The 132,355-nt window shown below is 55.9% G+C and overlaps 11 protein-coding genes across 16 annotated transcripts in view; 10 read left to right on the top strand and 1 right to left on the bottom strand.

The window, feature by feature from the left end:
* Positions 1-5,012, top strand: part of Bcam (basal cell adhesion molecule (Lutheran blood group)) — an 11,879-nt gene extending 6,867 nt beyond the window's left edge. Inside the window, exons 9-15 of the mRNA XM_042700278.1 lie at positions 2,471-2,589; positions 2,691-2,832; positions 3,225-3,361; positions 3,503-3,644; positions 3,733-3,877; positions 4,614-4,731; positions 4,817-5,012. Of these exons, the coding sequence (XP_042556212.1) occupies positions 2,471-2,589; positions 2,691-2,832; positions 3,225-3,361; positions 3,503-3,644; positions 3,733-3,877; positions 4,614-4,731; positions 4,817-4,822 (809 nt within the window). The 3' untranslated portion in view covers positions 4,823-5,012. The remainder of the gene's footprint in view (positions 1-2,470; positions 2,590-2,690; positions 2,833-3,224; positions 3,362-3,502; positions 3,645-3,732; positions 3,878-4,613; positions 4,732-4,816) is intronic.
* Positions 5,013-11,912: 6,900 nt separating this feature from the next.
* On the top strand, positions 11,913-34,841 carry Nectin2 (nectin cell adhesion molecule 2). Of its 2 annotated transcripts, XM_042700413.1 has the most exons (9): positions 11,913-12,223; positions 21,910-22,272; positions 24,578-24,877; positions 25,610-25,727; positions 26,032-26,180; positions 31,554-31,707; positions 32,900-32,963; positions 33,165-33,251; positions 33,766-34,841. In XM_042700413.1, the coding sequence occupies exons 1-9, from the start codon at positions 12,133-12,135 to the stop codon at positions 34,036-34,038; spliced, it is 1,599 nt and encodes a 532-aa protein (XP_042556347.1). In that variant the 5' UTR covers positions 11,913-12,132; the 3' UTR covers positions 34,039-34,841. The 2 variants fall into 2 exon arrangements, with proteins under 2 accessions (XP_042556347.1, XP_042556348.1); XM_042700414.1 differs by lacking the exons at positions 31,554-31,707; positions 32,900-32,963; positions 33,165-33,251; positions 33,766-34,841 and adding an exon at positions 28,878-29,577.
* A 1,326-nt stretch (positions 34,842-36,167) lies between these two features.
* Positions 36,168-42,532, top strand: Tomm40 (translocase of outer mitochondrial membrane 40). Of its 2 annotated transcripts, none has more exons than XM_042700416.1 (10): positions 36,168-36,257; positions 36,392-36,671; positions 37,176-37,243; positions 37,797-37,889; positions 38,543-38,644; positions 38,728-38,833; positions 41,309-41,431; positions 41,528-41,604; positions 41,690-41,792; positions 42,029-42,532. In XM_042700416.1, exons 2-10 carry the CDS (start codon positions 36,398-36,400, stop codon positions 42,166-42,168), a joined length of 1,086 nt encoding a protein of 361 aa, XP_042556350.1. In that variant the 5' UTR covers positions 36,168-36,257; positions 36,392-36,397; the 3' UTR covers positions 42,169-42,532. The 2 variants fall into 2 exon arrangements, with proteins under 2 accessions (XP_042556350.1, XP_042556351.1); XM_042700417.1 differs by having other exon boundaries at positions 36,170-36,270.
* A 1,166-nt stretch (positions 42,533-43,698) lies between these two features.
* Apoe (apolipoprotein E) lies at positions 43,699-47,700 on the top strand. Its single transcript, XM_042700308.1, has 4 exons — positions 43,699-43,779; positions 44,553-44,621; positions 46,154-46,337; positions 46,829-47,700. Exons 2-4 carry the CDS (start codon positions 44,579-44,581, stop codon positions 47,523-47,525), a joined length of 924 nt encoding a protein of 307 aa, XP_042556242.1. The 5' UTR covers positions 43,699-43,779; positions 44,553-44,578; the 3' UTR covers positions 47,526-47,700.
* Positions 47,701-50,679: 2,979 nt separating this feature from the next.
* Positions 50,680-53,603, top strand: Apoc1 (apolipoprotein C1). Of its 2 annotated transcripts, XM_042700309.1 has the most exons (4): positions 50,680-50,773; positions 50,884-50,959; positions 52,593-52,728; positions 53,453-53,603. In XM_042700309.1, exons 2-4 carry the CDS (start codon positions 50,902-50,904, stop codon positions 53,511-53,513), a joined length of 255 nt encoding a protein of 84 aa, XP_042556243.1. In that variant the 5' UTR covers positions 50,680-50,773; positions 50,884-50,901; the 3' UTR covers positions 53,514-53,603. The 2 variants fall into 2 exon arrangements, with proteins under 2 accessions (XP_042556243.1, XP_042556244.1); XM_042700310.1 differs by lacking the exon at positions 50,680-50,773 and having other exon boundaries at positions 50,863-50,959.
* Positions 53,604-56,895: 3,292 nt separating this feature from the next.
* On the top strand, positions 56,896-60,217 carry Apoc4 (apolipoprotein C4). The gene is made up of 4 exons (XM_042700233.1): positions 56,896-56,986; positions 58,883-58,975; positions 59,190-59,322; positions 60,058-60,217. The coding sequence occupies exons 1-4, from the start codon at positions 56,896-56,898 to the stop codon at positions 60,215-60,217; spliced, it is 477 nt and encodes a 158-aa protein (XP_042556167.1).
* Positions 60,218-60,649: 432 nt separating this feature from the next.
* Apoc2 (apolipoprotein C2) lies at positions 60,650-62,118 on the top strand. Its single transcript, XM_042700556.1, has 4 exons — positions 60,650-60,754; positions 61,352-61,424; positions 61,720-61,879; positions 61,983-62,118. The coding sequence occupies exons 2-4, from the start codon at positions 61,370-61,372 to the stop codon at positions 62,068-62,070; spliced, it is 303 nt and encodes a 100-aa protein (XP_042556490.1). The 5' UTR covers positions 60,650-60,754; positions 61,352-61,369; the 3' UTR covers positions 62,071-62,118.
* A 6,280-nt stretch (positions 62,119-68,398) lies between these two features.
* On the top strand, positions 68,399-92,319 carry Clptm1 (CLPTM1 regulator of GABA type A receptor forward trafficking). Its single transcript, XM_042700412.1, has 14 exons — positions 68,399-68,492; positions 76,057-76,169; positions 78,988-79,111; positions 79,888-80,046; positions 81,149-81,266; positions 87,102-87,187; positions 87,707-87,827; positions 88,129-88,373; positions 88,585-88,678; positions 90,039-90,229; positions 90,501-90,596; positions 90,868-91,003; positions 91,358-91,525; positions 91,624-92,319. Exons 1-14 carry the CDS (start codon positions 68,418-68,420, stop codon positions 91,887-91,889), a joined length of 1,992 nt encoding a protein of 663 aa, XP_042556346.1. The 5' UTR covers positions 68,399-68,417; the 3' UTR covers positions 91,890-92,319.
* A 3,155-nt stretch (positions 92,320-95,474) lies between these two features.
* Relb (RELB proto-oncogene, NF-kB subunit) lies at positions 95,475-112,717 on the top strand. Of its 2 annotated transcripts, XM_042700575.1 has the most exons (13): positions 95,475-95,692; positions 96,386-96,436; positions 98,687-98,695; positions 99,896-100,209; positions 103,248-103,405; positions 105,224-105,315; positions 105,420-105,551; positions 106,485-106,589; positions 108,416-108,631; positions 109,888-109,956; positions 110,083-110,160; positions 111,983-112,412; positions 112,443-112,717. In XM_042700575.1, exons 1-12 carry the CDS (start codon positions 95,638-95,640, stop codon positions 112,363-112,365), a joined length of 1,662 nt encoding a protein of 553 aa, XP_042556509.1. In that variant the 5' UTR covers positions 95,475-95,637; the 3' UTR covers positions 112,366-112,412; positions 112,443-112,717. The 2 variants fall into 2 exon arrangements, with proteins under 2 accessions (XP_042556509.1, XP_042556508.1); XM_042700574.1 differs by having other exon boundaries at positions 111,983-112,717.
* A 315-nt stretch (positions 112,718-113,032) lies between these two features.
* On the top strand, positions 113,033-127,004 carry LOC122125864 (CLK4 associating serine/arginine rich protein). Of its 2 annotated transcripts, none has more exons than XM_042700522.1 (21): positions 113,033-113,094; positions 113,886-114,031; positions 118,052-118,149; positions 118,580-118,681; positions 118,796-118,875; positions 119,263-119,347; positions 120,171-120,319; positions 121,015-121,111; positions 121,565-121,643; positions 121,721-121,794; positions 122,444-122,485; positions 122,928-123,137; positions 123,257-123,541; positions 123,808-124,053; positions 124,243-124,282; positions 124,604-124,664; positions 124,796-124,854; positions 124,927-124,973; positions 125,592-125,698; positions 126,683-126,707; positions 126,892-127,004. In XM_042700522.1, the coding sequence occupies exons 2-21, from the start codon at positions 113,933-113,935 to the stop codon at positions 126,932-126,934; spliced, it is 2,028 nt and encodes a 675-aa protein (XP_042556456.1). In that variant the 5' UTR covers positions 113,033-113,094; positions 113,886-113,932; the 3' UTR covers positions 126,935-127,004. The 2 variants fall into 2 exon arrangements, with proteins under 2 accessions (XP_042556456.1, XP_042556457.1); XM_042700523.1 differs by having other exon boundaries at positions 113,046-113,295; positions 125,616-125,698.
* A 359-nt stretch (positions 127,005-127,363) lies between these two features.
* Znf296 (zinc finger protein 296) lies at positions 127,364-130,229 on the bottom strand. The gene is made up of 3 exons (XM_042700304.1): positions 129,768-130,229; positions 129,348-129,494; positions 127,364-128,366 (listed from the first exon to the last, which is right to left on the bottom strand). Exons 1-3 carry the CDS (start codon positions 130,066-130,068, stop codon positions 127,417-127,419), a joined length of 1,398 nt encoding a protein of 465 aa, XP_042556238.1. The 5' UTR covers positions 130,069-130,229; the 3' UTR covers positions 127,364-127,416.
* Between the last annotated feature and the right edge of the window lie 2,126 nt (positions 130,230-132,355).

Genomic DNA, 132,355 nt, shown 5'->3' with positions numbered 1-132,355 from the left:
AGCCAGGGCAAGAAAGTGTGAGACTCTTATCTCCAGATAACCACCAGAAAACTGGAAATGGTGCCATGGCTCAAGTGGTAGAGTGCTAGCCTTGAGCTTAAGATCAGGCCCAGAGTTCAATGACGGGGATTGGGGGAAGGGGGAACAAGCCAGCTTGGGCAGGAAAATCCTTAAGACTATTCTTTTTTTTTTGGTCGGTCATGGGGCTTGAACTCTGGGCCTGGGCGCTGTCCCTCAGCTCTTCAGCTCAAGGCTAGCACTCGACTGCTTGAGCCACAGTGCCACTTCCAGTTTTCTAGTGGTTTATTGGAGATAAGAGTCTCATGGACTTTCCTGCCCAGGTTGGCTTTGAACCGTAATCCTCAGATCTCAGCCTCCTGAGTACTAGGATGACAGGCGTGAGCCACCAGCACCCAGCATCCTTAAGATTCATATCTCCAATGAACCACTGGAGAACCTCAAGTAGCACTAGCCTTGAGTGAAAAAGCTCAGGAACAGCGCCTAGGTCCTGAATGCAGTCGACAAAAAAATTAGAAATGCAAAGAGCTAAAACACAGCAGCATAAGCAAAGCATGTTTGAAGGAGCTGAGGCAGGTCAGGACTTGGCACTGGAGAAATCTAAAACTAGCAAGAGATCCCCTCAGTGGAGCCACGTGGGAAAAGGAACAGAAGATGGTGATCAGAAGAGGCCAGCAGGGCGGGATCTTGTGGCCTGTGTCAGGGAATTTGACTATGGGATCCAGAGTTATCCAGAAGCCATTGCAAGAATTGCTTTGAGAAGATCCTTCTTCATTGGAAGATGGGGTGAGAAAGGGGAATCAAGGAGTAGGGATGGGGTGTGGCCTGTGATGGGCGTGGCTCTGGGTGGGTGTGGCCTGGTGGGTGTGGCCCAGCTGGCTTTGCAGATGCCCATCAAGCAAGAAGCCCCGAGGTTCATTCCTCAGGTGGGGAGCAGGGCCAGGAAGTGAGGAGGAGGCCAGATCAGAGATGGAGGGAAGGAAAGGAGGCTCCTTGTAGGTGGAGCAGGTGGCGATTTTGCTGGCACTTGTGGGGCTTGAATTCCAGCTTTGTGTTTGATCTGCAGGCTTTGGGCCTTGTGGAGTCATCCTTCCCACCCAGTTTGCTTCATTTCATTTTCAGATAGAGTCTCCAGCTTTTGCTCAGGGCTGGCCTCGGACTGTGATCCTCTTACTTCTACCTCTCACATAGCCAGGATTATAGGCATGCGCTACCAATGCCCACGGTCTGGGCTCAGCTTCATAAAGTTTTTGTTTTTTTATTTTTATTTTTTGCTGGTCCTGGGACTTGAACTCAGGGCCTAAATCCCTGAGCCTCTTTGTGCTTAAGCATAGCATTCTACCACTTGAGCCACAGCGCCACTTCTAGTTTTTTTCTGATAGTTTATTGGAGATAAGAGGCTCACAGACTTTCCTGCCCAGGCTGGCTTCATACTGCAATAGTCAAATCTCAGCTTCCTAAGTAGCTAGGATTATAGGCGCGAGACTACAGGCACCCAACTAGGTTTTTAGTTTCTTAAATTGTTATTTAAAATCAGGTAACGGACAATGTCACCCTCATAAAGTCTTTTTTTTGGGGGGGGGGGTTGGGGGTCAGTCTTGGGACTTGAATTCACCTGGGCACTGTCCCTGAACTCTTTTGCTCAAGGCTGACAACTCTACCACTTTGAGCCACAGCTCCACTTTAGGTTTTTGAATGGTTCATTAGAGATAAGAGTCTCCGGGCTGGGAAGGTGGCTCAGTGGTAGAGCGCTTGCCTTGCATGCATGAGGCTCTGGGTTCAATTCCCCAGCACCACTTAAGCAAAAAAATAGAAAAAAAGCCAGAAGTGGCGCTGTGGCTCAAGTGGTAGAGTGCCAGCCTTGAGCTGAAGAGCCGAGGGACAGCGCCCAGGCCCAGAGTTCAGGCCCCACGACCGGACCCAAAAAAAAACAAAAACAAAAAAAAGTCTCATGACTTTCCTACCCAGGCTGGCTTTGAACTGCGATCCTCAGATCTCAGCCTCCTGAGTAGCTAGGATGACAGGCGTGAGCCACCAGCCCCATGCCACAAAGTCTTAAACCACATACACATGATGAATGTGGATTCATGGGAAGGAGGCAAAAGCTAGAGCTTGAACAAGCATTTGGATGGAGGCTGGGGCGGGGCTGGGGGGGGGGGGGGTTGGGGCTTGGAAGCAGATCCCTTACTTTAGTCTCAGGGGGGCTCTGGGATCCATCGCCAGACAACACAACAAAGCTTGGGGCTCAGCCATCAGCCTGGGAGCAAAGTGGACCTGGGCTTTGATTCCTGGACTTGTAGATTTTGGCCTGAGGGCCTAGGTGAGAGATTGGAGGAGGAGATTGGGTGGTGTTCTTACCCCCAGACAGCCCTGCAGAGTCCCTGGTTGAGGTGGGGGCTTTCTGGGGTAGGTGACATGCTATCCCCCACCCCGTTCTGTCCCCCCCCCATAGACCTGGACCCCCTGGAGCTGAGCGTAGAGGAGCAGCTTCCCGTGTTTCTCAACAGCAGCCTCACGCCTGTCCATTGTTCTGCCCACGGCCTGCCCAAACCCACCCTCCACTGGACCAAGGTAAGGGGTGGGGGGAAACGGAGCCCCAAGTCTCCGACCCTCTGCTTGGCCCCCTTCACCTGCTCACAGCCCTACCTGGCCTTCTCCTGTCTCCTCCCCAGGATTCTGTCCCCCTGGAGGATGGCCCCACACTCTCCATTAGCAACATCACCTTTGATTCGGCGGGCACCTACCTGTGTGAGGCCTCCACGCCCACCGTCCCCCTCCTCAGCCGCACCCGGAGCTTCAGGCTGCTGGTTCAAGGTTCGAGACCAGGGACGGCTGGGATGGAGACAATGGCACTGTCTTCTCTCTTCTCTTTCTCTTTTGTGTGTGTGTGTGTGGGGGGGTTCCCTAGGACTTGAACTCAGGGCCTGGGCACGATCCTCGAGCTGTTTTTGCTCAGGGCTAGGTAGTAACTCTACCACTTGAGTCACAGCTCCACTTCCAGCTGGCTCATGGGAGATCACGGACTTTCCTGCCCAGGCTGGCTTTGAACTTCGACCCTCAGATCTCAGCCTCCTGAGTAGTTAGGATAACAGGCTTGAGCCACCAGAGCTCAAGGAACTCTTCTTCCCCTCCCCTTCCTCTCTTTTCCCCTTCCCAGGTCCTTGGGCCTTCCGCTCACTTTTTCTGGGATCCCCCATTTTGCACAGGGTCACCTGAGTTAAAACCCTTAGAGATGGAGCCCACGCCCAAAGATGGCTGGACGGAGGGGGACGAAGTGCGACTGGCCTGCTCCGCCCGCGGCTACCCAGAGCCCACGCTCACCTGGAGCCAGCGGGGTGGCACTGTAAGGGACAGCCCTGAGCACCCCCCCAACCCCTAGCCCATCCCAGTATTGTGTATTATCCCTGCACCTCTGGCCTGTCCCCTGTCCCCCTCGGCCCTCGCCCTGTAGCCCAAGGGCCGGGCCTCATCCAGGTCTCCGCAGCCCCCAGAGCCCAGCGGAGGCCCAGGCTGGGTGAGCAGCGTGCTGACCCTGAAGGTGAGCAGCGCCCTGGGCCGAGAGGGCGTCTCCTGCGAGGCCTCCAACGTCCATGGCAAAACCAGCCACGTCTTCCACTTCGGGACGGGTGAGTCACCCCTCTGGGGAGCCAGGGGTGGGGTGCTGGCAGGCCCTGCCTGGCAGGCTGAGCCCACCTCCCCACCCTGTCCCCACAGTGGCCCCCCAGATGGCCCAGGCCGGCGTGGCGGTGATGGCCGTGGCGGTCAGTGTGGGCCTCCTGCTCCTGGTCGTGGCTGCTTTCTACTGCATGAGACGCAAGGGACGTCCCGGCTGCTGCCGGCGGGCGGAAAAGGGGGCCCCGTGAGTCACCCCAACTTCCTCCTAGCTTCCCTCAGCCCCCCAGCCCGCCCATGTACCCCAACCCCTCTCCCCCACCTCTCCCCAAATACTCCCAGCCCCCTACCCCACCCTCCACTCCACCCCCCTCCAAATCTGTCCGCCTCGACTCTCCCCACCCTGCTCACCCCAAACCCTCAGATCTGCCTCCATCTCTCTCCGTTCCAGTCTTTTGTGTTTTGGGGGGAGCTGGGGTGGAACCCAGGGCCTTGTGCTGGCAAGGCAGTACTCTTCTACTTGAGCCTCACACCCCTAGTGCTTCTGTTTTGGCCCTAGCGGATTAGAATTCTCCTTGTATCACAGCTTCCGGAGTGGCTGGACTTACAGGCATGTACTACAGCCCCCCTGGCTTTGTTTCCACTGTTGTTGATCTTATCCGGTCCTCAATCAGTCCCCTAGTTCCTTCTCCTTTTAAGTCGGTCATGGGGCGCTGTCTGGGCGCTGTCCCTCAGCTTTTCAGCTCAAGATGAGCGCTCTACCACTTGAGCCACAGCACCACTTCCAGTCTTCTGGTGGTTATTTGGAGATAAGAGTCTCACAGACTTTCTTGCCCTGGCTGGCTTTGAACTGTGATCCTCAGATCTCAGCCTCCTGAGTAGCTAGGATTACAAGCATGAGCCACCAGCACCCAACCCTAATTCCTTCTTAGGGGTGACCCCCATCCCCAATTCCACCCCCCCCCCCCCCCCGCCTTCCCCAGGCCACCAGGGGAGCCAGAGCTGAGCCACTCCGCATCTGAGCGGCCGGAACACACAGGCCTCCTCATCGGAGGCGCCTCTGGGGGCGCAAGGAATGGCAGCGGGGGCTTCGGCGATGAGGTGAGCAGGGGCCTGGGATGGGGAGCAGACTGGGCCCTGGGCAGCCTAGTGGACATGGGCTGAGTTATCCTCTCTCTCTCCCCAGTGCTGAGTCCAGCCCCCCCCCTCCCCCCCCTCCCCCAGAAGCCATCACTGGACCTGACACCTTGGACATGCGGGACAAGGCCCGCAGGCCTCCGCCCCCTTCCTTCTGCTGCCTACCGGGCCCTCCCTTCCTTCCTCCACCGCCATGGCCTCGGCCTGGGGCGGGTGCAGTGAGGCTGGGAGGGGCGGGGGGGGGCTTCCTCCAGGGTGTGTGTGTGTGTGTGTGTGTGTGTGTGTGTGTGTGTGTGTGTGTGTGTGAGTCTCCCAGGCCCAGAATAGCTGCTGGACACCAGCCCAGCACCCGCCAGCGCCCGGCCAGCCCGAGGCCCCGAGGGTCGGGGCCTGCACGGCTATTTTTACCTCCGCCTCTCTCGCCGGTCCTCCCCCACCTGACTCCATCTCTGTCCTGCTGCGTAGTCTGACACTGGATCTCCCCCCCCCACCCCATTATATGTGAACACTGGAGACCCCAATAAATGCCACCTGTCACATGACCGGAGTCACACGGAGGAGGGTGCCCAGGTGATTCTCCTTCCCTGCAGCTGTTCCTGGAGAAGCATGATGTCATGGAGAAGAGAGAGAGAGAGAGACACCCCAGGGTGACTCAGCTAGCCAAGGCTGAAAGAGAAAGCTGCCAGGGATCTTCTGAAGCCTTGGGGACCAGTGGCCAGGGCCCACCTGGGAATGGGGTGGGGGCGATCCCTTTAAGGAGAAATGCCAGCAACTCTAGCTGGGTCCCCCCACACACCTAGGGAGCCAAGGTGGGGGGAGGCATTCATGGCTTCACTGAACATGGCGCCTTCAGCTCTGGGAGGCCAGGAGCCCCCACCCCGCCCTGGGGAAGTCAGGCCAGCTCAAGCAATGCTGCCAAAGCTTGGGGCCAAGCAAAGAGGCACATGGCTGGACTTCCTGAGGTCTAGGAAGAAGGATGTGGGAGAAGAATGGAGAGACACACGGTGGGGCTGGGAAGGTGGCTCAGTGGTAGAGCGCTTGCCTTGCATGCCTGAGGCCCTGGGTTCGATTCCTCAGCACCACATAAGCAAAAAGAAAAAAGCCAGAAGTGGCGCTGTGGCTCAAGTGGTAGAGCGCTAGCCTTGAGCTGAAGAGCTGAGGGACAGCGCCCAGGCCCAGAGTTCAGGCCCCACGACCGGACCCAAAAAAAAAAAAAAGACACACGGTGTCCATGAAGGAGAGGAGTAGAGATGGGGGAAGCTTGGAGAAAGACACAAAAAGTGGGCTGGGAATGTGGCTTAGTGATAGAGTACTTGCCTAGCATGCACAAAGTCCTGGGTTCAATTCCTCAGTACCACATACACAGAAAAAGCTGCAATTGCGCTGTGGCTCAAAGGGTAGAGCACTAGCCATGAGCAAAAAGAAGCGCAGGGAACTGAGGATCATGGTTCAAAGCCAGCCTGGACAGGAAAAGGCCATGAGACTCCTATCCCCAATAAACCACTCAGAAAATCAGAAGCTCAAGTGGTAGAGCACTCTCCTTGGGCTGAAGAGCTGAGAGACAGCATCCACGCCCAGAGTTCAAGCCCCATAACTGATCAAAAAAAAAAAAAAAGAAAGCTCAGGGACAGTGCACAGGCCCTGAGTTCAAGCCCCAGGACTGGCAAAAAAAAAAAAAAAATGTGGGGAGCTCAGTGCCCACGGCTCATGCCCACAAGCTTCTCAGGCTAAGGTCTGACAATCATGGTTATCTTATCTCCAGTTAACCACCAGAAAACCAGAAGTGGTGTTGTGGTTCCAAGTGGTAGAGCGATAACCTTGAGTAAACGCACTCAGGGACAATACCCAGGCCCTGAGTTCAAGTCCCATGACTGACTAAAAATAAAAAAGATAGGTGCTGGGAAGGTGGCTCAGTGGTAGAGCAATTGCCCTGCATGCCTGAGGCCCTGGGTTCCATTCCTCAGCACCACATAAGCAAAAAGAAAAAAAAAGCCGGAAGTGGCACTGTGGGCTCAAGTGGTAGAGCGCTAGCCTTGAGCTGAAGAGCTGAGGGACAGCGCCCAGGCCCAGAGTTCAGGCCCCACGACCGGACCCAAAAAAAAATAAAAAAGTAAAAAAGATATAAGGAAAATCTGGGAATGGAGGAATATGCCTGGAATCCCAGCTCCTTGGGAGACAGGCTGAGAGGATCAAACAAGTGAGGTCCTGTCCCAAAAGCAACACAAGGCTGGGTGCCTGGGGTTCACTCCTATAGTCCCAGCTACTCAGGAGGCCAAGATCTAGAGGATCAAAATTTGAAGCCAGCTCAGGCAGGAAAGTATGAGACTCCATCTCCAAAATAATCAGCAAAAGGGGCTGGGAAGGTGGCTCAGTGGTAGAGCGCTTGCCTTGCATGCCTGAGGCCCTGGGTTCGATTCCTCAGCACTACATAAGCAAAAAGAAAAAAGCCGGAAGTGGCGCTGTGGCTCAAGTGGTAGAGCGCTAGCCTTGAGCTGAAGAGCTGAGGGACAGCGCCCAGGCCCAGAGTTCAGGCCCCACGACCGGACCCCCCCCAAAAAAAATCAGCAAAAAAAACCCAAAAACCATGGCTTAAGTAGTAGAGTGCCAGCCAAGCAAGCCTGAGGACTTACGTTCAAACTCTGGTACCAGCCAAAAAACGTAAATAAATAAAAGCTGAGACTGATGGTGTATGTCTATAATCCCAGCTTCTCCAAAGACTAGGACAGAAGATTCAATTTAGGTAACTGAGGACATCTCAAACATACAATCCTAGGACTCTGGGGATGTGGTTCAGACAATGATGATGTGACCTCAGCCAGGAGACTTCACCTCTGCCTCAGCCTTGTCTCTTCATGCTCTGGCTTCTAGAAGCTTCTCCTGTGACCCGGAAGAGCCTTGGGGTAGGCAGCCCAGCAGGGCGCCCTCAGACCTCCCTGCCAAATTAAGAAACTCAATCTCCTGGTTTATTGATTCCATTGAAAACAAATGGGGAGCTGAGTGCTGGTGGCTCACACCTGTCATCCTAGCTACTCAGGAGGCTGAGATCTGAGGATCGTGGTTCAAAGCCAGCCCAGACAGGAAAATCTGTGAGGCTCTTATCTCCAATTAACTATCCCAAAACCAGAAGTGGAACTGTGGCTCCTGAGTGGCAGCCTTGAGCAAAAAGAGCTCCAGGACAACGTCTAGGCCCTGAGTTCAAGTCCCATAACTGACAAAAAAAAAAAGGAAGGGAAAATCAGGTTCAGTGGCATATGCCTGTAATCCAAGCCACTAAAGAGGCCAAGATCTGAACAGTTCCAGGCCAGCCCCAGCAGAAAAGACCTTAAGTTATTGAGACCCCATCCCCAAAGCAAGCCTAATCTGGGAACTGGTGTCTCACACCTATAATCCTAGCTATTCTGGAGGCTGAGCTTTGAGGAGCATGGTTTGAAGCTAGTCCATGAGATAGTTTTCTCCAATTAACTAGCAAAAACTCTGAAGTGAGCTGGGCAGTGGTGGCTCACACTTGTAATCCTAGCTATTCAAGAGGCTAAGATCTGAGGATCACAGTTTAAAGCCAGCCTGGGCAGGAAAGTCTGAGAGATTCTTATCTCCAATAAACCATGCAGAAAATTGGAAGTGGCGCTGTGGCTCGTTTGCCTTGAGCTGAAGAGCTGAGGGACAATGCCCAGGCCCTGAGTTCAAGCCCCATGACTGACAAAAAAAAACCTAAACCCTGAAGTGGAGCTATGGTTCAAGTGGTAGAGCACCAGCCTTGAGCAAAACAAGATCAAGGACAGTGCCTAGGCCCTGAATTCAAGCCCCAGGACTGGCACATAGGCACGCGCACACCCACACACGCAAACACACCCACACACACTAAATAACATTGATGTAAGTGAAAATTGAAAAATTATTCAATCCAAGAGCTGAGGACCTTCAGGTATAGCATGATCCTGGAGCTCAGATCCCTATCTCTGAACCAAAGCCAGTGGCTGGTGAGATCAAATGCTCTGATTGGCCAGGCCTGGGGAGGTGAGGGTGGGGCTGCTGCTGCTGCAGGTTGCTGGGCAGGTGAAATACTTAGGAGTGTGTCCACTCTGAGGGTCTCTCAGGAAACCTTTGATGGCTCTGCTCTTGAGTGAAGTGCCACCTCTGAGACTCCTTGAGGCAGGAAGTTGACTCTCTAGGCACAGGACCTACCCAGTCATTTGTCATCAAGTGGCAGTGCTCAGCCCTAAGTATCCCCCCAAGTGTGATGGGAGGGGGGAAGGGAAATCGATTTCCACACCTGGGCTTCCTTCCTGGTCTCAACCACTGTCCAGACCAGCCAGGAGGCAACAGGGCCCATTCAGTTGCTGGAGGAAGATAGGAGGCCTTTCTGGAAGAAGACTTCCAGGTTCTTTTTTTTCCCCTGAGACAGGGATTACAGGCATGCACCACCATACTTGACTGTTGGTTCTTTTACTCATGGGAGAAATCCAGGATGTAGGGTGCAGGGTTTTACCAAACAAGACTCATGAAAACCCAGACCTCCTACCCTGGCAGATAGACCTGAGACTTGCATAAGTTTCTTCATCTAGTCTGATGCCAGTGGCTGACACCTGTAACCCTAACTACTCAGGTGAGATCTGAGCATCTAGGTTCATAGTCCTACTGGGCAGGGAAATCTGTGTGAGTTTTTTTCTTTTTTTGTCAGTCGTGGGCTTGAACTCTGGGCCTGGGCGCTGTCCCTCAGCTCTTCAGCTCAAGGCGAGCGCTCTACCACTTGAGCTACAGCGCCACTTCCAGTTTTCTGGTGGTTTATTGGAGATAGGAGTCTCATGGTTTCTCCTGCCCGGGCTGGCTTTGAACCGCGATCCTCAGATCTCAGCCTCCTGAGTAGCTAGGATGACAGGCGTGAGCCACCAGCGTCCGGCTCTGTGTGACTCTTATCTCCAATTAATTAATGGGTTTCAGAGCACCAACCCTGAGCTAAAAACACTAAGGGGCAGCACCCAGGGCCTGGGTTCAAGTCCCAGTACTGGCATGCAAAATAAAAATTACCAATCTGCTTTTTGTACCTTCATTTTCTTTATCCTACAATGTCCTGGGGAAGTTAATTGTGATAATTGGACATAATAAGAAGTACTAGACACATTTTTAAAAACAGCATCATTATAGGTGACCTACAGTAGTGCGCACCTGCAGTTCCAGGCCTCCCAAGGCTGAAGCAGTATGATGGCAAACTAGAACCTGAGCTTCATAATGAGTCTCAGTCTCAAAAAAATAAATCAGGAAGCTGGGTGCTGTAATCCTAGCTACTCAGGAGGCTGAGATCTGAGGATCTCGGTTCAAAGCCAGCCTGGGCAGGAAAGATTGTGAGACTCCGATCTCCAATAAACCACTAGAAAACCAGAAGTAGCGCTGTAGCCCAAGTGGTAGAGCTCTCGCCTTGAGCTGAAGAGCTGAAGGACAGCGCTCAGGCCCAGATTCAAGCCCCAGGACTGGCCAAAAATAAATAAATAAATAAATAAATCATGTTGGGTGCCAGTGACTCACACCTCTAATTCTAGTTAGTCAGAGGCTGAGATCTGAGGATTATGGTTTGAAGCCAGCCAGTACAGAAAAGTCCCTGTAAGACTCTTATCTCCAATTAACTACTCAAAAACTGGAAGTGGTGCTGTGGTTCAAGTGGTAGAGCACTAGCCTTGAGTACAAAGAGGCTCAGGGACAGTGCCCAGGCCCTGAGTTCAATCCCCACAACGGACTAAATAAAAAGTAAAATAAAAAGGGGGAGGTGGGTGGGACCTGGAAGCATGACTCAGGGAGGAGGCACCTGCTTAGCAAGTTCAGGTCCCTGAGTTCGAATCCCAGCAACCCCCTAAAGATTTGAATGCGGGTCAGTTAGAGCCTTCAGTCCACGGGGAGGAAAACCTGGTGGATGGATGGTAGGTGGGGAGGGAGGGAGGGTCCTAGCCTGGGAGACCCTTCCCCCCCCAGTCTTCTGCATCTCGCCTCCCCTGTCCTCCTCTGTCCCAGCAGGCTGTGCGGCCTCCCCAGCTCTCCCAGCCCCAGGAATGTGAAGAGGTGGGTGGGGGTGGGGAGGAGGGAGGCGGCCGGGGAGACACAAAGGCCGGTGGAGGGGGCAGGGGAAGCAGGACAAGGACGCGGGGCGGGACCGGCCGTCTGGTGGGCGTGCCAGAATACTGGCCACACCCCCGATTCGTGGCCCCGCCCATCCCGGCCTGGGCGGTGCTTGGCGGCGCGCGGGCCGGTCTGTGCTGCCCCCTGGCGGCCCAGCGGGGTCCTCCTCCCTGAATGTGGGAGGTTGGGGGGGGGACCCGAGGAGGGGAGACACGAGGAACGAGGCAGGGGCAGAAACACGGTGTGCTGGCGGGGAGACAGACACCCAGAGAAACTGACTTACAGAGGACAGGATCAGAGACAGACAGCACAGCCCCAGGCAGGGTCGACATGCCGAGTCCCGGGGATGGAAGGAGACTCCGGGGACGCGCGACATGGAAACTCGGCGAGACAAAGAAAGATCAGGAACGCGGCGACACGGAGGCGTCAGTCCTGAAAGATCTCCCCATACCCCGAGACCAGGACCCGGAGACCGGAGTCAGAAAGGCCGAGATGCCCAGAGAGGCAAATCTAGAAAGGAACGATCGAGATCTTTCAGGCGACACGCGAATCCAGAGATCATTAGAGATTGGGATACCCCGAAAGCTGCCCCTGACACAAGCCGGGACCCGGGGGGCGGGAAACACCCGGGGGGGGCGCCCCGGAGAGGAGGAGGGCCCACGGGAGCCCACGTGACTCCCGCGGGTGTAATGGGCCCCAAATGAGGCTGAGGGTTCCCCGGGACCCAGGGGACAAGACACCCGGAGGGCAGGGGGCGTGGTGTGGGGGCGTGGTTTCAAGAGGGCGGTGACCGGAAGTTCCGATGGGGCGTGGTCAGAACCTGAGTGCCCGGGCCAATTGAGAGGGCAGAGAGGACTCAGAGCAGGGGGCGTGGCCATAACGCCCGTGGGCGGGGCTTAGCATCGAGTCGATTCCTGAATGGGCGGGGTGTGAAATTCCAAGGGGCGTGACCACACCATCAAAAAGGGGCGTGGCCGGAGCCCAGGATCGGCTCCGCGGGGAGAGTCACCGGGAGAGGGGGCGTGTCCTGTGACGTCAGCGAGTACGGATCGCCACAACTAACCCCGGGGCTGGGGGCGCGGATCCTGAGAGCCGGGCGCGCGAAGCTGGAGCCCGGAGAACCGAGCTGGGAGCGCCGTGCGGGGCGGGAACCGGGCTGGAGCCGGATTCTGCAGACACCTGCTGGCCCTCCCAGCCGATCGGTGCACGCATAGTGGCCCGCAGGCCCCCGCCCGGGCCCAGACCCCTCCCGGGCCCTCCATGGCCCGGGCCGCAGTCCTCCCGCCGTCCAGACTGTCGCCGCCGACGCTGCTGTTGAGGTCGTTACTGCTGCTGCTGCTCCGGGAAACAGGTGCGAGGCCGCGGATGCCCTTCCTTTCCCTTTTCCTTCCGAGGGGGCGGAAGCCTGGGCATCTTTTCCCCCATGCCCCTTGCGCCCACTTCCAGGCCAGCCCTACTCCTTTTCCATCCGAGCCCCCGACCCCCCCCTCCTAACCCCACCTGCCCATCCTACCCCGGCTTCCTCCGATCCCCGCGCCGAAGGGGTTAAATCCGAGGTCCGTCGGAGGCCGCGCACCCCCTCCCCACCCTGCGCCGACCGGGAAGCTGGGTTTCCGTCTCCGCCGCCCCCCCTCAGGAATGTGGGGAATGTGATCCCCCACCCCCCTTAATTTTTCCGTCTTGAAGGGCTTGGGACGTCTGAGGCCCCGGTAAGATTTGGGGGGGCCATTCACTGGGGTTCCCCTGGAGTAGGGGCGGGAAGCTCGGACTTTGGGGGCCCTGGGGGGTGGGGAAGAAGGGCCTGAGGCCAACTCCTACCCCAGCCTCTGGGGGTGGTCTGGGTAGAATTGGGGGGGTTCACATTTGTGGGGTGTCGGTTTAATTGTGAGCAGGGTGCCCTGTCTGATCCTGGGGTCCTAAAGGTGGAAACGGGGTCAGGAGGCTCCGATTGGACGGTGGGCCGTGAAGATCTGAGACTCAGATCCTCAGGTGGCCATGGCGACCCCGTCCTCCGGCCTACTGATGGAAGCCAGGACCGCCCCCCATACCCTAGCCCTCTGTCTGGAAGCTGGAAGTGGGGGGGGGGGGTTGGCGATCGGTTGTGCCTATCGGGGAGCCCCCCTCTCCGGGGAGACTTCCCAGGGGAAGTTTTCCGGGTATCGCTTTCGCCCAGCCCGGGAGGGGAGGGCGGGGAGGGGCGGGGTGGCCGCGCCGGGCTGCGGGCTCCTCTCTCCAGGTCGGTTTCGGGAGCCTTATCTTTCCTCGGGTCCCGCCTTTGTCCTCCCAGCCTCTTCGGGGGGTGTATGTGGGGGGGGACGGGTTTGGAACCCTGCCTGGCTAATCCCGGCGTCCCCTCTCCACCCCCCCTCCCGGGGGGAGGGGCTCCTGCCCCGGCCAGGGCGGGGGCGGGGCGGGGAGGAAACAGGTGTAGCGCGCGGCCCCGCCCCTCGCAGGTGGCCTGGCCCAGCGCGCTCCCAGCTCGAAACTCTGGAATCCTGGTGTCGCCCAATGGCTGGGACGGAAAAGGGGGGCTCCGGGGGACTGTGGAGTGGGGGGGCTGCTGTCCCTCCACTGGCCAGTGGACATTTGCCCTCTGATGTCGGGGTTTCTGACTTGTGAACTGCTTCTTCTACCTCTGGGCCTCTCCCTCCTATGATAGCTGGGTAGGGAAAAGCGGGGGGGGGGGGGGGGGGGGGAGCGGGGGGGGGGGATCAAAACCCCGCCATCCCTGGGCTGAGAGTCTTGGAATAGAGGGAAGCTTTTACTTGGGGTAGGTGTTCGTGGAAGGTTCCAGATTCTCTTCCGCCTTCCCCCCCCCCCCCCAAGGAAGCAAGTCTTGATTTGTGCAGATGAGGAGACGGCCGCTTAAAGAGAACCAGCCGCCTTTGCCAGGGCCCCACGGCCTCCAAAGCCAGCACAGAGAGCGCCCAGTCAGCACTTCTGGGCTGTTGGCTGAGCAGGTGCTTGTGACACTTATTTCCTTCTGTAAAACTGAGGACAGTCCCTTCCCTGTGGGAACAAGGGGACCTTTAAATCCTGTCCCTGGGGGATGTTCCTTGATGTCTTCAGAAAGATGAGAAGGGGCTTTCACTTTCCCAACCTTCCACCTTCTGCCTCTGCTCCGTCTGTCTGGCTGTGTCTTTCTGTCTCTCTCTGTCTCCTCTCTGTGTCTTCCTCTGTCTCTCTCTGCCTGCCCCCCCCACATGTGCCCTTCTCTGGGAATGGGGGTGCACCACCTGGACCTCTGCCTGAGCCCGCAGAGAGAGTCCCCCCCCCCCACTTCCCCATCTTCCTCTCTGGCTTTTTCTGTGCTCTGCTCCTCCCTGTCAGCCAGGCGGCAGTGGGGGAGGGGAGGAGAGGGGACTCCAGGCCTGGCTGTCTCTTCTTGTTAGGGAAGGGGGACTGAGCAGAGGAGGATGTGTATGTAGGGGGGTTTTGGGGGGGCAGGGGTTCAGGGAGACGGGGAGAGAGGGAGGGGTCCACAGACAGGATAGAAATACAGGAATGGGGCTCGAAGCCAGGAGGGGGAGGGGAATGTCAGAATCAGACCCAAGGATGGGGTGGGGGGCAGAAAAGAGACATGGGGGGGGGGAGACTGTCCCCTGGGGATGGGTAGAAAGACCAGAGAGGGACAGAGTGTGTGTGGGGGGGGGGAGATTACCAGAATAAAGGCCAGGACAGCCAAAGGAGAGGAGCTGAGAGGCTTGGGGGTGAAAAATGGGGGAGCCCCAAAGACCCCAAAGCTTAGGGAGAGTGTGGGGGATGTGACCCAGGGTTCAGGGCCCCAGCAGGCTGTGGGTGCCGTGGGGAGGGACAGGGAGTTTCACAGGAGCCCCAGCTCCCCCGCCTCTGCCTGGGACTCTTGTTACATTTTTAATGTCCCAGCGCTGTTGAGAAATGGAGCAGAGAGGGGGGAGGAGGACAGGGGACCCGAGATGGCTGCGTGGAGAAAGTGTTGCAGATACAAGGAGAGACTGGAGCTGCAGAGACACACAGAGTCTCATTACCAGACATCGTGGGGTGATCAGAGCCCCCCCTCCCTACCCCCCCCCCCTTGGGAATCTTCCCACAGAGAAGATTGAAGGCCCTGGGAGACCCCACGCCCTGGAAACTTCAGATGTATAGTTAAAAAGAAGGCAAGGACTCGGAAAGCCGGTCATAGTAGCACCCACCTGTAATCCCGGCTCACTTAGGAGGCTCAGGCTGGAGGATCTAGAGTTCAAAGCCAGCCCAGGCAAAGTTAGTGAGACCTTGTCTCAAAGACAAAGAAGAAACTAAAGGGGCTAGGGCTATGGCTGAGAGAGAGGAGTCAGGAATGTGGGCATCTCCGTGGCTACCAAGAATGTTCTAAAACTGTGAGGACAGATGCACAACCCCGAATGAACTGGAAGATGTTAAACTGGATGCTTTAAGTGGGTGGATTGAACCTGGTGACTGGGGGGAGGGGGGTCAAGCCTATCATCCTAGCCACTCAGGAGGCTGAGATCTGAGGATCACAGTTCAAGGCCAGCCAGGGGCAAGAAAGTCCACGAGCCTCTTCTCTCCAATGAACCACCAAAAAGCAGGAAGCGGAGCCACGGCTCAAGCGGTAGCGCTCCAGCTTTGAGCAGAGTGAAGAGCGTGAGGGACTGAGTTTGAGCCCTGGGGCTGGCATGAAAATGAACAATAAGCAAATAAATAAGGGGAGGGGAGAGAGAGGGGAGGGAGGAGCCCTAACACCCCCCCCCCTCAGGAATAACCCGACTTGGAACCCAAATCAGGGAGATGTTTCTAGAAAAGATGTTTGAGAGAGGACACGAAGGTGTGAATTCCCTGGGACCGGATGTAGGGGGAAGAGCCCTGCCTCAGGCCACTGCAGGGGGGTGTGGGGGAGGGGACCTCCTTAAGGCCTTGGAGACTCCAGGCCAGACAGCCCTGCCCCCCCACCTGCTCTGGGTTTCCACTGTGGGGGTGGGCCCCGTGATTAATGTAATTAATTAATTAACCCTGTGGCTGAGGCGGCAGCTGGGGCCTGAGCTCCAACCACTTCCACCTTCCGAGACCTCCAGTCCTGCCCCGCCCTGCTCAGAGAATGGGGTCACCAGGTTTTTATAGTCCACAGAGGCTCCCAGACCCAGGTCTCCTGGCTTCAGCCTCCTCCTCCAGAGCCCCTTTGCTCTCCCCAAGCCTCCTGTCTGTCCTGGTCGTTCTCCTGCAGTTCTGGCCTCCATGTCCCAGTTCACTGATGTCTTCCCTGGGCCTCTGCGGACCCTAGGCCCTACAGGAAGCCGGACGGCCAGTCCACAGGGACAGAGGAAGTGTGTTTGGGGACCTGGCTGATCTCTCCATAAAGCCATCACCAGCAGCCTGAGCAGGCACACACTGTATCCCCGCCAAGGTCACGGCCACAGCCACCGCCTGGCCACCCTGTGCTGGACAACAGGGTCCATCTTCTGTTCTTTCCCGGCCTCCACCTGACCTGCAGGTGATCACGCCCTCAGCCACATCACCTCCTGCCATAGCCTGCCCGCCCCTCTCTCTCTCCCTGTTTCCCTGTTCCCAGTCCCACACTCCCATTCCAGAAAGTTCCAATCCAGAGCCCCAACTCTGTCCTCAGATTGCTTTGCTTTGCTTTCTTTTCTTCCCCTCTCTCTCATTCTCTCTCCCCTTCTCCCTCTCCCCCCTCCCTCTCCCTTTCCCTCCCCACCCCCCTTTCTTCCAGTCCTAGGATTTGAACTCAGGGCTTGGCACTGTCCCTAAGCTTCTTTTGCTCAAGGCTAGTGCTCTACCACTTGAGCCACAGCTCCACTTTGGGCTTTTTGGTGGTTCATGGAAGCCTTACAGATGTTCCTACCTGGGCTGACTTTGAACTGTGATCCTCAGATCTGAGCCAACCTGAGTTGGCTGGGATTACAGGGGTGAGCCACTAGAACCCCCAGCTCCTGGCTTATCAGGCAGCTTTCTAGAGCACCAGCTTCACCCTGTTCCTCCCTGAGGTTATAGGGCCATAGCCGCCCAGGGCTGGCAGAGAAAAACGCTAAATGCAGCCTCGGCCCGTGCGATCTAGTGAGCTTTTGACTCTCCAGCTTGATCTCATTCATTCATTCAGCAGGTGGAAGGGTAGGGAGCCTGTGGAGCTCTGTCTCAGGAGACAGCCTCCAGCGGAAGGAACAAGGATCTCTTGCCCCTTAGGGCTCCTGTCAGGTGGGGAAGACAGACAGGATCTGCCCCACTCCTAGTGACTCTGAGCTTAATTAGTGAAAAGAAAGCCACAGAGTGTCCTTATGGACCCAGTGGTCAGGGAATGTAGCCAAAAGGCCCTAGGGGAGGTGAGGAAAAGAGTGAACAGCCCAAGCAAAGGCCCTGGGGCAGGAGAAAAGCCCAACAATGTAGTTTACCTCTGGCTGTGTGTGAGCCTAGAATCCGCCAGGTGGAAGGTGGCTCCCTGGGAATGCAGGGGTGGTGATGGTGGATTGATCTGGGCTGGCAGGTGGACCACCTTGGGTCTCATAGATGGCGTGAGTGCGTGCATGCTTGTGGGTGTGTGGGGGGTGTGGTGTGTGTGTGTGTTTCTGCGTGCCTGCATTAGGGCTTGAACTCAGGGCTTGAGTGCTCTACCATTCCAGCCACACCTCTATTTCCTGCATTTTTCCGGGTTAATTGGAAATAAAAGTCTCACAAACTATGCGCCAAGGCTGGCCTCAGTCCTCAGTCCTCAGATCTCAGCCTCCTGGGTAGCTAGGATTACAAGTGTGAGCCATTGGCACCGGCTCACTTCTTCCATTCTATAATCCCATAGGAACAAATGTTCTCTCCATGTATGTGTGTGCGTATACATGCATAAATCCGTGTATGTGTGCGCATGCGTGTGCCCACGCACACCCACAGACACACCCGTCCTGGGGCTTGAACCCATGGCCTGGGTCCTGTCCCTGAGCTTTTTTTTTTTTTTGTCGGTCGTGGGGCTTGAACTCTAGACCTGGGCGCTGTCCCTCAGCTCAGCTCAAGGCTAACGCCCTGCCACTCGAGCCACAGCGCCACTTCTGGTTTTCTGGTGGTTCATTGGAGATGAGTCTCACAAAGTTTCCTGCCCAGGTTGGCTTTGAACTGCGATCCTCAGATCTCAACCTTCTGAGTAGCTAGGATTACAGGCATAAGCCACCAGTGTGTGGCTCCCTGAGCTTTTTTGCTCTAGACTAGTGAGCTACCACTTGAGTTGCAGTTTTGCATCTAGCTTTTTTGGGTAGTTAATCAGAGATAATAATTTCATGGATATTCCTACCTAGGCTAGCTTTGAACTGTGATCCTCAGATCTCAGCCTCCTCAGTCCCTAGGATTACAGGCGTGAGTGAGCGCTGGTGCCCGGTCACATGTCTGTCTTTTATGTTTTACTTCCTTAGAAGAGCCAAAGCCTGGGGTATTTGGCCTGTGGGGCCTGCTTGTCTTGCTCAACAGGATGGCCTTTCCTCTGGGGTGCTGGGCTGGTATCCCCTCTCCTTTACCCCTCCCCCCACCCCAGTCCCCAAGCTGCAGCTCCAACCAGATTCTGTGTGTGGCTGGGGTGTTCCCTGTCCCTTAAGATGGGCTAAGAACCCTTGTCCCCACGCTACCCTGGGTTGAAGTGCCAGGAGAAGGTGTTTTTTGTAACTAGCTCTTACCTTGAGTTTCCGGTGGCCTACATGCTCTCCAGGCTTTAAGTAACACACACCAGAGAAACAAGCACTAATCATTATTGTCATTTGCAGCTGAGAAACTGAGGCACAGAGATGTTAAGTCACCAGCTCAGACAGGGGGAGGATTCAAACACGCACATTCTGAATCCCTGGTCTGTACAGGGAGAAAGCCAGGCTAGGGTATGCCTTTGTGATAGTTCTTACCCAGCATGCCCAAGGTCCTCTGACCCCTAGCACTGTGAACAATAACACACACACACACACACACACACACACACACACACACACACACACCGAAAACAAGAAGACAGATGGTAGGCTGAGAAATGAACAAATTAGGTTCACACAAAAATTCATATACAAGGGGCTGGGAAGGTGGCTCAATGGTAGAGCGCTTGCCTTGCATGCATGAGGCCCTGGGTTCAATTCCTCAGCACCATATAAGCAAAAAGAAAAAAGCCGGAAGTGGCGCTGTGGCTCAAGTGGTAGAGTGCTAGCCTTGAGCTGAAGAGCTGAGGGACAGCGCCCAGGCCCAGAGTTCAGGCCCCATGACCGGACCCAAAAAAAAAAAAAATCATATATAAGCCAGGCGCCAGTAGCTCACACCTGTCATCCTAGCTACTCAGGAGGCTGAGATCTGAGTATCACGGTTCAAAGCCAGCCCGGGCAGGAAAGTCCGTGAGACTCTTATCTCCAGTTAACCACCAGAAACCCAGAATGGTGCTGAAAGGCTCAAGTGGTAGAGCACTCACTTTGAGATAAAGAGCTCAGGGACAGTGCCCAGGCCCAGAGCTCAAGCCCCATGAACAACAACACCAACAACAAATTCATATCCAGGCCAGGCATGGTGGCTCATGCCTAGAATCCCAGGTATTGGGTAGACAGTGGGATCATGTCTTAGTGACACAATGGGATCATGTCTCAGTGAGGCCAGGCCAAGCAAAAAGTCTTAAGACCCTCTCTCAAACACTTGTTGGGAAATGATGGTACCCATCTATAATCCCAGTTCCTCAGGAAGCAGAGGTAGGAGAATTGGTGTCTGGGCAAAATCAGGCAACTCTTGTTTGCAAAACAAACTTTAAAAAAAGCCAACCCATGGGCTGAGAAGGTGGCTCAGTGGTAGAGTGCTTGCCTTGCATGCATGAGGCCCTGGGTTCCATTCCAAAAAAAACACATACACACACACACACACCACCAAAAAAAAAAACCAAAAAACCACACATGGGTAGCTCCCGCCTGTCATCCTAGCTACTTAGGAGGCTGAGATCTGAGGATCATGGTCTAAAGCCTGCCAGGCAGGAAAGTCTGTGAGACTCTTATCTCCAATAAACCACTAGAAAACCAGAAGTGGAGCTGTGGCTCAAGTAGTAGAGCACTAGCCTGGAGCTGAAGAGCTGAGTGGCAGTTCTCAGGCCCAGAGTTCAAGCCCCACAACCAACAAAACAAACAAAAACACAACTGGGCCAGGTGCTGGTGGCTCACATCTACAATCCTAACTACTCAGGAGCCTGTTAGCCTGGGGAAGGAAAGTCTGTGAGACTTTTTTTGGGGGTGGGGTCTGGTCATGGGCCTGAACTTGGGGCCTGGGCGTTGTCCCTCAGCTCTTCAGCTCAAGGCTAGCACTCTACCATTTGAGCCACAGTGCCACTTCTGGCTTTTTTTTTTTCTGCTTATGTGGTGCTGAGGAATTGAACCCAGGGCCTCATGCATGCAAGGCAAGTGCTCTACCCCTGAGCCACCTTCCAGCCCCAAGTCTGTGAGACTTTTTTTTTTTTTTGGTCGGTCGTGGGGCTTGAACTCTGGGCCTGGGCGCTGTCCCTCAGCTCTTCAGCTCAAGGCGAGCGCTCTACCGCTTGAGCTACAGCGCCACTTCCGGTTTTCTGGTGGCTTATTGGAGATAGGAGTCTCATGGTTTCTCCTGCCCGGGCTGGCTTTGAACCGTGATCCTCAGATCTCAGCCTCCTGAGTAGCTAGGATTACAGGCGTGAGCCACCAGCGCCCGGCTGTCTGTGAGACTCTTATCTCCAGTTAACACTGGAAAACCAAGAGTGGAAGTATGGCTCAAAATGCTAGAGCACTAGCCTAAAATGAAAAAGCTCAGAGACAGCGCCCAGGCCCTGAGTTCAAGCCCCATGACTGACAAAAACAAAAAACAACAAAGCGACTGGGATGAGGCTCAAGTGCTTACAGCACCAATCTAGCACGTCTGAGGCCCTGAGTGGTTAAAACATTAACCACTCCAAAGACAAGTCAGAGGCAGAGCTGTGACTCAAGTGGTACTGCCCCAGCTTTGAGCATAAGAGCTCAGTGATAGTGCCTAGGCCCTGAGTTCAAGCCCCAGGATAGGCACATACACACACACACCAAAAAAAAAAAATTATAACAAGCACAAGAATATTCATAGATAGCCGGGCGCTGGTGGCTCACGCCTGTAATCCTAGCTACTCAGGAGGCTGAGATCTGAGGATCGCGGTTCAAAGCCAGCCCGGGCAGGAAAGTCTGTGAGACTCTTATCTCCAATAAACCACCAGAAAACCGGAAGTGGCGCTGTAGCTCAAGTGGTAGAGCGCTCGCCTTGAGCTGAAGAGCTGAGGGACAGCGCCCAGGCCCAGAGTTCAAGCCCCACGACCGACAAAAAAAAAAAAAAAAGAATATTCATAGACTACAAGATGAGACTGACTCATCTCCAGTTAACCAGCAAAAACCCTTAAGTGGAGGCGTGGAGCGAGCGGTTAAACAGCCTTTAATGAAAAAGCTGAGCGACAGCAGCAAGGTCCTGAGGTGAAGTCCCCGTGCTTGAACTTGAAAAGGGGGACAAGTATAGTAACGCATAACTGTAATCCCAGCCATCAGGAGGCTGAGACAGGGAAGATTGAGAACCTACTCTACTTACTGAGAGACCCCCCCATCTTTTTGTTTTTGGTCAATTGTGGGGCTTGAACTCTGGGTCTGGGCGCTGTCCCTCAGCTCTTCAGCTCAAGGCTAGTGCTCTACCACTTGAGCCACAGCGCCACTTCTGGCTTTTTTCTTTTTGCTTATGTGGTGCTGAGGAATCGAACCCAGGGCCTCAGGCATGCAAGGCAAGCGCTCTACCACTTGAGCCACAGCACCACTTCTGGTTTTCTGGTGGTTTATTGGACATAAAGAGTCTCACAGATTTTTCCTGTCCAGGCTAGCTTTGAACTGCCACCCTCAGATCTCAACCTCCTGAGTAGCTAGGATGACAGGTGTGAGCCACTGGCACCTGGCGAGAGACCCCATCTTTAACACCGAGCCGGGGTGTGTTTCTTCCTAGTTCTCTAGGTCAGGTCCATTGGGTAGGAGGATGGCCCTGGAGGCCCCGGATCCCTTCCCCAGCTGACCCCCTCTCCTCTGTCTCCCCCAGGAGCCCAAGATGTCCAGGTCCAGGTACTGCCCGAGGTGCGGGGTCTCCTGGGCGGCACGGTGGAGCTGCCCTGCCACCTGCTTTCACACAGCCCCGGCGTCCGCATCACACAGGTCACCTGGCAGCTCCTCAACTCCGCGGTGGCCGCCTTCCACCCCTCCTACGGCGTCCACTTCCCCAACCCCCAGTCCACCAAGGACCGCCTGTCCTTTGTCAGGGCGGGAGACGATGCGCAGTCAGACCTGCGCGACGCCACGCTGGTCATCCAGGAGCTGAAGGTGGAGGACGAGGGCAATTATACCTGCGAGTTTGCCACCTTCCCCAACGGCACCCGCCGGGGCGTCACCTGGCTCCGGGTCATAGGTGAGCAGGCTGGGGAGGGTCGGATCGGGGTGCTCCAAGGCGCCCCCCCCCACACACACACACACATTGCTTGTCTTGACTGCAAGGGGATTGGGAAATAGTTATAAGCGCACTGTGGGCTGTGTGGGTTTGCAGCGTTTGGGAAATAATCATCGAAGCAGCTACTCAGGAGGCTGAGAGCTGAGGATCGCGGTTTGAAGTCAACCCAGGCAGGGAAGTCTGTGAGACTCTGATCTCCAATGAACTCCTCAGGAAAAGCTGGAAGTGACACCGTGGCTCAAGTAGTACAGCGCTTCACCTTGACCACAGAGAAGCTCAGGGAGAGAGTTAAGAATCTCACAAACTTGCCTACCCAGGCTAGCTTTGAACTGGGATCCTCGGATCTCAGCATCCTGAGTAGCTAGGATTGAAGGCATGAGCCACCAGCACCCAGCTTCTATGAGATTCTTTGTTGTTGTTGTTGTTGGTCATGGGGCCTGAACTCTGGGCCTGGGTGCTGTCCCTCAGCTCTTCAGCTCAAGGCTAGCACTCTACCACTTGAGCCACAGCGCTACTTCCTGCTTTTTCTGTTTATGTGGTGCTGAGGAATGGAACCCAGGGCCTCATGCATGCAAGGCAAGCACTCTACCACTGAGCCACCTTCCCAGCCCATACTTCTGGCTTTTGGCTGGTTCACTGGAGATCAGAGTCTTCTGGACTGTCCTGCCCCAGCTGGCTTTGAACCATAATCCTCTGATTACTTGAGTAGCTAGGATTACAGGTATAAGACTCTTTTGGCTTGTTTGTTTTTATGCCAGCCCTGGGGCTTGAACTCAGGACCTGGACACTGTCCCTGAGCTTCTTTACTCAAAGCTAATACACTGGGGGCTGGGAATGTGGCTTAGTGGTAGAGTACTTGTCTAGCATGCATGAAGCTCTGAGTTCCATTCCTGAGTACCAAATAAACAGAAAAGGCCAGAAGTGATGCTGTGGCTCAAGTGGTAGAGTGCCAGCCTTGAGAAGAAAAATTCAGGGACAGTGCCCAGGACTGGCCAAAACAACAACAACAACAACAACAAAAAAAGGTTAATGCTCTACTACTTGAGCCACAGCTCCACTTCTGGATTTTTGCTGGGTCCTTGGAAATCAGAGTCTCATGGACTTTCCTGCCCAAGCTGGCTTCAAACCAAGATCCTCAGATCTCAGCCTCCTGAGTAGCTGGGATTACTGGCGGGAGTCCCTGGTACCCTTCTTACTTCCATTCCTTTTATCTCAATCTGGGAACGTGCACAGATTGATTGTAGCTATATGAAAGCCGGACTTTCCGTCCGGCTCTGTTTGTTTGTTCAGTAGTTCTGAGGGTTCACCCCAGGGCTACCTCGCTCTGCTACGCTCCTTCTACCACTTGAAGTGCCTGCAGCACTCTTAGTTTTGTATCTTGTTTCTTAGGGTTCTGCTTTCTACTGATTGGCGTTGAGTTAGTGATCCATCTACCCCCGCCTCCCGAGAGACTGGGATTACAGGAGGGCAGTGCTGTGTCCCCCATCTGACATTTCTTTTTCTTTCTTTTTTTTTTTTTTGGTCATGGGGCTTGAACTCTGAGCCTGGGTACTGTCCCTGAGCTCTTCAGCTCAAGGCAAGCACTCTACAACTTGAGCCACAGCACCACTTCTGGTTTTCTGGTGGTTCACTAGAGATAAAAGAGTTTCATGGACTTTTCTGCCTGGGGTGGCTTTGAACCGAGATCCTCAGATCTCAGCCTCCTGAGTAGCGAGGATTACAGGCGTGAGCCACAGGCTCCCAGCTCCCATCTGATGTTTCCAAACAGCACAACAGGCAACATCGTAAGATAATCCACACCCAGTAGGACATAGTGTGTGCTGGTCACCTGTGTGGATTTCTTTGCTTTCTTTGATCATACACCAATCCCCAGGGCTGAGACTTTGTTCATGTAGCTTGACACAGAGGAAACAGAGTTGCCACACGTCTGTCTTGGGGAGTTGGAGGTAGGGGCTGGTGACTCACACCTATGGTCCTAGCGACTCAGGAGGCTGAGATCGGAGGATCATGGTTTGAGGCCAGGCCAGCCAGGAAAGTCCATGAGCCTCATCTCCAATGCACCACTAACTGGAAAGAAACCGGAAGTGATGCTGTGGCTCCAAGTGGTAGAGTTGCTCGCCTTGAGTGCAAAAGGTCAGGGACAGGGTTCAAGTCCCATGACCAACAACAACAACAAAAAAAGACTTGGGGATTCCTGCAGGCCTACAGTGGGGCCCATGGGATGCTTAGGCAGGAATGACGTGCCCCCTTTTTCCCCCTTTCCCAGCTCAGCCTGAGAATCACGCCGAAGCCCAGGAGGTCACCCTCAGCCTGGAGCCCATGCCCGTGGCCAGGTGCGTGGCCACGGGCGGCCGCCCTCCTGCCCAGATCAGCTGGATCTCCACCCTGGAGGGTGGGGAGGCCAGAGACAGCCAGGCACCGGGGCCCTACACGGGCACCGTCACCGTCACCAGCCGCTATACCCTGGTGCCCTCGGGGCGGACGGATGGCGCGAAGATCACGTGCAGAGTGGAGCACGAGAGCTTTGACAAGCCGGTGCTGCTGCCCGTCACGCTGGCTGTGCGCTGTGAGTGTGGGGCGCCGCCCTCCATCTCCCCCAGGCCCCGGTAACTGCCACCTGTTAGACCCCGTGTGGGGCGCCGCCCTCCATCTCCCCCAGGCCCCGGTAACTGCCACCTGTTAGACACTGGGGTCCCATCTGCCAGGGCCATCATCCACCTAGTGCTCTAACGTGTGCATGTGCGCATGCGTGCCAGTCCTGGAGCTTGAACTCTGGGCCTGGGCGCTGTCCCTCAGCTCTTCAGCTCAAGGCGAGCGCTCTACCACTTGAGCCACAGCGCCACTTTCGGTTTTCTGGTGGTTTATTGGAGATAAGAGTCTCACGGTCTCTCCTGCCCAGGATGGCTTTGAACCACAATCCTCAGATCTCAGCCTCCTGAGTAGCTGGATTGAAGAGCCACCAGCTCCTGGCTGTCCCTTCGTCTTTTTCACTCCACATTGGTGCTCTACCGCTTGGGTCAGGCCCCTCAGCCTCAGTTCCCAGGGGCGCCTCCCAGCTCCCTCACCCAGATCCTGGCGAATTCTCCTGGGCCAGCGCTGCTCCAGGTCACCCTGTCCCCAAAACGCCCGAGTTCCCAGCCCAGGCCTGGGGCTACCTCCCCTGCCCGTCACTGCCGCTCCTCCCTCCTTCCCCGAGGCCGCCCTGCATCAGCAGTGACACCCCCGCCCGCCCTCTGCTGCCCTGTCCCCCCGGCGCTGTCCCTGTCCCTGAGCCAGGCCCCCCCCCTCGTCTCCCCAGATCCCCCCGAGGTCTCCATCTCCGGGTACGATGACAACTGGTACCTGGGCCGCACGGAGGCCTCCCTGACCTGCAGCGCACGCAGCAACCCCGAGCCCACGGGCTACGACTGGAGCACGTGAGTCCGGGCCGCACCAGGGCTGAGGGAGGAGGCCAGGCCTGGATCCCCGGGGCCAAAGGAGGAAGAGTGGGGCCTGCACCGCTAGTCTGAGGGAGGAGGCTGGGTCAGCACCTGAGGGAAGAGGTTGAGGCGTGGACTCCTGGGTCTAAGGGAGACTGCTGGGTATGCACCCTTAATCTGAGGGAGGAGGGCTGGGTCCTGGACCCCAGGGTCTGAGGGAGGAGGGCTGGCCTTTAGGGCCTTCTTGGGTGAGGAGGGGTAAGCCCTGAGGCTCCATCCCGGTCCTCATTGGCCCCCCCAGGGTCTCGGGCATGTTCCCCACTTCAGCGGTGGTCCAGGGCCCCCGGCTGCTCGTGCACTCGGTGGACCGAGAGGTCAACACCACCTTCATCTGCACCGTTACCAACGCCGTGGGCACCGGGCGCGCCGAGCAGGTCATCGTGCTCCGAGGTAAGCAGCATGGGGCTCGGTGCATGGGAACACAAAGGCCCCATGGCGCTCTTTGATGTCTCTGACTTTGGGGTTCAGGGCTACGCTGTGGTCAGTGCCATCTGCGAAGGGAGGGGCTCAGACCCGCCTCGCTTGGACATGGGGTAACGAGGGGACCGGGAATGCCAGCCAGCCTGCAGCTGGGGCAATGTGCACCCCAAAGTTCACACCAAGCAACCGAGAGCCAAAACACCCTGAGTTCCCTGGAGCCCCAACTTAGAAACAGATCAGAGCTGGGCACTTGCAGTTCAAGCCAAGCCCCAGGGAAGGAAAGTCCGTGAGACTCGACTCCAGTGAACCACCAGAAAACCGGAAGTGGCACTCTGGCTCAAAGTGGTGGAGCACTCGCCTTGAGCAGAAAAGCTCAGGGACAGCGCCCAGGACCTGAGTTCAAGATCGAGAACTAACCCCTTCCCCCCTAAAAAAAAGAATAGATCAGCCCAAGATGCACAGCCAGGAAGAAGCGGAGGACTGGGGTGTGGCTTTCTGGTAGAGAGCCTGTCTGTGCAGAGAGCTGTCTGTGCCCCATCCTGGGCAGGATTAGCCCTTTGGTGATGGTCACGCCTGTAATCCCAGCTACTCAGAAGGCTGAGATCTTATAGATTGAGGTGGGAAACTAGCCAGGGAACGAAAGCCTGCGAGATTCTTGTTGATCTCCAATTAACTAGCAAAAAGCCAGAAGTGTACCTGTGGTTCAAATGGTAGAGCACCTGTCTTGAGTGATAAAGCAAAAGGAAAAATAAGAAAAAGAAAAAGCGGCTGGGGGCTTATGCCTATAATCCTAGTTGTTCAGGAAGCTGGGATCAGGGGATTTGCTATTCAAAGCCAGGCCTGGCAGAAGTCTGTGAGACTCTTACCTCCAATGAACCACTAGAAAACCTGAAATGGTGCTGTGGCTCAGAGTGATAAGAATGTTAGCCTTGAGCAAAACAGCTCAGGGACAGTGCCCAGCCCTGAGTTCTAGCCCATGACTGAAAAAAAAGAAAAGAAGATGAAGCCAGGTGCTGGTGGCTCACACCTGTAATCCTAGCTACTCAGGAGGCTGAGATCTGAGGATTCAGGTTCAAAGCCAGCTGGGGCCAGAAAAGTCGGTGAGACTCTTATCTCCAATTAACCACCAGAAAACAGGAAGTGGTGCTGTGGTTCAAGTGGTAGATCTCTCGCCTTGATAGCTGAGGGACAGCACCCAGGCTCCCAAATTCAAGCCCCACGAATGAAAAAAAAGATGAAGAAAATGAATGATACAGAAGAAAACTTTGGGAGGGCTGGGAATGTGGCTTAGTGGTACAGGTGTTTGCCTAGCATTTATGAAGCCCTGGGTTCGATTCCTCAGTATCACATATACAGAAAAAGCCGAAAGTGGGGCTGTGGCTCAAGTGTTAAGAGTGCTAGCCTTGAGCAAAAGCTCAGGGACAGTGCCCAGGCCCTGAGTTCAAGCCCCAGGACTGGCAAAACAAAACAAAACAAAACAACAACAAAGAAAACTTTGGGAGATTTAACAGCTCTCCTCCCTGTCCTGTTCCCCAGCCTCTTTCTTCAGTGTGTACCCCCACATTTTCCCCAGACAGTTTGGTGTACCAGCTACCTCGGCTGCCTCCTTCTGTATTTGGTGTTATAAGCAATCCCCTGACGATTCAAGGTTATGGGAGTGTATATGCAGATTTTATGCAAATACTAAGCTATTTTACATACTTTACTGGAAGTGGGGGAGGGAACCAATTTCTGCCTGTGCTTCCTGTCTTGTCTGCCTGTCTAACTGTGTACTGGGGCCTGAACTAAGGGCCTGGGCTTTTTGCCATTCAAGGTTAGTGCTCTACCACTTGAACCACAACTTCAAACCCTGATCCTCCCATCTGGGCCTAGGATCACAGGCATGAACTACCTGCACCCGGCCTTCTATTTTCTTTTGCAGTGCTGGGAATGGAACCCAGCACCTCCCACACACCCACCAGCCCTTTTGTGTTAATTTCATTTTTTTGGGAGGGGGGGCAGTGGGGGACTTGAACTCAGAGCCTGTTACATTTCATTTTGGGGACAAGGTCTCTAATTACCAAGCCTCTCCACAAACTTAGGATTCTCCTACCTCTGTCTCCTGAGTAGTTAAGATTACAGCCATGTACCACCATGCCTGAGCAGGTTTATTTTTATTTTATTTTATTATTTTGTTGTTGGTGGTGGTGGTCGTGGGGCTTGAACTCTGGGCCTGGGCACTATCCCTCAGCTCTTCAGCTCAAGGAGAGCACTCTACCACTTGAGCCACGGCCCCACTTTGGGTTTTCTGGTGATTCATTGGAGATAAGAGTCTCAATGGATTTTCCTGCCCGTGCTGGCTTTAAACTGCAATCCTCAGGTCTCAGCCTCCTGAGTAGCTAGGATTACAGGCGTGAGCCACCGGCGCCCAGTTAGGTTTACTTTTTAAAGAAAATTGTATCTTGGGGATACCTGTCCCTCCCCCCCTCCCCCCACTCCATACCTGTACAAAGGTCTCCCTGAAGTGAGAGATCATGCATGCCTTCTCCGATTTCTCCCCCTCTTCTTTTCCCAGCCAGTCACCCCGCTAATTCCTGTCACTAACCCCTGTGTCCTGAGTTCCCCAACCCTCCCCCCAGATGCAGCCTCTTGACTTTCATCTGTCTCTGTTTCTCTCTCTTTTCTCAGACACTCCCCAGGCCTCCTCCCGTGACGTGGGTCCGCTGGTGTGGGGGGCCGTGGGGGGAACGTTGCTGGTACTTCTCCTTCTTGGGGGGGCCTTGGCTTTTGTCTTGCTGAGGAGGAAGAAGAGGAGGAAGAGCCCTGGAGTTGGAGGTGGAGGAGGCAGTGGCGGTGGCGGCTACCGGGGATCCTACGATCCTAAGACTCAGGTGTTTGGAAATGGGGGCCCTGTCTTCTGGACACCGGACATCCCAAGTCCCCGGAGGCCGGATGGCAGGGAGGAGGAGGAAGAGGAGGAGGAGGAAGAGGAGAAGAAGGCTGAGGAAGGCCTCATGTTGCCTCCGTCTGTGGTGCTCAAGGATGACATGGAATCCCACCTGGATGGCTCCCTCATCTCTCGCCGGGCGGTCTATGTGTGATACAAGGACACACGGATGGATGGACAGACAGACACGCTCCCGCCCTGACCCCCTGGCTATGGGCTCCAGACTGGTTGGACTGGTTCATCCGGCCACTGGATGTGGAGGACAGAGGGGACAGTGGCAACACACACCAGACTCCTTTGGGCTCTGGGGACACATGGGGGAATGGGGGACCCCAGAAGCTGCATGGTGGTACGCCCCTCCTTCCTCCACTACGAGGACCCCTCAGAGACGCGGTTTCGGCCTCAGCCCACCCCTTGGTCTCTTGCCACTCAGGAGTTAATAAATGCCTTGGGGGTGAACTCTGGGGTGTCTTGTAATACATGCCCCCCCCTCTTTTGGGAAGAGCATGTGGGGCAGGGACAGCTTAGTCCTGGGGCTTGGGAAAGATGAATGGGGCTCCTTGGGGCTGGGGGGAGAGGGGAGGGCATTAGGCCATGACCCTCCCCCCTCCATAAAGCTAATGGGACATTTGGGCTTCTGTGTCCCAGGACAGGTGCAGGTCCAGCCTGGTCAGAGATCTGAGCTCCCTGGGCTGAGAACCTGGACCTCAGGGGTCCTCCTAGTGGAATGGCAAGGCCATGAGGGCCTGTGGAGAGGGTGGGGACCGTGACCCCAGCCCCTAGCCCCCCCCCCCCTCCACTGCTGAAGATCTTGAGAAGGCAAAGGCTGTCCTTACCCTTCCTTGGGGCATCAAGTTTCTTTTTTGGGGGTCAGAGGGAAGGTCAAGCGTGGGTACTGAGGATGCTGGGAGAATCTCATCCCAGCCTCCCTTTATCCTCGGGGACCTGGGAATGGATCCCCCCCCCCAAAAAAAAAAACTAGAAAGCTAAAGAGTTGGGAGAAGAAGCAGCAGGCATCGCCCCCTGCGTGGATCAGCCTGGACCCCAGGACTCCAAGATGACTTCACTCAGTGCCAACCTTCTCCAGATAAGGCTGAGGCCCCCGCTGGCCACACAGGACCCAGCAATGGCCTGGCTGGACAGCTTGGCCCTGCCTTCCCAGGGCGCCCGCCATTGATACCTGCAGGAAGAACGTGTTTAGGATGCTGGGGGCGTGGCCTGGGCGCTGGGGCCCCGCTGTCACGCACACTGGAGCTCTGGAGCATGGAAGCCACACAGCCTCCACCCGAAGCCATATCTTCACCTGGGGACATCTGGGTGGCTATCACCTGTGGGTCTTTACTGCTTGTAGTGCCTGGTCCCCAGGCAGCCACGGGGTACACAGTCAGTACCTTAAGACTCCCTAGTCTAGGAGACAAATGACAATTGACTAGGTAATGATTGTAGGGACTACTCCCATCAGGAAGGAGAAGCCATGAGCCCTCAACCCCTTCTGTTCCTCTGTGATGGACCCTGTCATAAATGAGGGTTCTGCTGCCTGGCAGAGTGTCTTCCATTTCACCTGTTTGGTGACCTTCTGGCTGGTTCCTTCCTTTACAGTCATCTTCTTTCCCTTCATTCTGGCCCAGCCCTGATGTGATCTTCCTACTCCTTTAAAACACCATGAGGATGCCCCAGGACCTTTGCACTGGCTAATCCCATTGCCTGTGACACTCTCCTGGCTTGCTCTTGCTTCTCCTTCACCTCTTATCTTTGGGGGGGGTCCACTCCAATACTTCTCCCACTCTTGAGTTGTGTTTTTATTTTTATTTTTTTTGTGAGCCTGTACTAGAACTTGAACTCGGGGCCTAAGTGTTTTGTGTTTTTGTTTTTGTTTTGTTTTTTGTTTTTGCTCAAGGCTGGCACTCTACTACTTGAGCCACATTCCACTTCTGGCTTTTTGGTGGATAATTAGAGGTAAGAGTTCTCATGACGTTCCAGGCCAGCTTTGAACCTCGATCCTCCGATCTCAGCCTTTTGAGTAAGCTAGGATTATAGGTGTGAGCCACTGGTGCCTGCCTAAACACTCTACTACCGATCTATACATTCAGTCATTAAGACAGGGAGCCAAGGCAGGCCTTGACCTGAACCTCCTGTCTCAGCCTCCCAAGTGTTGGGATTACAAGCATGTGCCACCACACCCAGCTCCACTCTTGATCTTTATTTGCTGTTGGCAAATGAATGTGTATTCTGGGGAGGTGGACGCTGAATATATTTGGCTCCCCACTGTCCATCACCCATCACCCATCCACCCCCCCACTCCCCAAAATATTCATATACCTCTTCTTGCTGGTGCTCAGCGAGGATTGACTGGATGGCACAAGGCAGGGGGTGGTGACTTGGGGCTAGAGACCCTTACACTGTCTTTCTCCTTACAGAGACGCCCAACACAGCAGGTGCAGGGGCCACAGGAGGCATCATCGGAGGGATGATTGCGGCCATCATCGCCACCGCGGTGGCTGTCACCGGCATCCTCATCTGCAGGCAGCAGCGGAAGGAGCAGAGGCTACAGGGGGCAGAGGAGGAGGAGGAGTGAGTGATGGGTGTTGGGGAAGGGCTGGCAGGATGGGGCAGTGCTGGGCAGAGGGGAAAGGGAACAGCTCCTATTCCTGAGGCTCCTTTATTCACAATCAAAGATGGCGGTCCACTCTGCCATCAAGGCCTTGTACTGTGAACTTGTGATCACTAGAATAGAGAACATGGGACTAGCCTGTAAAGAACATCCCAGTTACCTGGTACCCCTTCTCATTTCCTATTGGCCAGAATCAGGTTACATGGCTGTTTCCCCCCCCCCGCAAAGGAGCCTGGGAAATGTAGTCTTTATTCTGAGTGGCCATGGGTCCACATTAAATCTCAGTCACTATGAAAATAAAAGGGCTGGGAAGGTGGCTCAGTGGTAGAGCGCTTGCCTTGCATGCCTGAGGCCCTGGGTTCGATTCCTCAGCACCACATAAGCAAAAAGAAAAAAAGCCGGAAGTGGCGCTGTGGCTCAAGTGGTAGAGCGCTAGCCTTGAGCTGAAGAGCTGAGGGACAGTGCCCAGGCCCAGAGTTCAGGCCCCACAAGCGGACCCCCCCTAAAAAAAAAAAAAGAAAAGAAAAGGAGATTGGAGAGAGTCTCAAGGTCTTTGCTGCCTGAGTTGATTTTGAACCATGAGCCTCAGATCTCAGCCTTCTGAATAGCTAGGATGACAGGTTATTAGCCCACCAGGCTGGGCTAATAAATAACATAAGGTAAAGCTCAGCTGGGCAACAGTGGTTCACCCCTGTCATCCTCACTGACTCAGAGGGCTGAAATCTGAAGATCACGGTTGAAAGCCATCCCAGGCAGGAAAGTCCAAATGAGACTCTTATCTCCAAGTCACCAGAAAAATGCAAGTGGCGCTGTGGCTCAAAGTGGTAGCGCGCTGGCCTTGAATGAAAAATCTCAGGGACAGCACCCAGGCTAAGTTCAAGTCCCACGACCAATAAAACAAAAATGAAATAAACTATGAAGGCTCAGCAAGTTCCCTGAGGATGTGACTAGCAGTTTCTTTTCTGATCCCTGAGAGGAATTAGGGATGCTTCCAGGAAAAGGTGGGATTCACAGGAGGAGGGATGATGGGTAGGAGAGGGCCAGATCAGGGACAGGAAGAGTCTCCTTGTGGAGGATTTGTGCAGACATTTTCCTGCAGAGGAGGCATTTTCAGGGCTGAGCCTCCAATTGACGTGCCTCCTAATCGCACAGCCTGGAAGCTCCTCCGTCCTACAAGCCACCGACCCCCAAGGCCAAGCTAGAAGAGCCTGAGATGGTGAGTTCTGTGGCCCAACTCTGAACCTACCCTTCCGCGTGGAGGTGGGGCTTGGCCCACTGGGTGGGAGGGGCCTGTTAGGCTAAGTGGGGCTGCCTTGGGTGTGGTTCCGTTGTGGTGGGCGTGGCTGGTGGGTGGGACCGGAGGGGAGGGGGAGGCGATGTGGAGGCATCCTGACCTGGTCCTCCTCTCCTGCCACAGCCCTCCCAGCTCTTCACCCTGGGGGCCTCTGAACACAGCCCACTCAAGACCCCTTATTTTGATGCTGGCGGCTCAGGCCCTGAACAGGTATTTGGTCATAGGAGGACATTGAGAAGTGTTGAGGATTCCTTGAGGGAGGTGCGGGGTGCAAAGGCCAAGGACAGGAGGTTACGGTTACTTTGTCACTGTGGACTGGTGGTGCGGGGCACATGCTGTCCTTAGAGCTGGAACACAACAGTCATTTCCCCTCTCCTGGAGGTCAGGGGGGTCAGGTTTGGAGGCTGAGAACCAAATCTAAGTTCAAATGCAACTTAGGGCTCAAGGTTAAGTAGGTGAATTCAAGTTTGAGGTCAAAGGTTCATGGGTAAATAACTGAGAGGTCATAGGTCAAGGGTTATAGGTGAGATCCAGGATTGACCAAGTGAGGTCCATATTCTAAGTTTTGAGTTATAGATTGATATGTACTTGTCCCTGTTCAAAGGCGGAGGGGTGACAGGTAAAATGAGATCTGTCATGCAGAGAGGGTGTTCAGGATTCGGGGTCAAATGGCAGATTGGGATTCTGTAATAGTCAGATGACCTAGACTTCCCGTCCTCTCCAGGAAATGCCTCGGTATCATGAGCTGCCCACCTTGGAAGAGCGATCAGGGCACATGCTGCTAGGAGCCACAAGCATGGCACCCCCCATCCTGGTCACTCCAGCACCACCAACTATAGAGGGGGTTTCCTTAGATCTAGAAGATGACGATGACGATGATGAGGATGAAGACTACCTGGACAAAATTAACCCCATCTATGATGCCCTAACCTACCCCAGCCCCTCTGATTCCTACCAGGGCAAAGGTTTCATTGTGTCCCGGGCCATGTATGTGTAGGCTGCATATGTGGGTTTGCCCTCTCACCTCTCACCTTTGATCTCTTAGCTTTCTGCCAGGGATCTAGTGGCCCTGAACTCCCAGCCAAGCCACTGTCACTTAACACATGTATATTCTCCCTGGTGACATCGACCTTAGCCATTCCACTGTGACCTCTGACCCCGAGAAACCTGCTGCACACAACAGTGCAAAGCTGGTGATTTTATCTCATGTGGCAGGGGGTAGCGAGGATGTGTCTGAGCACCACCTCTGTCCCCAAGAAGTCCTAAGACTTCTTAGGACACCTTACACCATGCCACTCACTTCCCGGCCACCCACATCTCACCACCCACAACTCCAGACCTCTCATTCCTTCTCAGGCAGTAATCGCCGCTGGGTCGGCAAGCACTGGGCAGTAAGAGCTCCCTGCTATCCAGACTTGAGCCCTCCAAGCAGCAGAGCTCCCCCTGCCCCCCCCACCTCACCCTTGCTCCCCAATGTAGGAGGGAGTTCCCCATCCTGAGGGAATGTGCCCATCTCCCTCCTCATCCTTCCCTGAGCCCCTAGCACCCCAATTCCCATGTAAAGAACATGAAACTCCCCAGTGCAAGAGGGGGTCAGCCTCATGGAGCTGATACCCTGGCAGTTGTAGCTTTGGGAAACATTTGCTGATTTCTTGACTACTGAAGCCTTTTACTTTGGCCCAGTGGCATAAAACCTAAACATCCCTCTTTGGCAGGGCAAACATGGGCCACCTGGGTTGGGTGATGCGATATTGTTTTGTACACTAGTATTTCCTACAAAAGATGAATTTATACTTATCAGGTCTGTGTTTTCTGTGGGCTGTGGATTAGGGTAAGACACGAGGGGAAGGGGGGAAAAAAAAGGAAAAGGATGCACAACTTGGAATGGCTGGCAAACACCAAAGATGCCCACCAAGAAAAAGAAAAATGACAAGGTCCTCAAGATATAGCAAACCACCAACCAAAATAACCAACGGGTGTGAGGGTATAGGGATCGATCTAACAGAAATAAAATCGAACACCACAGATGATAAACCCACCGTCGCTAGGTAGAAGGATTCAAGGGGTAAATCGCAGGTAAGGTCAGGCTAAAGACGAAACTAACGATTTACCAGGCCCCCAAGGCACGATGGGTAAGTTACCTGAATGAATGGAGGCAGAGACAAAGTGATGGAGGAGGGATGGAGACGGGGGCATGATGGGTGCGGGGCCGGTGTCGGGACGGCCAGCACCCACGTGACGGTCAGTGAAAAGAAAGACCGGAAGGCTGCTGGGAGGTAAGCAGGAAGAAGTGGGCCACCGGCGCGGGAAGCCACGGGAGCTGGAATGAATGAGGCAGATGCATGCCGGGTAACGGGACGGGAATGAATGGACCAAAGACAGAAGCCGCAGTGACGCCGGGGCGGGCGGCAGGATGGGTAACGGAAGAGGTGGGTCCAGGGCAACTGTGGCTTTAAGAGCTGAATCCGGGCCTGGTGGGGGAGCCAGCCCCGGGGCCGGGCAGGCGAAACAGGCGAGGAACATCCCGCAGCACTGTGGGAAGGGTCAGCACTTCCGGCATTCGGGGGGTGCCTTCCCACCTCCCCCTTCTCGGCCGCAGTGCCTGGTGGGATGCGGGGGCCTGACCTTGCTGCCTAGCAGCGTCTACCGCTCAACCCATCTTCACCTGTGTCCTTTGACCCCAGCACGTTAGCCAATGAGAAAAATCAAGCTGATGCGTCACTAGGATTGCCCCGCCCTCGTATGCTCCCCCGGCCAATCAAGATGCTTCGTGAGCCAAAATTGTCCAATTATCGGGACATTCGCCTTGAGTGGAGGCGGGGGCTTTCCCACCAGAGAGGGGGCGGGGCGACGCGTTGATAGGCGTCTCTCGGCAGGCAGTACAGACCAGTGCCGCCCTGAGAACTGAACCCGCGGCGTCACGAACCAATAGGCGCAGGTAGTGTCGGCCAATAGGAAGGGTGAGGGTCTGCTCAGGCCCTCTTGCGAGTGACAACCAATTAGAGTAGGACGTTGGACGTGTGTGGGTGGGACTTCCAACCACAAGCCCAATAGCAAGCCCGGGTCCTGAGGGGAGGTGGGTGGACCTTGGAGAGTACCGAACCAATGAAGTGGGTGGGGCGGGGCGACGGTGGTGGCAGCGGCGGCAGCGGGTTCGGTTGCGCGTGGCGCACGGGGTGGGAGCGGAGCCCAGGCCGGGAGCAGGCGTCGCCGCCAGTGAGAAACCAGGGTCCGGAGCAGGGCTGGGGGAGGGGTTGAGCTGAGGCCGAGCCGAGCCTGGGCGGGGGGGGCGGGGGTAGAGGAGAGAGAGAGGGTCCTGACCTCCGCCCTCTGACCTTTTCCCTTCGCAGGCGACCATGGGGAACGTGTTGGCTGCTAGCTCGCCGCCCGCGGGGCCGCCGCCGCCTCCCGCGCCGTCCCTCGTGGGGCTGCCGCCGCCGCCGCCCGCGCCGCCCGGCTTCACGCTGCCTCCGCTGGGGGGCGGCCTGGGCGCCGGGACCAGCGCGGGCCGAGGGTCGGAGCGGAGTCCCGGGGCCTCCGCGGCCGGCGCCGGCGGGGCAGTGGACGATGGGGCCTACGGCTGCCTGCCCAACCCCGGCACGTTCGAGGAGTGCCACCGGAAGTGCAAGGGTGAGGGGCGCCGGGGGGCGGGGCGGCGCCCTGGGGACCCTGCCGCGGGGGCCGGGGGCGGACCGTGGGGGGTCCGCGGACTACGGGAGCCGATGGTGCAACCTCGGGGTACGGCAGAATCAGACTCCTGCGGGGGGTGATCACGGAGGGGACCGACACCCAAGGTCACGGTGTCAGCAGGGCTCCCTGGACAGGTGGGGGACCACCCCCCCCTCCAACGCGCCTCACGATCAAGCCTGGAACCTTGGGGTAATTGTGGGGTGACGGTGGGAGGAACTGACAAGAGTCCTCGAATCCTCAGTATGGGATAACTTCGTGAAATCCTTCCCGTCCGCATCCTGCATGATGAGGCTCCCCATCTTCCAAGATGATAAGGCCCTCCTGGTGCCATCCACTGTTCTGGTTGGGATGCCTTGGAATCTGTTGTGCTGCTGGCAGGGTCTCCGGGGAGAGAGATGGGGGTCGTAAGGAAAGAAGAGTTTTGTGTGGATTTCTCTTCCCCAGAGCTGTTTCCCGTTCAGATGGAGGGTGTCAAGCTTACAGTCAACAAAGGGTTGAGTAACCGTTTCCAGGTGGGTTTTTCCTGGGACCCTGCCCTCCCAGGACCTCCCAGCGCTGTCCCCTAAGTCTTCTCTCTGCCTGAAGGGCTGGGCTCCCTGGGCTTGGAAACACTTTAAAAAGAGTGTAGAGACACACACCTATAATCCTGGCACTCAGGAGGCAAAAGGAACAAGAGTTCCTAGGTCAGCCTGGGCTATACTAGGAAGACATGGAGGGCCCCGGGGGAAACCAAAGACAAATAGAATGCTCACCACTCAGTGGGGCTAGTGGTAGGACTTCAGGACTCAGAGGCCTGGAACCCACAATATCCAGGCAAGAGTGAAGGGCTAGGTGTGGAGAACACCCCAGCTCACCTTTTCGGATGCATGGCTTCTAATCTAGTCAGGCCCCACCTCTGAATTTACTCACCACCTCTGGGCAGATCGAACCCAAGGCCCCTGAAAGCAGTGTCCCGTCACTAGGCCACACACTCCCTCCATCCCCCTGCTGGGGACCCTGTCTTTACCCTCTCTAGGGGGGCCAACCCAGGCCAGCAAATGCCTCAAGCTTTCCCTCTTCTCCTAGGTGAACCACACGGTAGCGCTCAGCACAATTGGGGAGTCCAACTACCACTTCGGGGTCACCTATGTAGGGACAAAGCAGCTGAGTCCCACGGAGGTGAGGTTCCTTCCGCTTCAGTGTCTTTGGACAAATACGTTCACCACATGGCCCGCCTGGCTGAGGTGCTGGGATATTTGGCTGGGTTGTGGGGCTTGGGTCTCCCCAGCGTGGACTGGAGTACAGGGAGCCTCCTCCTCCATCGGCATCCCCTGAGCCCTACCTGTTCCCTGGTGCAGACCAGTCTGGCCTGCTGCCGGGACTGGCTCTAGGGGGCGCTGGTGAGCCATGGAACACCTGACCCAGGCAAAGATGAAGCAGTTAGTTGATGCTGTAGACATGCCTGCCATGGGAGTGCCAGACCTGCAGGGGTGCAGGATTGAGGCTTATGGAAGGCGGAACTGTATTAGGTTCCTGTCTATATTGCCTGAATTCTTTCAATGAGTTCCTGAAACACCTGGGAGGCGGGAGGCTGAGGTGGGAGGCTGGCATCTTCCAGCCACCCTCCCTGAGCTCCATTACCATCTGCCATAGTGGGACACAGCAGGGACTGTGCAGCCATGAGCCTCCATCCCATGTGTCCAGGATCTGTTCCCAGAGGTGAAGAGGCCTGGAAGGGCTGTGGGAGCCCCAGGGGTCCACAGCTTAAGCAAGGTGGTTTGGGAGAGGGGCTCACGACTGACACCTGACCTTCGCCTGCTCGGCGTCCCCAGGCATTCCCCGTGCTGGTGGGCGACATGGACAACAGCGGCAGCCTCAATGCTCAGGTCATCCACCAGCTAAGCCCAGGCCTTAGGTCCAAGATGGCCTTCCAGGTGAGTGCGGGGCTGGGGCCTGCCGCTTGCCTGCAGGTGCACCCCGCCCGCCGGCGCCGCCTTCACCCCTTCTCTCCCCACAGACCCAGCAGTCCAAGTTTGTGAACTGGCAGGTGGACGGCGAGTACCGGGGTTCCGACTTCACAGCAGCTGTGACCCTGGGGAACCCCGACGTCCTGGTGGGATCAGGTAAGGGGTCAGCCTCTGAGGGGGCTCCCAGAACCTGTTCGCCCTCCCTCCTTTCCTGCCCTCGCATTAGTCAGGGAACCAGTGACCCCAGAATGAGAGCCCTGGTGGCATGGCAGCGCCTTGGGCTCCTCTGCAAGGCCACTCCTCCTCGGGTGCCAGCGATTAGAAAAGCTCAGGTCTGGAAGCCTGGTCCAAGGGGGAAAGCACTCACCTAACATACAAGGCCCTTAGTTCAAACCCCAGTGGTGCCAAAGGAAAAGCTGGTGCACAGAGAAAGCTTAGTTGAGGCGGGCGCTGGTCGCCCCTGGCGAGCCCTAGTGGGCTCTGGCTGGTTCTAGAACACAGCAGGTCACAGGGTGGCCCAAGACCATGTGCAGTTGAGGAGATGAAGGTCTGGCTGGGGGTGGTGACTCCTATTGGGCAGGCGGGGAGGGGGGGCAGGTTTGACTACTGACTGGACTTCCAGGTTCTTCCTTGTGGTTCCTCTTTGTTTCTGCAAGTAGCTAAATACCTGCACTCTTTGTGTGTGTGACAAGATCTTGCTGTGCATCCCAGGCTAACCTCAAACTCACTATCTTCCCACCTCTACCTCCTTGTGCTAGAATTACAGGCATGAGCACATATGCTCAATGCATTGTTTTTTTGTTAGGTCAGTCCTGGAGCTTAAGCTCTGGATCTGGGCGCTGTCTCTGAACTTGTTTTGTTCAAGGCCAAGGCGAGCACTCTGCCACTTGAGCTACAGCTCCACTTTGGCCTTTTCTGAGTAGGTTATTGGAGATGAGAGTCTCATGGAATTTCCTGCCCAGGCTGGCTTTGAACCATGATCCTCAGATCTCAGCCTGCTGAGTAGGTAGGATGACAGGCGTGAGCCACCAGCGCCCAGCTTCAGTGTGTACATCTTCAGCATGTTCTGTACAGTGCCTTCTAGGTCTTGAAGGGATAAATGAATGACTGAAGTGTCTGCTTTCTGGGCTTCCTTTTTTGCCAGTCCTGGGGCTTGAACTCGGCCTTGGGCACCCTTCCGGAGCTGCATTTGCTCAAGGCTAGCACTCTACCACAGTGCCACTTCTGGCTTTTTCTAGTTATGTGGTACTGAGGAATCGAACCCAGGACTTCATACATGCTAGGCAAGCACTCTACCACTAGGCCACATTTCCAGGCTGGGCTTCCATTCTTTTTGAACTCTAGCTCAAAGCGAGTGCTCTACCACTTGAGCCACAATGCCACTTCCTGGTTTTCTAGTGGTTTATTGGAGACGAGAGTCTCAAGGATTCTTGCTCGGGCTGGCTTTGAACCCATGATTCTCAGATCTGAGCCTCCTGAGTAGCTAGGATTACAGAACTCAACCTTCTTCCTGAGCTTGGGGCACTGCCACCAGAGCTGAGCTGGTGAGGGACAGGCCTGGCCTTGTGCTCAGGGACAGGGGAGCAGACTGCAGGGGGCTCACTTATGAAAAGTGGAGCGATGGGAGTGGCTGCCAGGGGAGCATGCGTGTTGGTGGAGGCCATGGTGGGTTTGAGCGCTGGAGGGCGGGCCCTGTCCCCCGTGTCTTAGAGTTCTCAGGGAGGAAGTTTGTGAAGTTGCATGGTCAGGACGGGTACGGGGTCTGTGTACCCAGGAGGCTGGAGCCAGAGCATCCTGAGCAGGGGGCAGTGGAGAAGGGCATGGCGAGAAGCTGGGGGGGGGGCTTGGTCAGGGGCTCGAGGGTGGAGGTCATATTTCCTGTGTCCTGCTGACCTGATGGTGGTGCCACCCACTCGGCTTACACTGTCACCCCGGTAGAGCCACCAAGCTCCACCAAGACGGCGCTTTCCCTCGGGGCCTTTACCCGTGCTCCTTGTGCAAAATGCTTCCCCTCGTCCTGTCGTGCTGGATGTTGACCCTTGTTACTCTTGGAAAAGGCAAAAATGGTGCCACTTTGCTTGGCATGGTGGTACAGGCCTTCAGTCCCAACAAGCTCTGGAACAGCCTAGCCCAAGGGTGGGTGGGTGCTCACTCAGGCGGTAGAGAACGTGCCTGCCGTGCTCCAGCTCCGCCTCGGGCCCTTGCTGCCTGCTTGGGTCTCTGGTGTTCTGCAGCCTTGGGGGCTGTCAGGGTGCTAGTGGCCCAGGCAAGGCCCACGGCTGCACTCTTGCTGCCAGGGATCCCGAGCCTCCAGCCGTTCAGGGTGGCCCTGCCTAGACTTGTCTGGCCCTGGGCCCCAAGGTGCGGGGGCTCTGTGTCACCTGGGCTGCAAAGATGGGCCAGGACTTGAACCCCGGTTGCCTGACCTGGGCTGTGTTCTCTGCCCCGCGGCCTTGATGGCTCATATAACACAGGACTGGGTGGTGGAGGCCCGGGCTGGCACATTAGTGCGGGCTTCGGGTGCACAGGCACGGTACTGGTCTTGGGTGTGCAGGCATGGTGCTGGCTCCCGTTGCGCAAGCACACTGGCCACCCGGACCCGCCTCAGCCTGGCATTGCGTGTGTCCCCAGGCATCCTCGTGGCCCACTACTTGCAAAGTGTCACGCCGTGCCTGGCACTGGGTGGAGAGCTGGTCTACCACCGGCGGCCGGGTGAGGAGGGCACCGTCATGTCTCTAGCCGGGAAGTACACATGTGAGTGGGGCATGAACGGCTGGGGATGGGGGAGCTGGGGCTGGAGGGGGTTCCGGGGTCCCACATGCAACATTACCTCCATTCTGCTCTCCTCAGTGAACAACTGGCTGGCCACAGTCACGCTGGGCCAGGCGGGCATGCACGCCACATACTACCACAAAGCCAGTGACCAGGTGAGAGGGGCGGGTGCAGCGGGGGAGCCAGGGAGGGCGCCTGCACAGGGGCCCGCCCCTCACCCCTGTGGCCCCACCCCTCCAGCTGCAGGTGGGCGTGGAGTTCGAGGCCAGCACGAGAATGCAGGACACCAGCGTCTCCTTCGGGTACCAGCTGGACCTGCCCAAGGCCAACCTCCTCTTCAAAGGTGAGCCCGTAGAGTGCCAGCCCCGGCTGACCGGAGCCACCAGTCAGATGCAGACCGTCCGTTTGGGCGCCGTCCTGGCCTTGCGTGTCACCCCCTCTCACCCTCACCAGGGCTGGTGGCTCTGTCCAGCCCCGTGCCCCCGCACTGACCGCTTCGTCCTTGCTGGGCTGGGGAGTGGAGGGTCCAGGGAGTGGGGCGTCCAGTACTCAGCTCCCCCACCACCTGCTCGCCTGCAGGTTCTGTGGACAGCAACTGGATCGTGGGCGCCACGCTGGAGAAGAAGCTGCCTCCGCTGCCCCTCACACTGGCCCTGGGCGCCTTCCTGAACCACCGCAAGAACAAGTTCCTGTGCGGCTTCGGCCTCACCATCGGCTGAGCCCAGCCTCCGCCTTTCGTCCTCCACCCTGCGCCTCCCTCCCTCCCTCCCGGGGCGGGGGCAGTGGGAACGGGGTTCCGGCCCCCCCCCCCCCAGCAGCCCACCAGGGGGGTCTCAGGATTCCCAGTGCCAGGGGGCCTGGGGTCCCGGAGGGGATTCTGGAATATTCCGAGCACCGTGCAAGAGGCAGCCGGAAGACCTCAGGGCGGTGTCCCAGCAGCCCGGGGCCCCACCGAGCCGGCCCTGGGCAGCGAGAGGAGCTCCCGCCCCGTCCACCTCCCCCTCCCCCGTATAAATCATGTTTATAAGTTATGGAAGAACCGGGACATTTTGCAGAAAAAAATATATACGTGGAAAAAAAAAAAAAACACTTGGGAGGAGGACATGGTTTTCTCTGGTGTGGGCCGGCAGGGGGCGCTGTGGGACCGGGCCTTGGCGACACCGCACCCCGTGCTCCCCTTGGGGGGGCTGGGGGGAAGTACACCCTCGGTCAGATTCCAGGCTGAGCTGCAAGGACTTTGTCCCTGTAAACAAGCCATGGGGAGCCCAGAGTGCAGGAGGGCCTTTCCCGGCCCCCCATGCAGAGCAGGAGGTGGGGTGCCCCAAGCCTGGCAGTTACCTAGGGAAGGACAGAGGCCCCACCCGGCCAGACCCAGCCCCTTGTGTTAGGGGCCAGGTGACCCAGGATGGCCTCAGTTCTCCAGCCGCTGACTCCCAAAGGTTGGGACTACCAGAGCCTACCATACTGCCCTCCCTCCCCAGACAGGAACCGAGACCTCACCTGCCCCTGTCCAAGGTTAGGCTGGCGGCCAGAGGTGACCCCTAGTTAACCAGGAACCAGCCTAGGCTCCAAGGCACTGGACCAGGCGTCCACCCTGCTCCCACCCCAGGGCCACTTTGCAGCTCTAGGGGCCAGCTGGCACCCTGGCCCCAGCTTCTGGCCTGCTCTGCCCACACCCTAGATGGGGGGCAGGGGGCCTCAGGCAAGGCTCAGAGGCTGCAGTGCACACTAGAGGCTCAGTCACCTGCCCAGGGCCACCATAGGGTAACTGGCAAATTCTGGCAGGCAGGTTCCCCTGGCTGGTGCACTCAGCTTCCAGATTGGGGGTGGGGGGGACTGCTTATGTTTCCAGGGCCCCCAGGGCAGGGGATAGGGTCCAATTTCTCAGCTGGGGACAGAGGGTCCCAGAAGTGTGTCACCCATGATCACAGCCACAGGAGGCTGAGGCCAAAGCCCAGCGCCTGTCCATCCAAGTGCCTCATCCCTTCCTGCGCTTCTATGCTAACCCCAGCCCCTGTCCCATAATGTATATACGTCGTCCAGTTTAGCGGGGAGTGAGTACTGGGGGTTCCAGTCCCCCCCCCCAAATAGAGGAGGACACCTGTATTACTGGGTGAGAGGTTACCTCCCTTTCAGGGGGCTGGGGGGGGGGTCACAAGGCCTCCAAGCCCAGCCCCACCTTCTCCCCTCCCCTCCTCGTGACAGGGCCTGGCCCAGCCCTCGGGCCCTGGGGAGGGGGCGGAGCAGGGAGCCCTATAATTGGGCCGGTCTGGGATCCCAGATCGCTATTCTGCCCCTGGAGGAGAGGATCGTGCACCCCCCTGGAGCTGGTGAGGAGAATCACAGCCGCAGGGAAGGGTCTGGGGACACAGCCTGACCTGGAGCAGTGGGGAGATAAGACGGAGGACCTGGGGACTCCCTGGCCTCCAAGGAAGAGTTGGGGACAGGCAGGACAAGGCTGGAGCATAGAAAAGTCACTTGGGGACTGGAGAAAAAGCAGCCTGTGGCTGGGGCCACAAGAGTCCAGCTAGAAAGTGAGCCAAGGGGGCAGCTGGGAGACCACAGACGACCCAGGATTAAAACCCGTTACTGAAGGCTCCCACAGTCCTATTTTCATGCTGGGGGGCACAGGGGTACCTCAACTACATTGAAGGACTTTTTTTGGGGGGGGGGACTTTAGCCTTTTTATGTACTTAGGTTTGGCCTCAAACCCCCGTGCTACCTTTTCCCTCAGCCTTCCTTATATGGGATTACAGACTTGCACCTCTGCTCCAGATCAGGAGTTTAAAATGAGGGTTACATTAGCACAGCAATGGAAAGCAGGGATTTAGATGTAGAGTTAGTTTGGACCTCTGGGAACACAGCTGCAGCTGGAGATTGGGGGTGGGGTGGGATGGAATTTGAACCCTGGGAGAGCAAGGTGGAATTTTTGGCAATGGAGAGGACCTGGGGATGGAGAGAGAGGAGGCTAGGACAAAAGACAGGGGGTGGGGGCATCCTGGTAGAAGTTTATGATTGGATTAGCCCCCTAACCTGGGGCGGGGCTGAGGGTGGGAGGGAGGAGCCATCTCTTGGCTGTTTATTGACAGTTTCTCCTCCGCAGACTGGCCAATAGCAGGCTCTGAGAAGATGAAGCTTTTGTGGGCTGTGCTGGTGGTCACGTTGCTGGCAGGTATGGGGGCAGGGTTTGTTCCCAGCTCTCCCCTTTTCCCTGGCCCATCTCATCCCCTCTCCCTAACTCAAGTCCTAGATTCCATCTCTTTTTTTGGCCACTCATGGGGCTTGAACTTAGGGCCTGGGCGCTGTCCCTGAGCTTCTTTGCTCAAGGCTCGCACTCTACCACTTTGAGCTCCACTTCTGGTTTTCTGATGGTTCATTGGAGATCAGAATCTCACCTACTTTCCTGCCCAGGCTGGCTTTGAACTGAGATCCTCAGACCTCAGCCTCATGAGTAGCTAGGATGACAGGTGTGAGCCACCAGCACCTGGCTTCCATCTCATTCTTTTTGTGTGTGCCAGTACTGAGGGCTTGAACACAGGACCTTGTCTCTTACATTTTTCATTCAAGACTGGCACTGTACTACTTGAGCTCTAACTCCACTTCTGTTTTTTGTGCTTGGTTCATTGGAGATAAAAGTCTCACAATAAGATGGAGCTGGGAAAGTAGCTCAGTGGTAGAGTGCTTGCCTTGCATACATGAGGCTCTGGGTTCCATTCTTCAGCACCACATAAGCTGAAAAAGCTGGAAGTGGCACTGTGGCTCAAGTGGTAGAGCACTAAACTTTCCTGACTGGGCTGGCTTTGACCCATGATCCTTAGATCTCAGCCTCCTGAGTGAGTATGAGGACAAGTATGAGCCACTGGCACCTGGCTACATTTTCTTTTTGAGAGCAAGTCCCACATCTGGGGCTCTCCTGACATTTGCCCTGAGAAGTTTTGACTGAGTGGGCTTTGGGTTTTCCATGTATAAACATGGGAATTATAGCCAGGTGCCGGTGGCTCACGCCTGTCATCCTAGCTACTCAGGAGGCTGAGATCTGAGGATTGCAGTTCAAAGCCAGCCCAGCAGGAACAGAATGTCTGTAAGACTCATCTCCAATGAACCACTGGAAAACCAGAAGTGGCACTGTGACTCAAGTAGTAACACACTCACCTTGAGCTGAAGAGCACCCAGGCCCAGAGTTCAAGCCCATGACTGAAAAGAAAAAGGGAGGGAGGGGAAATTGTAGCCCCAGAATTAGTGCCCACACTAGTGGCTCATGCCTGTCATCCCAGCTTTTTAGGAAGCTGAGATCTGAGCACTGTGGTTCAAAGCCAGCCCAGGCAGAAAAATGCAAGAGACTCTTATTTCCAACTAATCACTCAAAGCCAGAAGTAGAGCTGTGGTTCAAGTGGTAGCACATCTGCTTTGAACAAAAAAGTTTTGGGACAGCGCCCAGGTCCTGAGTTCAAGCCCCAGCAAACACACACACACACACACACACACACACACACACACACACACATATACACAAAGGGAACTATAGTAATGTGCCCATCACAGGTACACAGAGACCATAAATGTTGGCCAAGTAAACGAACAGTACCCTTCAGTGGGGAGGGTCTGGGTGGCTCCAAACACACCCAGGAGCATTAATGGAGCCCGTGCCGTGTACCAGCTCCCTCAGGCCAAACCCTCACAGAGCCATGAACTTGCTCCACACAGGATGCCGGGCTGACGTGGTGGAGCCCGAGTCGGAGCCGGAGATGCTTGAGCGTTCACAGTGGCAGGCCAGCCATCCCTGGGAGCTGGCGCTCGGCCGCTTCTGGGATTACCTGCGCTGGGTGCAGACATTGTCTGACCAGGTGCAGGAGGAACTGCTCAGCTCCCAGGTCACCCAGGAATTGACGTGAGTCACCCACCCTGACCTTTGACCCTCCTGGTGGCCAACTGTCAGTGGGTGGATCCCTGGGGCCCCAGGTCCCTTGCATCCCCTGTCACCTCTCTTTAGGGTCCAAGTCTCTGCACCTTCCTGTTCTTCCATTGCTCTTCCTGTCTCTGTTCTCTTTCTGGTGCCCCATCCTGCTGGATTTTGAACTTGGGGCCTTGGGCACACCCCACTTGGGCAGTGTCCCACCTCACCCCCACCCCCATCCCCAGCCTGTCTTGCTTCCATTTATTTTCCAGACAAAAGCTGGCACTTGGGGCATGAGGGGCGTCAGGTGGAGAGCTGGGATTGCAGGCGTGTGCTTCCATGCTAGGCCCTTGCTTTCTCATGAGTCCATGTGTCTGTGGATCTATGTCTGTTTTGTGCCTCTGTGAATTTCTTTCTCTTGGGGAAGGTTCCCTCGCTCTATGATGGCCATCTACCCTCCGTCTCCCCCCCCCTTCCCCACCCAGGGTCCTGATGGAGGAGACCATGAAGGAAATAAAAGCGTACAAATCCGAGGTGGAGAGCCAGCTGAGCCCGATGGCGGCGGAGACTCAGGCCCGGCTGAACAAGGAGCTGCAGGCGGCGCAGGCGCGGCTGGAGGCGGACATGGAAGACGTGCGCGCGCGCCTGGCGCAGTACCGCACCGAGGTGCAGACCATGCTGGGCCAGAGCACGGAGGAGATGCGCGCGCGGCTGGCCTCACACCTGCGGAAGCTGCGCAAGCGGCTGGGCCGCGACGCCGAGGACCTGCAGAAGCGCCTGGCCGTGTACGAGGCCGGGGCCCACGAGGGCGTGGAACGCAGCGTCAGCGCCCTCCGCGAGCGCCTGGGGCCTCTGGTGGAGCAGGGCCGCACGCGGGCCGCGGGCCTGGACGCCGGCGCCGCCCGGCTGCGCGATCGAGCCCAGGCCCTGGGCGCCCGGCTGCGAGGGCGGCTGGAGGAGGTGGGCAGCCAGACCCGCGACCGCCTGGAAGAGGTCCGCGTGCAGATGGAGGAGGTGCGCGCCAAGATGGAGCAGCAGGCCCAGGCCTTCCGGTCCCGCCTCAAGAGCTGGTTCGAGCCCCTCGTGGAAGACATGCAGCAATACTGGGCCGAGCTGGTGGAGAAGATGCAGGCGGCCGTGGGCCCCAACGCCGTCCCTGTGCCCGCCATCGACAACCACTGATCCGGCCGCCCAGCCACCCACCCATCGCCTGGGCAGACCACCCCAGGGAGGGCACCTCCCCTGCCCCCCCCTCCCCGTCCCCCTTCCTACCCCCCTCCCCTGGCTCCCCTGTGTCCTGGGGGTCTACAGGAGACCCCTGGCCCCAGCCTGGCTTAATAAAGATTATCCAAGCTACGCAGCATCTGCTGGCACAGTTTCTCCCCCCTTCCCCATACTGTCCCTTAGATGTGTGTGTGTGTGTGTGTGTGTGTGTGTGTGTGTGTGTGTGTGTGTGTGACTGCCCTGTAGTCAGTACTCAGGAGGCTGAGATCTAAGGATGATGGTTCAAAGTCAGACCCAGCAGGACAAGTCTGTAAATTCAACTGCTGTACTGGCACACCCACAGGAACAAAAACCACACTCAGTTCTTGGAACCTCTCTGTCCACTGACAAGTTCGAGGTCCCCACCCCCCCACCCCACCCCCGGCTTCATTTTGGCCTCCACTTCCTTTCATCTCATCACTGATTCCCTTTTGTCTGTGGGTGCCACCCAGAACCCACAGACCAAAGTTACCGAAAGCCCTTAACCCTGAGGGCAAAACCGAACTTTGCTGGGCTCCTGATTCCCTTCTTTATACCTTATTTTATTTTTTATTTTTTGTCGGTCATGGAACTTGAACTCTGGGCCTGGGCGCTGTCCCTCAGCTCTTCAGCTCGAGGCGAGCGCTCTACCACTTGAACCACAGCGCCACTTCCCGTTTTCTGGAGGTTTATTGGAGATAAGAGTCTCATGGACTTTCCTGCAGGGGCTGGCTTTGAACCGTGATCCTCAGCTCTCGGCCTCCTGAGTAGCTAGGATTACAGGCATGAGCCACCGGCGCCCCGCTGGTTCCCCTTTTTTTGAGACAGTCTCACTATGTAGTCCAGACACTTGAGCCACAGCACCACTTCCGATTTTCTGTTAATTTACTGGAGATAAGAGACTCACAGACTTTCTTGCCCAGGCTGGCTTTGAACCGTGATCCTCAGATCTCAGCCTCCTGAGTTGCTAGGATTACAGGCGTCAGCCACAGCACCCGGCTTGTCTCTATTTTTTTTTTTTCCTCTCAAAACTAGCACTCTACCACTTGAGCCACAGCACCACGTCCGGTTTTCTGGTGGTTCACTAGAGATAAGAGTCTCACAGACGTTCCTCCCCAGACTGGCTTTGAACTGCCATCCTCAGATTGCAGCCGCTTGAGTAGTTGGGGTTACAGGCATGAGCCACTGGCATCTGGCTGAGACTGGTTTTCTTATCTTCTCCGCCTCTCCCTTCCCTCCCTCTCTCCCTATGTCTTATCTGATTTTTGATTTTCTTCCTCTAGCTATTATCTATTATTCCTGCCTCCCCTGCCTGCGCTCCCCCTGTCCGGAGATTCTCCCCCTCCTGTCCTTCCGAATAAACCTTTGAGGCCTGAGTGCAGGCTGGGGAGGCCAGGACGAGGCACCCCATATCCGTCACCAGGCCAGTTGGGGCTGGCAGAGCCGAGAACAAGAAGGAAGGTCGGGGAGCCGCCTGCCACCCCCTCAGTTCTCAGGACCCAAAGCCGGGTTCCCACTTGCAGGCAGGCCAGGGCTTGAGCTGCGAATCCTGGGCCAGGCTTCCTCCTCTCCAGGCCCCTGCTGGCTTGGCACACCCTGAGTCCAGAACTTTCCCTGGCGCAGACAGCTCTAGATGCCCATCTGGAGGCCGGGCCAACTCCTCTCCCACACTTACTATGGGGCCTTTCCAAGGGAAGAAGGGGGTGGGGAGGGTCAACCCAGGGACTTGCCTCTCAGAGCCTCAGTTTCCCCAGCTGTTAATGGGAGAAGGCAGCAGTTGTGTCTGCCACTAAAGAACGAGTCATCTTTGTTTTTTGAGGGAGGGAGGTCTCCTTCAGCCCAAACTGACTTCCAAGTTAGTCCTCCCGCTGGGATTCTAGGCAGGTGCCACCATGCCCTGTAAGGGCTTACTATTGAATCCCCAGGATGGAAGACCTAAGCCCTGAGCCTCACTCAGACCCAGAGATCTTGTAGGGCAGTGGGAGCCTGGCTGAAGAGTGGGAAGAATCTAGAGGAGAGTGTCAGAAGCTCTCCCCTTTCACTAGATCATTGCACGTGCACAGCTCTGCCTCAGTTTCCCCACACACACCAACACTGTGCTATGCAAACCTCAGTGATGGTTTCCTCTGTGGGGCTGGACATGAGGGCAGACAATGTATGGGGGTAGGTGTATGTGTGTGTGTAAGTGTCTGGGCAGCTCAGGGCACGGGGCTCAGCCACAGAAGCAGGAAGGGGGGGGGGTCAGCCTCTCCCCACCCCACCCCTGCAGAAACTGGGATGTCGAAATCCTGTCAGGGTCGCAGGCAGTCATCTGTGTGACCCCTTGCATAACCACGTGCCTGGCCCCCGGCGCTGACACGTGGTTGTGGCTGAGCCAGGCCAGCCTGGGCCCCCTGCCACCCTCCTGCCCCCCCTCCTCCCCACCCCCGCCCCCGCCAGCTACCAGGGATCACTAGCGGTCAAAGCAGCCTAGGGGAAGCGGGGGTGGGGGGGCGCTTTGGACGGCAGCCGGGGAGGCGGGAGAGAATATGTTCATGGGGGGGGGGGAGGCTTGGAGCCAGGAGGGGCCTAGGAGATGGGGGGGGACTTTGTTTGCGGCAGCAGAGTTTCCCTTCCTTAGAGGAATGGAGACTCCCCCCCCCAAAAAAAAGGAAGATGGGAACATAAAGCTAAGATTTCTCTGTGTCTCCCCCCAACCGGGCCCCCCCAGAACATCAAGGCAATCTGGACCAGTGGGAAAGAAAAATCTGAGTGGATTCGGGGTGAATCACATGAGCAGAACTGAAGCCCAGGAGGGATGGGGGGTGGGCGCCACCAGGGGACACAGTGTGAGGGGGAGGGGGAGGGCTGATCCTGAGACCCTCCCTAAAGACGGGGAATGCCACAGAGACAGGGTTGAATGTTGTCCCCTCAAAGAAGACAGGGGGTGACAGGCAGGCTGAGTCACCCCTCCCGCCTTTGTCTGTGGTCAGGGAAGTGTGGAGGTGCAGGACTTCTGAGGCAGAGGGGGGGGGAGGGGGAAAAGTGGGTGGTCACGATTGCAAGGGGGAGGGAGGGGCAGAGAGAGAGAGAGAGAGATCCTGCTGCCCCGCCCCCTCCCCTCCCCACACTAATAAAGGTTGGGGCATCCGGGACCTTCCACTCCACCTGTCTTAAAGTTGTCCTGCTTGACTGCCCAGCAGATCAAGGTTGGTGGAGCCCCCCCCCCCCCCCCCCCCCCCCCCGGCTAAAGAATGGGAGTGGGGAGGTGGGGAGGGATGAGGTCCCGGCCGCCTCCTCTGCCCTGTCTTGTCTCCAGGGAGCCCTTCCAGCCACCATGAGGCTCTACCTGTCGCTTCCGGTCCTGCTGGTGGCCCTGTGTGTGGCCTTGGAAGGTAACTCAGGTGTAGGAGGGCTGGCTGGCAGGGGGTGGGGAGGGTTTGAGCCCCAAGTCCGGACTTACAGAAGGGCCTTGAGAGCTGGGAGGTCTCCTCTGTGCCCTCTGATTGCCCCCCTCCCCCAGGCCTCACATAGAGGTCAAGGTTTAATCATATTGGTCCAGTTGGCAGTAAATCTGTCCAGGGAGTCCTAGCAACAGATGATGTAGAGCGCATGCTTTTTTGGGATTGGCTGTTAGGCTTTTCCAAACTTGACAGGGGCTGGGTGGGGAGGAGAACCAGTATTGAGTCTCATGCCAGTTACCCCCATTCTAACATTGTGACCACCCCCCATGAATTGTGGTTTGTTGGGGGGGGGGGTTGTGCTGGTCCAGGGGCTTGAACTCAGGGCCTGTGCGCTGTCCTCGAGCTTCTTTTGCTCAAGGCTAGAACTCTGCCATTTGAGCTACAGCTCTACTTCTAGCTTTGTCTGAGTAGTTTATTGAGATAGAGTCTCGTGGACTGTTCTGCCTGGATGGTTTTGAACTGTAATCGTCAGCTCTCAGCCTCTTGAGTAGCTGGGATGATAGGCGTGAGCACTGAGCAGGTTGTATTTATTTATCTATCTATCTTTATTTTCTGTCAGTCATAGTACTTGAACTTGGGGCCTAGGCATTGTCACTGAGCTTTAGCTCAAGGCGAGCACTCTACCACTTGAGCCACTTTCCCAGCCCCCTGGCTTTTTTTTTTGCTATGGTTAATTGGAGATAAAGAATCTCATAGACTTTCCTTCCCCAGGTTAGCTTCAAACCCCAATCCTCAGACCTCATCCTAGGATACAGCTAAGATGACATGTGTGCACCATCAGTGCTGGGCAAGAATCACATTGAAAGACTTGATCAGGCAGCATGGCTCACGCCTGTCATCCTACCTACTCACGAGGCTGAGATCTGAGGATCACAATTGGATTTTTGTTTTTTTTGGGGGGGGTCCAGTCGTGGGGCCTGAACTCTGGGCCTGGGCACTGTCCCTCAGCTCTTCAGCTCAAGGCTAGCACTCTACCACTTGAGCCATAGCGCCACTTCCGGCTTTTTTCTTTTTGCTTATGTGGTGCTGAGGAATCAAACCCAGGGCTTCATACATGCAAGGCAAGCGCTCTACCACTGAACCACCTTCCCAGCCCCTTGAGAATCACAATTTGAAGCCAGCCTGGGCAAGAAAGTCTGTGAGACTCTTATCTCCAATGAACTACTCAGACAAAGCTAGAAGTGGTGTTGTGGCTCAAGTGGTGGAGGGCTAGCCTTGATCAAAAGAAGTTCAGGGGCAGTGCCCAGGCCCTGAGTTCAAGCCCCAGGACAAGAAAGAAAGAAAGAAAGAGAGAAAGAAAGAAAGAAAGAAAGAAAGAAAGAAAGAAAGAAAGAAAGAAAGAAAGAAAGAAAGAAAGAAAGAAAGAAAGAAAGGAGGGAGGGAGGGGGGGAGGGAGGGAAGACGAACTTAATCACTCCCTTGAATCCCATCCTAAGGGATTCTCCCAAGTGCTTTTATTCCCCCTTTGGCAGTACGGAGATTTGAACTCAGAACCGTGCATTTGCTAGGCAGCCACTCTCCCATGCCACCTCTAACATTCCTTTCTCATTTCCCTTCTGAGCAGGGCCTGCCCCAGCGCAGGCAGCCCCAGACTTCTCCAGCACTTTGGAGAAAGTGAAGGAGATTGGAAATACTCTGGAAAACAAGACCCGCACAACCATCGACCGGATCAAAAACAGCGAATTTCTTGCCAAGACACGGTTAGGACCCTCCCAGGCTCCCTAACTCCTGTCTTTGCTTCCTGGGAGAGACGGCTCTCCACAGCACCCTAGCTTTGGAGTCCACAGGCTGTGGTAGACCCTCTAGTCCCTGTGGGTGGATTTGGTGTTATTTGATTTTTGCCCTCCAACTCTCTCCTTCCTCCTGCCTTTATCTTCTGAGTACTGAGATTACAGGTGGGCGCTACCATGCCCAGCCTCTCTGTGGTAGTGAGAGAGGGGCATCACCATGAGCCTCAGTTTCCTCGCCACTGAAGGGAAGGAAGGAGCACTTATAAATGCCCAGCAGGTCAAGTGGCCAGCTTTCACTCCCTTTGACGAGTAGAGAATACACTTGTAAAAACAAAAACAACTTTTTGAGACGGGCACTGGTGGAGTCCAGACTCTTATCTCCAATGAAGCACCAGAAAACTAGAAGTGACACTGTGGCTCCAGTGGTAGAGCACTAGCCTTGAGCAAAAGAGCTCAGGGACAGCGCCCAGGCCCTGAGTTCAAGCCCCAGGACTGGAAAAACAACAACACAGAAAGAGAAAGAGAGGGGGGGTGTGGGGGAACACAGGAGGCCAGGACGAAGCTCTTTTGACTTCAAGGTGAAAGTTAGGCAGAAGCCAAGCCTGGAGATCCAGGAAGAGGATAGGATTTGAATGTCCTGGGGGGAGGGGGGGGGGTTGGCCACAGCAGGGACCCCCTCCATCTCTCTCCATAGGTCCTGGATTTCAGAGAAATGGGACAAGGCAAAAGAAAAGATCAGAGGCGCTTTCTCCTGAGCACATAGGAGGGCTGGGCCTGACAACTGAGCGCACGGGGTGCTCCAGCTGCCCCCAACCCCAGCCCATTAATAAAAATCCTTCAGAGAACCCTCCCTGAGTGTTTCCTTACTGTGGGGCTGGGGGTGGGGAGGCTGGGCAGGGGAGGCAGCAGGAGAGAGGGGCCCTGAGGATCTCCAGAGAATCTTCACAAAGGCTTCTTTGAGATGGAGCTGGGTCTAGTAGCTCACGCCTATAATCCAAGCTACCCAGCAGGCTGAGATCTGAGGATCCCTGTTCGAAGCCAGGACAGAGAAATCCTAGAGACTCTAATCTCCAATTAATCAGCAAAAAGCTGAAAGTAGAAATATAGTTCACATCCTAGAGAGGCCAGCCTTGAATGAGAAAAACAAGTAGCAGAACAAGGCCCTGAGTTCAAGCCCCAGTTCCAGCACATATACTCAATATAATAATCATAATAAATGATATCTGGACCCACTGGGCAGAGATAGATAAGCCAAAGAAACTGTTTTTTTTTGTTTTTGTTGGTCATGGGGCTTGAACTCAGGGCCTGGGCGCTGTCCCCTCAGCTCTTCAGCTCAAGGCTAGCACTCTACCACTTGAGCCACAGTGCCACTTCTGGCTTTTTCTGCTTATGTGGTACTGAGGAATCGAACCCAGGGCCTCATGCATGCAAGGCAAGCACTCTACCACTGAGCCACCTTCCCAGCCCCTTGTTTTTGTTTATCTTTTGTTAGTCCTGGGGCTTGAACTCAGGGCCTGGGCTCTGTCCCTGAACTGCTTTTGCTCAAGACTAGCACTCTACCACTTGAGCCACAGCACCACTGCTGGCTTTTTCTGTGTATGTGGTGCGGAGGAATCAAACCTGGGACTTCATGCGTGTTAGGCAAGCACTCTACCACTAAGCCACATTCCCAACTTGACCACTAATGGGTTTTGAGTGGTTCATTGGACATGAGAGTCTCAAGGGACTTTCCTGCTCAGGCTGGCTTTGAACTGTGATCCTCAGATCTCAGCCTCTTGAGTAGCTAGGATGACAGGCATGAGCCACCCTGCCCGGGAGAAGATTCCATTTGTGAGAAATGTTCAGGATCTCGCAAGTCCAGCCATACCATCAGAAAGCAAGGCCAGACACCTCAAATCAAGCATGCGGGTGGGTTGTTTTAGGAGATGATGAAATTGTGCTGGAATGTGGATGTGATTGTGCAAACTGGAGAATCAGCTAAAAAATAAATCTCATTGTATACTTCCTGTTATTTATTTATTTGCAGCACTTTGGGTGGAATCCAAGCCCTGCTAGCACGCCAGGCACTAGATCCACCATGACCCACAGCCTCAACCCCAAAGGGGTGAATTTTCTAGAATGGGAGCATCTCTCTCAGGAAGAGAGTAGAAGGCAAAAGTAGGGGCCGGGGGGGGGGGGGATATTTCAAAGTCATTTTTCACCCTGATTTCGCTGCCTTGAGCAGCCAGAGACTCTCACCAGGACATGGGAACTCAGGGTTGATGGGGAGCCCTAGAACAAGCACCCTGGGGGTTAGAGGAGGGGGGGCCTGATGACTTGCAGGATACAGAGCCTCTGGTCTCAGGGGTGTCCTGGTCCTGACCCCACTTCCCTCCCCCACGTCCCTGCTCCCATCCTCCATAGCTGTTTTCCTCCCTGACCACCCTGAGCGACCTTCAGCCTGTTCTTAGCCCCAGGAACAGCAAACATTGCAGACTGCAAACACCCAGCACCCCACTGTACCCCCTGCCGGCTGACCTTAGTGCTGGGGTAGGGAGTATGGAGAGCAGAGATCTCTTTCAGACCAGCCCTCCCTCCCTCCCTCCCTCCCTCCCTCCCTCCCTCCCTTCCTTCCTTCCTTTTCTTGCGGGTCATAGGGCTTCAACTCAGGGCCTAGACACTGTCCCTAAGTGCCTTTCCTCAAGGCTAACACTCACAGCCCGACTTCTGTTTTTCTGATGCTTTATTGGAGATAAGAGTCTCATAGAAGGGGCTGGGAAGGTGGCTCAGTGGTAGAGTGCTTGCCTTGCATACATGAGGTCCTGGGTTCGATTCCTCAGCATCCCATAAGCAGAAAAAGCTGGAATTGGCGCTATGGCTCAAGTGGTAGAGTGCTAGCCTTGAGCTGAAGAGCTGAGGGACAACGCCCAGGCCCAGAGTTCAAGCCTCAAGACCTGTACAAACAAACCCCTGTACCACCAAGAAAAGAAGCAAGAAAGCAAAGCAGGGAGCCAAAGGGATGGAGGAAAAGAAAAAAATGAACCAGGTGCAGGTGGCTCACACCTAATCCTAACTACTCAGGAGGCTAAGATTTGAGGATCACAGTTCAAAACCAGCCTGGGCAGGAAAGTCCATGAGACTCTCTTCAATTAATCACAGAAAAAAGCTGGAAGTAGAGCTGTGGTTAAAGTGGTAGAGTGCTAGTCTTGAGCAAAAAAAGGAACTCAGGAAGGAGCTCAGGAACCATACTCAAGCCCAGAGTTTGAGCCCCAGGATGGACCAAAAAAGAAAGAAAAAAGCCAAGGGCTGGGAAGGTAGCTTAGTGGTCGAGTGTTTGCCTAGCATGCATGAAGCTCTGGGTTCGATTCCTCAGTACCACATACACGGAAAAAGCCAGAAGTGGTGCTGTGGCTTAAGTAGAGTGCTAGCCTTGAGCAAAAGAAGCCCAGGGACAGTGCCCAGAGTTCAAACCCCAGGACAAGAGAGGGGGTGGGGGGCGGGAGAGGGAAAATAAAAAGAAAACCAAGGACAGGGAGCACATGTGTATACTGGATTCCAACAGGGGTCGAAATGGCTGGGTCACCTGACTCAGTGTTACGACCTCTTCCATCCACCTTTGTTTAGGCTTTGCCCTATGGCCAGTCCTCAAGCCCAGTAGCTAAAAGATCTTAGAAATAAAAAAAGGTAACTATAGGAGTTGAGTATGGCGGTTCTTGTTTGCCTGCCTGCCTAGTCTTCTAGAGGCTGAGGCAGGAGGATCTAAAGTCTGAGGCCAGCTTTAGATGACATAGTAAGACCCTGATTCCCAACAAATACACACACCCAGCCCTTGATGTGTGGTCTAGCCTGCTGGCCAGCTCCCCACGACCTGCTTCCTATTTTCTCCGGGACCCCCGCCCCCCAAGGGTGGGCTGTTGTCCTGCCTGGAGAGGAGAATTTCTCCTGGAGTCAGGATTTGAATCCAGTTCAGTTCAGGATAGCAGAGAGCCTTTGACTTCCCATCAGGCCATCCTGCTGCTGGGAGGGTGGGCGGGAGGAGGCCAGCAGGGGCGGGCATGGCCTCTGACGGTCACCTCTGTCCCCTGGGTCCTTCTCTCTGAAGTCCTGCCAAGGGGCAGGCTCTGCTGGCCTGGTCACTGAGCACAGAGGGTCAGAGGGATGCAGCCTCCAGAAATGGCCCCTCTGAGTCACGGGTTCCAGGCTGGGCCCATCCTGGGCTACGGTGTACTGTTCCTGGCCTTGGTTTTGGGTGAGAAACAGGAGGTGGCGGGCCAAGTGGGGACCCCGGTGGGGAGGGGGGAGGTTGACCATGCTGCTTGACCCATGTGGACGTGTGTGTGTGTGTGTGTGTGTGTGTGTGTGTGTGATGCTGAGGGTGGACAATGGGGTGGGGGTAGGGCTGCTGCCAAAGACGGGGATCCTTGGTGCACGTCCGTGCGTGTGCAAAGGATGCAGGATACCTCCACTGTGCACAGGTTCCTACAAAGTGCACACCTGCCCATGTTTTGAGTGTCTGTGAATAGCTCTTTTCTTTTTTTTTTGCCAGTCCTGGGGCTTGAACTCAGGGCCTAGGCGCTGTCCCTGAGCATCTCTGTGCTCAAGGCTAGCGTTCTACCACTTGAGCCACAGCACCACTTCTGGCTTTTTCTGTGTATGTGGTACTGAGGAATGGAACCCAGGGCTTCATGCATGCTAGGCAAGCACTCTACCACTGAGCCACACTCCCAGTCATTTTTTTTTTGGGTCCAGTCGTGGGGCCTGAACTCTGGGCCTGGGTGCTGTCTCTCACCTCTTCAGCTCAAGGCTAGCACTCTACCACTTGAGACACAGCACCAGTTCCGGCTTTTTCTGCTTATGTGGTGCTGAGGAATCAAACCCAGGGCCTCATGCATGCAAGGCAAGCACTCTACCACTGAGCCACCTTCCCAGCCTCATTTTTTTTTTTTTGATACCTGGTTTTGAACTCAGGACCTTGTACTTGCTCTGCTGGCATTTTACTACCTGATCTATGCCCCCCCCCCAAAAAAAAAAACATTTTGTGCTTGTCCTTTTAGAAATAGTCACCCAAATTTTTATTTATTTTATTTATTTTACTTTAATTTTTTGTTGTTGTTGGTCGTGGGGCTTGAACTCTGGGCTTGCGCGCTATTCCTGCACTCTTCAGCTCAAGGCAAGTGCTCTACCACTTGAGTCACAGCGCCACTTCCAGTTTTCTAGTGGTTTATTGGAGATAAGAGTCTCCGGGACTTTCCTGCCTGGGCTGGCTTTGAAACCTGATTCTCAGATCTCAGCCTCCTGAGTAGCTAGGATTGCAGTCATGAGCCTGTAACTCAAAAATGGTAGGGATCTATCCTTGAACTCAGACCTCCCAGAGCTCCCGGGCTCTGAGTTCAAGCCCCAGAATTGGCACTTAAAAATGAAAATAATGAGCCAGTGTTAGTGGCTCACACCTGTAATCCTAGTGACTCAGAAGGATGAGGTATGAGAATCATGGTTCAAAGCCAGCCTAGGGAGGGAAGTCCATGAGACTCTTATTTCCAATTAACCAGCAGAAAAACAGAAGTGGCACTGTGGTTCAAAGTGGTAGAGTACTCACCTTAAGCAAAAAGGCTCAGGGATAGCGCCCAGGCCCTGATGTCAAGCCCCATGACTGACAAAAACAAACAACAACAACAAAAAACAAAAACAAAACAGACCACAAGTGGAGCTGTGGCTCGATTGGTAGAGCTCTAACCTTGAGCAAAAGGTTTTGAATTCATGGGGCTGGGAAGGTGGCTCAGTGGTAGAGCACTTGCCTCGCATGCATGAGGCCCTGGGTTCGATTCCTCAGCACCACATAAGCAGAAAAAAAAAAAAGCCGTAAGCGGCGCTGCGGCTCAAGTGGTAGAGCACTACCCTTGAGCTGAAGAGCTAAGGGACAGCGCCCAAGCCCAGAGTTCAGGCCCCACAACCGGACCCAAAAAAATAAAAATAAAAGGTTTTGAATTCAAACCCCAATACTGGCCCATGCACATGTGCATTGTGTGTGCATACACACACACACACACACACACACACACACACTATACACTCTTTCTCCTGTATTATGTGCCTACATTGTAATTCCCACCACGATGCTAAAGTAGGTACCTACCCCATTCTCCAGGAGGGGAAACTGAGTCTTGGAGCACTGAGGTGCTAGGATTATGCACAGGTGTGCCTGTTGAATGGCTGGACTCGGAGCGGAGGCTCTGCTCAGGTGTGCAAGCTGTATGGAAGGGAGCAACTTGTGAGTGGAAGTGGGGGCTGGGGGAGGAGCTGGAGACCTCTGGGTGGAGGTCCCGCGTGAGGAGAGGAGGGAAGTGGGGGCTGGGGGAGGAGCTGGAGGCCTCTGGGTGGAGGTCCCGCGTGAGGAGAGGAGGGGGGGGAGCGATGGTGGGGTCCTGGCCCTTAGGTTGCTTTCTCCCACTCAGCCTGCTCATCCTCCGCAAGCCCGAGCCCTCCACCAGCGCCCGATGGGGGTCGCTGGAGCCTGGTGCAGACCAGGGTAAAGGAGCTGGTGGAGCCGCTGGTGACCGGGACGAAGGACAGGTGGCGGTGGTTCTGGTGAGGCGCTGCTGGTGCCGGGCTGTGGAGCAGAAGCAGGGCTCAGAGTCTGAGAGAGGATGCTGGGGCCAGGATTCCTGGGTCTGAGGGAAGAGGCTGTGGCCTAGATCCCTGGGTCTGAGGGAGGAGGACTGGGCCTAGATCCCTGGGTCTGAGGGAGGAGGCTGGGGTTTGGATTCCTGGGTCTGAGGGAGGAGGCTGGTGTCTGGACCCCTGGGTCTGAGGGAGAAGGCTGGGGCCTGGACCCCTGGGTCTGAGGGAGGAGGCTGGTTTCTGGAGCTCTGGGTCTGAGGGAAGAGGCTGGTGTCTGGATCACTAGGTCTGAGGGAGGAGGCTGGGGTTTGGATCCCTGGGTCTGAGGGAAGAGGCTAGGGTCTGGATCCCTGGGTCTGAGGGAGGAGGCTGGGGCCTGGACCCCTGGGTCTGAGGGAGGAGGCTGGAGTTTGGATTCCTGGTTCTGAGGGAGGAGGCTGGAGTTTGGATCCCTGGGTTTGAGGGAGAAGGCTGGGGCCTGGACCCCTGGGTCTGAGGGAGGAGGCTGGTGTCTGGAGCTCTGGGTCTGAGGGAGAAGGCTGGGGTCTAGATCCCTGGGTCTGAGAGAGGAGATTGGGGTCTGGACCCCTAGAACTGAGAGAGTGGAACTGGGGTCTGAACCTCTGCTCTGAGGGCCCCAGATGGACGTTCTGGGCGGTACCCTAAGTAGCTGGCATCTCACTGGCGCCCCCTCTGGCACAGGGGTCCGAGCACCCTTCGGGGTTTTATGCAGACCTACTACGAAGACCACCTGCAGGACGTGGGGCCACGCGCTCAGGCCTGGCTGGCGAGCTCCAAGGACAGGCTGCTGGAGCGCACCCGCAACCTGTGCCCGCGGCTCCTGTGCGGGACGCCGAGCTGAAGCGGGCACCCAGCCCGCACGTGGGAAATAAAGCTGGTCTTCCGTGTCCAAAACCTTGTGTTGCTGTCCCTCTGTGCGGCCACCCAGCCCCTCACACCCCCTGGCCCTGGACGGGGGGGACACCGGGGAAGGGGATCTAGGGGGAAATGACTCAGGCAGGGAAGGGGGGAACGAAAGACATCAAGGGACCCCTGTTTAAGGATATGGAGGGCTTGGACAGTAGCTGGGGTACTCTGTCCCCTGGGTGGGTCCTCACCAAATTCCGGGGTTCTCAACTCCTCCTGAGTCCCCAGACCAGCCCTATGTGTGTCATGGTGTGTTCTCCCAATGCGGGCTCCCCATAATGTCACCTGCTGCTCATGGACACGTCACCAGCCGGCCTGTCCCCTGCCCCCACCCCACCCTCCGCAGCACTGTTGGCCAGGACTTTGGCCTAGGCGAGGCAGTGGCCTTGGAGAGAGGGGGGCCCCAGAGCTATAAAGGCTCTTGGCTGCTTCGCCTCCGGGGACAGCACTGGCCTGCCAGAGTCACAGCCTGGTAAGATGTGTGTGCGCATGTGTGTGTACAGGGGGGAGGGGGAGAGGGGAGGAGTGGTACCCACTGGGAGTGGAAGTAGTGAGGGTGGAAGGGGCTGGGAATGACCTTCACTCCGTGAGCAGCCCAGGTGGCAATCACAGCGTTCCAAATGGTAGCAGAAGTCAGGCTCACGCCTGTCATCCCAGCTACTCTGGAGGCTGAGATCTGAGGATCAGGGGTGGAGGCCAGCCTAAGCAGGGAAGTCCATGAGACTCTTCTCTCCAAATAAACTATTGACTAGACAGGAGTGGTGCTGTGGCTCAAGTGGTAGAGCGCCAGCCTTGAGAGAAAAAAAGCTAAAGGATTTGTTCCCAGGCCCTGAGTTCAAGGCCTAATGCCCACATCATCACCACCACCACCATCCCTCGTCCCCCTTAAAAAAAAAAAATCTAGAGGAGTGGAATTCTGGAATGTGAGAAAGGAAGACACAGCTCATGCGCGGCCTGGTGCCCTGGGAATCCTGGCTGGGTGACGGGAGGGGGATCTGAGGACACAGCCCCTCCCTTGGTGGGGCGGGACCCCAGCCCATGGCTCCTCAGGTGATCTTCCTGTCCTCTGCAGTCCAGGTGTCACACCATGGGCCTTCGATTCCTGCTGGCTCTGTTCCTTGTTCTCATAGTACTGGGACACGGTGAGTCGGGGCGGGGCGGGGCGGGGCGGGGCGGGGCGGGGCCGGGTGGAGTGGGGCGGGGAGGGGCCGGGTGGAGTGGGGTGAGGCTGAGGACTCTGAGTTGACCTCTCTCTGTGTAGCTCAGACAGTCCTCCATCCTCTCAAGTGCCTGGATTACAGGCGTGTGTCACCTTGCTCGGCAACTAGTGTTTCTTCACTTTTTCATTCCCATGGATCAGGTTCCAGGGTGACATAAACCTGTCCGTCCTGTCTAAAGCTCCCCTCAATTAACGATCAGCCCCTCATCTCGCCACAGAGGCCCAGGGGGCCCTGCTGCCCCAGACCGAGCCGTTTGCCAGCCCAACTCTACTGGTTCAGGTCCAAGAATCCCTTTCCACGTACTGGGACACGGCCAAGGCCGCTGCGCAGGGTCTGTACGAGAAAACTTACCTGCCCAGTGTGGATGAGAAGCTCAGGTACCTGCCCTCCAACGCTTACCTGGTCCACACCCCAAGCCTCCTCCCTCAGTCCCCAGGGGTGCAGGCCGGGCCTCCAACCTCAGACCCTGTCTTCTCCTAGGGATATGTACAGCAAAGGCTCAGCTGCCATCACCACGTACGCCGGCATCTTCACAGACCAGCTCCTCACCATGCTGAAGGGAGACTAAATCCATCATGGGGGAGGGGGATCTGAGCCCCCTCCCCACGCCTCTGACCCCCTCCACGGACTGTACTGAGCTTCCCATCCCAGCGGCTCGCATTGTGTGGTTGTCTCCCCAAGACTTGCCTGAATTCTTTCAAATGAAGGAAGAAATAAAGAAAAACATATGCCATTTCTTCTTTTTCTTTTTTTCCTTGCCAGTCCTGGGGCTTGAACTCTGGGCCTAGGCACTATCCCTGAGCTTCTTTTGCTCAAGGCTAGCGCTCTACCACTTGAGCCACAGCACCACTTCCGGCTTTTTCTGTGTATGTGGTGCTGAGGAATCAAACCCAGGGCTTCATGCATGCTAGGCAAGCACTCTACCACTGAACCACCTTCCCAGCCCCTCACACCATTTATGCCTTCAGGTGGCTGCTTTATCTGAGGTGCAGAGCCAAGTATAAGGGCAGATTGAGTTCAGCTGACACGATTGTAGCCTTTACCTAGAACCTGGACCACAGGAATGAAAATGTGAACAAATGCTACTAGCTGCGCGGGGCGATTGTTAGGAAAGTGGAGGAGAAAGAAAAGAAACTGGCCAGGCTCCATCTTCCACAGGAAAGAACTGTTTTGGGGTTTGTTTTGTTTTGTCAGTTGTGGGGCCTGAACTTTGGTCCTGGGCGCTGTCCCTCAGCTCTTTAGTTCAAGGCTAGCGCTCGACCATTTGAGCCACAGCGCCACTTCCGGCTTTTCTGTTTATGTGGTGCTGAGGAATCGAACCCAAGGCCTTATGCATAAAGGCAAGCGCTCTACCACTGAGCCACCTTCCCAGCCTGAGGACTGTTTATTGAGATAGAACAGCGAAGGGCACGCCTTCCCATGGGCTTGGAGACTGTGTAAAAAGGTGGGCCAAGGTGGACTGGGAATGTGTCTCAGTGGTAGAGTGCTTGCCTAGCATGCATGAGGCCCTGGGTTCAATTCCTCAGTACCACACACACAGAAAAAGCCAGAAGTGGCACTGTGGCTCAAGTGGTAGAATGCTAGCCTTGAGCAAAAGAAAGTTCAGGGACAGTGCCCAGGCCCTGAGTTCAAGCCCCAGGACAAAAAAAAAGGTGGGACAGAAGTTGGGTTTTTATGAGGTCTGAGCGAGGAGGCAGAGGAAAAAGCCATTAGGTGTAGGGAGGTGGAGGCTTTTCGGTTGGACCCACAATGGAATGTTTATAGCAGGCTTAGGTACATTGGCCCTGTCTGAGTATACCTTTGGTGGCTTGTCCGATGTCTGAATGCACCTGGGAAAACAGGATGGGGTCAATCCTTCAGTGATACACACCTGTAATCCAGGAACTTGAGGGGATGAACTATAGACAGACCTTCTCTCCCAACCAAAGAGACAGAAGAAAAAAAACAAAACCCAAAACCCAGGCTGGGAAGGTGGCTCAGTGGTAGAGTGCTCGCCTAGCATGCATGAAGCCCTGGGTTCAATTCCTCAGTACCACATACACAGAAAAAGCTGGAGGTGGCGCTATGGCTCAAATGAGTGCTAGCCTTGAACAAAAAGAAGCTCAGGGACAGTGTCCAGGCCCTAAGTTCAAACCTCAGGCCTGGCAAAAACAAAAACAAAACAAGCCAAGCGCTGGTGGCTCACGCCTGTAATCCTAGCTACTCAAGAGGCTGAGATCTGAGGATTGCAGCTCAAAGCCAGCCCGGACAGGACAGTTCATGAGACTCTGATCTCCAATGAACCACCAGAAAACCAGAAATGACACTGTGGCTCAAGTGGTAGAGTGCTTACCTTGAGCTGAAGAGCTGAGGGACAGCTCCCAGGCCCAGAGTTCAAGCCCCATGACCAACAAAACACACACACACACACACACACACACACACACACACACACACACACACACACACACACATCTTGAACCCAAGATGTGACATCAGCAGCAGCCTGGTCCATTTGTTGTTTTTTTTTTTTGTCGGTCGTGGGGCTTGAACTCTGGGCCTGGGCGCTGTCCCTCAGCTCTTCAGCTCAAGGTGAGCGCTCTACCACTTGAGCTATAGTGCCACTTCCAGTTTTCTGGTGGTTTATTGGAGATAGGAGTCTCAAGAACTTTCTTGCCTGGACTGGCTTTGAGCCAGGATCCTCAGATCTCAGCCTCCTGAGTAGCTAGGATTACAGGTGTGAGCCACCAGTGCCTGGCTTTTTCTTTTGACAGCTGTGGGGCTTGAACTCAGGGCCTGGGAGCTGTCCCTGAGCTCTTCAGCTCAAGGTTAGGGCTCTACCACCTTGAGCCACAGCTCCATTTCTGGTTTTCTGGTGGTTCATTAGAGATAAAAGTCTCACAGGCTTTCCTGTTTAGGTTGACATCGAACTACGATCTTCAGATCTCAGCCTCCTCAGTAAGTCACTAAGCTAGTCACCAGTGCCCAGCTAGTATCCCGGTCTTTGAGTGGCACTGTTTATGGGTTGGTGGCACTAGGGCTATCCATCCTCTATCACTGAGCCACACAGCCAGCCAGGCCCCTGCCTGGTGGTTGACATATGGTCTGGAAGTGAATTGCTCAGAGTCCTGTGACACAAAGATGGCAAGCTTGCAGATGAGTTCCCACTCAGCTTGAGAAATCAATGCCTGTGCTGGCTGTGAGCCAGGAAGACTGTCAGCCAAAGCCTGGGCGGATCTTTATCAACAATGCCTTCACAGTGCATGTATTTATCAAGCACTTCCTAAGGTTGGAGGATACAACACAGCAGGGCAAAGACAGTTAGTGCTGACCTCATGTGATCTCTCAAAATGTCCCTTACTGGTACAAGTTCAGATTTTGTGATTATTGAATTCGTGTGTGTGTGTGTGTGTGTGTGTGTGTGTGTGTGTGTGCATGTACCTGTGGGGGTCGGGGGTTGGTATGTGTGGGGTGTTCCTTTCTCTCCAGGTTGGCCTTAGACATCCCAGGCCCTCACAGAGCAAAAAGATCCTTGGGTTGTTATCTGAGAATGGTAATGCATGTCTGTAATCTCAGTTACCCAGGAGGTGGAGAGCTGGAGGATAGTGGGGGGTGGGGGTGGGGCACAGAGTCAGGAAGTCCCTGTCTCAACAACAAAATTACCAGCCAAAGAGGCTCAAGCAAGTACTTGGCTTGGGTCTTGGGTGTTGTCTCTCTCTGGAGAGGCAGTGTTGGGGTGGAGACCCAGAACTGTCACTTAAAGGCATAGGTGATCAGGCTGGACTGCAGAGGGCTATGTGGCTGGAAAGTAGGGGGAGGGTGGAGAGGCTCTTATTGGGCCCCCGGGTCAGAAATGAGGGCTTGGTGGACAGACCACGGTATCTATCTAGCAGTGGGGACTTTGCTGGGGAAAAGGAAAAGGTGGATGAATAAGAGCAGAAGCTCCATGGTTTGTGGATGAGCAGGGCTAGGCCCCTGGGTGAAGTGTGCCCGAGGCCCGAGGGCAGTACCCACCCCTTTTCCAAGTGCCATGAATAAGGCTGTTGCTTTCTGAAGATCCACAGGCTGCATTTGTCCTCATTTCTTTGGCATCCACCCTCCAGCCAGTCTTTCAACATTTCTTTTTGGGGCAACTTTCCCAGGTCCTGAGGTTGGGCAGCTGTGAACCCAGCAGAAAAACAGGGGCCCAGCCAAGGGCTATGGGTAATGCCCCCAAGCCCGGAGGGCCTGGGAAGAACTGAGCTGCCAAGCCTAGTGGGTGACTGGGACAGGGGGGAGATCCTGGGGGAACAATCCTTGCTCTGTCCACTTGTTTCCCACAGATTCAAGCCAAATCAAACCATGGCCCAGGCCAGCTCTGCTTCCAACCAATCTGGAAGCCATTCCCAAACTCCTCCTTCCTTTCTCAGAATCCCCTCCCCACATACACACACCCTAACTCCCTTCAGGACCCCAGCATCCAGGCCCCCAGACTCTGGGCCCCTGATACCTCCTCCCTCACACTTAGCAAATGACTCAGAATCTTTTCTTCCTCAGGACCCTAAAGCTCAGGTCCTCTCCAGACTCATTAGTGTTGGGGCACCCCCTAGTGGAGGGTACAGTGTGCAGAGCATCCTGCAATTCCCTTAAGAGAATGGAATTTATTTATTTATTTATTTATTTTTAGGTGCTTGAACTAGGGCTTGAACTCAGAGCCTGGGAGCTGCCCCTGAGCAGTTTTTATGCTTTTATGCTCAAGGTTAGCCCTCTACCACCTTGAGCCATAGCTTCATCTGCAGTTTTCTCGTGGTTCATGGGAGATAAGAATCTCATGGACTTTCCTGCCTGGGCTGGCTTTGAACCATGATTCTCAGATCTCAATCTCCTGAGCAGCTAGGATTACAGGAGTGAGTTACTGTGCCCAGCTGAGAATGGAATTCTTTATGGTCACTTACAAGCCAGGGAACCTGGATCCCTGCAGGACCTTCTCCAAAGCCTTTGGTCTAGCTGACTGTCACTGTAGGAGGCTTAAGAGAGAATTTGGAGTACTTTGTAAATAGAGCTGAAAGCAGAGGAGCTCAAGGTGAAGCTAGAGGATATTTATTTTCCCAGCACCTTGCATGCCTGGACTTTCTGTCTTCTTTTATTTAAATCCTCAAATATATTTTTGTTGTCATTTTTGGTGCTGAGGATGGAATCCAGAGCCTTGCGCAAGCCAGGAGACAAATGCTCTATGATTGCCTGAGCTACATCGGCTGAAGTATATTTTGTTTACCAGCTGTTATTTCTGATACAGGGTCCAGGCTGGCCTAGAACTCATAGTCCTCCTGCCTCAGTCTCTCTAGTACTGAGATTACAGGTGTGTAGCAGTGCTTAACAAATTGTCTCTTATTTTGTGTGTGTGTGTCAGGGGGGAAGGATGCTGGTCCTGGTCCTTGAACTCAGGGCCTGGGCATGGTCAAAGATAGCACTCTACCATTTGAGCCACAGCACCATTTCTGGCATTTTAGCATTTGATGAACTGGAGATAAAAGTCTCATGAACTGTTCTTCCCCGGGCTGGTTTTGAACCTCGATCCTCAGATCTCAGCCCCCTGAGTAGCTGGGATGATGGGCGTGAGCCACTGTGGCCGAGTTTGACTGTTTTTGTGGCAGGAGGTGGGGAGGAGCGCCGGGCACTATTATGATCCCTAATTTATGGGGGGGAGGAGGAGGCAGAAACTCCAGAGGCTGTGGCCTCACGGTCACTCAGGCGGGTGTGAATGCAGGTGAGACCCCCCCTCCCCCGCTCACCCCTCCATCCCTCTCTCCCTGGCATCCTCGCAGGAATCCTGGCGTGCAGCCATGGGAAGATACATAGTAGCTAATGAAAACTTAATGCAATTCATGTAAGGAGCGGACGGGGTCCAGGACTTTGAGGTAAGCTTGGGAGTCCAAAAAGAAGGGGAAGAAGGGGGGGGGGAGGAGTCAGGAACGCGCATGCGCATTAATCCAGGGTACCCACTAGCTGACAAGGGTCTGACAAGGTCCCGTCCCAAGGTAGGGGCCCCGTGGCAAGCTTCAAAGAGTTACTTTGTGCCGGGCGCCGGTGGCTCCCGCCCGTCATCCTAGCTACTCTGGAGGCTGAGATCTGAGGATCGCGGTTCAAAGCCAGCCCGGGCAGGAAAGTTTCTGAGACTCGATTTCCAATTAACCACCAGAAAACCAGAAGTGGCGCTGTGGCTCAAGTGGTAGAGCGCTTAGCCTTGAGCTGAAGAGCTGAGGGACAGCGCCCAGGCCCAGAGTTCAGGCCCCAGGACCCACAAAGAAAAGTCAGTTTGTGACTAGGTGCGTTGGGAGGGAGGGAGGGAGGGAGGGAGGGAGGGAGGGAGAGCGAGAGAGCCAGAGAGACACAGACACACAGAGACTACAAACCAGCACGGTCTGCCTGCGCACGCGCAGACTGCAAACCAGCACGGTCTGTCCGCGCACGCGCAGACGGCGCCGGCGAGGTTCGAGGCGCGCGGGAAGGGCGTGGCCTGGACGGGGCGGGTGGGCGGAGCGACGGTGGCTGGGAAGGCTCAAGAGTCATGGAAACGGACCTCAAACAAGAACAAAGACACTCGAAGAACCGGCGGGCCAACAACCCCGGCTCCCTGCGGGTAGAGACCCACGCGAAAAGGCGGCTTCGTTTTCCTGGGGAGCAATTTAGTGAGGAGAGAGCCTCCCCCCCTCCCCCATGGCGCGGAAAGTGACGGGATTTCGCAGTACGCGTTTTCTTCTACCGACGCGCTACGGTGGCCGGGCGGGGGCCAGCGCCGCCGGAAGTGGCCTTTCCGGAAGGCGTGGCTAAGCCTCTTTATTTTCTCTCTCTCTCTCTCTCCGGCCGGATATAGGCCGTGAAATCTCGCGCGATCGCGCTGGCGCGGTCGGGGACGGGGCGGGACTGGCGGCGGGGGCGGGGACCCGGAGCGGGAAGATGGCGGCGGCGCAGGAGGCGGACGGGGCCGGCAGCGCCGTGGTGGCAGCCGGGGGAGGCTCCGGCTCCGGTCAGGTACGGAGGCCGAGAGGGGACTGAGGGGGGTTCTTCCTCACCCGGGGGGGGGGAACCTCGCGTGGGGCGTGTCCCGGTCCCCGTTTTCTCGTCGTCCGGTGCATTGTGTCTGCGGGGGAGCCCTTGCCCGGGCACGGGAGGACGAGGACCTTGACTGGTGGGGCCCGGACGCGGCCGTGGGGGTCCGGGGAGGCCCGGACAGTGGCGGAAACGGGGCTCTGTTGAGCTCTCGGGGTCGCGGACGCTCGCGCCTGGTGGCCTCAGGCCCTTTGCTCGAGCCGGGGCGCCTGGCGCGGAGGGGACGTCGACCCCGTCCGTCCCTCGGTGTCCGGGGTTCCGGACTCTGCGATGCTCGGCGCCCCCCCCCCAGACCATTGGGTTGAGTGGCTTGGCGCCTCGCTGGGGTGGGGTGGGGTGGGGTGTCGCTCTGGGCCCCTGCGATGAGAGGCCGGGGCCCAGCGGGGAGTTCTGGTTATTGGGAGTAGCGGGGGGTGGGGAAGGGGATGAAATCAGATGAACCCCCCCCCCCCCCACAGACCCATTTTACAGACTGGCAGCCGAGTCCAAGCCACCCCCAGGCGCTTGCAGAAGAAGGTCTCGCTGAGTTTGGCATCCATTTCATGTGGAAGCTGACACCCTTGGGTGGTCTGCACCGGAAGAGGGGGGGGTGATAGGAATTTCTAGCCTAAAGTGGTCCTGGTACTGATGACTTCTGACCCGCTCTCCCCCCCCCCCCCCCAGCCTCTCTCCAAGAGCATGCCGACTGAGGTACCCAGACACCATGCAGGCATCTGGGGAATTGATGGGGTGACAGCAAGGTGCTGTGGGACCTGCCCACTGAGCTGTCACTGACATGTGGGAGTCTGCTCCAGGGAGGGGAATGCGGGCTGGGGAAGAGGAGCATGAAGTGACTCTGTGTGAGTGTGTGTGTGACCTTGGGTAAATTTCTTCCTGGGGTTCTCCCTCCACAGGGGGGGGGGGAGGAGAGGGGGGAGGCAGGAGGCGAGTGAACAGAAGAGTGCATAGGAGAGCCAACCCTGTGATGAATGGGCCCCTAAGATGGCTTCAGTCACAGCACGTCCTAGCCGGAAAGGAGAGTGGGATAAGGAGACATCCTCGTAAACGGATCTTGGAATACTGGAGTTGTAAGAAAAGTCTGGATGCAGGGATTCTGGGAACCTAAAGGAGGGGCATATGGAATCATCTTTGAAGGGCAGGAAGGTGGAAATTGTGTGTGAGGAACCCCAGGGCAAGTGACCTGGGTGGTCTGGGCTGTAGAAATGTTGGTTAATGTTGTTTTGTTATGAACTCACCTTGTAGGCCTTGTCATCAGGGGCTTTGCATTCTCTCTGAAGGGAAATCTTTTCCTTCTGTGAGTTTCTGTTGATTATATGGTGGGAGAGAGCAGGTAGGGTTTGGATTGGCTTGATAGGCCTCACATATCCCATCATCCCTTGTCCCAGCTCTGTGCTTGAAACCTTTCCTTGCTCATCCTTTGGCCTTCAGGATAAAGTACAAGTTTTTTGTTTTTTTTTTTTTCCCTCAAGCAGATCAAGGTCTTGCATGAGCTGACTCGTGTCTAGAGAGGATTTGTCAAGCTGGACACTATTGACATTTTGAACTGGCTGGTTCTTTGTTGGGGAGCTGTCCTGTGCACCCTAGGATGTCTAGTAGCACCCCTGGTCTCTATACATTACAAGTGAGCATACACAGCCCTTCTCCAGAAGTTGCCAAGTGTGCCCTGCCGGGCACAATCACCCTGAACAAGAAATAGTGGAGTAAAGTAGGCTCAGCCACTCTGAGCTTGCCTCTTTTGTTTTGTTTTGTTTTTCTGCCAGTCCTGAGGCTTAAATTCTGCGGCCTGGCTCTACCCCTGAGCTTCTTTTTGCCCAAGGCTAGAGCTCTACCACTTGAGCCACAACACTACTTCCAGCTTTTTTCTGAGTAGTTTATAGGAGATTAGAGTCTCTCAGACTTTCCTGCCCCAGAAAACTGTGATCCTCAGGTCTCAGCTTCCTGAGTAGCTAGGATTACGGGCATGAGCCACTGGCACCTGGCCTCTCCCTTTTTTAGTTTCTTTGTTGGTGGTAAAATTGGGCTTTGAACTCAGTGAGCCATGCCTCCAGCACTTTGCTTTTTCTTTTCTTTTTTTTTTTTTAAGTTTTGTGCTGATCTTGGGTCTCCAACCAGCCTGGGCTCTGTCCCTGAGCTTTTGTGCTCAAGACTAGCGCTTTACCAGTTGAGCCACAGCTCCATTTCTGGCCTTTGGGGTGTTTAATTAGAGATAAGAGTCTCAAGGACTTTTCTGCCTAAGCTAGCTTTGAACTGCGATCCTCAGATGTTAGCCTCCTGGGTAGCTAAGATTATACATTTGAGCCACTAGCACCCAGCAAGCCCCTGGTTTTGATGTTCTGAGAGGGTATTGACTCTGTTCAGGTTTCCTTGAGTTTTCTATGTAGTCCAGGCTGGCCTCAACCTCTCCATCCTCCCATTGCAGACTCCTGAGTGCTGGTATTGCAGGTGTGCACCACCATGTCTGATTACATGTCCTAAGGGAAAGGGCGGGCCCACAGTGTTGCATCTTCATTGCAGTATAACGTAGGATGCTGGCCTTTCTTCCGTTGTTGCCTATGTGGGGTGGTGTATGTCATTGGGCTCTGTGGTAAAGACCATGGTCCACCGACCTCAGTGGAGTCTCCACAGGTCCCTCGGGCCTCTCCTCCTCAGGACCTGAGTCTTGGCGCTCCTGTTCCTGCTGGATCCACAGCTCCCTGACTTGGGCTACTGAGGCCTGGGACCACTGTGGCAATGGCTGCCACATGGCTGCACCTGCTCACTACACATCAGTTTGAATCCTGGGGTGAAGGCCCCACAGGCCCAGCCACTGTCCATCTCTCCCCTTCATTTTCTTTTGCAGTCACTGTCTGTACTACAAGTTTTCAAGTTTTGTTTCTTCCCAAAGTGTCGCGCGCGCGTGCGCGCGCGTGTGTGTGTATTTGTGTTTAGTGGTCCTTGGGGTTGAACTCAGGAGCCTGGACATGCTGCAATCTCTCTATAACCACCATTAGCCCTTGGTCATTCCTCACTCATCCCTGAGCTAGGTTGGAGCCAGGGCCTCCTGTGTGCTAGGCAAGTGCTCTACATGTTGGTTTGGGGTGCCTCAGCCTGGATGCTGTCCCTGACCTTTTGTTCTCAAGGCTAGTGCTCTACCACTTGAGCACCACTTCAAGCTTTTTGGTGGTTTATTGGACATAAGAGTCTCATGGACTTTCCTTACCCTGCTGTCTTTGAACCATGCTCCTCAGATCTCAGCCTTCTGAGTAGCTAGGATTAGAGACGTGAGCCACAAGTACCTTTGTATATTGTTTTTGAGATGGTCTGCTACCCACACTGGCCACCTTGAACTTTCAGTCCTATCTTCATATTACAAGTAGGGTCACCATGCTTGGTTCAAAGACTTTCTTTTTTCTTTCTTTCTTTCTTTCTTTTTTTTTTCTTGGGGGGGGGGGTCCAGTCGTGGGGCCTGAACTCTGGGCCTGGGCGCTATCCCTCAGCTCTTCAGCTCAAGGCTAGCACTCTACCACTTGAGCCACAGCACCACTTCCGGCTTTTTTCTTTTTGCTTATGTGGTACTGAGGAATCGAACCCAGGGCCTCATGCATGCAAGGCAAGCGCTCTACCACTGAGCCACCTTCCCAGCCCCGTTCTAAGACTTTCTTACAACATGCAAATCTTTTTTGTGTCTGGGCAAAAGATTGCGAGACCTGCTGTTCCCTTCTGTGGCTGAGCAGTTTTCTTTGGGCACTGGTTTATTTGCCATTCACTTCAGGATTTTGGCTGGTTGTAGCTTTTGTTCACTACTGTGAACATTTGTGCGGGAGCTTTATTATGGATCTGTTTTGCTGTGAAGGACTGGCTTGCTGGTTTGTATGGTAAGTGGAGTTTAACTTGGGAAGAAGTAACTGCTGCTGGATGCTGGTGGCTCATCCCTGTGATTCTAGCTACTGATGAGGCTGAGATCTGAGGATTGTGGTTCAAAGCCTGCCTGGGCAAGAAAGTCCATGAGACTTCTTTTTGGCAGCTGTGAGGCTTGAACTCAGGGCTTGGGCCCTATCACTGAGCTCTTTTGCTTAAGGCTAGCATTCTACCAATTTTCTTTTTTGTCAGTTGTGGTGCCTGAACTCTGGGCCTGGGCGCTGTCCCTCAGCTCTTCAACTCAAGGCTAGTGCTATAGTAATTGAGCCACAGTTCCACTTCTGGTTTTTTCTGCTTATGTGGTACTGAGGAATCAAACCCAGGACCTCATGCATGTGAGGCAAGCACTCTACCACTGAGCCATCTTCCCAGCCCTCTACCAAATTAATTAATTTTTTTTAATTTTTAATTTTTTGTCAGTCATGGAGCTTGAACTCTCAGCCTGGGAGCTGTCCCTGAGCTCTTCAGCTCAAGGCCAGCACTCTACCACTTGAGCCACAGAACGACTTCCAGTTTTGGGGGGTTAATTGGAGATAAGAGTATCAATGGCGCCGGGCGCTGGTGGCTCACGCCTGTAATCCTAGCTACTCAGGAGGCTGAGATCTGAGGATCGCGGTTCAAAGCCAGCCCGGGCAGGAGAGACCGTGAGACTCCTATCTCCAATAAACCACCAGAAAACCGGAAGTGGCGCTGTAGCTCAAGTGGTAGAGCGCTCGCCTTGAGCTGAAGAGCTGAGGGACAGCGCCCAGGCCCAGAGTTCAAGCCCCACGACCGACAAAAAAAAAAAAAAAGAGTATCAATGGATTTTTCTGCCTGGCTGTCTTTGAACTTCGATTCTCAGATCTCAGCCTCCTGAGTAGCTAGGATGAGATGACAGGCATGAGCCACTAGCGCCCAGCGTGCTCTACCAATTTTGAGCCACAGTGCCACTTCCAATTTTCTAGTGGTTCATTGGAGATAAGAGTCTTCTGGCCGGGTGTTGGTGGCTCACTCCTGTAATCCTAGCTATTAAGGAGGCTGAGGTCTGAGGGTCACGGTTCAAAGCCAGCCCGGGCAGGAAAGTCCGTGAGACTCTTACCTTTAGTTAACCACCAGAAAACGGGGAGTGGCGCTGTGGCTCAAGTGGTAGAGTGCTTGCCTTGAGCTGAAGAGCACAGGGAAAGCACCCAGGCCCAGAGTTCAAGCCCCACAACCAACAACAACAAAAAAGTCTTCTGGACTTTCCTGCCTGGGCTGGCTTTGAACCACAATCCTCAGATCTCAGTCTCTCCTGTGTAGCTAGGATTACAGGTGTGAACCACCAGCACCTGGGCTCCTTAAGACTCTTATCGCTAATGAACTAGCAGAAAACTAGAAGTGGAGCTGTGTCTCAAAGTGGTAGTGCACTACCCTTGAGCAAAAGAGCTCAGAGACAGTGCCTAGGCCCTGAATTCAAGGCCCACAACTGACCAAAAAACAAAGAAGTAACTACCATGTTTTCCAAAACACCTGACATTCCCCCTTCCCCCTCCCTCTTTTTGTTTTTGGTGTGGAAGCTGTCCCTGACCTCCTGCTCAAGGCTAGTACCACTTTGAGCCACAGCTCAGTGGTTAATTGGAGAGAAGAGTCTCATGGACTTTCCTGCTCGGGCTGGCTTTGAACCGTGATCCTCAGATCTCAGCCTCCTTAGTAGCTAAGGTGATAGATGTGAGCCACCAGTGCCCAGCTTTATTTTTTTTAATCATAGGATCTTGCTATGTTGTGGGCCATAGTGCCTGGCTCTGTTACCCCCCCCCCCTTTTTTTTTTTTTTTTTTTGCATAGCCCAGGCTGGCCTGGAACTTCAGGTCTTCCTGACTGAACCACCTGAGTTCTGAGACTACAGGTGTGCATCACTGAGCCCAGCTACATTGCTCTATTTTTTCAAATGGACTTTCCTGCCCAGGCTGACTTCAAACCACAGTCCTCAGATGTCAGCATCCTGAGTAGCTAGGATTTCAGGTGTAGGCTAACATTGCCTGGCTCGTTGCTCTTTTTTGTGTGTGTGTGCTAGTCCCTGAGCTGCTTTTTCTCAAGGCTAGCACTCTACCACTTGAGCCACAGTTTCACTTCTAGCCTTCTCTGAGTAGTCTCACAGACTTTCCTGCTTGGGCTTGTTGCGAACCATGATCCTTAGATCTCAAGACTTCTGACTAGCTGGGATGACAGATGTAAGCCACAAGCCTGGCTTCATTTCTCATCTTTTTTTTTTTTTTTCTTCTGTTGATCATGGGACTTGAACGCTTTCACTCAGCTCTTCAGCTCAAGGCTAGCAGCGCTCTACCGCTTGAGCCACGTGCTCACTTCCAGCTTTTTCTGCTTATGTGGTTCTGAGGGATTGAACCCAGGGCCTCATGCATGCAAGGCAAGCACTCTACCACTGAGCCACCTTCCCAGCCCCATTTCTCTTCTTTTAATGACCCTGTTTTCTTTTTTCTTTTCTTTTTGGTCCGGTCGTGGGGCTTGAACTCTGGGCCTGGGCACTGTCACTCAGCTCTTCAGCTCAAGGCTAGCACTCTACCTCTTGAGCCAGAGCGCCACTTCCGGCTTTTTTCTTTTTTTGCTTATGTGGTGCTGAGGAATCGAACCCAGGGCCTCAGGCCTGCAAGGCAAGCGCTCTACCACTGAGCCACCTTCCCAGCCCATGACCCTGTTTTCTGCTGTGCAGCTTTGCTTCGCTCTAGACTCCGAGCTGGGGCCTGGAGCCCAGCAGGTGTGCAGGAAAGCGGGTTTTGGATGTGTGAAGGACAGGTTTCTGGTGCACGTGGTTCTAATGTTTTCCTCACCTGGGCCAAGTTGCTGTGCCACCAGGGCTTGTGGGCACAGGACTGGTGTGGTCTGATTCACCTGGTCCCTCGCTGTCCTCCATGGCTGTGTGTTTCAGAAAGCAGGACAGAGCTCTCTGGTGGTGGGGTGGGATGATGGCTAGGCTCAGCAGGGCAGCAGGATGGTGGCCTGCCGTCCTGGGCAGAGCCTCGGGAGCAGCGAGGTGCTATGTGCTGTGGACTCCAGAGGAAGCCCCCCCTCTCCTCCCACACCTGGCCTCTCCAAGCTGCATGTACTAGGCTGTGAATGGAGCTGGTATGGCCTAGGTGTGGGTGTGGCAGAGCATGGGCACCGCCCACTGTGTTGCTCTGCCCCTCTCCCTTGTGTCTGTCCCACCTACTGGACTAGCAGCCTCTGTGGGCCCTGGCCAGGGACCCTTTGGTTGTCCCTGGTTGCCACCTCTGCTAGGCCCCAGCCCTGGGGAGCAGTGGCTGAGTGTGCACAGCCCATCAGCGAGCTGTGATTCACATTCCATGCTGGCCAGGGGCTGCTCAGGCTCTTGCCTCTGGCCTGCCAGTTCTCGGTCTGTCCAGAAGGGCGGTGCAGGACTGGGTGGGTGCTCCATGTTCCCAGCAGAGGTGCAGTAGCTGCTTTTCCCTGAGGGAAGACGTAAGCACCCAGCTTCCTCCTTGTCAGCTGCTGATCTTGCTCTGTATGGGCCCTGCCTGGCAGGCCCTTGGGGGTGCCTAGGGCAGCTCCCAGGTCCCCTTGCCCTCCTCACCCTGTCCTTGCCCCCCCCCCCCCAGGTGACCAGCAATGGCAGCATTGGGAGGGACCCGCCGGCGGAGACCCAGCCCCAGAATCCCCCACCACAGCCAGCGCCCAATGCCTGGCAGGTTATCAAAGGCGTGCTGTTCAGGTGAGTGGGTCCCCTGGCCTTGAGGAAATGGGGGCAAACGGGGCGGGGGGGCACCTGCTCGCTTGTTCTATGACAAATTAATCTCTGGCTTGTGTGTGTGTGTCAGTCCTGGACCTGAACTCTGGGCCTGGGCACTGTTGCTCAGCTCTTCAGCTCAAGGCTAGCACTCTACCACTTGAGCCACAGCGCCACTTCCAGCTTCTTCTGCTTATATGGTGCTGAGGAATGGAACCCAGGGTCTCATGCATACAAGACAAGCACTCTACCACTGAGCCACCTTCCCAGCCCCGTAGCCTCAAATTCTTGATCCTCCTGCCTCAGCTTCCTTCCTCTAGGATTATAGACACGTACTACTACAACATGGAACTTAATTAAATGTGATTGTGTGGTGCTGGAGAAAAGTCCTTACACCCTGTCCCCTGGTCCCCAGCTTCTAGCACCCGCTGTTCACGCTCCCTGTGACTCCCAACCACTGCAAGGTAGCGTTCCCGAATTTACCTAGAAAATGTAGCTCCCCCTCACGTTCAGGTGTGGGTTGCACACTCTGTCCCTGGGCCTCCAAGTGTCGTGCAGGAGCCCCAGAGCACAGCTCCCCGCTGTGTTCAGCCCCAGAAGCTGCGTGTCTTCTTTCCCTGTGTGCCCCAAGCTTCTCAGCTGTGGAGCCCGCAGGCCACAGAATGCTGGGGTCACACTTTGCTTTTAGCATCTCCAAGCAGCTCTGCCTGCCCACCTTTGACCTCTTGTTGCTCCTCACAGTCTTCTTTTTCTTTTTTTTTTTGGTGGGTCGTGGGGCTTGAACTCTGGGCCTGGGTGCTGACCCTGTGCTCTTCAGCTCAAGGCGAGTGCTCTACCACTTGAGCCACAGCGTCACTTCCAGTTTTCTGAGTGATTTATTGGAGATAAGAGTCTCACGGACTTTCTTGATTTTCTTGCCCCGGGCTGGCTTTGAACTTGCGATCCTCAGATCTTAGCCTTCTGAGAAGCTAGGATTACAAGTGTGAGCCACCTGCACCCACCAGGCTCTGACAGTCTTCTTTAGCCTTATAGCTGGGGAATCTCTGTCCTATCAGAGCCCTGCCTTACCTCGCCTTATAGGCCCCGGCCACCAAGTGGGTGTGAGGTGGGTACTCACTGCCCATGGCTCTAGAGGTCTTGTCTGTTGGAGATGATCTCCCTGCATGGCCCTCGAACTTGCTATATAGCTCAAGTTGGCTCAGAACTCCTGATGCTCCTGCTTCAGCCTCCTTTGTGCTGGGATGTCAGTTATGCACTACCAGGTGCAGCAGCGTGTGAAGGAGGGTTTGTGTCTTTGTTGGCTCAAAGAAGTCAAAACCTACCAGACACTGATTGCTGAATGCCTATCATCCTAGCTATGGAGGAGGCTGTGATCTGAGGATTGTGGTTTGAAGCCAGCCCAGGCAGGAAAGCCCATAAGACTCTTATCTCCAGTTAACCAGCAAAAGGCCAGAAGTGGAGATGTGGCTTAAGTAGTAGAGTGCCAGCCTTGAGTGTAAAGCTCAGGGGTAGTGCTCAGGCTTGAGTTCAAGCCTCACAACTGGCACAAAGAGAAAAAAAAAAAAAAGGAAAAGAAATTGGAAAGACTTAAAGGAGGGTGTGCCTCCTTCAGGCACGCAGGAAGCGAGTGTCCCTGGGCCCTCTGTGTGGTTCCCCAAGCAAGGACAGGCAGGGCCCCCTTCTCCAGAGGACTGGCCTGTGGGGGTCCTGGAGGGCCCCGGTCAGGGACGTTGCTACAAGCACAGCGCCACCTGTGGGCGCCCCGCTCTCACCTCTCCCTTGGAGTTTTTACTAAATTGGGAGGTGCTGAGCTCTAGGCACCGCTGGCTCCAGCCCTTTGCCAGCCACCCTCATTAGGGACACGTTGGGGAAGCAGCAGATGGCTCAGCTGGCCATGGCCCTTGAGACCCCGGACCCCAGGGCTTCAACAGGCCGAGGCATGTCCCCAAGCCTCATTCTGCCTCAACCAATTCAGGCACAGGCAGGAGCCCCTGCCCACCTGGGCATTCACTCCTGGTACTTTTCCATTCCAGAGCATTTTTGTTTTTATTTCTGTTCTGCAGTGCTAGGGGAGCCATGCCCAGGCCCTGGGGTGAGATGAGAACCGTGGTTAACACGGGTAAAGCACGTGCTACTCATGCCCCTTCCGGCAGCGATGTCCCATGTGTGTGCAAGGGGACATTTCCTGCTGACAGACAACTGGGGGAAGGGGACACTGCCAGCAAAAGCAGGAACAGCATGAATTTGAGGCCAGCCTGGGCTCTGTAGTGAACTCGGGGCCCTGAGTTCAAAGCCCAGTGGCAGACAAAAAGCACTAAACCCAGAAGCTCAAACCTAGCCCTTGGTGACTTACTGCTGTCCTCCCAACAGCTTAGCTTCAGCTGAGCTTGGAAGGTTTGTTTTTGCTTTTCTTTTTTGTTTTTGCCCATCCTAGGGCTAGAACTTGATCTGGGCACTGTCACTGAGCTGCTTTTTGCTCTCTACCACTACTTGAGCCACAACACCACTTTCAGCTTTTTGGCGTAGTTTATTGAAGACTAGTTTCACGGACTTTCCTGCCCAGGCTGGCTTTGAACTGCAATCCTCAGATCTCAGCCTCCTGAGTAGCTAGGCTGACAGGTGTGAGCTATCGGCGCCCGGCTTGAAATTAACCAGCATCAGCTCTGCCCTGAGGACCCTGGAAAAGAGGGCTCAAGCTGGGACCTGCATGCGGCTCCGTGATATCAGGGTCTCTCCTGGACACCCCATGTCAGGCCTGGGGAGAGGAAGGGGAGGCCTGACCGCTTCGCTCTTTCCTTCTCAGGATCTTCATCATCTGGGCCATTAGCAGCTGGTTCCGCCGAGGGCCGGCCCCTCAGGACCACGCGGGCCCCGGAGGAGCCCCACGTGTCGCCAGCCGCAACCTGTTCCCCAAAGACACTTTAATGGTACTGCAGTGGGGAGGCGAGGGGAGGGCGGTGAGGGTGGTCAGGACAGCGTCCAGCTTGGGATCAATGAGGAGCCCCAATTGTCATAGCTTATGATGTGACTGCTGCAGGGACGCCAGCAGGAAATGGGCACTTCGGGGGGGGGGGGGGGTGAGGAGGGTGCAAAAGCTTTGCCTTGTTGTTTAAAAACGGTTACAACGGGGTCCAGGGGTGCTTGCTTGCAAAGCATGCTGGGTCTTTGCAGGTAGGGTGTCCCAGCCTTGGCTGCACCCAGCAATGGAGGCCAGGTCAGGGCACCTTGCTCCATTCCCCCTGCATTCTGCCTGGCGGGCAGCTCTACTCTAGGTGTTTTTTGAGAGAAGGATGGTGGTGTTCTGAGGCTTGAACTCAGGGCTTCATGCTCGAGCCACGTCTCTAATCCTGATGGGCTTGGTTTTGTTTATGCTGGTATTGGGACTTAAATTCTGAGCATTCAGATTCGTCTCGGGCTGGTCTCAGCTGCGATCCCCTACCTCAGCCTCCTGAGTAGTTAGGATGACAGGCGTGAGCCATGGCGCCTGACTCTGAAGGTATTTTTTTTTTCTCAGTGCTTTTTTTTTGGGGGGGGGGGGTGAATCCCAGGGTCACATGCTAGGCAGGCATTGTGCCCTTGAGCCCCACCCTGTCCCTTCTTTGCTCTTTGATGGCAAGGCCAATAGTGGGCGAGAGTAGAGGAAGGCCAGGGACCTCTTCTGGGCAGCCCTGAGCCCCCACCTCCACCCCCCCCACCCCCCCAGAACCTGCACGTGTACATCTCGGAGCACGAGCACTTTACGGACTTCAATGCCACATCGGCGCTGTTCTGGGAGCAGCACGACCTGGTGTACGGCGACTGGACCAGCGGCGAAAATGCGGACGGCTGCTACGAGCACTTTGCTGAGCTGGACATCCCACAGGTGGGATGGGTGCCCCCCTCGGGCCACCAGCTCAGAAACCCCGGGGAGCCCCCTGTTCGTCACCCAGGATGCTCCTTTGCGTTGCTTGTGTGCTGCCAGTGGGCTGACCACAAGGAAGCCAATGGGAGGGTGGGGGGCGTGGCCTCCTTTCCCAAGGTCTAAGGCCTCACACTCAGTTCTCTGACTGCGGACCTGCTAGCTTCAGCTTTAATCCCTGCCTCCCCCAGGAAGCCCTCCACCTGTGGCTTGCCTGAGTGTCATCTCCCTGCCCTCACAGTTGTCAGGGGTCCCCAGCATGGCTCCGTCCACACTGGAACCCCAGTTTTCGGTGACAGTCTTGTCCCCAAAAGAGCTTGACGCTGGGCTGCATGTTCCCCACTGCTGCTCAGCTGGGGCCTGGAAGAAATCAGTTGACAGGGGAGAGGGGCATTTTCTGGGAGCTCCCCTGGGTTAAGCCCCCATCTCTTGTCCTTAGCCTGTTGGGAATGAGGCCACCACTTCCTTCTGTCTTTGTGGTCGTAGAGAGCACAGTTGGGGGGGGGGTTAAATCAGGCCAGGCCACAGCTGGAGCTGCTCCCTGGAACTGGGAGGCACTCCTTTCAAGCTGGGGGTCTGTGTGGATGTCACAGGCAGGGTCTAGGCCTTGCAGCGCCACTGGCAGTGGCAGATCACACCAGGAGGGGTTGGGTTCTCCTGTGCCTTCCACACATGCCCAGGGCAGCTTGGCACCTCCCTGTCCCCTCCATGTCCGTGAGCGTGGCACTCCTGGAGGCAGGCCGAGCTGATGAGCTGCCTGGGACGGCTGGAGTGTGAGGTAGCCTAGGAGAGAGCCCAGTGCATCAGCAGCAAAATGGGGGTCCCACCTAACCCACCCCCTTGCCAGATGACACATGCGTTCTGTGACCTTAGCTCACTTGGATGGGTGAGGCTGCCCTGAGAGCCCAGAGCATCTGCTGAACAACGGGGGACCGCGGGGACCACACTTGGGGCTCTGGATGGCCCTGGCCACAGTGGGGCAGTCTTGAAGCCTGCCCAATCCCACCCCCTACCCCCCACGGCCTGCCCCAGGCTGCCTCCCACCCACTGTCACCTGTCCCCACAGAGTGTCCAGCAGAATGGCTCCATCTACATCCACGTCTACTTCACCAAGAGCGGCTTCCACCCAGACCCCCGGCAAAAGGCCCTGTACCGCCGGCTTGCCACAGTCCACATGTCTCGGAGTAAGTCATTCTCATGGGGGCCTGGGCCAGAGGGGTGGACAGGTTGGAGCTGGGATGGTTAGAGGGACGCCACATTGGAACTGGGCCTTCACCACCGCGTCTGCTTGAGTGTCTCGTAAATCTTGTGTTTCATGTGAGGGCTGACAGTGCAAAGACCCTGCCAGGTCAGCAAAGCCCATGTGTTGGCTCCTGAATTTCCTAACCCACAGGAATTTCTATGAGTTGAACTCTTGAGTGTTTAGGCCATGTGTGGTGTTCATGTCTGTAATCCTAGCTATTCAACAAGTAGAGATTGGGAGGACAAGCTTCCAGACCAACCCAAATAAAAACCTAGTGAGAGCTGGGCGCTGGTGGCTCACACCTGTAATCCTTGCTACTCAGGAGGCTGAGATCTGAGGATCGCGGTTCAGAGCCAGCCCAGGCAGGAAAGACTGTGAGACTCCTATCTCCAATAAACCACCAGAAAACTGGAAGTGGCGCTGTAGCTCAAGTGGTAAAGTGCTCGCCTTGAGCTGAAGAGCTGAGGGACAGCGCCCAGGCCTAGAGTTCAAGCCCCACGACCGACCAAAAAAAAAAAAAAACCTACTGAGATCCCATCTCAGCTAACTGGCTGCACATCGTAGCATATGTCTGTGGTCCCTGTTATACTTAAGGTTGAAGAGACTTGTAAGCTGAAGCCATAACCAGGCAAAAACTCAAGACCCTACCTGAGGGCTGGGAAGGTGGCTTAGTGGTAGAGTGCTTGTCTAGCATACATGAAGCCCTGAGTTTGATTACTCAGTACCACATACACAGAAAAAGCCAGAAGTGGCACTGTAACTCAAATGATAGAGTACTAGCCTTGAGCAAAAGAAGCTCAGGGACAGTGCCCAAGTCCTGAGTTCAAGACCCCAGGACTGGTTTAAAAACAAAAAAACACCCTACCTGATAAATAATAGCACAAAAGTAGAAAAGGCTTAAGTCAGTGGTAAAGCACAAGACCTTGAGTTAAAACCCTATACTGGTTTTTAAAAAATTCAAACAAAGCCAGGCGCCGGTGGCTCACATCTGTAATCCTAGCCACTCAGGAGACTGAGATTTGAGGATCACGGTTCAAAGCCAGCCCGGGCAGGAAACTCCATGAGACTCTTACCTCCAATAAACCACTAGAAAGCTAGAAGTGGTGCTGTGGCTCAAGCGGTAGAGTGCTTGCCTTGAGCTGAAGAGCACATGGACAGCACCCAAGCCCAGAGATTGACTCCCCCAAAAAAAAAAAAAAATTCAAACAAGTCAGGCACTGGTGGCTCACACCTGTGATCCTAGCCACTCAGGAGGCTGAGATCTGAGGATCACGGTTCAAAGCCCACTTGGGCAGGAAAGGCCATGAAGCTTTTTTTTTTTTGGTCCGGTCGTGGGGCCTGAACTCTGGGCCTGAGCGCTGTCCCTCAGCTCTTCAGCTCAAGGCTAGCGCTCTACCACCTGAGCTACAGCACCACTTCCGGTTTTTTCTTTTTGGCTTATGTGGTGCTGAGGAATCGAACCCAGGGCCTTGAGCATGCAAGGCAAGCGCTCTACCACTGAGCCACCTTCCCAGCCTGCCATGAAACTCTTTATCTCCAATAAGCCACCAGAAAACCAGAAATGGCACTGTTGCTTAAGTGGTAGAGCACTAGCCTTGAGCTGAAGAGCTGAGGGACAGCACTGAGTCCCAGAGTTCAAGCCCCATGACCAGCAAACAAAAAATTCAAACAATGTTTAAATGTTTTATTTATTGAGTGTCTCACTGTGTAGGCCAGGCTGACCTAGAACTCAAGATCCTCTTGCTTTTAGCCTCACGAGTTTTAGGATTTCAGGTATTCACTATACCTGGCTTTTTTCTTTTTTTTCTTTCTGGGTTGGTAGTAGGGCTTGAACTCAGGGCCTGGGGGCTATCACTGAGCTTTTTTGCTCACTACCACTTTGAGCCACAGTTCCACTTCTGATTTTCTGGTAGTTAGAGATAAGAGTTTTACATATTTTCCTGTACAGGCAGGCTTTGAACCACCACCCTCAGATCTCAGCCTCCTGGGTAGCTGGGATTATAGACGTGAGCCACTGCGCGCCCTTCTTTGTTCTTTTTTTCCTCTCTGGTATGGAAGGATGAATGAACCCATGGTTTGTGTCTCTTCTCCCCCCCCAGGCTACACTTGAAGTCTCCTCAGTGTTTTTTGTAGAAGTTTTGGGGCTGGTACTGGCAGGGCCTCAAGTGCTCACTAGCCTTTCTTGCTCATAGCTGGCACTTCCACTTGAGATGTACTTCTGTTCAGCTTTTTTTGCTGGTTAATGGGAAATAAGAGTCTTATGGCAGGGTTGGGAAGGTGGCTTAGTGGTAGAGTGCTTGCATGAGGCCCTGGGTTTGATTCCTCAGCACCACATATACAGAAAAAGCCGGAAGTGGCACTGTGGCTCAAGTGGTAGAGCGCTAGCCTTGAGCTGGAGCTGAGGGACAGCGCCCAGGCCCGGAATTCAAGCCCCACAACTAACAAAAAAGAAAAAAAAGGGGTGGGGGGGCCAAAAGAGTCTTACGGGGCTGGGAATGTGTGGCTTAGTGGTAGAGTGCTTGCCTTGGATACATGAAGCCCTGGATTTGATTCCTCAGGAACACATACACTGAAAAAGCCAGAAATGACACTGTGGCTCAAGTAGTAGAATACTAGTCTTGAGCAAAAGAAGCTCAGGGACAGTGCCTAGGCCCTGAGTTCAAGCCCCAGGACTGGCAAAAAAAAGTCTCATGGACTTTGATGTCCAAGCTGGCTTTGAACTGTGATCCTCAGATCTCAGCCTCCTGAATGGCTGGGATAGCAGGTGTGAGCTGATACCCAGCAAGTGGTATTTGGCTCTTGAGTGCTTTTGCATATATGGCTGTTGGGCATGTCTGACCCACACAGTGAATCAGATTACTTTCTTTTCCCACCCAACTTCCCAGTTTTCATAAGGTTAATTGTCATCTCTGTACTTGCCTGGCCTTTTGTGACATTTCCTTGAGTTCCTCTGGGTGACAGGTGGCAGTGTGGTCTGTAAGAAGGTTGGGCCTGTGAACCTGGAAAGGTCACAGCCTCGAAGTGGGGCCCTAGGCGCAGCAGGGGGGTAGCGAGAGTGATCAGATGCAACCCCTCCCTGCAGGCGGTCGGTAGACGGTGAGGACCCTGCTGGGAGACAGTCCAGGGGCCTCTGTGGGCAGCGCCATCCTAGGCAGTGTGCAGCGACGGCTGTGGGGTGCTCTGAGCTCAGCTGTGCTTCCATTCCACATGGTTCCAGACACCGGTGAATGTGCTTCCTTCCCTTCCCCCTTCCCCTTTCCTTTTTGGGCTCAGGATTCAGAGTTGTGTGTGTGTCCCACTCCATCATGCTTCTACTTGCACCAGCCACGATTTTAGTAGGGCTGGAGGTCGGGCTTGGTGATAGAACACTGCCTAGTGAGTACAAGGTCCTGAGTTTAATCCCCAGTGCTGTCTGAATGAGTGAATTAAATTTAAAAAAAAAAAGTGAGTAGCCAGTCACCAGTAGCTCACACCTGTAATCCTAGCTACTTAGGAGGCTGAGATCTGAGGATTGCAGTTCAAAGCCAGCCCAGGCGGGAAGTGAGACTCTTTTTTGTGGGGGGAGGCCGGTTGTGGGGCCTGAACTCTGGGCCTGGGTGCTGTCCCTCAGCTCTTCAGCTCAAGGCTAGCGCTCTACCACTTGAGCCACAGCGCCACTGCTGGCTTTTTTCTTTTTGCTTATGTAGTGTTGAGGAATCGAACCCAGGGCCTCAGGCATGCAAGGCAAGCGTTCTACCACTGAGCCACCTTCCCAGGCCCGCCCACCCCACCCCCCACCGTGAGACTCTTATCTCCAGGAAACCACTAGAAAACTGGAAGTGGTGCTATGGCTCAAGTGGTAGAGCGCTTGCCTTGAGCTGAAGAGCTGAGGGACAACTCCCAGGCCCAGAGTTCAAGACCCACAACAGACCCAAAAAAAAAAAAAAAGAGTAAATAAGTAAGAAAATGGGGGGCTGGGAAAGTGGCTCAGTGGTAGAGTGCTTGCCTTGCATGCATGAGGCCCTGGGTTTGATTCCTCAGCACCACATAATCAAAAAAGAAAGCCAGAAGTGGCGCTGTGGCTCAGGTGGTAGAGTGCTAGCCTTGAGCTGAAGAGCTGAGGGACAGTGCCCAGGCCCAGAGTTCAGGCCCCACGACCAGACCCCCTAAAAAAAAAAAAAAAAAGAAAATGGGGCTGTGGCCTACAAGGGAGCCAGACCCATCTCAGTCCCACCCCCCACCCCCCCCTACATGAGTCAGGACCCCTCTTCCTCTCCTGAGCCTCCGCAGAACAGGTCTCTGGTGTTGATTCTCAAAGGGTGCTGGTTGCAAACAAGCTCATAGTAAGAGAAACAGTGGAGTCTGATGCTCGTGGTTCACGCCTGTAATCCTGTACTCAAGAGGCTGAGATCTGAGGATCCCAGTTCAAAGCCAGCTGGGGTAGGAAAGGCTGAGGCTCTTTTTTTTTTTTGGGGGGGGGGGTCCGGTCGTGGGGCCTGAACTCTGGGCCTGGGCGCTGTCCCTCAGCTCTTCAGCTCAAGGCTAGCACTCTACCACTTGAGCCACAGCGCCACTTCCGGCTTTTTTCTTTTTGCTTATGTGGTGCTGAGGAATCGAACCCAGGGCCTCGTGCATGTGTGGCAAGAGCTCTACCACTGAGCCACCTTCCCAGCCCCAGGCTGAGGCTCTTATCTCCAGTTAGCAACCAGAAAACTACAAGTGGCTCAAAGTGATAGAGCACTAGCCTTGAGTGGAAGAGCCCAGGGACAGCATCCAGGCCCTGAGTTCGAGCCCCACAGCTGATCAGAAGAAAGAAAAAGTAACAGCAGGGTGGGGTTGGCAGCAGGCGCAGGGCAGTGATGTTACCACTGTCCTTTAGCTTGTGGGAGACCCCTTAGGACTTGAGCCTCACTCCTGGCTAGCTCTCTATCCCCCATCTCCTGTGCATGGCCAGGCAGTTTTCCTCCCAGCATCACAGACTGGGAGAAGCGCAGGGGCCGGGGCTGTGGGCAGCCCGGCCTTTCCCAGAGGAAGTGAGCTGCATTTGTGGTTGGGGGTTTTCTCATGGTGGTGGTAGCTCTAGGCCCCATCCAGAACCCCACCGTGGTCTTGTGTTGGATGGGCTGTGTGTGAACCTGTGCTCGCATTGCTCAATGCTAATGATAGGCTCCCTCCTGCCACTGGCCAAGGAGACCACGCCTGAGTAGCCAGTGCCCAGGGCCGGGGTGGCAGGACTTACAGCTGGCGAGCAGGAGGGCTTGCAGCATGTGGCAGAAGGGGCAGCTGACTGGGGACCTGCAGGCAGGTGGCAGTGGCAGGGGATGTGTGAAGGGGGTCAGGGTTGCCTGACTGGAGGCCCAGGGTGAGCGGATGAGAGGGAGGGAGGGGATGTGTGGGACATGGGGAGTAGAAGATGTTCGCATAAAAAGAATTGTTTGAGCTACGTGCAGCAGTGTACACCTGTAATTCCAGCATTCAGGAGGCTGAAGCTGGGAGATCATGAGTTCCAGACCAGTCTGGAACTGTATTGCCAGATCTCAAAAAAAACCCCAAAAACAAAAACAAGTGGGTAGTGGGAGGCCAGTAAGGAGGTGAGCGCAGTCATCAGGGGAGACCGGAGTTGGGAGGGGTGGTGCCCTCCTTTGGGCTGTTGAGATGGGCTTACTTGTTGTGGCTGGCTGGGTGGTGGCGGCATCCAGCAGAGACAGGGAATGGGTGGCCAAGGGTTGGGGTCGGGGAGGAGGCCAGGGGACCTGCTGGTGGCCTTACCCCATCCCTGCCCTTGCCCCTTCCTCAGTGATCAACAAATACAAGCGCCGGAGGTTCCAGAAGACCAAGAACCTGCTCACAGGAGAGACTGAGGCTGACCCGGAAATGATCAAGGTGAGCTGCTGTGGGATGCAGGGATCCTGGGCTGGCAGGCACAGGTGCCATGGAGCCCTGAATGGGCCTGGTCAAGTGAGGTAGTGATGGGAAAGGTCAGGCCAGGCTCTGGGATCAGCCAGCCCTGAGATGTGGGTCTTACCCCATCCCATTGAAAGATGTCCCCTAGCAGGAAGTGGTGGGGCGGGCCCATGCCCAGGGAGCCAGCCCATTGGAGGCCCAGGGAAGGCTTCCAAGCATGGGCTGCTTTCCTGGTGGGCATCACGGAGACTGGAGGCCCCTTCCTTCTTGGGTGTCCCCATGTAGGGCACCAACCCTACCCTGTCCTCCCTGGTCCTCCCCCTCCTGCTCTGTGTGGAGAGGAGAGCCCTGGCTGGTGGAGTGAAGACACATTGGGCCAACCAGGTGCTGGACTCAGGGCCGAGCCCTACCCGTGGTGTCCTGAGCGCCATCAGGAGTGCGCAATACCCAAGGGTATATCTGCCCCTGAGGCCCAACGTCTGCCCTGTCTCCCCACAGAGGGCCGAGGACTATGGGCCCGTGGAAGTCATCTCCCATTGGCACCCCAACATCACCATCAACATCGTGGATGACCACACGCCCTGGGTGAAGGGCAATGTGCCCCCACCGCTGGACCAGTGTAAGCCCAGCCCTGTGCAGCTTCTGGGACCCCGTCTCCCCCTGCGAGGCCTTGTGAGGTCTCCACCTTCCTGCGCCCCTACCCTGTCCCACTCCCTCTGTTCTTGGATGGGTCCTTTGTCCCTGTTGGTGTGCAGGCAGGGGTCACTGAGCTCCGGGTCACTGGCATTCTCTGAGGAGGCCAAGCCACTGTGGCCTCCTGCAGTCCCCTGGGCCCCTGTACTGAGCTCCGGCCCTTCTGCGGGCGGTGACCCAGCCCAGTGCCCGGTGGGCTGACCGCTGCCCCGCCTGCTGTCCTGCAGACGTGAAGTTCGACGCAGTAAGTGGCGATTACTACCCCATCATCTACTTCAACGACTACTGGAACCTGCAGAAGGACTACTACCCCATCAACGAGAGCCTGGCCAGCCTGCCACTGCGCGTGTCCTTCTGCCCACTCTCACTGTGGCGCTGGCAGCTCTATGCTGCGCAGAGCACCAAGTCGCCCTGGAACTTCCTGGGTGACGAGCTGTACGAGCAGTCTGATGAGGAGCAGGATTCAGTGAAGGTGGGCGCTGCCTGACACCGTGTGAACTTGGTGCCTCCACCGCCCTTCTGTGCGCACACACACCCCAGGCTGCCCCGTCCCTGTCCCGTGTGTACACATGCACACACACATGCACGCTCTCTGCACACGTCTCCTTTCTGTCCTGTCCGCCTCCCCATCGTGGGGGAGAGGGGGTCTGAGCTGGCTGACCGTGCTTGTGCCCCTCCTCCAGGTTGCCCTCCTGGAGACCAACCCCTACCTGCTGGCGCTCACCATCATCGTGTCCATCGTGCACAGCGTCTTCGAGTTCCTGGCCTTCAAGAATGGTAAGTTTGGGACCTTGGGGATGGGGAGAGGCCTCACGGCCTCCCCAACATGCCCACCCCCTAGTGGGGTCTTGGCTTTATTCTCTGGAGGCCTGGTGAGCGGGGCGGGTGGGGACAGTGGTTCCCAACTTCTCAACCCCACACTGCCCGGCACCGGGTGCGGAGGTGAGAAGGGCTGGGCCCACAGCTGGGGCCGAGGCCAGGGTGGCACCACCAGGAAACTGGGCCGGGGAACTCCAGGGCCAGGAGCAGGGAAGCCCCGGAGTGGTTCCTGCACCCCGCCTGGCAGGCTGCCTGTTGGGGAGGCCCCTGCAGGCCAGCTCTGTCCTCTGAAGGGCCCACCATGCTGGGGGTGAGTGGCCCAGGCCAGGGACTGCGCAGGGCCCTCAGCGGGTGCCTGCAAAACTCAGCTACAGCCTGAGGAGCTGGAGGCAGAGGTCAGGGAGGGAGGCCGTGTGCCTTGCAGGAGCCCCCAGCCAGGCATCGTCCTGTAGGGGCAGGGTCCCAAGCATCACCGAGCACGCGCATGCGAACCAAGGGGTCACGAAAGCCCTCTGCAGCCAGGTCTCTGTTCTGATGAAAGCGAGGCCTCAGGAGCCATTTGGCCAGGGTCACACCCTCCACCTCCCCAGGCGCCATCTCAGTCCTTTCTTTTTTTTTTTTTTTTTTTTTTGTCGGCCGTGGGGCTTGAACTCTGGGCCTGGGCGCTGTCCCTCAGCTACAGCGCCACTTCCGGTTTTCTGGTGGTTTATTGGAGATAGGAGTCTCACGGTCTCTCCTGCCCGGGCTGGCTTTGAACCGCGATCCTCAGATCTCAGCCTCCTGAGTAGCTAGGATTACAAGCGTGAGCCACCAGCGCCCAGCTCATCTCAGTCCTTTCTTTCTCAACAGGACTAGGGATGCATCAAGTGGGGGTTGGAGGTGGGGGATGGGATGCCAAGCGCTGGGATTAGAGGGCGGCCGTGTGTCAACTGCCTAGCTTTGCCTCTGGAGGCCAGGCCCTGTGTGTGGGCCTCCTGGTAGTCCCGGCCCAGTGGCCGCCAGTGCATCAGACGGCTGTGGCCTTGGGTCTGTTGCCCAGGCTTTCTGAGTGGTAGTCAGAGCATAGGGCTCATCCCATGGAGGTCCGAGGGTTAGTTTCCTCCGTGTCAGGAGTGGCAGGGGTAGGGAGGGCATGCTGTGGCACAGACCCAGTGTGTCTGGGCTATGCCAGCCCAGGCCACAGGGCCATGGAGGCCGCTTCTGTGGTAGGCACTGGCTGTGGACTGCCAAGCTCATCCCTAGATGTGGGTGCTGGGTGTCCCAGTCCCGCGTGGGGACTGCAGGGGTCCTGCCTGGCTAACATCCGACCCCTCTGCAGACATCCAGTTCTGGAACAGCCGGCAATCCCTGGAGGGGCTGTCGGTGCGCTCCGTCTTCTTCGGCGTGTTCCAGTCCTTCGTGGTTCTCCTCTACATCCTGGACAACGAGACCAACTTCGTGGTCCAGGTCAGCGTCTTTATCGGGGTCCTCATCGACCTCTGGAAGATCACCAAGGTCATGGACGTGCGGGTGAGTGTGCTCTGGGGGGCTGGGGAGGTGGGGAAGGGTCGTCTGGCCAGCTGCACCCCTGGGGTTTCCCGACGCCGGCCTCGCCCCAAGCCCTAGGGGATTTCACACCAGGGGATTTTTTGGGTCACACATAGGGCAGGGAACTGGGAAGAGCAGGCAGGCGCAGGGCGGGGCTGGCACAGGGGAAGGGGGTTGTTCAGGCAGGGTCTCGTGTCCCCTCTACCCCCTGCAACCCCCTACCCGCCAGCTGACCTCCAGATCCCTTTCACAGCTGGACCGGGAGCACCGGTTGGCGGGCATCTTCCCCTGCCCGACCTTTAAGGACAAGTCCACCTACATCGAGTCCTCCACCAAAGTGTACGATGACGTGAGTGTCTGCATGCCCCCCGACCCACTCCCCCGCACCCCCGGCACCCCGCTGGGCCCTCTGCCTGCCAGCACCCAGGCTTCCCCTCTAGGGCCCATGTCACACCCTCTGTCCCCTCCCTGCCATGTCTACCTCCTGGCCAAGTCCAGAGTTCCCAGGGCCACCGGGAAATTCCCCTACCCTGGCGTACCAGGTGTGGCGGGTGAAGGTGGGGAGCAGAGTGCCGGGCAGGCCTGTGGAGCTGGTCCCAGCCTGCCCCGCGGCCCCGCAGATGGCGTTCCGGTACCTGTCATGGATCCTCTTCCCGCTGCTGGGCTGCTACGCCGTCTACAGCCTGCTGTACCTGGAGCACAAGGGCTGGTACTCGTGGGTGCTCAGCATGCTCTACGGCTTCCTGCTGACCTTCGGTGCGCCCTGCAGCCGCGGGGACCAGGGGAGCCAGGAGGGGCGCCTGGCCCCGACGGGGGTCAGGAAGGGCTTGCAGGAGGAGCAGGGCACGTTCCTGTCCCCAGAGGAGCAGTGTACCTGCAGGGGAGCCAGCAAACACAGCCAGGTGGTCAGAGCAAGGGAGGAGGGCAGTGAGGGGCCACGCGTGGGGTGTGTGAGAGGGGTTGGGCGGCATCTCCTAAGAGGACCTTTCAGCTGAGGCTCAGCTTCAGAGGGCAGAGCACATGCAAAGGCCCTGAGGTAGGCAGGGTATGGGTGGGTGGAGGGAAGCTCAGGGCTCAGGGATTCCTCCCTTGTGTCTTCCATCATGGCAGGCTTCATCACCATGACACCCCAGCTCTTCATCAACTACAAGCTCAAGTCTGTGGCCCATTTGCCATGGCGCATGCTCACCTATAAAGCCCTCAACACCTTCATTGATGACCTGTTTGCCTTCGTCATCAAGATGCCCGTCATGTACCGGATTGGCTGCCTGCGGGACGGTGAGACCCCCCCGCATCCCGGGTGGGAAGACGGGTGGACTTGGGCCCCAGTGGGCAAGGGGCTTGCACGCTCACACGTGCGTGCGTGCCTCCCGCAGACGTGGTCTTCTTCATCTACCTCTACCAACGGTGGATCTACCGCGTCGACCCCACCCGCGTGAACGAGTTTGGCATGAGTGGAGAGGACGTAGCCCAGGCCTCCACAGCAGCAGGTGCCCTCACCCCTGTCCCCAGCACGGCCACCACTGCCAGTGCCAGGGAGGAGGCCACAGCCCTGCCGGCCAAGCCCACTCCAGGGGCCGGCTCTGCCAGCGAGCCCCAGGACACCCCTCCAAAGCCAGCAGAGGACAAGAAAAAGGATTAGCCGCTCCGTCCTCGTCCTCTGCAGCTCCTGGTGACACCGCCCGCCTCCCGGCCCCTCGCCTCTCCTCCCTACCGCCCTCTCCCTGGACAGATCAGGCCGGGCCAGTGGGAGGCCCCTCAGGCCAGGGCCCAGCACGCGAGGTGGGGCCGGGGAGGCCAGGGTTTGGCTGTGTGCGGAGGCGCCGTCTGTCTGTCTGTCTGTCCTGTGTGTGTCCAGCCGTCGCCCTGCCAGCCCAGTACCATCTGAAATCATGGGGAAGCTGACAGGCGCTGCCGAGGGGGGGCCGTCGGGGGAGGGGCCGGGCCGGCTGTGGGCCACCTGCGGTCATCCATCGTCTTGTCCCTCGTCCCCACCACCCCTCCTCCCAGACCGCCGCCCTTTAACAGTCTGGATTTAATAAATTCATATGGGTGTTTAACTTAAAACTTGACCTCTGCGCTCCTCCTCCTTCCTGCCGCCTGCATAGCAGTTTGGGGGCCGGGTGCAGGGACCGCAGGCTCTCCTGGCCCTGGAGAAAGGACTGGTGGGGACCCCGTGTAGGGTCACATGGCCCGCTCGAGCCTCCTGGCCTGGCATTAGGCTTGGGCAGAGCCGCACATGCACACTACTGCAGTGGGCTCCGCCCAGGCCTAGGATGCCCAAGACTCAGTGGGCCCTGCTGCCTTCCCACATGAATCCCCAGAGCCAGGGGACTTCCTGCACTTGGCAGAGGGGAGAGGGGACACCCCGAGGGAAGAGACCCTGAGCTAGGACCACGCCAGGGGCTTCCAGCCTCCTCCCGCCATCCTCCCCCACCGTGTACAGCCGGAGGCCCTTGAGGGATGGTGGTCTCCCACGACCCCATTCTGCGCCAGCCTTTCCCAAGGCCCTTGGTGCCCCACAATTGCTCGAGTCTTCCATCAGGGCAGTCTCCTCCCTTCTGGGGAGCCCAGCCCAACTTTGTCCATGGCTCTCCCTATCTATAAAGCATAAGCTTAGCCCTCCTAAACTTGGGGTACCTCAGAAGTGCCCAAGCTCCTAAGGGATGGGAAGCTAGAAGCTTCTTTTTTTGTTTTTGTTTTTGTTTTGGTCGGTCATGGGGCTTGAACTCTGGGCCTGAGCACTGTTCCTCAGCTCTTCAGCCCAAGGCGAGCGCTCTACCACTTGAGCTACAGCGCCAATTCTGGTTTTTTGATGGTTTATTGGAGATAAGAGTTTTGTGGCCTTTCCTGCACAGTCTGGCTTTGAACCACGGTCCTCAGATCTCAGCCTCCTGAGTAGCTAGGATTACAGACGTGAGCCACCAGCGCCCGGCAAGGCTTCTTTTTGTTGTTGTTGTTTGTGGGGCTTGAACTCTGGGCCTGGGCGCTGTCCCTCAGCTCTTCAGCTCAAGGTGAGTGCTCTACCACTTGGGCCACCCCGAGGGAAGAGACCCTGTTTTCTGGTGGTTTATTGGAGATAAGAGTCTCGGACTTTTCTGCCCCAGGCTGGCTTTGAACCACTCCATCCTCAGATCTCATCCACCTGAGTAGCTAGGATGACAGGCGTGAGCCAGTGAGCCACCAGTGCCGTGCGTGGAGGCTTCTTTAACTCCTACAACTTGCTGTCTCACCTCTGTGCTAGCCATGCTGTTCCTTTCTGGACCATGCTGAGTGCACATGCTCAGCTCCTCCCACCTGAGGTCCCTCCCCCATGCCCCATGCCCTCCCTGACCCCCTTAGTCCTCTGTGCACTTGCTCATGACAATGCTGCCCATTCTGGGTTCTCACTGCCACTAACGGTCCTAGGCCTGTCTTGTTGGCTACCTTGTCCCCAGTACCTGTAAAGCATGTTTACAAAGTGCTTACAACGGCTGACATCAGTGGTGTGGCCCTCTGTAGATAGCCTGCACTTGTGCACCTGCAGACTGACTGACATGCAGTCAACAAAGACTGTCTAGGTAGGGGGAAGCACTACATGTGGTTCAGTATGTTGAACTTCATGTGACTCAATGTCCCCCTCACCCTACAGGCCTGGAACTCTGGCTTTTATTTATTTGTTTTTGTCGGTTGTGGGGCTTGAACTCAGCCTGGGCGCTGTTTGTGAGCTCTGCAGCTCAAGGCAAGCGCTCTACCACTTGAGTCACTTGATTTCTGGTGGTTTACTAAAGAAGAGAGTTTCATGAACTTTCTGGCCTGGGCTGGCTTTGAACTGTTGTCCTTAGATCTCAGCCTCAGAGTAGCTAGGATTACAGGCCACCAGTGCCTGGCTTGGAACTCTGGCTTTATCTCTGCCTCTTTGTCAGTCTACCCCAGCTTGCTGTCTGTCCTCCAACGTGTGATGCTTGAACTGGGTGTGGCAGTGTATGCGGTAACCCAGGTCTCAAAAGGCTGAGTCGGGGATCTTGAGTTCCAGGCCAACCTGGGCTACATAAACTTAAAACTCTAGAAACAAGCAATCATGAGATGCATGTGATACACAGTTTTCTTTTCCTTTTTCTTTTTAGTCATTCTTGGGGCTTGAACTCGGCCTAGGCGCTGTCGCTCAGCTCTTCAGCTCAAGGCCAGTACTCTACCACTTGAGCCACAGCACCACTTCCGGTTTTCTGAGTGGTTTATTGGAGATAAGAGTTTCACGATCTTTCCCTGCCCCACTGGCCTTGAATGCGATCCTCAGATCTCAGCCTCCTGAGTAGCTAGGATTACCGGCGTGAACCACCGGTGCCTGGCCAGAGTTTTATTTTCTACCTCAGGGCTTTTGCATTCCTTGTACCTGTGCCTGAGTGTGACCCCTGCCTTCAGGTCTCTTCTTCAAATGTTACTTCTTTCAGACCTTCCCCAGCCTTCCCCATACAACCTGCATTGCAAACTTGGGGCACATTGCCTGCTTTGCCCATCAGCCGGCACGTATTTGTGAAATATTTTCCCCAGTCTTTCACTTGGATTTCTGCTTGATGGCAAAAGCTTTTGTCCTTGAGTTCCCTAGTAGGTCCCCAGCTTCTACACTAAGTGTAAGATGATTGCTGTTCACCTATTTTATTTGTTGGTCGTGGGGCTTGAACTCTGGGCCTGGGTGCTGTCCCTGCGTTCTTCAGCTCAAGGCGAGCGCTCTACCACTTGAGCTACAGCACCACTTCAGGCTTTCTGGTGGTTCATTAGAGAAAAGGGTCTCACAGGGGTCTCACTGACATTCCTGCTCAGGCTGGCTTTGAACCGTGATCCTCAGATCTCAGCCTCCTGAGGAGCTAGGATGACAGGCACCCGGCACGTGTTTACCTATTTAGACAATGAATTTTAAAAAGACCCCAGGAATGCAGCTAGGTGGCAGGGGCGTGGCTAGCGACTTACTCCATGGACGGGGCGTCAGTGGCCCTGGGTTTCAATGGTCTCGGCCAGCGCAATGAGCAGCCCAGCGCAATGAGCAGCGGGCGCCCGGCCCCTCCACCAGGTCCCAACCTTCCCTTCCCGGCCGGCCCCGCCCCCTCCGTCACGTGACGCGCGGGGGTTTTCCCGTTTCTCTGCCGTGATGTCACGGCGGGGTGTGAGCCAATGAGCGCGCAGGCTGGCGGCGCCGGGGAATTCCGCCGCCCCGCCCCCGCCCGTCGCCCGCCCGGCCCGGCCCGGCGCCCCCCGCAGCCCGGGGCGCCCTGCGTCCAGCCCGGCCCGCGGTTCCCAGTCCCTGCACGGCTCGCGCGACCCGCCATTCCTCCGCGGGCTGTGCTGCCCGGCCAGCCGCGTGCGAGCTTTGGTTTGGGCCGGTCTCCGAGCTGTCCGTCCCCACCGGTCGGGCCATGCCGAGTCGCCGCGTCGTCAGACCGCCCCCTGCGCCCGAGCTGGGGGCCTTGGGTAAGCGGAGCTGAGGTTCCCGGGAGAAGTCTGGGGCGGGGCCGGAGATGTGGGAGCTCCGGGGGTCTCCAGGAGCAAGGCGGGGGTTTCTAAAGGCGCCCAAGGGATCTGGCGCGGGGACACCGTGCTAGGAGGAAGCCGGCGGACGGTACGGGCGAAGGGTCCGGACGAGGTACCGCCGAGGCGTCCCGCGGGAGAGTGGGGAGGGGGCGGGGCCTGCCCCAGAGGCAGCGGAGGGGGCGGGGCCTGATTCCCAGGTGGGCGGGGCCTGGAGACCGGGGGTGGGGCGTGTGCTGCTCCGAGGGGGGTGGGGCGGGGCCAGGCTCGGAGAGTGGGGGGACGGGGCGGGGCCTGCCCTGAGAAGAGGCGGGGCCTGGCCCTGAGGAGCGAGGGGCGTGGCTAGCGGGCATAGCGGGTGTGGAAAAAAGGAGAGCCAGGCCTGATGCTGAGAAGGATCCGGTCTGCCAGGACAGTTTGTGAAGGAGTCCCTCAGGCCCATGCCTTAAAGAGGGACAGAGCAGATCTGCAGTGAGGAAGGATGGGACGAAAGGGCGAAACAATGAAGTCTGAAATGTCTGGTCAGGGGAAGAACCTGACCCTAAGGGGAGGGGCCAAGGGAAGAAAGGAAGTGGGGCTTGGGAGATTGTCTGGTCTTCTGATGGCCTTTCTGTGAGACCTGCCTCCTTCTTGCAGGGTCCAGTGGTGACCCCTCCACGCTCTCCCTGGGCATTTCCAGGACCACAGGTGAGCAGTCCCTGTCCACCTGTTTGTGGGAGATGGAGTTGGGGGAGCCTCTGTGGAGATGGGTTGGGCACATCTCTGGGGGATTCATCCACGTTCACCTTTCCTTTGATGGGCTGTGACCCTCTATGCCCTGTTGAACTAGCTTGGTTATCCCTACTTTCTGGAGGTTAGGAACCTCAACTACTTATACTCTTCAGAGGATAATTAAGAAATTCACCTCAGATTATAGCAGACTGACAACCACCACCTTGGGTGTTGAAGCAGGAGTTTATATTCCTCATCCAAGAATGTCTGCAGGTTGCTTTCCCATACCTCAGTTGGCCTGTCTTTACAATGGACTTGATATCAGTTCCTTCCTTTTGCTGGTGGGGGATTTTCAATAAGTCAATATAGACAAACATGGGAGGCAGAAATAGGAAGATCACTGTTCAAAGCTTTGGGAGCCCTACCTGAAAAACAAACTAAAAACTAGAGGACTAACTGGGGGTGTGGCTCAAGTAGTATAAACACTTGTCTAGTAAGTATAAAGGCTCTTTCAAACCCAAGTAGTACCAAAAAAAATGGTGATGGTAATAATTATTACAGTGACTATAACATTTGCATCAGATTCATTAATTAAACCATATGTGTTGGAATCACCAGAAGGCTCATTAAGAGAGATTAGTAGGCACTCTATCTAGAGTTTCTGACCCTGTAGGTTTGTGACTGGCCCTGAGAATTTGCATTTTGAAGAAGTTCCCAAGATCTACATGCCTATGCTTAGCTACTCTGGAAGCTGGACCTGAGAATTGAGATTCAAAGCCAATCTGGGCAGGCAAATCCATAGGACTGTTATCTCCAATTAGCCAGCAAAATGCTGGACTAGAGATGTGGCTCAAGTGATAGAGCACTAGCTGTGAGTGAACAAATTCCAGCAGAATTTGTAGGGCTTGAGGTCAAGTCCTAGTACTGGCATAAGATGAAAAAAAAAAAAAAAGTAATGTGGGTCAGGCATACTAGTCCATGCCTGTAATCCCAGCTACTCAGGAACAGAGGTAAGAATTACAGTCCCAAACCAGCTAGGATCCTATCTGAAACTAAAAATGAATAGATTATGGTGTGCCTCAAGTGGTAGGTCACGGGCCTAGCAAGCACAAGGCCTTGAGTTCACTCTCCAGTACTGTCTGCCACCCCACTTCTCAATTAAAAAAAAAAAAAATTAAGATAGGTAATGGCTGAAGCCGAACAACTAGCAAGTCAGCAAAGACAAGATTGTAACCAAGGTGTCCATTCTGAGCTACAGCTACTGCTGCCCACGACTTAAGCTTCCTCTGTAATCTGGCAGCCTCTTGAGCACTCTCCCCGTCGCCCCCCCCCCCCAAAAAAAAATCTATGTCTTTGAGTCCCTTGGTGTGTATAGTACAGATCTTCAAGGACAGTATTCCAGCCAGGTGTGGTAGTGAGCACACCTGTATGTAGTCTCTTCATTCAGGAGTCTAAAGTAAAAGGATTCAGGCCAGCCTGGACAACATAGCCCTGATGAATAGTTTCTGTCTTAATTTTATTTAAAAAATGTTTTTTCCAAGCTGAAGTGACTTGATGTCCCTGCCAGCACCCTCCAGGCATTCTCCCCCAGCCTCAGTATCTCCTCTGCCAGGTGGGAACCTTGCCACCTGCTCATTTCCCCAGATCCATAAGATAAGGGGTGTAAGGAAAGCTGCCTTGCAGGGGGCAAAGTTCTGGCTGTTTGAAGCCACTCCCCGAAGCAGGTGGAGGACAGAGCCGGCCAGGTTCCGAGGGCAGGTCCTTCCCAGATCAGCCCCCGGCCAGTGGCCTTCAAAGCCCTGGGTGGGGCATAGGCTCAGGCCGCAGGCCAGGCTGTGTGACTCCAGGACCTGCTGGCTCCCTCTGGGCTCGTGGTCTTGACTGTGGAATGATGGGAGGTTGGTTTTGATTTCTGGCCCCCTCTGATATTGCTGTGACACTCTGCCTTCCTGGAAACAAGTGTGGATCCAGGATGTGAGAATAACTGGGGTGCAGTGCAGGCAGCCTTCTGGACGTAAGAGAGGTTGGCCCTGAAGGAGAAATGGGGACTGGATGGCATCCCAGGGAGTTGCCCTCAAGGTTTCCCAGGATGGAGGAAGGGGGAAGGGTTATGGGAAAGATTGGGTGGGGAACTTCCTTGGAAGATGACTGGTGATGGCCACTCTGAACTCATCTCTCTCTTTCCCCTCTCTGTCTCTCTTTCTCCGTCTCTCTCTCCTTCCACAGATGAATTGGGTGAGTATCTAGAGGCAGGTGGATGGGACGCTTAGGGGGCGCTGATAGAGGGGAGTCTAGGACTTGCCCCTTCAGTGAAGGTCACTGTGATGATGGGTCATTCAGCCACTTGGCAGACTCATTACGCCCTCCCGAGTGCCAGGCACGGTTTTCTAAACACTGGGAAACCAGCCTTCCCAGAGCAGGGGTCTCTAAGAAGCCCCAGGACTGCAAACACTGAAAGGCCGAGAAATGAATGAACAGGATACAGTTATGTTAGAGCTTGAGAAGGAAAAGAAAAAAGAAACTGAAGAGGTCAGCTGTGGTAGTGCACGCCTATAATCTCAGCACTTGAGAGGCTGACACAGGAGGATCTTGTGCTCAAGACCACCTGGGCAAAAGAAATGCCTGAAAACCAAAGTCGGCTAAGCGTCGGGTGGCGCATGCCTGTGATTTGATGGGAGCTACTGGGGATTGGAGAGGCAGAGGAGAATCAAGGTTCAAGGCCAGCCCAGACCAAAGTTAGTGACATCTTACAAAAACAAGCCGGATGTGATGTGTCCAGTCCTGGAATCCCAGATAAGAAGGAGGGAGAGGTGGGCTATTGAAAGAAGAAAGAGAAAAACAAAAACCAAATGCCAAGCTCTATCTGACAAACCAACTAAAAGCAAAAGAGCTTCGGGGGAGATGGGGTGTCTCAAGTTCATAAACACTTGCCTAGCCAGCAAGAGGCTCTTGAGTTCAAATCTCGGTACTGCAAAAGCAGCAGCAACAACCAAAAAACAACACAAAACCAGAAATGATGATTTCCTAGCCCTGAATTGAGCAAGGGCAGGGTCACGAAGCAATGCAGCCAAACCCTTCCAGATGGTGGCAGGGGGTCCGCATGTACCATGCAGGGGTCTAGGGCCAAGCAGAGCTTTCCAGCTGAGGCGCTGGGCCTCCACCCTTACAGCCTTAGGATCAGGGCCCTTCCTGCCTGCAGGTGGAGGGGGGGGGGCTGGTGGATTCAGGAGCACTAGGGAGGGGAGGGCAGTGAAAAAGGGGGGCGGGTGGAGGAGGAAAGGAAGCCGACGACCCCCGGCTTCCAAGCTGAGCGGAGGGGGGAGCTGCGGCCCCGTCCGCAGGAAACACCTCTGGCCGGCGGGGCTGGGAGCCGGTGTGACCCCCGCCTGGGGTTTCAGCCCGCATCCCCGCCGCCCGCGTCGGCTTCTCCCGCAGAGATCATCGACGAGTACATCAAGGAGAACGGCTTCGGCCTGGACGGGGCGCAGCTGGTGCCCCGCGGGGCGGCGGCGCTGAGCACCGTGACCCTGGGCCCCGCCCCGCCGCCCAGCCCGGCCACGCCGCCGCCGTGGGGCTGCGCCCTCAGCCGCCTGGGCCCGCCCGGGCCCGGCCCGCGGCCGCACCTGGTCATCACCGAGCAGCCGAAGCAGCGCGGGATGCGCTTCCGCTACGAGTGCGAGGGCCGCTCGGCCGGCAGCATCCTGGGCGAGAGCAGCACCGAGGCCAGCAAGACGCTGCCCGCCATCGAGGTGGGCGGGGTTGGCGGGGGGGCGGGACTGTGCGCGGGGGGGGGCGGGCTGGAGGCGGGGCATCGATGATGGGCGGGCGAGGGGACCTTAGATACGGGGAGGTGGGCGGGGTGGTGGGCGGAGCTTGAAGAGGGGGAGTGTGGGCGGGCTTAGAAGGTAGGGTGGTGGATCGGGAAGGACCTTAGTGGAGTGGGCGGGGCGGAGGGCGGGACTATGGCTGATGGGCGGGTCGGGGGAACCTTAGATGCGGAGGACAGGGACTCCCGGGTGATGGGCAGCATGTGGGCGTGGCAGTGGGCGGGCCTTGTCGGTGGTGGGTGTTGCTGCTGTGAGCAGCGTTTGGAGCTAGGACATTGTAGAGCTGGGCTTTATCATTCTTGCTGTCCTTGAGCCAGGACATAGAGTACCACCTATTTCCAAACCCCAAAAGTAGTAAAGAGCTGGGCATGGTGGGGCACCTGTGTATCTTAGCATATAGGAGGAAGATGAAGCAGGAGGACTAGAGTTCAAGGCCAACCTGGGCTACTTAGCAAGTTCAAGGCCGGCCTGAGATACAAAGGAAGTTCAAGGTCAGCCTGGGCTGTGTAAGAATTTCAATGGAGTGGGTAAAGATGGAGGGCTGAGGCTGTCTACTGCATCCCTGTTAGCCTGGGCAACAGTGAGGGAGATGCTTCCGGGTTAAACACTGGAAAGCTGGTGAAATAAACTACATGTGTGTGGCACAGCACTGTCCAGAAACAGCAGATCCCGGGAATGTGTGCCCAGACACATGCAGGCCCAAAATTCAGAAGTGAAGGTGTGCCCGAGGTATTGATGGGAAGGTGTGAACATGCCTGTAATCCCTGCTCTTAGGAGACAGAGATGGAAGAAGAGTTTTAAGCCAACCTGGACTACATAGTGAGACCCTGACTGAGAAAGAAAAAAATAGTAACTACTTCCACTAATAAGTACCCGCAGGGCTAGCTCAAGTGGTAAGAACATCAGTTTAGCAAACATGAGTCCCTGAGTTCAAACCCCAGGACTAACAGAATAAAAACTTCCCTGGAAATCAAATTGTAGACTTCTACACAAGTACTATATTGTTCTTCTGCAGCTGGAAAAGGCCTAGCATATGGTAGGAAGTGGTCTAGCACTGAGTTATAATCCCAGCTCCTATGTTAAAGGATTTTTTGTTTTTTGTTTTGTTGGTCATGGGGCTTGAACTCTGGGTCTGGGTGCTGTCGCTGTCTATAAGCTCTTTAGCTCACAGAGAGCACTGTACCAGTTGAGCCATAGCACCACTTCCTGTTAAAGGTTTTCTATTTTGTGTGCATGCATGTGTGTGTGCTCATTCGAGCATGTATACACATATACTAGTATTAGGGCTTTAACTCAGAGCCCGGCTTTCGCTTGGCTTTTCCCTTACCATTTCTGGCTTTTTAACTTTTTCTTTCCGGGCTGGTTTTGAACCATAATTCTGAGCCTCCTGAGTAGTTAGGATTACAGGCATGAACCACCAGCACCTGGCTTCCCTGATCTTGAATTCAGGCTTGAATTCAGGGCGTGGGCGCTTTCCCTGAACTTTTCTGCTCAAGGCTAGCACTCTATCTCTTTGAGTCACAGCTCCACTTCTGGTTTTCTGGCTTTGAACCATGATCCTCAGATCTCAGCCTCCTGAATAGCTAGGATTACAGGCGTGAGCCACCAGAGCCCAGCAACCTGATCATTTTTAACAACGCATTTAGAAGTTTTGGATGACACCAACTAGTCATCTGGGACTGCCCCTAATATTAGGAAATGGCAGCTGGGGTCCTAGCTACAACCTGTCCCCCAGGAACCTTATCATCCAACACCATCCTCGGTACCCTCTCCAGCCCCTAGAGGGAAGCACTGTACCACAGAGACTCAGATGAATTACCTCTAGTTCCACACTGCCCAAGCTGGCCTTGAACCCTTGAGCTGTCCATCTGGAAATCTGAAATCATATAGTGTCGAATAATTTTAAATTGTAGACTCCAAATTCTCCCAACTTATTTATTTAGGCAGTGCTGAGGATAGAACCTAGGGCTTTGTCCTGAGTTCACAAGCTCTCACAATTTTTTTTTTTTTTGTCGGTCGTGGGGCTTGAACTCTGGGCCTGGGTGCTGTCCCTCAGCTCTTCAGCTCAAGGCGAGCGCTCTACCACTTGAGCTACAGCGCCACTTCCAAGCTCTCACAATTTTGATTTATGTTCTTTTATTTTTTTCTTCCCCTCCAATTCAAGAGCTGATAAAGGGTCATATGGTATGTGCCAATATTGGGGCTTGAACTCACAGCTTTTTACTGTCACTTGACTTTTTTTTTTTTTTTTGGTCATGGTGAACTCTGGGCCTGGGCACTGTCCCTCAGCTCTTCAGCTCAAGGCTAGTGCGCTCTACCACTTGAGCCACAGCACTACTTCCAGTTTTCTGAGTGGTTTATTTTCTATTATTTATTTATTTACTTATTTAATTTTGGGTCCAGTCTTGGGGCCTGAACTCTGGGCCTGGGCGCTGTCCCTCAGCTCTTCAGCTCAAAGCTAGGGCTCTACTGAGTGGTTTATTGGAGATAAGAGTTACAGACTTTCCTGCCCAGGCTGGCTTTGGACCTGGATCCTCAGATCTCAGCCTCCTGAGCAGCTAGGATTACAGGCATGAGCCACCAGCGCCCAGTTTGACTTTTTTTTTTTTCCTACTCAAGGCTAGCACTGTACCACTTGAGCCACACACTTCCACTTCCACAGCCATTTGTTATATTTGGTTGTAACTCTTCTGTCTCAGGATTGTTTTTTGAGACAAGATCTCACTGTGTAGCACAGGCTGGCCTTGAACTGTCCATTCTCCTGCCTGAGTCACCTGAGTGCTGGGATTATAGTCTTGTACTACCACACCTGGCCAGTAGAGGGGACTCAAACAGATAGCTTTCCATCATCTTGATGGAGAAGGTCAGGATGCTACAAGGGAGTCCCTGAGAGTTCGATGGAGTTAGGGGGTCTGGTATAGGCCACCTGACCAAAAAAAAGCTTATTTATCTTTGCACAGCTCCGGGACTATGGCGGGCTGCGGGAAGTGGAGGTGACCGCATGCCTGGTATGGAAAGACTGGCCGCACCGGGTTCACCCACACAGCCTTGTGGGGAAAGACTGTACGGACGGTGTGTGTAGGGTGCGGCTAAGGCCTCACGTCAGTCCTCGACACAGGTATTTGACCCCCTGAACCTCTGACCCCCCACCCCTCTAGGCTCTGACCCCTCACCTCTGGTCATAGAAACTCTGAAGGTAAAGATAAACCCAGGGAAATGCAAGACAGGGGCAACTTGGCCAAACCCTCCCTCCAGCATCCATCTTGTGGGTGGGGAAACTGAGGTCTAGGTGGCAGAGGGCCCCATGTCCCACATTCTCTGTGGGGAGACTGAGGCATGGAGGGAGGTAAGGCACAGATGGTTCACAGCAGAGCTGGGCTTTGACTCCAGATCAGACTTTTTTTTTTCTTCTTTGTTAGTCCTGGGGCTTGAACTCAGGGCCTGGGCGCTGTCTCTGAGCGTCTTTTTCTCAAGGCTAGCACTCTACCACTTGAGCCACAGCACCACTCCAGGATTTTTTGGTAGTTTATTGGAGATAAGAGTCTCATGAACTTTCTTGTCTAGGCTAGCTTTGAACCAGGATCCTCAGACCTCAGTCTCTTAAATGGCTAGGATGACAGGCATGAGCCACTGGTGCCTGGGTTCTAGACGAGACTTAACTACAAGACCTGATCTTATGCTCACTTTGCACTTTATATACTTTTCATAAGTAAAAAAATGAAAGGTTCAAGCCACGTGCCTGTGGCTCACACCTGTAATCTTCACTTCCCAGGAAGCTAAGATGTAAGGATCATGGTTTAAAACCAGCCCAGGCAGGAAAGTCTGTGAGACTCTTATCTCCAATGAACTACCAAAAAGCCAGAAATGGCATTATGGCTCAGAGTGGTAGAGTGCTAGTTGTTAGCACAAAAGCTCAGAGACAACTCCAGAGTTCAAGCCCCAGGACAGGCACACACAAAGAAAGAGAGAGAGGGGCTGGGACTGTGGCTTAGTGGTAGAAGGCTCGCCTAGCATGCATAAAGCCCTAGATTAGATTCCTCAGAAGCACATAAACAGAAAAAGCCAGAAGTGGTGCTGTGACTCAAGTGGTAGCGTGCTAGCCTTGAGCAAAAGCAGCTCAGGGACAGTGCCCAGGCCCGGAGTTCAAGCCCCAAGACCCTCTCCCCCAAAAAAAGCCCGTTTTTCTAAAATGGTATCCCCCAAATAACTAGCTTACTCTGGCCTAGAACTCTCTATCTTCCTGCCTCAGCTTCCCAAAGTGCTGGGGTTTCAGGCCTCATTTGCAGTTTTCTGATTATTAGCAACACTGTTTACTCTTTTTTTTTTTTTTGGGTCCGGTCGTGGGGCCTGAACTCTGGGCCTGGGTGCTGTCCCTCAGCTCTTCAGCTCAAGGCTAGTGCTCTACCACTTGAGCCACAGCGCCACTTCTGGCTTTTTTCTTTTTGCTTATGTGGTGCTAAGGAATCGAACCCAGGGCCTCGAGCATGCAAGGCAAGCGCTCTACCACTGAGCCACCTTCCCAGCCCCTGCTTACTCTTTTTATATGGCAAACGTATGGTGGGTTTGCCAGGTCTCCTCCAGATTCCTGGTGACACCAGGTACTGGTGGCTCACACCTATAACCCTAGCTATTCAGGTTGCTGAGCTAAGAGGATCACAGTTGGAAGCCAGCTCAGGGAAGAAAGTCTGTGAGACTCTTATCTCCAGATAACCACTAGTGGCGCTGTGTGGCTCAAAGTGGTAGAGCGCTAGCCTTGAGTGGAGTTTAGGGACAGTGCTCAGGCAGTGAGTTCAAGCCCCATGACCAAGAAAAAAAGAAAATCTTGGTAAGCACTCTCAGATGTTTCAACCCCAGGCCCTTTGCTGGGATCTGGGAGCCTGGGGTGTCTGAGCCATCCTGCTGGCCCTCACAAGCAGCTGTCTCTGTCCCCACTCAGCTTTAACAACCTGGGCATCCAGTGTGTCAGGAAGAAGGAGATCGAAGCTGCCATTGAGCGCAAGATTCAGCTGGGCATCGACCCCTACAACGGTGAGCACTTTGCCCCGCTCTTTGTTCACCTACCGCATCTCCTATTGGCCCACTGTCCCCTTCCCTTCCCACCCCCTTTCCTCAGCCATCATGTCTCCCAACAGCGGGCTCCCTGAAGAACCATCAGGAAGTGGACATGAATGTGGTGAGGATCTGTTTTCAGGCGTCATACCGGGACCAGCAAGGACAGATGCGCCGCCTGGACCCTGTGCTCTCTGAGCCTGTCTATGACAAGAGTGAGTGTGTGTGTTGGGGGGAGGCGGGGTTCACTAGGACTGTCCTGGGCCTTCCACTTACAAACAGGAAGTCATTTCTCTTATTTTTGTGTGTGTGCTAATACTGGGGCTTGAACTCAGGGCCTGGGTGCCATTCTCGAGCTTTTTCGCTCAAGGCTGGTGCTCTGACCACTAGAGGCAGAGATCTACTTTTGGCTTATTGGTAGTTAATTGGAGATGAGTCTCACAGCTTTTTCTGCCTGAGCTGGCTTTGAACTCAGTGATACCGGTGCCTTATGTTAGGAGTTCATTGTTTGCAGGCACCTGCTCTTACCACTACAGCTCCACTGTTTTTTGCCCAAAGTCTCACAGCTGTCTCTCATTGGTTATTTGCTTCTCTCTGACCAGTCAGCTGTGACTAAAGGGAGGTGATGCTCTGATTGGTCAGATGGGGGGGTCACATGATCAGTGAGCTAGAGCATGGTTTCAGCCCTGCCCACTCCCCAAGACTGATGTGAGTGTTGGTCCCTTAAAAGAAGTGGGGACTGTTTACAGAATAGTTAGGACTGGCAAACAAATGTCCAGGAAGTAGCACTGTGGCTCAAGTGGTAGAGTGCTAGCTTTGAGCAAAAGAGCTCAGGGATAGCACCTAGGGCCTGAGTTCAAGCCCCACAACAGGAAGGGAGGGAGGAAGGGAGGGGGGGAGGGGGAGAAAAACAAGTGTCCACTAGTTTAGCCATACACCCTCACTCTGGGCCTTCTCTGACTTCTAGTCCCACTAGCTCTCCTGAGCGTGACATACACTCAGCTGATCTGAATGGAAGCATGGAAGAGCTGAATGTCATCTTGGCTCCACCAGGACTATGGGGGCCAGACTGAGCCTTTCTCCATCTCCCACATGTCCATAGAATGCCCCTCAAGGTTTGATGACTGAATTCTCGTTTTCCTTCCCAGAGTCCACAAACACGTCAGAGCTGCGGATTTGTAGGATTAACAAGGAGAGTGGGCCTTGCACGGGTGGGGAGGAGCTCTACCTGCTGTGCGACAAGGTGCAGAAAGGTGAGGGGTGCCACAGGCTGGGTGGGGCTCAGGAGAACCCACCACCTTGACACAGATGATTGGTTCACACACCTGCCTGTTACCTGCATAAGGATGGAGGTGGGGCTTATACCTTCCCCCCTCCTCCCCAGGTTCTACACACTTTCATGCCAGAGGCACAAGTGCATAGATGGTTTAAGAGGGGCTGGGGTGCAGCTCGGGCCCTGGATTCTGTCCTCATTACTGGAAAAAAAAAAGATTAATAAAAGCCTGGCACTAGTGGCTCATGTTTAAAATCCTAGCTTCTCAGGAGGCTGAGATCTGAGGATCACGGTTTGAAGCCAGCCTGGGCAATTAAGTCCATGAGAAGCTTATCTCCAATTAACCACAAAAAAGCCACAAGTAGAGCCATGGCTCAAGTGGTAGAGCACCAGCCTTGAGTGAAAAAGCTCAGGGACAGCACCTAGGCCCTGAGTTCAAGTCCCAGGACTGGCACACACACACAAACCTTAAAAATAAAGGGCTGGGGGGCTGGGAAGGTGGCTCAGTGGTAGAGCGCTTGCCTTGCATGCCTGAGGCCCTGGGTTCAATTCCTCAGCACCACATAAGCAAAAAGAAAAAAGCCGGAAGTGGCGCTGTGGCTCAAGTGGTAGAGCGCTAGCCTTGAGCTGAAGAGCTGAGGGACAGCGCCCAGGCCCAGAGTTCAAGCCCCACGACCGGACCCAAAAACAAAACAAACAAACAAACAAAAAAATAAAGGGCTGGGAAGGTGGCTCAGTGGTAGAGCGCTTGCTTTGCATGCATGAGCCCCAAGGTTCAACTCCTCAACACCACATAAGCAGAAAAAAAAAAAGCTGGATGTGGCGCTGTGGCTCAAGTGATAGAGCACTCTAAGCTGAAGAGCTGAGGGACAGTGCCCAGGCCCAGAGTTCAGGCCCCACATCCGGACCCAAAAATAACAACAAGAACAAAAAAAAAAACCTTAAAAATAAAAAAGATTCAGACAGTGGCTTTAAGGGGTAGGGAAGGGACAAAGGGCGTGGGACAAATGTCTTCAGCTCATCTGCATCTGTCTAAATGTCCTCACATAGGTTTCATAACCAAAACGGGAGAACAACTTCCCTCTGAACAAACAAAAACCTCCAGCCAGGTGCCAGTAGTTCATGCCAATAAGCTGCAGCTACTCAGGAGGCTGAAATCTGGGGGCTAGTGGTTCCAAGACAAGCCTGGGCAGCAAAATCCATGAGACTCTTGTTATGTCCCATTAAACAGCAAAAAGCTGGGCTGGAGGTGTGGCTCAAATGGTGGAGCCCCAGCTGGAATTGAGCCAGTATGAGGATCTCAGTTAAAGTCCTGGTACCAAGACAAAAAAAAAAACAACACATAAATATATAAAATACTGAGTGATCAGTGTATGATAGAATGTAGGGTTGTTTTTTGGTTCGGTTTTTATTTTTGTTTAGGTTGTAGAGTGTGAAGAGTGTAGGTTTGTTTTTTGTTTTGCTTTTTGCTGGTCATAGGGCTTGAACTTAGGGACTGGGTACTGTCCCTGAGCTCTTTTTGCTTAAGGGTAGCGCTCTACTACTTTGAGCCACAGCACTACTTGTGGTTTTCTGGTGGTTCATTGGACATAAGCGTCTCATAGACTTTCCTGCCCGAGCTGGCTTTGAACCTCCATCCTCAGATCTCAGCCTCTGGAGTCGCTGGGGTGACAGGTGTGAGAGGTGCCAGTGCCCGGCAAGAGTGTGGTTTTATCCTCGGGAATAGTGGGGTCTGTTTGGAGGATGCTGAGTGGGGTTCGGGCTGGCTGAGGACCCCCCCTCAGCCACTGCCCTGTCCTCCCACAGAGGACATTTCTGTGGTGTTCAGCACAGTCTCCTGGGAGGGCCGGGCCGACTTCTCCCAAGCCGATGTGCACCGGCAGATCGCCATTGTGTTCAAGACCCCTCCCTACGAGGACCTGGAGATCTCAGAGCCCGTCACAGTCAATGTCTTCCTGCAGCGGCTCACAGATGGTGTCTGCAGCGAGCCTCTGCCCTTCACCTACCTGCCTCGGGACCACGGTAACCATGACAACCAGCCCACCAGCCCCAGACCAGCTGAAGAAATTCAGCTCGAGTCATTTGATCCTGGGTGCAAATCAGGGAGGCTACTTGGTAGAGGGGACAGCTGAGCTGAAGAAAGGAGAATGACTAAGAGGTCTAGTGAGAGTTGAAGGAGGGTATTTTTTTTTGTCGGTCATGGTGCTTGAACTCTGGGCCTGAGTGCTGTCCCTCAGCTCTTCAGCTCAAGGCGAGCGCTCTACCACTTGAGCTACAGCGCCACTTCCGGTTTTGTGGTGGTTTATTGGAGATAGGAGTCTCTCACGGTCTTTCCTGCCCGGGCTGGCTTTGAACTGCGATCCTCAGATCTCAGCCTCCTGAGTAGCTAGGATGACAGGCGTGAGCCACCAGCGCCCGGCTGAAGGAGGGTATTTTAAGTAGCTTGAAAAGCAAGTGCGAGTGTCCTGAGATAATATTGTGCTCAGGTGTGTCTGGAAGGGAATTTGGTTTTATCTGATATGGACTATCAACATCTGTTTATTTGCATCGGTTGGGTAGGTACAAGTGCAGTTGGGGTATAGTGGTACCCACCTGTAATCCCAGCACTCTTGAAGTTATGGAAGGAGAGAGGGTCTTTGGTTCCAAGGCCAGCTTGGGCTACATAGCAAAATCTTGACTAAAAAAAAAAAGGCAGCCGAGCACCAATGGCTCATGCCTGTAATCCTAGGTACTCAGGAGGCTGAGATCTGAGGATCGAGGCTTAAAGCCAGCCCAAGCAGGAAAGTCTATGAGACTCTTACCTCCAGTAAACCACTAGAAAACTGGAAGTGGTGCTGTGGCTCAAGTGGTAAAAGTGCTTTCCTTGAGCTGAAAAGCTCAAGGGACAGTGCCCAGGTCCAGAGTTCAAGCCCCATAATGAGAGAGAGAGAAAAAGCTCAGCCACTTTCTAGATGGCTCTATGATTAACCATCAGTTACTGACTGTGATAAATGGTTAAGTGATCATTATTTTGTTGGCTGTATGGCTTGAATTCAGGGCCTGGACTCTGTCCCTGAGCTCTTTTGCTTAAGATTAGTGCTCTACCATTTGAGCCAGAGCACCACTTACGGTTTTCTGATGATTTATAGGAGATAAGAGTCTTACATTTTCCTGCTTGGGCTGGCTTTGAACCGAGATCCTCAGATCTCAGCTTCCTGAGTAGCTAGGATGACAGGCAGGAGCCACTGGTGCCTAGCTGATTAATTACTTTTTTGTATGCTTCTGATATCTTCCAACAGACAGTTATGGCGTGGACAAAAAGCGGAAACGGGGAATGCCAGACGTCCTTGGGGAGCTGAGCAGTTCTGGTCTGTCCCCTGGACCCCTTTCCACACTTAAGTCCTTGGGAGTGTATGTGGGAAACCCCCCCTTAATACCATCCCACAGAGGGGGAGCTCTGGGAGTTAAGGGGTCATCTCCTCTGCCTCCCTCAGACCCCCATGGCATTGAGAGTAAACGGAGGAAGAAGAAGCCAGCCTTCCTGGACCACTTCCTGCCTGGCCATAGCTCAGGTAGGTCCCAATCCCCTGCCATGAGCTGAGACTAAGTGGCAGCCCTGCTTTGTTGGTCTCTTTACAATGTGTTAAGGACGGCTCCCAGCTCCGCAGAGTAGAAAGATATGTGTGTGATGTCTGCTGGGCTGTCCACTTGTAGTGTAACCTTTGTCAACCTGGTGTACCACTCTGAGCCTCAGGGACAACTTGGGGAAATCTCAGTGTATACCTGTGTCCTGGGGCTTTTACAGTTTAATGCAGTAAGTGCCCATACCATCCCCACCAGACATCTTGATCTTACATGATTTCAGGAACTAAGTAGGGTCATACCTGACTAGTGCATAAATGGGAGACTGCTCAGGAATACTGGGTGATATATGCTTTTTTGTTGTTGCTGTTCTACAACTTGAACCACACTTCCAGCCTTTACTTTTCTTTCTTTTTTACTTTCTCTCTTTTTGCAGTTGGCTTAAATTTTTTCTTTTGCCAGTCTTGGTGCTTGAACTCAGGGCCCAGGTACTGTCTCTTGAGCTTTTTTGTTCAAGACTGGTGCTTTACTACTTGAGCCACAGCTCTACTTCCAATTTTTTCTTTTTGTTTGTTTTGGTAGTTAATTGGAGATGAGGGTCTCATGGGCTTCCCTGTCCAGATTGGCTCCAAACTTCAATCCTCAAGAACCCACCTCTTGAGTAGCTAGGATCATAGGTGTGAGCTATTGATACCTGGCTCCAAAAACTTTTTTTTTTTTTTTGCTAGTCCTGGGGCTTGAACTCAGGGACTGGGTACTGTCCCTGAGCTTCTTTTTGCTTAAGGCTAGCACTCCACCACTTGAGCCACAACGCCACTTCTGGCTTTTTCTGTGTATGTGGTACTGTGGAATTAAACCCAGGGCTTCACACATGCTAGGTAATCACTCTATCACTAAGTCATATTCTCAGCTCCCAGAACTTTTTTTTTTTTTGGTCGGTCGTGGGGCTTGAACTCTGGGCCTGGGCGCTGTCCCTGAGCTCTTCAGCTCAAGGCGGGTGCTCTACCACTCAAGCCACAGTGCCACTTCCTGCTTTTTCTGCTTATGTGGTGCTGAGGAATCAAACCCAGGGCCTCATGCATGCAAGGCAAGCACTCTACCACTGAGCCACCTTCCCAGCCCCCCAAAACACTTTTTAATAAATGTAATGCTAGCGGGGCACTCGTGGCTCATGTTTTTTTTTTTTTTTTTTGGTCAGTCGTGGGGCTTGAACTCTGGGCCTGGGCGCTGTCCTTCAGCTCGAGGTGAGCGCTCTACCACTTGAGCTACAGCGCCACTTACGGTTTTCTGGTGGTTTTATTGGAGATAGGAGTCTCACAGTCTCTCCTGCCCGGACTGAACCGCGATCCTCAGATCTCAGCCTCCTGCGTAGCTAGGATTACAGGCGAGAGCCACCAGCGCCCCTCTATCGTGGCTCATGCTTTAATCCTAGCTACTCAGGAGGCTGAGATCTGAGGATGGGGGTTTGGAACCAGCCCGGGCAGAAAAGTCCCTGAGATACTCTTTTTCTCCAATTAACCACTCAAAAAAAAAAACAAAAAAAACAACCCAAAGCCCGGAAGTGGAGCTGTGGGTCCAAATGATAGAGCATGTGCACACACGTTTCCCTCCTGGTTCCACATTAGGACAGCTGTGTGCAGTTATTTTCCCCACTGCCTTCTTCCACTTACTTAGTAGGAAAGGTGGGATGACAGTCCTCAGCTGGAACGGAAGGAGATGATCTGATGAGGCATTTAGCCTGAGGCCAGAGGGGGCCTGGCTGGAAGTTGCTCCAGAAACCAGAGCTAGCTTTCTCTCCCCTTCTCCCCGCAGGCCTGTTCCTCCCTCCCTCCATCCTGCAGCCTGACAACGACTTCTTCCCCAGCTCGGTGTCCTTGCCAGGCCTGGAGCCCCCCGGGGGTCCTGACCTCATGGAAGACTTCACCTACGACCCCACAGCCCCCACCCTCTTCACCATGCTGGACCTGCTGCCCCCAGCGCCGCCCCTGGCCAGCGCCGTGTCCAGCAGCGCGGGTGCCGGGCCCTCGGTGGCCGAGTCCCCGGATCCCGAGCCCCTGACCCTGGACTCGTACCCGGCCCCGGGCCTCGGGGACGGAGGCACCGCCAGCCTTGTGGGCAGCAATATGTTTCCCAACCAGTACCGCGAGGCAGCCTTCGGGGGTGGCCTCCTGTCCCCGGGGCCCGAGGCCACGTAGCCCTGGCAGTGCCGGGAGGGATGGGGGGGTCAGACCTGGGCCCCCCTCGGGTCAGTCTTCCGGTCTCCTCATCCCAGTGCGTCGGACGGACATCTGCAGCGCTGGCGACAGCCTCGGGAACACGGGCTCCCCTCGGGCCTCCGTTTTATATGAGAAATCGGGTTGGAGGAGGCTAAGGGGGGGGCATGGCTCCCCCAGCGACCCCACACACACGTGGCCACCTTTGGGAGGGGCCCCCGGATTGTGACAGATTGTTCTTAGGGGAGGAGAGGGAAACTCCTTGGCACCCTTGCGGGTGAGAGGAGGTTGTTTGTGCAGAGCCTTCTCAATAAAGAGGAGTTTTTGAACCTTGGGGGGGGGCCTCTCTTTGCATGGGGCGTGTGTGTGGCGGGGGGGCGGGGTGGGGGGGGGACGAGGAACAAGGTCCGGGGGTCAGCAAGGCTCCGACGCTCCTTCCGGAACGCGCCACGCCCACTCCAGGCACAGGCCACGCCCGCTCCAGGCACAGGCCACGCCCTCCCGCCGCGCAGGCCCGAGGACGTCATCATCGCTGTCTTTTAGGCCACGCCCTCACGCCGTCGGAAGCTCTGGCCGTGCCGCCCTCCCCCCCTCCCTTTTCGCGCGGCCTCCAACTTCCGCTTCCGGTGTGGGCTAAGAGAGCGAGCGCGCGCGCGCGTGAGCGCGGGGGAGCGAGCGCAGCAGTAGGAGGCGGCGGCGACCAGCCAGCCGGTGAGTGCAGGCGTCGGGCCCGGACCTCCCGTTTGTTGGGCTGCGTCAGAGCCGCTTGGCTCTCGTCGCGGGTTCTCCCGCGGTGCGGTCCGCGGGGCCCTGGTCCCGAAGCCGGCCCGCCTGCACCCCCTTCGTTCCCGACAGGCCTCGGGCCGCGCCGCGGAGGGCCCGATTCGCGCCGTCGGCCTCGGCCCTGACCAGGTGCTCCAGCCCTGTCCAGACCCTCAGCTTCTCCCCCTGCCCCTCGGGACGCACTCCGCTCCGCCTCCGCGCGGTACCCCACTGTTCCCTGGATACTCTCCTTGCTTCGGGGCCATCCATGTAGACTTCAAGTGCGCCCCAAGACCCCCCCCCTCGCTTCTATCCACGCCCTTCACCTGCCCTCGACTCCGCCTCTATACGGCCGCGGGGGGGGGGGGTCCCAGGAGGTTCGCCTGGGATCCTCCCTGGAGGATCACTCGGGTTGGGGGAAAGCCTTTTCCGTTTTTCCCTTTGGGCGAGTTTCGGCCCGAGCTGCCCTTGGGTGTGCCTCCTCCTCCCTTCCCAGAAGGGATTGATTGGGACTCCAGCGCCTGCAATCTGGGGCATGTGCGCACCCCAGAATGCCTTGGCTTCCCGTGAAGAGTACAGTTAGTGGTCTGGGTTACCCATGAATTATATTCTTTGCTTCTGCAAAGGACTTCCTTCTTCCCTCAACCGAGAGGCTCAGTCACCAGGCTTGTTAATTGACCCAGGCCCACCCTTTTGGTTTTTGCTGCCCATCGGACACTGCCCTTCCCCTCATCCCTCAGGTTGGTGCGCCACGCTTGGCTTCACCACCAACACCACCACCACCACCATGTGGCACGAAGCTCGGAAGCATGAGCGCAAGCTTCGCGGTATGATGGTGGACTACAAGAAGAGGGCCGAGCGGCGTAGGGAGTACTATGAGAAAATTGTGAGTGACCAAGCTTTTTGTCTGGGTTGGGGGAGGGGAGCTGCCCTTCAGAAAGCAGTCATCAAGATAGGATTGGGGTTTGGAGGCCACATGGGGTGGCACAAATCTATAATCCCTATTAGGGAGGTGAAGGCGAGGCTCTTGAGACCATAGGTTCAGGGTACAGGGGCAGCCCAAACAAAGTTAAGTCCAAATCCCTATCTGCAAAACAAAAGGGAAAGCAAAAGGGAAAAGCCAGGGAAACAGCTCAGAGAGTAGAACATTTGCCGAGCAAGTTCAAGGCTCTGGGTCTATCCCCAGTATTGCAAAATAAAAATGAAAAAAAAAAAAATTGAGCAGGGCACCAAGTGGCTCACACTTGTAATCCTAGCTACTCAAGAAGTTGAGATTCGAGTGAGGATCACAGTGGGAAGTCAGCAGGAGCAGGAAATTCCTTGAGACTTACAATCTCCAGTCAACCATGCAAAAGCCAGAAGTCGAGTTGTGGCTCAAGTGGTACAGTGCTAACTTTGAGCTTGTAAAAAAGCTCAAGGACAACGCCCAGGCCTAGAGTTCAAGTCCTAGGACTGGCACACATGTATGCGCACACACACATAGAAAGGAGGAAGAAGAAGAAAAAAAGCAATTGGGTAGTTGGGTTTATACCAGGCACTCTTTCCTTGGGACAATGATCATTCTTTGTGTGGAGGCCGATGTCAGATAAGAGCATGAGGGGGACTCCATTGGTTGCTGGTTCCTCTGTGTTTGCAAGGCCCCAGAGAGCAGGTCTGGAGTTAAATGGAAGAAAGTAAAGACTTGTAACCCTGTGCAGTGCACATGTAAGACTCACTGCTCCTAGAACACTGTTGCCCGCTGCTGGGTGCCTAGTGCTCAAAAGAGCATGGCCACTCTTGAGGCTTGGCATGCAGCAGCAGGATTGATTGAGTGTCATCTGACCAGGCCACTCTCCTCACTGGTGCTTTAGTTGCTTTTGGAGAAAAGAGCACACCCCATGCCTGGGTTTATGCATGAGGCCCTTGTAATCCCCTCACACCGTCTTAACTCCCTGGTGCTTGCAATCCCAGCCCAAAATGGGCCTTGTGTATTGGCATGGCTCAGGAGATGGGGAATTGCCCAAGCTAAGTGCCAACCCAGCAGTGAGCCCACAAGTGACTTGTGGCCAGTTGGAGAGGGTGAAACCAGCTCTTGGAAGGCTTGGTAGAGAGTTGGTTAGGCATATAGTAGAGTGCCTGTGCCTGAAATTACCATGATGTTAGATCTTGTTACTGCCCTCACTACTGCTTAATTGTGTGCAGCTCCAGGCCATGTGTATGTGTGTGTGTGTGAATGTGAATGTGAATGGAGGGGACCAAGAGGAAAGAAGACTGCACTTGGGACCCGGGGAAGCCCCAGAATTCCCTCCTCCTTAGTAGCAGGGAGCCTCCTGAGCTTGCTTCTCCTTAGGGCGGTGGTGGTGCCAGCACCTCGCTGGTGACAGGACGGGAAGGGCTTCACGAGAGTCTATGAGTGCATTGTGGCAGGGCCCGAACAAGCAGCCAGTGTCTCTGGCTGGGAACGAGATGGGCATTCAGATGTGCTGTGCCAAGCCGTGGGAGCTGGCAGCCACGTGGTGGCTGTCATCTTGCTCTGGGGCTGAGTGGGGAGGCTACAGTGCTGGACCCAGTGGACATGGATGGGCTGGGCGAGTGTGACATCTGAGCAGCCATTCTCTCTGTTCCTGCCTGGGCCTTGGTGCCCGTGGATGTTCCCCACCCTTGGTCATTAGCTGCCCCACGTCTGTCACTGCTCCTGTGCATTGGTTAGATAAAGAAATAGTTGAGCTGGGAAGGTGGCTCAGTGGTAGAGTGCTTGCCTTGCATGCCTGAGGCCCTGGGTTCGATTCCTCAGCACCACATAAGCAAAAAAGAAAAAAGCCGGAAGTGGCGCTGTGGCTCAAGTGGTAGAGCGCTAGCCTTGAGCTGAAGAGCTGAGGGACAGCGCCCAGGCCCAGAGTTCAGGCCCCACGACTGGACCCCCCCCCCCCCCCCCAAAAAAAAAAAGAAAAAAGAAAAAAGAAGAAATAGTTGCCAGGTGTCAGTGGCTCACTCCTATAATCCTAACTACTCAGGAGGCTAAGGAAGATCTGAGGATTGCTGTTTGATGCCAGTGTGGGGAAGGAAAATCTGTGAGACTCTTACCTCTAATCAACCACCAGAAAACCAGAACTGGAGTTTTTGCTCAAAGTGGTAGAGCCTTGAGCAGAAAAGCGCAGGGACAATGCCTAGACCCGGAGTTCAAGCCCCATGACTGACAAAAAGGAACCAGTCTCCTCCACTGGCCCATGCTGGCAGGGATGGGGCTGCGTCTTTGTCACTGGGAACTGGTGCTTGATTTGATGGGTGTCTCAGAGTCCTTCCATGGCTCTTGTGGCTTCCTCTGATGTGACTCCAGCCAGGGCCTGGCCCTTGAGCAGCCTAGCTTGCATCCTTTATGCGATGTAAGGATGTGGACTTAGGATAAGCCGGGGCTGGGCAGCTCTACTGAGATACACTTCCCACCCCACACAGTCCACTCGTTTAAAGTGAGCATTTCCATGGTCCTGTGCCTGTTTGGTAGCATGAGGTCTTGAGTTTAGACCCTAGTAGCACGAGTAGAATGAATAGGGAACCCAACAAGTGTGAAGGAGGAGTGTACTGCAGTTTCTGTGTAGGCTGTGCACCATCATCACAATTATTTTAGAACTTTTGTTACTTTTTTTTTGTGTGTGTGTCAGTTCTGGGGCTTGAACTCAGGGCCTGGGCACTGTCCCTGAGCTGCTTTTGCTCAAGGCTAGCACTCTACCACTTGAACCACAGCACCATTTCCGGCTTTTTTTTTTTTCTTCTATGTATGTGGTACTGAGGACTGGAACCCAGGGCTTCATGCATGCTAGGCAATCACTCTACCACTAGGCCACATTCCCAGCCCCTTATTTTAGAACTTTTGGGTGAATGTGGTGGTCCTCTCCTGAAACCTTTAGATCTCAGCCTCCTCAGTAGCTAGGATTACAAGGCTGAGCCACTGGTACTCAGTACAGACACCAAAATTAAACAAATGCCAGCCAACTTTTTGTTGTTGTTATTGGTCGTGGGGCTTGACCTTTGGGCCTGGGTGTTGTCCCTCAGCTCTCTCAGCTCAAGGCTAGTACTCTGCCACTTGAGCCACAGTGCCACTTCCAGTTTTCTGGTGGTTCATTGGAGATAAGAGTCTTATGGACTTTCCTGCCTGGGTGGCTTTGAACCGCGATCCTCAGATCTCAGCCTCCTGAGTAGCTAGGATGACAGGCGTGAGCCACCAGCACCCAACGAGTGCCCAGTTTTGTCCTTTCAATTTTTGCCAGCGTAGTAGGTGAGAGTTGGTCCCTTATAGCTGTGCCTGCCATTTTCCTGGTGACAGTGGCATTGGCTCTCTTTCCCTTGTGAGTACACGGGCTTGCTGACTTGGAGGCTGCTCCAGTTCCAGTGCTATACTTGCTCTGGATGGATGGATGGATGGATGGATGGATGGATGGATGGATGGATGGATGGATGAAGTGAGTCGAGTGAGTGAGAATTGGGGGTGATATTTTAGGCAGAAGATGGTGGCAGAGGCTGGGAATGTGGCTCAGTGGTAGAGTGCTTGCCTAGCATGCATGAAGCCCTGGGTTCCATTCCTCAGTACCACATACACAGAAAAAGCGGGAAGTGGCATTGTGGCTCAAGTGGCAGAGTGCTAACCTTGAGCAAAAGAAGCTCAGGGACAGTGCTTAGGACCTGAATTCAAGCCCCAGGTCTAGCAAAAAAAAAAAAAGATGGTGGTGGCAGAGCTCAGAGCCACTAGCCGTCTCCAGGGAAGAAGTGGTCCTTGCGTTGGGCTAGTTGAGCCATCCTGGCTGCACACGGTTGAATCACCTGTGAGGTGGAGCCTGTGCCACACAGGTTAGCTGGATGTTGGGCCTGCTTGTGGGGCCTGGAGGACTAGGAGCTCAGCTTAATGGTGACCTCCGTCCTGTCCACCCCACAGAAGAAGGACCCAGCTCAGTTCCTGCAGGTGCATGGCCGAGCCTGCAAAGTGCACCTGGATTCTGCTGTGGCCCTGGCTGCCGAGAGCCCTGTGAACATGTAAGATGGTGGGGTGGGGGGGCGGGAAGGCAGCGTCTGCAGCAGGGGGTGAGGGGTGCAGCAGAGGAATTGGGGTTGGCCAGACCTTTGGACACTGGCAGGAGGAGGTATCGGGGAAGGTGACAGTCACAGAGGCTGTGTGGAGTAGGCAGGCCGACTTAGAGGGGCGGGGCAGGGCTGAGGCACAGGAGACAAGCTCTTCCTACCTGGTTTAAGTGCCCTGCCATTATTGATTCTGGAGAAATGGGCTCCTCCTGAGGCAGTACGGGTGGCATGCTCTAGGCCCAGCTGTAGGAGGGTCTGCAAGCTGGGCCTAGGTGGGTGTCTGAAGCCAGTGAGGGAATCATGGCCGGAGGCCGGGCTCCCAGCCACAACAGGTGATGTGCGTGCAGAGCACCCTCCAAGCCTCTGCCGCCCCCCTCCGTTTCAGGATGCCCTGGCAGGGTGACACCAACAACATGATTGACCGCTTCGATGTCCGCGCCCACCTGGACCACATCCCCGATTACACCCCCCCACTGCTCACCACCATGTAAGGGGCCTCCCCAGAGGCCCACTCGGCCTGTCCCCTCCTAGCCCCAAGTCCCGGCAGCCCCCCCTGCCCCCTGCCTGCTGCCTCTGACCTGGAGATCTCTGATTCTCCAAGCTCCCCAGAGCAGGAGTCGGATGAGCGGAAGTGCAACTACGAGCGCTACCGAGGCCTGGTGCAGAACGACTTCGCGGGCAGTGAGTGGGAGTGGGGGACCCCCGAGACTACGAGGCCTCACCAGCAGGGGAGGGGGACCCCAGCGACCTAGAGACCTAGGCAAGCAGGAGCTCTTTAGCACTGTGGTCCTGTGGCAGTGCCCACACCCCAAGCACTCACTGTGCCAGAGATCCCATCTTACAGAAAAGGAAACTGAGGCATGGGGCTTAGTCACTGAACTCAGGGTCGCAGGGCAAGTGAGTGATGGAGCTGAGGCTGCGCTGTAGTTACTTGTGCCCCAGCAGAGGGGTGACGGTCAGGAAGTGGTGACTCCACCCCAACCCCTCAACTCCACCATATTCCTGTCTCTAAATTCCCTGTGTCCTAATAACCCTCACCCCCTCGCCCCTTGTCCCCTCTTGCCACAGTCTCGGAGGAGCAGTGCCTGTACCAGATCTACATTGATGAACTGTATGGTGGCCTGCAGAGGCCAAGCGAGGATGAGAAGAAGAAGTGAGTTGGCTGGTTGGAAATGTGGCTTAGTGGTAGAGTGCTTGCCTAGCATGCAGGAAGCCCTGGGTTCAATTCCTCAGCACCACATAAAAGGAATAGGCTGGAAGTGGTGCTGTGGCTCAAGTGGTAGAATGCTAGCCTTGAGCAAAAGCAGCTCAAGGACAGCGCTCAGGCCCTGAGTTCAAGCCCCAGGACTGACCAAAAAAAAAGTGGGTTGGGGGCCAGCTGTGGCAGGCTGTGGGGAGGAGGAGGAGGCAGGCAGGCCCACTGGGGATGGGAGCTGTGGCAGAGCCCCTCTAGATGCACTCCGCATAGCTGTGAAGCAGAGGCCCTGGCCCCGAGCTGAGCAGCTAGGGTGGAGTGGTCTGAGTCTGCAGGAGGCTCCTGGGAAGATGGCCATCTGGATCAGGAGCTGACCTGTGTCAGGGCCTGTGTGCGTGGTGGCCAGGGCACTCTAGAAAGCTGTGTCCCCCAGGGGTGGCCGTGGTGACCTGGGTGTCAGCTTCGTGCACTCCTTCCTGTCGGTTCTGCTAGGCACTGGGTCACGCTCCCAGAGGCGGCGCGGCACTGGCTGACAAATGAATTCAGCAAAGGCCCCCCAAAGCTCCTGGGAGCAGAGCTGGGCCACATCTTTGCCCAGTGTAACTTGGGACTCTGTGTTTGTGGGACTGGTGCTCAAGCAGGCAGACTGCATCCTGGCAGCAGTGACCAGTGTGGGCGGGGCCAGGAGCCCAGGACAGCGCAGAGCGGTGCTGGTGGGTGGGCAGGAGGGTCCCTCCCCTCTGCGGGAGCACCCACCCCAGCCAGCCCGCTCCCATCCCAGGCTGGCAGAGAAGAAGGCTTCTATCGGCTACACGTACGAGGACAGCACGGTGGCTGAGGTGGAGAAGGTGGCTGAGAAGCCGGAGGAGGAGGAGTCCCCGGCTGAGGAGGAGAGCAACTCGGATGAAGATGAGGTCATCCCCGACATCGGTGGGGTCCCCTCTCTGCCCTTCCCACCCACAGTCCCTGGGCATCGTTCTTGTGTCTCGACCCTCACCCTCTGTGGGGCACCCCTCACTGAGGAGCCCGGTTCCTCCCCCTTTCCCACGGCCCAGGCCTTGGCCTCCTGCCTCCTCCGTGCCACACCCCCTTCTTCCCTGTCCGCCCTCCCCCCATTTCCAGGGCATTTGTCTGATTCTGGGTCCCACGCGGGTGTCACTTCTGCCTCTCCTTCCTGCTTTTCTCTATCCCCTGGGAAACAAGTCCCTTTTTCAGGGCCCCTGTCCCTTACACATCTGTCGGCCCATCCCCCGAGTACCTTGTTCCCCTCCCACCCTGCGCCCATTATGTAGATGCCTCCCGTCTCCATCCTCATCCTGGCGTGCGCCCCCCCCCCAACGCATCTGTTTGTGCCCACTAAGGCAGAGCCCTGTACTTCCATCTGTCCTTCCCACCCACATGTTCATGGTCCTCCTCCGTCCACCAACTGTCCCCCCCATCTTCCCTTCCCCTCCCCACCACACAGCACACCCACTGTGTTGCTACCCAGAGCCGAGCCAGAGCTGCCCCAGACCCTCCTTGAACATTCAACTGCTTGGGCCGGCAGCTGTCTATCCCGCTTCTGGGCACTGCCCTGTCCCTCCTCCCCATGGCCTTAGCCCCTGACAGCTTTTCTGTTGGTGCAGACGTGGAGGTGGACGTGGATGAGCTGAACCAGGAACAGGTAGCGGATCTCAACAAACAAGCCACCACCTACGGCATGGCCGATGGCGACTTCGTCAGGTGAGATCTGCCCTGGCTTTGTTCTGGCCATAACCCTGCTACTACCAATGCCAACTTACTGCTGTGCCATGAATATCTGTGACCCCGCTAAAGACGATATTACATAGAATTACTCAGCCAGCCCTGTTCAGTGTGACCTAGGGCAAATGGACTCCCAGTGCTCCAGCACCCTCTAGTGGAGGGCTCCAGCACCAGGTCCTTTCTTAGGCCCAAGTTCTTTTGGAGATTGAGTCTTGTGGACTTTTCTGCCAGGGCTGGCTTCAAACTGTGATCTTCTGGATCTCAGCCTCCAGAATAGCTAGGATTACAGGTGTGAGCCATACACACCCCCCACCCCCAGCTAGTGCTGAATTCTTAACACCTAAACTAAAACTTGTACACATAAGGTGTCTGAAAGTTGCATGAAATGTGTCTGGGTCCCATCTCCAGTGATTGATTTCCTCCCCTCTGCAGGATGCTTCGGAAAGACAAGGAGGAGGCGGAGGCCATCAAGCACGCCAAGGCCCTGGAGGAGGAAAAAGCCATGTATTCGGTGAGGTCTGGGGAAGGTGATGGGCAGAGGTGGGGCTCGTGGAGGGCACACTCCTAATGGGCTTGGCCTCCCTGCAGGGCCGTCGCTCCCGGCGCCAGCGGAGAGAGTTCCGGGAGAAGCGGCTGAGGGGGCGTAAGATCAGCCCGCCCAGGTAGGCCTCTCTCCAGGGCCTCCGGTGTCACTGAGGCTTGGGAGAGTGGGCATGGGGCCAGGAAGGCACTATGGAGGCTGCTTTATACACGCGCTTTCACCCATTAAGTGGCCGGAGGTGATGGCTTACGGGGAACACTCCCTGAGGTGACTCTCAGACTGGGCACTGTCCCCTGCAGGAAGGGGACTGAGCCAGTTTCCCTGCTCTCCCCCCGCCCCCTCCTCCAGGTATCAGCGGGGATCTGGGCAGAGCAACCTGGCTTTGGATAGAGTCTCATAGGCCTGTGGTCCAGGGCAAACCCATGCATCTTTTTTTTTTTTTTTTTTTGCCACCTGTGCTAGAGGAGGTTTATGCTGTGGGCTTGGGGCTCAGGTTGGGTACAGCAAAGCCCAGGCCCAAGCCACGCCATGTGCTCTGGGTTTGGATAATTGCTCCTTCATTCAGCGGCCTAGCGAATGAATTTGTCTTTTCAGGCCTGGCTCTCATCAGAGTGGGGGGGCGGGGAGCCACTAGAAAGCACTTGGCCCACACAGTGCGGTCCTGTGTGGGCCTCAGTGAGCTGGGCGGGCAGGTGTGGGGTAGACGAGGGTCAGAGAGGGTCAGAGGGACAGCTGTGCGCCCTCACCTGTCGCCTGCGCTCTCTCTCTAGCTACGCCCGCCGAGACAGCCCCACCTACGACCCCTATAAACGGTGAGTGGGTACCCCACTACACAAGTAGCACAAGGTGGGGCGGCCTGTGGGCTTGCAGGTGCTTAGTGTTTTCTTATGTCAACTAGTTAATGCACCTTTTTGTGTACATTGGGCAAGTGTGGCAGTAAGGGTCACTTAGAAACTTTAGAATTTTTAGTTCGTGAGAAGCTCATGCCCCACCAGGTCTGGGAGGGCGCCCCCTGCCCCCAGGTCCTAGGAACTTGGGGTGGTGCAGGCTCGATCACACCCCTCCGCACACCGCTTCTGGTGAACTGGGGTTCAGCTTGCTGTGGAGGAGTGATGTCCAGGCATTCGGCACCTTCCCCCTTTTTCTCCCCCCCGGATCTGCCCTCTGCCGGCTCCCTGGCACTCCAGGCACTCCGGGGTGGTCGGCTCCCCTGAGCGGCCGTGCGTGGCCCTCGCTGACCGCCGCCTCCCGCAGGTCGCCCTCGGAATCCAGCTCTGAGTCCCGCTCGCGCTCACGCTCCCCGAGCCCGGGGCGGGAGGAGAAGATCACCTTCATCACCAGCTTCGGGGGCAGCGACGAGGAGGCGGCCGCGGCAGCCGCCGCAGCTGCCGCATCTGGGGCCGTCCCCGGGAAGCCCCCCGCGACCCCCCAGCCCGGCGCGCCGGGACGCAATCCGGGCGCCCGGTCGGTAACTCGCGCCCGCCACCCCTAGGCCGGCCGCCCGGGGAGGGGGCGCGGGCGGCGGGGGGCGCGGGCAGCGGCTGACGGCCTCCCCTCCGTGCCCTCCCCTCCGTGCCCCGCAGCCGCCGCTCCTCCTCCTCCTCCTCGTCCTCAGCCTCGAGGACCTCCAGCTCCCGCTCCAGCTCCCGTTCCAGCTCCCGCTCCCGCCGCGGTGGGGCCCACTACCGTACCAGCCGCCACGCGCACTCCCGCTCTCGTTCCTGGTCCCGCTCCCGATCGCGTTCCCGGCGCTACTCCCGCTCCCGCAGCCGCGGCCGGCGCCACTCCGGTGGGGGCTCCCGCGACGGACACCGCTACTCCCGCTCACCCACCCGGCGCGGCGGGTACGCACCCCGCCGCAGAAGCAGGTGGGCAGCCCAGCCCAGTACCGTGGGGTCCCGCGTCTAGTAGGGCCCAGGATGTGCTGGGAGGGGGGCGAGGGAGAGGCCCCAGCAGACTCCCACCATCCCCGCCTCGAGGGCCAAAATGGGCCCCGGGGGCAGCACTGGCCTGCTGACCCTGCAGGGCAGAATTGCATGGCGCTTCCCTGCGCCGCCTAAGCACAGACCTCGCCTGGGCCACCTGGGCCCTGGGCCCTGCACTGTCCTCACCCTACTTCTACCGTGCCACCCAGGAGTCGCTCCCGCTCTGGAGACCACTACCGGCGGGGGGCCCGGGGCCCCCGGCACCACAGCAGCAGCCGCAGCCGCAGCAGCTGGTCCCTCAGCCCATCCCGCAGCCGCAGCCTGACCCGCAGCCCCAGCCACAGCCCCAGCCAGCCCCACAGCCGCAGCCGCAGCCGCAGCCACTCACCGTCGCCCCCGAGGGAGAAGCTGACCCGGCCAGCAGCGTCCCCCGCTGTGGGCGAGAAGCTGAAAAAGTGAGTAGAGAGGACACCAGCCTCAGGTGGAGTGTCCCACCCCGTCCCCCACTGCGGGCTTCTGAGGGATCGGGGTTCCCCACTGGCCAGCCTGGGGCTCGTGGGGACACAGAGGTCCTGGAGCGTCTTGGTGGTAGGAGGCCAGTTGCAGCTGTGGGTCAGGTGGCATGTGTTTTCTTCTCCACCCAGGACTGAACCTGCCGCTGGTAAAGAGACAGGAGCTGCCAAAGTCAGTAAGAATTTGGAACTCGCCCGTCTAAGTCCCGCCAGCAGCAGTGCCTGAGCTGGGCCCGATGGGCCTGTGGGGGGGCCCGGGGAGCTGGGAGAGCCGCCCTGGGATGGAGAAGGGAGGAGACGGAGGCTTGCCCTTTCCCCATGTCCCCTCCCCACCTCTGCACACCGGCCGCAGCTGTCCCAGAGCCTCCCAGAGCCTTGTGGCCATGGTCCCATCTGCCCCTCCCCCGCTTCCCCAAAGTCCCAGGCTCTTGGTGAGGTGGCTTTTGGGGGGCTCTGGGACTCACCCCTCTCTGCCTCTTTCCCTCCCCGCCAGCCCAAGCTGACGCCGCAGGAGAAACTGAAGCTGAGGATGCAGAAGGCACTAAACCGGCAGTGTAGGTCCCACCCTGGCCCTGGGGAGTCCCGAGCCCGCTGGGCGGTGCCTCAGGGATAGGGCTGTGTCCAGGGTGGAGGGCCAGCGGAGCCCTGGAGGCCCCTCAGCCCGTGTCCTCCATGTCCTCTATAGTCAAGGCGGATAAGAAGGCGGCCCAGGAGAAGATGATTCAGCAGGAGCACGAGCGCCAGGTTAGCCCCGGGGGGACAGGAGGGGCGTGGCTGCGCCCTGGCCTGGCCTGGCCTGACCAGTCTCTGCTGCAGGAACGGGAGGACGAGCTGCGCGCCATGGCCCGCAAGATCCGCATGAAGTAAGGCTCCCTCCCCGGCCCTGCTCTCTCCCTGACCCCTTGGCAGCCTCCTCCCCGTGACCCCCCGATTCTCACCTCACCTGGGGACAGCCCCCACAGGCCTGCTGTGAGGCAGGGGAAGCCGCTCCACCCCCCCAGGACCCACCCATGGGGTGCAGAGTGGCCCCTGGCTGCGGGGAGGCCTGCTGCCTGTCACCCTGTGCTTCCTGTACTCACGACTGCCTAGTGCATGCCCATTCTGGGGCCACTGTGGCTGTGCTGTGTGCCAGCCTCAGACAGTGCAGAAGGTTTGAGCAGTGTGGAGCACGCCTGTAACCCCCGCGCTCTGCAGGTAGAGGCAGGACGAGCACTTCAAGGCCTGCTCAGCTACATGCTGAGACCGTCTCTAAAGCAAACAAGCAGAGGCAGAGTGCGGAACGGCCAAGCAGTCGGGGTTGCCCCACTGGGCCTTTTCCTATCTGAGCCTTGGTTTGCGGGCCTGCTCATTCCCAGGCTTGGGAATGGAAGGGAGTAGTTCACCCTCCCTGTGCCAGCCGCTGGGGAGGGGGGCTGTGCCAGCCATTGGGGGGGGCGGTCCTTATGTTTCCCAAAGCACACAGGTGCTCACCCTGCCCCCTGGTTGCCTCCCCTTTCCCCACGCAGGGAACGGGAGCGTCGAGAGAAGGAGAGGGAAGAGTGGGAACGCCAGTACAGCCGCCAGAGCCGCTCACCCTCGCCCCGCTACAGTGAGTGTCCCCCCAGCCACAAGGTGTTCAGAAAACTAAAGCTGAGGGCTGGGATGTAGCTCAGTGGCAAAGCGCTTGCCTAGCAAGTGCAACGTCCTGGGTTCAATCCCCAGTACCAAAAAAGAAAAGACAAAAAAAATACAGTTAAAAAAGAAAACCAAAGCTGAGGCAGGACTGTCAGGTCCGAGGCCAGCTTGAGCAGAAAAGAGTATCAGACTGTCTCTGGAATCACCAGCCAATAGTTGGGCTGGAGATGGGGCTCAAAAGTGCTAGAGCTCCAGTTGAACGAACAAGCCAAAAACTGCCAAACATTTTTTTGTAAAAATTAAGCTGTGTATCTGGGCACTGATGGCTCATACCTACCATCCTAGCTGCTCAGAAGGCTGAGATCGGAGGATCACAGTTGGATGCCAACTTGGGCAGGAAAGTCTATGAGATTCTTACGTCCAATAAACTACTCAAAAAAAGACAGAAATGGCTGGGATTTGCAGCTCATGCCTGTAATCCTAGCTACTCAGGAGGCTGAGATCTGAGGATCACAGTTCAAAGCCAGCCAGAGAAGGAAACTCCATGAGACTCTTATCTCCAATAAACCACTCAGAAAACCAGAAGTGGCGCTGGGCTCAAGTGGTAGAGTACTCGCCTTGAGCTGAAGAGCTGAGGGACAGCGCCCAGGCCCAGAGTTCAAGCCCCACGACTAAGAAAAAAAAAAAAAAGAGAGAGAGTCTGTACCCAGGGGTTTGGGACTCGCCTGGGCAACTGTGGGAGAAGCCCTGCTCATGTAGGGTCACCCAGACCACGGGCCTTGTCCGCAGGAGCTTGCCTTAACAGTGCTTGGGGCCCAGAGCGGGTTGTGTGAGTGGTGCAGGCGTGGGTGTAGGTGCCACAGCACACGGGTGGATTTCTGTAGGGACCCTGGCCTTCGGGACCCCACCCTGGTGTAGTGGTCTTGTTGTCCACCCTCCTTTCCCCTTTGCTTTGCAGGTCGAGAATACAGCTCTTCCCGGAGGTGAGGACCCCAGACCCCATCCCCACCCCGACTTCATCCCTACTGGAGATGAGCTCCCAGCCCCACTCCTCCCTCACCCTGTACCCCTGCAGCTGGCAGGGCTGGTCCTCCCTGCTGCCACCGGAGTGTGGCCCGGGCATGCTGAGGCGCGCGCACCCTCACAGGCCTGCCCTTCTCTCCGCAGGCGCTCCCGGTCCCGCTCCCGCAGCCCGCACTACCGCCACTAGGCATAAGAGCCCAGCGTGCGGGGTCACGGGTGGCCGAGCTGCCGTTGCTCTCTAGTGAAATAAAAGTGTATTTAATGCCTTTCTGGGCCTCCTGTCATGTTGGGGGCCTCAAGAGCAGGTGCCCTGGTGGCCAGACCCAGGTATCTACTTACTGCCTGATTCAACGAGGGTGCAGACCTGCTGCCCAGGGCCTCTGGGGACAGGTCCGGGCCGCTCCCCACCCTCGCCCGGCCCCTGCCCTGGCCTCACCCACCCCAAGAACTGGGCGCGCGGCTTTCTGTGCCAGTCCTGCTGTGCCCCAGGCACTGGGGACCAGCCTCCCCCTCACTCCCCCCCCCAAACCGGTCTGTCCAGCCGTCCACCCCGCAAAGGGGACGCCTTCCACCCCAAGAGAGCCAGAGGCCAGGCACGTGGGAGACAGGGGAGTACTTTTATTGGCAGGAAGGCAAGGCAGGGATGAGTGTGGACAGGCCCCCCCGGGCTCAGGCCACCCTGGGGTGCTTCTGCCTCAGGTGCCTGTCCAGCGTGGCGCGCAGGCCAAAGGGCACAGCACAGAGCGGGCACTCGTAGCGGGCGCAGTCAGGCCCGGGGCCGTGCGTGCGGCGGTGTCGGTTGAGCTTGCTGCTTTGCGCGCATGTGTACGGGCACTGGCTGCAGGCGTATGGTCGCTCCCCGGTGTGCGATCGTCGGTGCACCGTCAGGTTGCTGCTGCTGCTGAAGTGACGCCCACAGAACTCGCAGCTGCCCCCAGGCCGGGGCCTCTTGCCCTTGCTCACCGCCTTGGGCATCTTCTTGGGCTCAGCACTCTGGCTCTTGTTGGTGTCAGCACTCTGTCCTTGGGGGACAGGATCCCATCCATCCCCACCAGGGCCTGCCTGGGCCCCACTGCTGGGCGCGCCGGGCTCCTGCATGCCTGCTGTGGCTGCAGCCCCTGTGCCCTGGGCACCAGGGCTTGGTAGGGCGCTGGCGGGAGCAGCGGCGTGGGCTGCGGGCTCAGGTGGGGCAGGGGAGGCCTGCTCCGGGCCTAGGATGGGCAGGGGCCGGTGCGTCTTCTTGTGGCGGTTGAGCTTGCTGCTCTGTGCGCAGGCATAGGGACACTGGTCGCAGGCGTACGGCCGCTCACCGGTGTGTGAGCGCATGTGCACCTTGAGGTTGCTGAAGGAGCTGAGGGTCTTCTTGCACACTGAGCAGGTGGGGGTCCTCCGGTCGGTGCCACTGGGGCCAGGGGACTTGATCTCTGCTGGGCGCTCCACCTGCGTGGACATGGCTGCAGCTACCTCAGCCAGGCCCAGCAGAGGGGCCTCTGGGGACTCCTGCTCCGTCTGGTAGATGGACAGCCCGTGGTCCCACTGCGCATGGCGAAGCAGCTTCCAGGCTTCTGTGAACTGCCGGCCACAGTGGAGACAGCTCAGGGCCTTCAGATCCAAGCGTTCTGCAAGGGAACAAACAAGGGGCATGGGTCAGCACTAGTGGCGGGACAGACACAGGTCAGGACCAGCTGGACACCTGGGAAACACTCCACTGCTGGGATGAAGGGGGCTCAGGGCTACAATGAAACATCAGATGCTTCAAGAACCTTCTGGAAAAGAGCTTCTGTCGGTAGTGGGTGCTGAGTACTCGGTTCCCTCCACTCCCCATTGTGACCCCAAGCAGGAAATAGAGCCAAGGGTCTACACAGTCAGCACACAGCCTTGGCCCACCAGCCAATCACTCTAATCCCATCACAGTTCCTCCCCCCCCCCCCCTCCCTTTAAGATCCTCCTAGGTCCAGCCCCTAATACAACGTGATTTCCCAAGGCCCAGCAGAGCAGGCCCTGGGGGCTGAGAACCCACCCTGTTTGGATTCCTTCCCAAAGGAAAGAAAGGCCCCTAGGAGTCCAGGACGAGTCCTAGCTAGGAGCTGGGGCTTTTCCCGGCATTTGCCTGAGAGATTTCCCCCAGGGTGGAGAGCCAGAAGCCCCGGCACCAGTCCCAAGGGCCTGGCCCAGCCCTGAGGAGACAGGAGGGGCGGCCACCCCTGTTCCAGCTGGCCTCCACCCCCTCCCCACAGGTCCAGCCACCTGGCCAGTTAGTTATTTCTGTCCAAAGAGAAGGAGAAGTGAAACCACATGGGGAAAGTATGAGGGGGGGGGTGTCCACAAATCCCCAAGCCACTTAACTATCTGGGGCCAGCCACACCCTGTGGCCAGCTCCCCCTCCTCCAGCCTCAGCTTCACCCCTAGTCCCAGGTCCTGGGGAGGGGGGGGTACTGGCAAGCAAGTCCTGGCCCGGTCTCGGCTGCACCAGGAGGGGGAATGAGAAAGGGGAAGTGGAGCTGAGCACACCGCCAGTGCCTGGCTGGCCTGTCCACCTCAGCCTCTCTCCTGCAGGAAGTGTTGGGGGGGGGGGGAAGACTGTGCAAAGGGTCACTCACCTGACACCTGCCTGGGGCTGGGACCGCTCGATGGCTGACACCCCAGCTTCTTGTGGTCCACGAAGGCCGTGATGGCGTCCAGCGGGAAGGTCTGCAGGCAGCGGCCGCAGGTCAGCAGATCAGCGTGGTTGTCGGTCCAGCGCTTGTCTGCGGGGAGGGAGGAAGCGGGTGGTGAGCGTGGGTGGAGCCGGACTTGGGTGTGTGTGGGGGGGGGGGATGAGGGAGAGGGGAAACCCGAAAGTCAGAACCGGGCGGAGGGAGGACTGCTGGGGGGCCAGCACGGGGCAAGAGAGAGAGAGAGAGAGAGAGGAAAGAGACAGACAGACCACCTGGACAGAGCCCCATCCCCGGCTGAGATCTCCCGAGTCGGGTCCGGGAGGGGAGGCCGGGGCCGGGCCCGGGCCGAGGCGGGGGACTCACCGGTCACGGGCATCCACACGGCCCAGTGGTTCCTGGAGCCCGAGGCTTGGAAGGAGGGCCTGAAACCCGGGGACTGTTTCTGGGGTTCACCCCCGAATCTCCTCCTCTCCGTCGTGGACAACCCATTGTGGACATAGGATCCTAGCCCCAGGGCCCGCAGGAAGTGCGGCTCGGGCTCGGGCTTCACGTCTATGATGAGGTCCGAGGTCTCCATCTCGTCGTCCGGGCCGGAGGCGGCGGCGGCGGCGGCGGGCGCGAGGTCTACTCGGCGGGGCGCGCTGCCGGCCTTGCGGCGGGACATGGGTTGCGCGCCGGCTGGCCGACGAGGCGGGGTGGTGGGAGGAAGGAGGCTGGGGCGGCGGAGGGCTGGAGCGGAGGCCGCGGGCACCGAGGCCACGCAGGACTCCGCGGCCGTGCGCGCTGGGAGCCCGGAGCTCAGGTGAGTGGCTGCGGAGACCCGCGGCGAACTCTTATTACACGTGCTGGCCAGGCACTGGCCACGCCCACCTGGGCGTGGTCTGCCCGCGGCGGGCGTGGCCTTCAGGGAGTGGACGGGGCGGGTCCCGTAGAGGGCCCCAGCGGGACGCCCAGGCTTCCCAACGCTTTTGCCTTTGGGCTTTAGTGATCGTACCTAAGAATCCCTCTCTATCATCCTTACCTTGCCAAGAAAAAGAAATGGCAGACTGCCCGTTCATATGCCCAGCGCCTGGTAATCTGGCCCGCACCATTCATTCCGTGCTAAGACAAAAATACCCAAAAATAAAACATAAAATTGCATTTGGCATCAGTTTGTTGAACACCTACAAGGGTAGGTACTGGGGCTGTGCTCGCGCGCGCGCTGGCGCGCAGAGCTCTGCCCCAAAAGACCCCGTAGGCAAGAAGATGGAGTATAGCCAGTTTAGGAAGAGGCCCCTTCTGTGGTGACAAAGTAGCCTGGAGGACAATAAAGGGAGGAAAGGGAGACTGAGTGACCTTGATTTTCACGGGGTTTCAGTTTTCTCCTCAAAAGGCAGGGTGAGCAGTGGGGGTGGGGGGGGGGAGGGAGGGAGTCAGTCCATTAAGGAGTTTAAAAAAAAAAAGATCAGGAGTCTAAGGTGGGGGAGAGAGGAGGGTAGGGTGTGTGCTTCTGGAAGGGTCTTTGGTCCACTTGAAGGTCATTTGGAGACCAGACTTGTCTCTGGGCTATTTGCAAAAGTTTAGTTTTTCAGTCGTGGGATTTGAACTCTAGGCCTGGGCCCTTGTCTAGTGAGCTCTTTAGCTCAAGGCTAGCGCTCTACCACTTGACCACAGTGCCACTTCTGGCCTTTTGTATTTATGGGGTGCTGAGGAATCCAACCCAGGACCTCATGCTTGAGGGGCAAGCACTATACCGCTGAACCACCTTCCCAGCCCCTCATTTTTTTTTCTTCCTCCTATGACTGGGCCACCCACTAAAGCTAAATAGCCAGAGATCCTACAGCCTGGACTCTGGGCCCCAGGAACTTCCCTCCCTTTGGCATTTTGGTCCAGTCTGGTCTGCTGCTTGTGGTATCTTGACAACCCTGCCCCACCTTAAATCCTTTCAGGACTTCCTATCACGGAGCATCACAACTGTTGACTGTCCTGTCCCCCTACCCCCACTCAACGCAAGCCCCCTGAGGTTAGGGCCTGGACCTGTCCTCCTCCAGGTGTCCCCAGCCCAGCTGAGAGAATTCCAAGGCGGATCTCCTGGAGTTCTGCATATTGTTATTCAAGTCTTAGCTCCATTGTCCTCCTTGCAGCCCAAGGCCTTCCTGGCCAGCCTATCTAAAGTAGCCCCACCCTGCTGAAGGTCTTGTAAATTAAACAGGATGGTCTCCATCTGTCTCCTTTTTCTCTCTTTCTCCAAACCCACTTTCCTCAGCTATCCCAAAGAATCTGGGGACATTGACTACCTGGTCTTGCAGCTTCCCTCCCCAGCTGGGCAACTTAGGATCCCATCATCCTTCTTTATTTTGTTTTACATTTTATGAAATCCTGAAAGATCTTGTTTATTGGCTTATCTAGACACATCCTGTCCTTCCTAGCCCTGCTAAAATATCTTCCTTCCTTCCTTCCTTCCTTCCTTCCTTCCTTCCTTCCTTCCTTCCTTCCTTCCCTCCCTCCCTCCCTCCTTCCTTCCTTCCTTCCTTCCTTCCTTCCTTCCTTCCTTCCTTCCTTCCTTCCTTTCTTCCTACCCATGGGATTGCACTAATCCACTCTGGCTGGTCTGGAACTGCAGGCTTTCAGCAATCTTCCTGCCTCAGCCTCTCAAGTAGCTGGGTCCAGCTGGTGCTCTTGGCTCCTGTCTTTCACGAATAAGTCAACACAGAGTTATTGAACTACTACTACTCCCTGGGCATTCTTTATAGCAGACCATCTCAGTGCCTGTTACTAAGTAAAAGGGGGGGGGCCTACAGGGTCTCTATCTACTCATTCCTCAGGCAGGGCCTCGGTTTCCCCTTTTGTAAACAACAAGGTGTAGGGAGGCCTGGTGAACAAAAGTGACCGCCTGTGGTTCATCAGGAGCTGCCTAACTTTAAGCCTTTTTTCGTGATTTTTGAAAGCACGATCACGGTCGCTGGAAGTGG

This window comes from Dipodomys spectabilis, unplaced genomic scaffold, assembly GCF_019054845.1.
Source record: "Dipodomys spectabilis isolate Male_0828 unplaced genomic scaffold, ASM1905484v1 ptg000266l, whole genome shotgun sequence".
Lineage (NCBI taxonomy): Eukaryota > Metazoa > Chordata > Mammalia > Rodentia > Heteromyidae > Dipodomys > Dipodomys spectabilis.
The sequence above is the reverse complement of the archived record's forward strand: the minus strand, read 5'-3'. Positions and strand labels throughout refer to the sequence as shown.

Coding starts and splice junctions, on each gene's coding strand:
- Apoe (XM_042700308.1), top strand. CDS start 44,579: ATGAAGCTTTTGTGGGCTGTGCTGGTGGTCACGTTGCTGGCAG. Junction 44,622..46,153: donor GGTGGTCACGTTGCTGGCAG/GTATGGGGGCAG, acceptor TGCTCCACACAG/GATGCCGGGCTGACGTGGTG. Junction 46,338..46,828: donor CAGGTCACCCAGGAATTGAC/GTGAGTCACCCA, acceptor TTCCCCACCCAG/GGTCCTGATGGAGGAGACCA.
- Relb (XM_042700575.1), top strand. CDS start 95,638: ATGCCGAGTCGCCGCGTCGTCAGACCGCCCCCTGCGCCCGAGCTGGGG. Junction 108,632..109,887: donor CTACCTGCCTCGGGACCACG/GTAACCATGACA, acceptor ATCTTCCAACAG/ACAGTTATGGCGTGGACAAA. Junction 110,161..111,982: donor CCTGCCTGGCCATAGCTCAG/GTAGGTCCCAAT, acceptor TTCTCCCCGCAG/GCCTGTTCCTCCCTCCCTCC.
- Apoc1 (XM_042700309.1), top strand. CDS start 50,902: ATGAGGCTCTACCTGTCGCTTCCGGTCCTGCTGGTGGCCCTGTGTGTG. Junction 50,960..52,592: donor CCTGTGTGTGGCCTTGGAAG/GTAACTCAGGTG, acceptor CCTTCTGAGCAG/GGCCTGCCCCAGCGCAGGCA. Junction 52,729..53,452: donor GAATTTCTTGCCAAGACACG/GTTAGGACCCTC, acceptor CTCTCTCCATAG/GTCCTGGATTTCAGAGAAAT.
- Apoc2 (XM_042700556.1), top strand. CDS start 61,370: ATGGGCCTTCGATTCCTGCTGGCTCTGTTCCTTGTTCTCATAGTACTG. Junction 61,425..61,719: donor TCTCATAGTACTGGGACACG/GTGAGTCGGGGC, acceptor ATCTCGCCACAG/AGGCCCAGGGGGCCCTGCTG. Junction 61,880..61,982: donor AGTGTGGATGAGAAGCTCAG/GTACCTGCCCTC, acceptor GTCTTCTCCTAG/GGATATGTACAGCAAAGGCT.
- LOC122125864 (XM_042700522.1), top strand. CDS start 113,933: ATGTGGCACGAAGCTCGGAAGCATGAGCGCAAGCTTCGCGGTATGATG. Junction 123,542..123,807: donor GCACCCCGCCGCAGAAGCAG/GTGGGCAGCCCA, acceptor CGTGCCACCCAG/GAGTCGCTCCCGCTCTGGAG. Junction 124,974..125,591: donor GCCCGCAAGATCCGCATGAA/GTAAGGCTCCCT, acceptor CCCTGCCCCCTG/GTTGCCTCCCCTTTCCCCAC.
- Znf296 (XM_042700304.1), bottom strand. CDS start 130,068: ATGTCCCGCCGCAAGGCCGGCAGCGCGCCCCGCCGAGTAGACCTCGCG. Junction 129,495..129,767: donor CGTGTGGATGCCCGTGACCG/GTGAGTCCCCCG, acceptor CCCTCCCCGCAG/ACAAGCGCTGGACCGACAAC. Junction 128,367..129,347: donor CAGCCCCAGGCAGGTGTCAG/GTGAGTGACCCT, acceptor GTTCCCTTGCAG/AACGCTTGGATCTGAAGGCC.
- Nectin2 (XM_042700413.1), top strand. CDS start 12,133: ATGGCCCGGGCCGCAGTCCTCCCGCCGTCCAGACTGTCGCCGCCGACG. Junction 25,728..26,031: donor ACGGGCTACGACTGGAGCAC/GTGAGTCCGGGC, acceptor TGGCCCCCCCAG/GGTCTCGGGCATGTTCCCCA. Junction 26,181..31,553: donor GCAGGTCATCGTGCTCCGAG/GTAAGCAGCATG, acceptor TTCTCCTTACAG/AGACGCCCAACACAGCAGGT.
- Clptm1 (XM_042700412.1), top strand. CDS start 68,418: ATGGCGGCGGCGCAGGAGGCGGACGGGGCCGGCAGCGCCGTGGTGGCA. Junction 87,188..87,706: donor CTGACCCGGAAATGATCAAG/GTGAGCTGCTGT, acceptor GTCTCCCCACAG/AGGGCCGAGGACTATGGGCC. Junction 91,004..91,357: donor CGGCTTCCTGCTGACCTTCG/GTGCGCCCTGCA, acceptor CCATCATGGCAG/GCTTCATCACCATGACACCC.
- Apoc4 (XM_042700233.1), top strand. CDS start 56,896: ATGCAGCCTCCAGAAATGGCCCCTCTGAGTCACGGGTTCCAGGCTGGG. Junction 58,976..59,189: donor GGAGCGGAGGCTCTGCTCAG/GTGTGCAAGCTG, acceptor TCTCCCACTCAG/CCTGCTCATCCTCCGCAAGC. Junction 59,323..60,057: donor GACAGGTGGCGGTGGTTCTG/GTGAGGCGCTGC, acceptor CCTCTGGCACAG/GGGTCCGAGCACCCTTCGGG.
- Tomm40 (XM_042700416.1), top strand. CDS start 36,398: ATGGGGAACGTGTTGGCTGCTAGCTCGCCGCCCGCGGGGCCGCCGCCG. Junction 38,834..41,308: donor CGACGTCCTGGTGGGATCAG/GTAAGGGGTCAG, acceptor GTGTGTCCCCAG/GCATCCTCGTGGCCCACTAC. Junction 41,793..42,028: donor GGCCAACCTCCTCTTCAAAG/GTGAGCCCGTAG, acceptor GCTCGCCTGCAG/GTTCTGTGGACAGCAACTGG.